The 144,179-nt window shown below is 42.0% G+C and overlaps 1 protein-coding gene across 8 annotated transcripts; it reads right to left on the bottom strand.

Moving 5' to 3' along the window:
• Positions 1–38,630: 38,630 nt before the first annotated feature.
• On the bottom strand, positions 38,631–86,356 carry LSM14A (LSM14A mRNA processing body assembly factor; the record flags this gene model as incomplete). Of its 8 annotated transcripts, none has more annotated exons than XM_084257347.1 (10): positions 38,631–38,669; positions 40,929–41,160; positions 42,140–42,311; positions 42,419–42,601; positions 45,542–45,607; positions 45,894–46,070; positions 50,860–50,982; positions 57,451–57,580; positions 60,412–60,575; positions 86,236–86,356. In XM_084257347.1, 10 exons carry the CDS (start codon positions 86,354–86,356, stop codon positions 38,631–38,633), a joined length of 1,407 nt encoding a protein of 468 aa, XP_084113473.1. The 8 variants fall into 8 exon arrangements, with proteins under 8 accessions (XP_084113473.1, XP_084113476.1, XP_084113474.1 ...); XM_084257348.1 differs by having other exon boundaries at positions 38,650–38,673; XM_084257349.1 differs by having other exon boundaries at positions 38,650–38,673; positions 57,451–57,547.
• Between the last annotated feature and the right edge of the window lie 57,823 nt (positions 86,357–144,179).

Genomic DNA, 144,179 nt, shown 5'->3' with positions numbered 1-144,179 from the left:
TCCTGCACCTCTGGCCTGTACCCCAGCTCTTTTATAAATAAATAAAATCTTGGGGGGAAGAAGCAAGTAAAAAAAAATCATGAGGAGGGCAGAGAGAAAAGTCCATTTAAATGCTGGCTGCTCTCTAGAAGACGGAGAGGAAACGGCAGGACAAGTTGAAAAGGAGAAGAGCTGGATACCTCCCAGAACATGCAGGGCCAAAGGTGCAGGGCAGAGAGGCAGAGCCCTTTGACCTGTAAATACACAGCTCTGAGGTAGCAGGTACAGAAATCAGGAGTGGGAAGTAGGTTAATCAATCTGACCTCCAAAGTTCTCACTTTTGGTCACTGAGGCAGTCAACCTTACTACAGAAAAAGAACTACTGGAAAAAAGGAAGCGCTTGTAGATTGTCTATACAATCAACCCAGTTCTTCGCTGATAAGGAACACCAGAATGAGAATGAAAAGCCAAGAGGACAACAAAAGGCAGCTAACATAAAAAGAACATACCCAAGAAACATTTTAGACCCCAGAGAAACACCTGAAAAGAAATTCTAACTGGTATCCTCAGTGAGATTTGAGAAGATCTTTAAAGCAAAAGCAAGCAAGTCATAAAGGAGGCAGAAATCAAGAATGCTTGGAAATAAAATGACTGCCACAATGAAAACCAAGGAAAAAACAAAATGTGAGGGGAGTAGGAACTACGAATACATATGCACTCACATACATGTGTTTAAAAAGTATTTAATGAAAGAATAAGTCAACAAGAATGTTTATCTATTAGGTATACAGAAGAAGAAAGGCAAGGAAGGAAGCTATACTCCTCTCGATCTACCTTGATTTTTCACTTTACCTTCAGCACAATGGAAATACATTAAAAAAAAATAAAGCAAATTGAAAAGAAAAAAAAATCCCTACCTACAAATAAAACATATGTGAATCCATTTATAAAGTTGGCAGCATAACTACACAGAGAAGGACAAAATCAAGTTTACACAGGGGACAGAGTGCACTTCTCTGGTGTTTTGTCAATTGAGAAAGATATATATATATAATTAAAGTAGAAATATCTTCATCCTTCCTTTGAATTTGAAATAATTAGTTTGTAATCATGATTTATCTTTTTCTATGCAGAAAGTACACATTAACTTTACTGAAAAGACCTAGAAGGAGTCACATTCCAGTTATAATGAATGATCCTAAAACTATTTTCCCCCCAAAAGCAGAGATCCTTTTAGAAATAGATGATTCTATATATATCTGGGGTCAGAAACAAAAAAGACAAGCACAGGAATTCTTACCATGCCAGAAAGCAAGGAACCCATCAAAGATTATTAGGCTCATGTCAAAAGGATCCACAGTCAACCTGAGGAGTAAGGTCTATGAATGGCCAATATTGGGACAGTTTAAGCATCAAGTAGAAAAATTCTTCTGAAGATGTCAGAGGTGCGGGGGTGAGAGGATTCACCAGAGACTGAGTGGGAAGCAGAACAGGCAGATTGACTGAAATACACTGCTGAGGGGAGCAGCGGGCGAGACAGGAGAGGTCTGCTGCACCATGTGGGTAACCTCCCTGGTTGGGGATCGAACTCCCTGTAGTAGCTGCAGATTGCTTCACAGTGCTGGGTCTTAACCCTTTGTGCCACAGGGGAGGCCCCCATGCATCAGTCTTAAAAACATTTTGCTACATGAAAGAAGCCAGGTCCAAGGTCATATATCGTATAATTCCACTAATATGAATATCTAGAATAAGCAAATTCACTGAAACAGAAAGTAGTTTAATGGCTGCCTAGGGCAAGGGCAGATGGGAAGAATGAACAATGATGTCTAGAGGGAACAGGATTTCTTTTAGGAGTAATGAAAATGCTCTAAAATTTACCATGATAGGTTGTAGAGCTGTGAAAATATTAAAAACCAGAGAATTATATATAAATGGGAAAACTGTATGCGATGTAAGATACATTTCAATAAAACTGTTGTTAAAAAAAAAACAAACAAACACATAAAGATAAACCACCCAGCAAATAATTCCCAATTAAGAGGGAAAAAATACAGGAAAAAATTGTCTCCACTCGAGTCCAAAAAAAAAAAAAAGTAAATCTAAACATCTATCCTTGATAATGTTGAGAATTCACACAGGAAATTCTTTCAGATTAGTGAAGTTATTGTCTATGAAGTTCAAAGCCCAACCATTTCCATTTTTTTTTTTTTTTTTGGTCAGTTCAGAATGGCACAAGCCATATTTAGAAATGCATGCTAGAAAAAAAATGCTTTGAAGAATTTTATTCTCAACATTCATGAATTTAAAATATCTATCCAGGCAAGAGAAAATGGCAGAAAGATTCACTGCTTTGTTCTCCCTCTTCTTAGGAATCTTTTCTGTTTTCTTTTGATTCCCCTTATCTGTTACCTTATTAAAAAGAGTAAGACAAATCCATGGATGCTGATTTGAAAAGATCTTATCTCTCCTCCTGCCCCCTGGCTGTTCTAAGCTGTCTCTTTGAACCACTCCACCTCGGATAGACCTAAAGTGCTGTGGTTCCTGAGCTCGATGCTGTGCCCTGTTTCTAAGATCAACACATTCTTCCTGGGAGGATTCCCAAACCCATCTCTCTAGCCCAGATCCTTCTCCTGCACTTCAGATTCCAAATATTCAATCGCCCACTGGGCAGGTTCCAAATTCTGTGTCCAAAACCACTCTTCCCAGCCTTCCAGCATTCCTTCCCTGTCCTGATCACTGGCATCACCATCTACCTACTCGAGGAAGCAGAAGCCTGGGAGTTATCCTCTCCTCCTCACTTTCCTTTACCTCCAAGTAATCATTTAGTCAAAGCCTTCCTGCCTTCCTAATATCTCCCAATCTTTTCCCTCTACCTACAATGCCCTCTTGGTGTACTCTACTCCTGGAGGTCTGAGATGTCACCTCTTCTGGGGGCCACTTAACAGACTGGACTCCCAGCCTCTGTAACCAAAACACCCAGCTGTTAAACTCCACCTTAGCAGGATCTTTGCTATCGAGTAAAACACTGCATCACAGCTGCCGGTACTGGCAGATCACTGAGCTCTTTCAAGGTATTCCAATGTGGGACCTCCCTGGTGGTGCAGGCGGTTGAGCGCCGCACTGTGACGCTGTCTCCAGTCTCTGCAGTGCAGGTTTGATCTGTGACGCTGTCTCCAGTCTCTGCAGTGCAGGTTTGATCCCAGCCAGCCGGCAAGAATCCCACATGGTGCGGCAGACCTCTCCTGTCTCGCCGGCTGCTCCCCTCAGCAGTGTATTTCAGTCAGTCTGCCTGTTCTGTTCCCCACTCTGTCTTTGATGAATCCTCTCACCCTCCCGCACATCTGGCTTGCACCCTGGTTCTTGTATAAAATAAATAAATCTTTAAAAAAGAAAAAGATACTCCAGTGTGCAAGGGACACTAACTACTCAACAGATATCTGCTGAATTATTAGTTCATCCTCAGACTTACTTAGTGATCACCCACTAACACAGTTATTAAGAGCTACAAAATGAGGTTCTGCTTTAAAAGAAAAAGCCACCACCATGCCATGTTCACACAAGCACTCCTCAACAAAACAGCCATTCCCTAAGTGCCTACAACACATCAGGCACTATACCTGGAGTTTTAGATAATCTCATTTAATCCACACTAGAATCCTAAAATAAAAACTGACATTAACTAAATGGGCACTAAGTGCCACAGCACTGTGCTATGCACTTTACATGTGTGATCTACTGTATTCTCAAAATAACCCTGTAAGGCAGGTGAGGCATCTGAAGAGGTTAAGTGAGCCCTTCCAGTTCCTGCTACATGGCTAAGGCAGTAGTCACCCACAGAGACAGATGTGGGGCCTGGGAGTCTGCCTCCAGAGGCTGAACTCTCCTTCACGGCACTATTTCACCTCTGTTGAATATAGAGACCTTGACATTGGCTTTATCACTCTTAAAGTAATACTTAAAGTTGCAGGCCTCCTGAAACTGACAGGAAATGAGGTGGAGCAATGAAAGGAGCAACAATCTCTCTTTAGGTGAGCACACCCCTACCCAAGCTGATGACGCCCAGCTTTAACTCTCCAGTTAAAACTCCTCTCTCCCATGACTAGCCTCATGAGGTATTGCCTTAGATCCTTCACTCCCTGCTCCTCCTGCGGTACTTACTGCCTTGGCTACAGGTACTACCAACTCTGAGCCTAAATCTAAAGTGTTACCCAAACTGCCTATCCCATTCCCTCACTTTTCAATCAATCCCACTAATTCTGTGCACCACAGCGCCTCATCTATAGAAACTGCTCCATCAATGGCACCTGCTGGTAGCATGAAATTCTAAATGCCTGTCTCTCCTTTACACCCACCCAGTTCAGTTTGCAAAGGACTTGGAAAGATAAAAGCTGAGAGTGCCTTCTAAGAGGACCAGAAGCCAGGTTTCCAGAAGCTCTGACTCTAGCTCTGAATGAAATCATAAAGCATTCCTCAAAGTTGGTTGATAGACAGTAACAAACTCTAAGTAGCAAACTAAGGATGTATGAGAGTGTCAGACTTAAGAAATGGTTTCAATCCCAAGGACCCAAACATTCTATTTTATTCCACTGCACAGAATTAGTTCAATCAGCATCAACCCTTTGGCACAGTGGTTCCTGATCAGCGATGCCACACGCACACCACTACCACTGCCCCAGGAGACACTGGGCAACATTTGGAGATAGTTTTTGTTTGTCACAGCTGGGGGCTGTCACAACTTGTAGAGGCCAGAAACACTGCTAAATATCCTTCAACACACAAGACACCTGCCTTGTTTATACAAAGACAAAGAATTATCCACCCCAAAGGTCACAGGGCTGCTAAGGAGATGCTCTGAGCACTTTCTGTAATCAAGTTATCTAATATATAAAATTACTTTCTGGGCAGATGATATAAACTGGAAACGAGATACGTAAATGCTAAATAAATGGTTTCAAAAACAAATGCTGTAGTTCTCATGAATCCTGGGTTCATTCCAAGCCTGCCCAGTCAAGAGCCCCACAAAGTAACCAGAATCCACCTTTCCAGCCTTACTTGCAACAGGTTCCGTCAACCCACCCAATGCTTTTACTAAACAGTTCACCCACGAGTGACAACAGCCGGGCCACAGGGCCAGGAGGTCCATGTCCCACCCCTACTGTTACCATGGGAAAAAACCCTCACCTATTTTACAAAAGCCCTGTCTTCAGCTGCGCAGTAACCTACCCCCTTCCACAGGACATGTCGTCATTTCAACCCAATCATAAAATCTTGTTCCTATAATGCCTACAGGAAGGAGGTGGTGAAAGACAAAGGTGGAAAACGCTTTAAATGGCTCAGGACCTAAGGACTCATACTCCACCACCTCAAATCAGTGCTTAGCAGCAGCCAGCCAGGAGCCGCCTCATTTCCTGTAGTTACTGGGTAAAAATAGGAAGTGGGGGAGGAAGTCCACAAAGCAGAAACAAAAGTAATCACTGCCTAACTTCCTGAACACAAATCACTGAGTGGGGAGGGTATCAGGGAGGGTATCATTAAAACATCAAAACGGAAAGGCAGACATGGAGAGTCCAAGCCAGAGGAAAGGAAGTGGTGGCACTTCTGGGTCCACCAAGCCCAGACTATTTCTGTGCCCGGGAGACTGCTTCAAGAGCAAAGTATGTGCACAACTGGACACCAGCCAGCTTTGGATACAGAAACCATTTCGAAGGAGTTAGACTAAACATGTTAATTCAAAGAATAATGCAAGAAACCCCAAAACATTAAAGTTCTATCAGAGTCAAAAATGTCAGTGAAGGGGCCTCCGTGGTGGCGCAAGGGGTTAAGTCTCAGCACTATGAAGCTGTCCTCAGCCACTGCAGCACAGTTCCATGCCCAGCCAGGGAGCTACCTACATGGTGCAGCTCCCCTCAGCAGTGTATTTCAGTCAGTCTGCCTGTTCTGCTCCCCACTCTGTCTCTGGTGAATCCTCTCACCCCCCACATCTCTGGCCTGCACCCCTGTTCTTGTACGCATAAATAAATCTTGAGTGAGTCCTATCACCTACAATAAAGCTTCATTTCTAACTTTTTAAAAAAGCTACTAAATAACTGATCAGTTCACATCTGCAGCCTGTGTTATTCTGTATCTTACTCTGTATCAAATTTGAAAACTCCAGTAGATAGACAAACGTCTAAAGGAAAATTTGAACCCATTCATTTCTCTATCACATTTACAATAAAGATGCTCCTACACCCCCCCACCCCAATGCTGAGAGTGTCCCCGAATGCTCCAGGCACCCAGGCACTCAGGATGGTTGGTAACAGTGCCTGCTGGTGGGCGCTGCTGGTCTACTGGGCACCCAGGCTGCCTCCACCTAGTGCTGACACTTGCTGGGTAACACTGTATCACCACAAAACAGGACATTCCTCTGTTACAACAAGGCACATTTGCACCAGCAGACCCAAAGCAGCTTTATATTTTTGGTACTATACAACAATGGATAATTTCATTTAACAGCAGAAAAAAAAAATTTCTGACCACAAAGTCAACAGAGTGAAACTTTCAAAATAACACAGGTTTTTTTTTTTTTAAAAAAAAAAGGTCAAAAGTGTTAAAACAGTCATACAGATGACTGACACATTTAACTACATTTTTATCCAGGGTATTTTGGTGGGGAGAGAAGAGGAAGATCAACAGTCTATTTTTTAAACAGTCACTACATAAATGAGTAGAAAAATAAATGAAAAGGGTAGTAACCACCATTCAGTTTCATACAAAGAAAAATGGTGAATATTTAATGAAAAAAATCCATTATTACTTGCTGAGGACAGACCGAGCAACCTGTCTGATTTTCTAGTAATGAATCAACATTCTGTAGTCCAAGTCCAGTGTTTAGTCTGAAGTCTGAAGACTTAACTCTCAAAACCTGCTGCTATTAAAAAAACTAAACAAGTATTAGAACAACACTGCAAGCCAAAAGAAAAAAAAAATCAAAACAAAACAAACTTTGCTCATCAGAAATCTTCAAAAGGAGTTTAAAAAAAAAAAAAGGCAGGTGGGGGGGAGGAGCAAAGCCTTGTCAGGCAAAGGTTGATCCACAAAGCACCATCATCCGTCACCAAAAGATAGCTGGTTCTTAAATTTCAGAAAACATGTACTAAGCTTTTATATATAAATTAAAATGGCCTTGAACCATTAAAATTTTTCACATTAAAGGCACCAAGCAGTGCCTCCCCTGGTGGCGCAGGCGGTTGAGCACCACGCTGTGAAGCTATCCACAGCCTCTGCAACATTGGTTCGATCCCGGCTGGCCAGCAAGGGTTCCACATGGCGCAGCAGGCCTCTTGTGCTGCGCCCGCTTCTCCCCCCAGCAGTGTATTTCGTCAGTCTGCCGGTTCTGTTCCCCACTCTGTCTCTGGTGAATCCTCTCACCCTCCCGCGCATCTGGCCTGTACCCCAGTTCTTGTATAAATAAAAAAATAAAGGCACCAAGGGCCTCCCCGGTGGCGCAGCGGTTGAGCGCTGGGTTGCGAGGCTGCCCGCAGCCTCTGCGGCGCCGGTTCGATCCCTGGCTGCTCCCCGGCCACCGGAGGAGGGTCCCACATGGCACGCAGACCTCTCCTGCTGCCTGCTGCTCCCCTCAGCAGTGTGCTTCATCAGTCTGCCTGCTCTGCTCCCCGCTCTGGCTCTGGTGAATTCTCTCACCCTCCCGTACTTCTCACTGTACCCAGTGCTTGTATAAATAAAAATAAATCTTTAAAAAATAAAAAATAAAAAATAAAAAATAAAGGCACCAAGCAATGTGAAAACATTCACAATATCAAACCATGTTGCTGATGGAAATTCAAATGTAAATCAAGGAGACTCATTTAGTTAAAACTAAATCATTTTTAAAAGTCACAAAGCATTGAAGCAGTTTTTTCAGATCTAATTTTTAAAAATCTGAACATATACATCTATTTAAAAAACCTACAGTTCATTTTTGTTACAGTGTGAAAAAGCCTTAGCCAGTCAGCTCTGCTTAAGCCTGGTGTTAACCCAGTTATCCGGTTTCCAGACTGGTAAGAGCAAGTGGAACTAGTGAAAGCTAACATTATCCATTTGAAAATTATTTAAGAAAACTTAAAACAGTACTATTCATTCTTAACAAGTTAGCACTGTGGGACCTACCCAAAATTAACCTCGAATGGGAAAAGACAAGGATTAAAAAGCTCACACACAAATGGGTAAATCAAACTGTAATTTGGAAATCATGTGTCTTGCGATGGGAGAAGAGTTATATAAATTCTAAAAAAGTTGGGCCTCCCCTGGTGGCGCAGCAGTTGAACACTGGGCTGCGAAGCTGCCCACAGCCTCTGCAGCATCAGTTCGATCCCCGGCCGCCAGGCGAGGGTCCCACATGACACGCAGACCTCTCCTGCCGCCCGCTGCTCCCCTCATCAGTGTACTTCGGTCCTTCTGCCAGTTCTGCTCCCCGTTCTGCCTCTGGTGAATTCTCTCACCCTCCCGTACTTCTGACTGTACCCAGAGCTTGTATAAATAAATCAATCTTTAAAAATAAATAAATAAATAAAAGAAGTGGCACCTTCTGCTTTAAAAAAAAAAAATTCTAAAAAAGTTTCTGATTCAGGACCATTTCTGAAAATGTAAGGCCCTCATGAAAAAGTTTATCACTGGATAATTACAGCAGCTCCCTCCTCCAGGCAGGGAAGACTGGCTCCAACTTGCACGCCCATCCAGCCCCCTGCCCTCAGAGAGACAGGCAATCAGTCTCGGCCAGGGGACCCATTCTTTTCCACAAACATTTCAGCAGGTCAAACATTTAGCCATAAGGAAGTTCTAAGAGAACTTCCTGCTCCCCACCCAACCACCCCACCAGGCAGCCAAGACAGCCCTAGAGAGCAGGCCTGCAGGGGGACACCTCCAGGCTGGCTTCCAGATTCCTCTGCTCACCTAAGCTACACCACCTCACAAGCAGAAGCAGTTACTAATGTCCTATTGTGCGCACGGCACTGCGCTAGACGGTAGGACGCAGCAGTGATGAAAAACAAGGTACCTGCTCTCAAGGGGCTTACAGTCTAATGGGAGAACACAGGGGAGACGCACCAGTTCAAAGGGGTTTCATAGAAACTGCCACGAGCAGTAGTTGTGAGAGGGGCCTGGAAGATGACTAACCTAGACATGATTCCTGCTCTCAGGGGAACGGCTGCCTCCTACAACTCCACCATCTTCTCCAAGTTACTTTAAGTTGTGTACCTCAGTTTCGTCGGTATTTTGGTGAGGGTTAAATCCACAAAGTTTAGTACTTGGCACATCCCGAGCTTCACTCAAAAAATGGAAGTGGGCCTCCCCTGGTGGCGCAGCGGCTGAGCGCTGGGCTGCGAAGCTGCCCGCAGCCTCTGCAGCACCGGTTTGATCCCGGGCCACCGGCGAGGGTCCCACATGGCACCACAGACCTCTTGTGCTGCGCCCGCTTCTCCCCCCAGCAGTATATTTCGTCAGTCTGCCTGTTCTGTTCCCCGCTCTGGCTCTGGTGAATTCTCTCACCCTGCCGCGCTTCTGACTGTGCCAAGTGCTTGTAGAAATAAATAAATCTTAAAAAAAAAAAAAAAAAATGGAAGTTACTTTTCTGAAAGAGGCCCGGGACTAGACAGAGGGCAACGTTTTACCTTCCATTAAAATTCTTCATCTGGCCAGTGCAGTAAAAGAAAAAAACAAGCTTTTCAAGGCCACCCCCCACCCCAACATACAGTTACAAGTACTTTAATAAAACATTACCTACCTTCCTGCAGCTCTGACCCCAACTCCCAAAGTCCTGGCCACGGAGTAAAAGGAGCACTGCCCAGTGCCTTGGAGGGGAAGGCGGCTGGGCTCCTCCCATTTCCCTGCCCGCCACTCCCTTGTCCTGCAGCCCGAGCTACAAGGAAGAAGACACTGCTAGGGAGAGGATCACCTCTCATTACAGGGTATTGCACAACTCGACGTTATTTAGGCACAGGATGTGGGGCCTCCTTTTCCCACCCTGCGGCCTTAGGAGTTGGTGAGAGGGACCATTTGGCCCTCCCTGTTGATACCACAGCCTCAGCACGCAAAGCTGGAGCCTAGGCAGCATCCACCCACCTCTGGAACCTGATGTTGGGATGAGTTGGGGGAGATTTAGGTATTTCCATCCCCAGTCACAGATTACCACCTCACGAGCAACTAAGCTAATCCCCAGATGACTTTTAGTAAGATTACAACTTTTCAGCTCTATCTAATTCTGTGCTCAAAAACTTCCTTATGATTCTTTGCAATCACATGTTTGAAAGAGTACATATCCAATAATATGTCCAGACATAAGTGAACATAAGTGAACAAAACCAAATAGTTTTAAAAAATTAACAGGGCCTCCCTGGAAGCGCAGACAGTTGAGTGCAGCGTTGTGAGGCTGTCCACAGCCTCTACAGTGCCGGTTCGATTCCCCGCCAGCCTCAGAGCAACCCACATGGCAAGCAGACCTCTCCTGTCCCACCCGCTGCTCCCCTCAGCAGTGTATTTCAGTTAATCTGCCTGTTCTGTTCCTCGCTCTGTCTCTGGTGGATCTTCTCACCCTCCTGCACATATGGCCTGTACCCCGGCTCTTGTATAAATTAAAAAAAAAATTAATAGGCGGCACTATCATTTAGAAATGAACCCCAGATGAGACGCAGAGGCGGGTATCAAGGATGATCACTGGTAGCATTGTCTGCAAGTATCAAGCTGGAGGTGACCCACATGTCCTGCATTAAGGGGTTCATTAAATAAATTACACAGGAACACCTCACTGTCATTTCAAAGATCAAGGTAGAACTACCACATTTCATCCAGCCTAAGATGTCATTTATAAATCATATCATTATTTTATATATGCTAAGAAAAGCTGCCATATAACCATGACCTGCCATCACACGATTTCAGGCTCCTTCCTGTCTTGCTCCTCCGCCTCAGTCCATCTGGGACATGCACCGACCGCCCTTTGTGACTTTTTCTCAACTTTCACTTTTCCAACAAGGTACCTTTATTTGACAGTCCTGGATTCAGCGACACCATCTTGGGCCTCCCGTTCACATGGAGTCTCTCTGCAGCTCCTGTATCATTCCCTTTGCTGTATGCCTTCTCTTAAGCCTCACGACAACCCCGGGAGATAGGCAGTACTGATCTCCCATCCTGAGACAGACTCAGGTACACAGAGAGTATTTAACTTAAAGGTAGGGGATAGTAGGTGGCAGCAGCAGACCTTGGACCCAGGTAGCCTGACTAGTCTTTACTCTTAAGCTTTCCGCTACATTCCCTTCCCAAATAACTGCTATGTACATGGCAGAGCTTTAAAACTTATTTTTATTAATTTTGACTAAAAATATAATGCATACACAGTAAAAAAAAATTCATTCTGCATGAAAAGAGTATGCAAGACAAGCCAGGTTAGTCTAACAGTCTAGATTTCTGGGACTTTATCCCAAAGGAAACCATTGTGCCTTTTCTGCCATTCCAGAATTTTTTTTTCTGCACTTAGAAACTTATTTCACCTCTCTCATAACACAAATGAGTACACCCACACATTATCTGCATCTTGCCTTTTTCATTGAGTATTTCTCTGAGCTTAATGCCTACCTACATCCATTTCTGTTTTTATTCAATTCTAGGATACATGTATCTTCACACTTTACCCCAAGATGTTTTGAAGTCAGATGATCTTGGTGGGTTTGGAATTCCATCAGGAAACGGGAGTCACAAAAAAAAAAAAAGTTTTTAGTGCCTCTCTGGTGGCACAGGGGTTAAAGACAGTGCTATCCAGCTATCCGCAGCCACTGCAGCATGAGTTCGATCCCCAGCCAGGGAGCAACCCACATGGCGCAGCAGACCTTTCCGACTCGCCTGCTGCTCCCCTCAGCAGAGTATTTCAGTCAATCTGCCTATTCTGCTCCCCACTCTCTCTGGTGAATCCTCTCACCCTCCACACCTCTGGAGGGTATGTATTTATTTATGTATGCATAAATAAATCCTTAAAAAAAGTTTTTAAATGTATAAAAGCATCAAGGGTTAGTCTTGCAGCAATGTGCAGGCCAAATCAAGAGGTGAGAGACCACTCCCTGGTAAATACTCCATCACGGGGCTGTTGCGAAGACTAACAAGGGAGCACACATGGAGATTTCGGACCAAAGCTGGCTGGCACTGTTCAAAGGATGGACACAATACTGGACAAACTGTTCGCTCCCAGTAAGATAGCTATTATTATTTCTTCAAGAGCTGGCTCCACTTTCCTCTCCGTCCTCATTTCCTGCTGCTTCCCTAGTCATACCTGTCCGTCTTTTACCCTAAATGTCCTGCAGTTCACATACCTCATGTCTGTTGACCTCTGCACCCTGGCACTTGTCAAAGCCCTGATCCTCTCCCTTCACTGTGGTACTGGATTTCCTCACTTCTCCCCACAGTGCCCAGTTCAAGCACAACCTTCTCCAGGAAGCCTTCCCTGACAACTACAGGTGGATCCTCAAGACAAGCAGCTTGGTGGGCCTCCCTGGGGCCTAGGGGTTAAGTACCAGCACTACCACCACGATGGCCCATCACAACAGGCTGAGTTCAATCCCCGGCCAGGGAGCTGACCCACACAGCGCAGCAGACCTCTCCTGTCTTGCCTGCTGCTCCCTTCAGCAGTGTATTTCCATAGATCTGCCGGTTCTGCTCCCCACTCTCTCTGGTGAATGCACCCACCCCCCAACACCTCTGGCCTACACCCCAGTTCTTGTGTTCTTAAATAAATAAAAATAAATCTTTTTTAAAAAAAGACAAGCAGCTTGGGAAGAACCGCTCTATCAGTACTCAATCCCTTGGGGTTCTCAGCTTTGTCAGTGCCCCCAGGAGCAACAGGTTCAGGGGGACTGATTTAGACTATCCAAGCTCAAAGATGACTGATGAATGAGCCAGAAGCCCAATTACTAAGTTTATAATTGCTGATGAGGCCAAATACTTAATGAGCACTTTCCAGGTACCGGGCAGCTGAGGAAGGAGCTGTTACCCTTCTACAGTTGGGGGTGAGAGAGAGATTAACCAGAATCCCAAGACCAGGATGTGGCCCAAGCTGTCTGGAAGCAAAGTTCTCAGCCATTCACATTCTATCCTTGTCAGGAAATCTCTATATGAAGCCATGTTCTAATCAAAAATTATTAGGTGCACAGAAGCAAAGCAAGAGAAAATTCTCCCAATTACAGGCATCCACAGGGAGGCCCCCAACCGTCTGGTAGTGCAGAGGCCTGCATACAGCTCCTCTGGAGTTCAGGGCCTCCAGACAGTGCCACAGACACACCACCCAGTTCCTCTTCCAGACAAGCCACCACAATTTCCATAGACACCACCCCAATCCTCTCCTTCTAGAAATGCAGTTTTTGAGGACACAAAATCAAGTTTAAGTATTCTAGCAACAAACATTCCAATCATGCCTTCCTGGGGTTACGGCTGGGTCAGTTTGGTGAACTTAAAGTTTTCCCTGAAACTCCAATCTACATCTATAAAATGTCTCCTGGTGAGTATCTTTTCTATAGATAGCTCATTTGTGTAATCAGATGATCAATCATTCATTCAACACAGACTTAATAGTATCCAGAACACTGTATTCCAGGCCTAGGAGATAACAGCAGAGAACAAGACAGGCACGATCTCTGAAACTTGGTGAAGCGCCATAGGCGTCTCCTACTTTTAGTCAATTGCTCAGTTGGCTTTCTTCCCCTGAGTGGTCTATATTCCAAGCTTCCCGTGCAGTAACTGGTCTGTATTGTAAGAACTCCGTAACTGTGACTATCTTCTCACTTTTTTCACCTAGGGTAGGACAAGATTATATCTGAAACCCTTTAGGCAAAAGAGACAAAGTTTAAATCAAGGTGGAGAGAAAGTTAATGGCGGATACAACCCAAATGGAAAAGGAAGATGAGATATGACATGTCACGTGTAAGAACCTTAAAGTCATGAAGGAAAGGCTACCTTGGTAAGTGACGACGGGCTCCGTCACTGGAGAAAGCATGGCCTCAGGAACATGTCTGGGGTCAGAGAGAGATAAAGAAATGACTTGAAGCAAAGTCTGAGCTGGGGTCACTGAGTGGAGGAGTGAAGTGTGTCTCCACTTCCAGGTGACCAGGTAAGTGGCAGGGAGTGTGACTTAAAGGTGAGGGCTAGGGCCTCCCTGGTGGCACAGGCTGTTGAGCACAGTGCTGTGAGGCTGTCCACAGCGTCTGCAGTGCCAGCTCGATCCCCGCCAGCCTCAGAGCAACCCACATGGTGAGAAGACCGCTCCTGTCTTGCCCACTGCTCCCCTCAGCGGTGTATTTCACTCAGTCTGCCTGTTCTGTTCCCCACTCTGTCTCTGGTGAATCCTCTCACCCTCCCGCACATCTGGCCTGTACCCCCACTCTTGTACAAATAAACCCTGCCTCAGAAAATGCTCTCAGGCAGATGTGGGAAGAAGAGAAGCAGCAAAGACAAATGCAATGACAAAGTGATCACAATGGCGCCAAGTCAAGGAGGCCAACCAAGGGGAGAGTCACAACAGCGAGAGTGGCTCACCATGCCAAATATTTACAGTCCACATGCAGGGGCCACTGCATGTGTCAATTAGAGAACCTCAAAAGGACAGGTTCAATAGAGATTAAAAAACAACTGAAGCACAATCCCCCACATATTCAGGTTCTCTCAGAGAAAATGGAACCCTGCTTTTACTGTAACTCAAAAATATGGCAATTATTTATTCAAAACTCCATTCTTTGTCCACCTAGAAAGGCATCATTTCCCACTAGGGACAAAGTCATGGGAGGAAAAGGGAGAAAGTGAACGTCCAACCCATGGGATGTCCCAGCCTACAAGCTCGCAATTGTTTGTGAGTCAAGTGACTGGGAAGACTCACTTGACATAAAACGTCTGGTGCATTAAGCTAAGGTCTTCAACAGAACAAACACAGTACAATTTTCAGCAGAATCATGTGCAACTTCTTTAAATTTTTTTAAAAGGATGCTTAAAACATGCTGTCTTCCAAAAATCCAGAGATAATTTTAGATTGAAAAATCTAGGCTTGCCAAGGGAATCTGAGAACTTTTCTATCTTGGTCTCCAATGCTAACCTACGTATTCATGTGCAAAAATAGAGGAAGATTAGAATCTCAAATGCCAGACTGAAAAGTTGCCACAACAAACCTGAACTCTTCATATGGCGTTTGTTATCTTGTCAGCAAGAAAGCAAATGACACAATAAGCTAAACTTTTCATTTAAAAGATAAAAACACTCAATCATGAAATATTTCCTCAACTTGTAAAGAAACAGGATTTAAAGACAGGAAAAAGACACTGAATGGAACTTAAAAACAGCATACACAAAATCGAATTATCAAATTTGTAAGCAGTCCTTTATAAATATGTACTTAAAATGGTAGGTCTAAAATATACCATAAAAGAGCAGTGACAGCTTCTTCAGTAAAGTTGGAACAACTAACCATTCGGGAAATACTTATCTTAAATAGATTAATTAAATTAATCTATTTAAATAGCTAAAAGTTAAAAAAATGAGGCAAACACAGATTTTTTTTTTTTTTGGTAACAGCAGGAATGATTTTTTCAGACTTCGATAAAAAGAAACAAATAGGGCATATTTTTAAAAACGTTACCTTTTACCTCATTTGTAAATTTATCCTAAAACAATAGACTAACCCTTCTGGAAGGGCTGCTTATCTGCCCGTTTATCTGTGTGTGGATCTGTGACAAACTGGAAAAAAATCTACATGCTCATCAGGGAGGGCTTGCTTAAATTATGGTATTTGATGATATAATGTTAAGTTCATAAAAATGAGGTCTCCCTGGTGGCGCAAGGGGTTAAACACCGCACTATGAAGCAATCCGCAGCCTCTGCAGCACAAGTTTGATCCTGGGGCAGGGAGCTGACCCACATGGCACAGCAGACCTCTCCTGTCTCGCCCCGCTGCTCCCCTCAGCAGTGTGTTTCAGTGCATCCACCTGTTCTGCTCCCCACTTTGTCTCTGGTGAATCCTCTCACCCCCCCCCCCCCGCATCTCTGGCCTGTACCCCAGCTCTTGCATGCCTAAATAAATCTTTTTTAAAAAAAGTTCATAAATATGCTAATATATATCCGTTATTCATTGATATCGCCAAAATGTTAGCCATGGCTGTCACTGAGTGGCAGGTGGGTGGATGCCTGCCATTTAAACGAGTATTGTCAATACTTTGTGTTGTCTTCACTGTGAGGCTGGCGGAATGAATTGCTTTTCGAATGGGGACCGGGTATTCTCACCAGGGTCCACCCCCTTCCGCCGAGTGTTCATCTGGTCAATTCCATAAAACGTACAGACAATATTCTTTTCAAAAATAAACAATATCCTTATCATGCCAAGCAGGCACGCCGCTCTCCCCGCGCCGCGCGGAGCAGGAAGACACACCCCTGGCCCTCCTCGCTCCCGGGCGTGGGTCCTTCTTCGCCGGCCTCGCGGCTCCCGGGGTCTCCGCGGGACCCCCCCACCCCCGATCGGGCTGCGCCCGCCGGCTGCTCAGGGCCGGAAAATCGCCTTCCTCGGCGGGGCCGGCGTGAAGGCCGCGTCCCCGGCCGGTGCCCGCGGCCCCGGGTCGCCACAGGCCGCCGTCCCTCCGCGGGCGGCCGGAAGCGGGTCCCGCGGCCGGACCGACCCCCGCGGCGGGGCCCGCGGGGGCGCCCCCTCCCCGCCCCCGGCTGACGGGCGCCGACCCGCCCCCCCGGCCCGCGTCCGCGGGCGCCCGCCGCGCCCCCCGGCCCGGGCGCGAGCCAGGAGGCCCCTCCGGGCTTCCGTCCGCCGCCCAGCGCCCCCAGAGCCCGGCGTCCTCCGCAGCTCACGGGCGAGCGACGGGCGCCCACGGCCCGGCGCCCTGCGGCCCTGAGGGGAGCGGCGCCCCGCCGGCCCGCCCGGCCCCCGGCGCGCCCCGGCCCGCCCGGCGCCGACGCCCCCAGCCCGGCCGCCCGCGCCGGCCGGCGCCAGCTCGCGCCCGCTCCTCACCTGCGACGCGCCCCGGCCCCCCGCGCAGCGCCCGGGCCGGCTGTGTACACCGGAAGTGACGTCGCCGCCGGCCCCGCCCCCGCCCCGGGCGGACGCCTGGGCGGCTGCGGAGCCCGGCGCGCCGAGCCCGCCCGCCCGCCCCTGCGCGAGCCGAGCGGGGCGGGCCGGGCCCCGAGCCTCCTTCCCCGGGGAGCTAGGATTTCCATGTGGGGCAGCCCGGGCAGGGATTGAGGCCAGAGCCCTCAGGGGCACCCTGATCCTCCACGACGGCTTTGCCGCTAGGCTGAAGGGGGCACCTGCGTCCTCCCGGGTTTGTTATTGAAATGGATTACAGAAATCAGGGGCGCTTACTGGATGCCCCACTGTGCGACCTGCAGAAGCCAGATATTACTCACCATCATAGGTTTAGTCTCTGGTGGTGGAAACGCAAGACACGGTCACAAACGCGGGTGATGGTGTAGTGCCAATTGAGACAAGTGGCAGGAGGGCAAAGGCAAGGGAGGAGGGAGTCTCCTGACCCAGTGCAGGAGGTGAGCTGAGAAGTCTTCACTCAGGAGGTGAACTGGAATTGAGGTCCTGAAGGGGAGAAGAAAAACAAGTCGGAAAAGCAGGGTGGAAGGGACATTACAGCAGGTGAAACTGAAACAGCAAGCAGGGGGTGATATCATGGTTGGTGGGGTTTCGCCTTTGCGCTAAAAAGCAAGAAATGACTCAAGCTCAGGATGCAACAACCAGGCTAATTTGCAAGGGAGACTGGGAAAAAGGAAAGCATTTCTAAGGCCACAAGTGGCTAGTGGTCCACAGTGTTCAGGCTCCAAACCAAAAGCTGCCCGTGCAAGATGGCATTGTCCCTCCCATGAGATCCTGGAACTTGTGGCGCACCTGTAAGTGGTGGGTCAGGAGCTACCTCAGCTGTGACAACTGGGGGTCATCACAGGTAGGCACTGCTAAGGCAGCATGGCAGCAATCTGAAGCCAGGCTGGGCAGTGCCAGATGCTGGACCACACAGCTCTCAAAGGCGGTGCCAGAACTCTTTAAAGATGCCTGGCATAGGCCAATGACATTTCCTATTAATACAGTTGAAGCTCAAGTCCCAAGGTCTTGTAGATCTGCAGGTGTCCATATGTCAGAAGTCCTCTTGGGAGAGAGTCTGGATGAGTGTCTCGGAAGCACTCCTAAGCTCACTGAAGTCTCTGTTTATATCGTCCTTCAGGGGAGTCACCTTCAAACCCGATGGGTCTATTTTTCCAAACTAGCTGTTTCCAAGACTGGACTGATGTGGGTTAAGCTTAAACCTGATTGGTACCAATGGAAGTTCGGACCTCATCCATTTTCAAAACCAGCTTGAGATTCAAAACCAAAACCCCAGTATTGCATCCAACCTGCCCTGTGTCTGACATGGTTTCAGGTTGAGATGAAAAAGTCCTGGAGATGAACATGACCACACAACAATGCAAATGAACTTAATGCCACAAAACTAAGCACTTAAAAATGGTTAAAGTGATTAAGTTTTATGTATATTGAACCATGAGAGAGAGACAGACAGACAGACATTGAGATCAGAGGGCTGTTTTGATCATTCAAGCAAAAGGTGATCCTGATTTAGACCAGCATCTCCACATTTTTTTTGTTCTAAAACATCAGAAAAGTTGAATATCATCTAGATTTTATTTATACCATATTTACCTACTACACTGCTAACATACCATTTACATTATGAAACATATACAAAAAGAATGCTAAAAAATGTTTTAAAGTATATATAGAAGTTCTAATACATCCTTCCTATGCCCCAGTAGATTGCCTTCTTACACTAGTGAACTTCACTTTCATAGCCTCTCACAGATTATGGTCATGGAATATGGAATAAATTTTGAAAAAGGGCTCCTCCTCATATGGCAGTTTCTGACCTACATGCCCAACCACTGCTGCTCCCTTCACTCATGGTCTTGGAGGAATGTGCTGGAAATCACTAGTGTCTGGAGCCCTCTGGGCGCCCCCTATAGACTTCAGTCCAGGAGGATCTCCTTTGAGCCCAGTGTGAACTCTGACAACCTTGGGGGGGGGGTGTTTGGTGGCCTCTGTGGCGCTCTGAGAACCAGGCTGTCTTGGACCTCTCCAGCTTCCCTAAAGACATTTTAAAAAATTTTTTTAAAAGATTTATTTATGCATACAAGAACTGGGATGTAGGCCAGAGGTGTGGGGGTGGGGGGATTGAAAGGATTCATCAGAGACAGAGTGGGGAGCAGAACAAGCAGATTGTCTGAAATACACTGCTGAGGCGAGCAGCGGGTGAGCCAGGAGAGGTCTGCTGCGCCATGTGGGTAGCTCCCTGGCCGGGAATCAAACCCGTGACACAGTGGCTGTGACAGCTCCACAGTGCTGCGACCCAACCCCTTGCGCCACCAGGGAAGCCCAGAGAACTGATTTTCTTAAGCGGCCTCCGTTTATTACTGTTGGGGTGTGTGCACACTGTGGCAGTAAAACCAAAGCTCCAGGATGGGCTGTTTCAGATGTTAGTTTTAGTGTGGAGGGTTAGGAGTGTCTGAAAGAACGACCTTCAGGGAAGGGGTTTTCACAGCCAAGTGTTCTTGGTGGGAGAGAAAGAAGAGGTGGGGGGGGCACCTCTCTGGTGGCACATGGGGTTAAGCACAGCACTATGGAGTTATCAGCAGCCACTGCAGCACAAGTTTGATCCCCGGCCAGGGAGCTACCCACATGGCGCAGAAGACTTCTCTGGTCTTACCTGCTGCTCCCCTCAGCAGTGTATTTCAGTAGACCCGCCTGTTCTGTTTCCCACTCTGTCCCCCCTCCCTCCGCATCTCTGGCCTACATTCCAGCTCTTGTATGCATAAATAAATAAATCTTTAAAAAAAAAAAAAAAACAGAAGAAGAAAGAAGAGGCAGGGGCGATGGGGTTGTTTGGGTGAAGTAACTTTTCTGCTTAATCTTTTTGGTCTCCCTCGGGCAGGGTGGAAAGCTGATTCTGGAAACCACAGGATTTGGGAGCAAGTCTGGAGAGGGTTGGCCAGACATTCTGGGCACAGAACAACTGGCTGTCTGCTGGGTACAGAGGAAGGCTGGGGCGAGGCCAGTCCAGTCGATCTCCAGTGGCCCAGGCAGGATGTATGTGAGGGGAGCGGTGCTGCTGGGTGGACTAGGGCCACCAGGAGACCAGGCCGCTCACAGTCATCACTTGTAAAGCCTACACAGGGGTATTTTCCAGAACAAATGATTGCCAGGGGCCCAAGGGCTTATGACAGGGAAGGAAGGGAAAGTATATTGGGCAAGGGGAGGAAGCCTGCAAAATTCTGATGTAGGTGGAGCCTCAGGGCCTGGGGTGTTGAGACGGAGCCTCCTGAAAACCAAGGAGCGGCTCCTGTCCATTCCATAGTTCTTCTTGGCCCCAGCATGTGCACCTCAACATAGGCACGGCCCTAGCCCAGCAAGATGTGTGAGAATGCCAGCAATTTGTGAGAGGATAGTTTGCAGAGTTGATTTCGTCGCCCTTGAGGAGTCTACACGAACACTTGTTGGCATTCTCAACCATGACAAGCATCCCTCAGATTTGTAAATCCAGCAGGGACCCACGGCAGAGAGGTCCGAGAGGTCTTCTCCAGTCCATCACGCTGAAGAAATCAGAACTCTGCCCCCTTTCCTGAGTGTAGGCGGACTCTTCTTTTGGTTATCAAAGTGGAATGACCCCAGCTCCTTGTCCCTGGAACAAGAGGGGATTTATTAGCCCTAACAAAAAGGGCACTGTGGCCGCAAGAATGGCTGTCCTTGGCAGCAGTCCTGATGCCTGGGAGTAGCTCAGCCTACCACGCTGTGGCCTATCTGCTCCCCGGGGCCCAGTGGGGAGGGCCTCGTCTCTTAGCACTAAGTGCCAGAGTGCTGCAAAATGACAGCCCTGAAGTTGCTATATGGCTCCAGTCAGAGACTTTGTATGCAGTTGCCCTTAGTTACAGTCCAGCTAGGCGTTCTCCTCTGCGTCTTCTATGACTGCATGCAGAGACAGCAAAGCTCCCTTGCTGAGTTTCTCGTGGCACTGGTGACCTCTGCAACCCGGGAGGGTCAGAGCCTGGAGTCTCTGCATAAGATCTGGGATGCTCAAGTCATGTTGGATCTAGGTGCTGGATGATGGGTTGCACACAGCAGAACCCCTTCATTAGGTACCCGGCTACCACCCATGCGGAATGCGGGACCAGGTGTTCCGCCGGGGCAGAGGGCAGCATGGGGACAGGGGTGAACATTGAAGGGGGTTTTCTTTTTTTAAAGATTTATTTATTTATGCATACAAGAACTGGGGTAAAGGCCAGAGGTATGTGGGGGGAGAGGTAGGTGAGAGGATTCACCAGAGACAGAGTGGAGAGCAGAACAGGCAGATCTACTGAAATACACTGCTGAGGGGAGCAGCGGGCAAGACAGGAGAGGTCTCATGCTGTACGATGTGGGTCACCTCCCTAGCTGGCTGGGGATCGAACTCATGCTGCAGAGGCTGCAGATAGCTTCACGGTGCTGTGCCACCAGGGAGGCCCGTGACGGGGGTTTTCCCTTCCACTCACTCCACAGGGCCCTGGCCCTTTTACTCCACCCGGGAATGCTGTGCCTAGCTATAGGGGCAGGAAGGCACAGAGCAGGTTTTCTATGATTCGAGCAGACTGGGTAAAGCAGGAGTCCTGGAGCCCTCGGTGCGTTTCTCAGGCTTTTATTGAGCTTTTACATGCAGTGCAGCAACCAGGTACACGGCAAGCAGGGGTGCCAGGGGGGCTAGGAAGCCAGTAGGCCCCCTGGCAAGTCTTCACTCTGGGCTTCTCTGGAGTTCTTTCTCCCCTTCTCTCTCCTACCTCTTCTCCTGCTTCTGCTTCTCTCAGCAAGTATCTCAATACTGAATCATGGCCCACAGAAGTAAATACTGTAACTATATCAATGTAACAAAATGCAGGTGCCCCATCAGGCAGGGCAATCCTAATGGTGGAGGCAGCAAAGCCTGAAAATCATTTACCCTACACTAGCCTAAACCTTAACCCACTCACCTGCCTTACACTCATGTCTTCCGTTTAGGGGCAAAGTCCGGCAGAATCAAATGATATTTCTAAGCCAAGTTACTAGAAATATTTGGGAAAGGCTCAGTTTATAAATTATAATTTGGCTGTTAATCGACAATGATTTCTCTATCACGATACATTGCTGTTAAAATGCAAAACGGAAGAGCTGTGATCATTGTAACACTGGATAAATTAGTCTGTGCAACACCATCTGGTTCTGAGAGAACAATGAGGATTTAAGAGGGAGCTGAAGAAACTAGAAGTCACCTTTGGCTTGCCTTAGTTCTGAGCTTCCTACAGGTTAACAACCCAAGGAGACTGGGGTTACTGAAAGGGAAATAGGCAGTCTTAGAAACATAGGGAGCAATCCTGAAAGTAAAATATCACCTCACCTGAAATCTACTAGATCAATGAGAATCAACGAGATTACTTTTCCAGAATTCTGTGATCTTATAAAATGAGCAATTCTAGAGGTTTCTGCATCTGCACTGCACGGGTGCAGTCACAGGAAAAGAGAACCAGGGGTCCAGAAGCTGTCACACAGACTTGGGGCACCTTGTCAGAAAGATCTCGTGGCCTCCTCCTCCAAGAAGTCCTCTTCTGAAACCCCCAATCCAATACTGCCCTATCGTAGTATTTATCTCACTGTAAGTTTTGATCATTCTGGGCTGAGTGCTTGGATGGTACTGATCTCACATTCAACTGGATCTTCAGAACTTGGCACTGCAGAGAGCAAACAGCAGGCTAAGTGACTTGCTCATTTAGCCAGCAAATTTCTGAACACTTATTATGACTGGGCACTGGTGCCAGGTACTGGGAAGGGAGTGGTGAATAAGACAAAAGGAATCCTTATATTCACTTAGTGGGGAAGACAGATATGAACAATCCAAATGACAAAGATAAAATGTAAAGATGCAGGCACAGTTAGGACCTGTTGCAGTGAAGATACAATGCTGCAAGACTATTGCTTGCACAGAGACCTTGACATGTTCTGGAAGGTCCTGGAAGGGATCTCTGAGGATGGAATGTTTAAACTAACATTTGAGAATGAGAAGCAATTAGCTGGGAAAGAGACCTCCAGGTGAAAGGAACTGCCTGTGCAGAAGTCCTGAAGGAAGAAGGAATTTTGCACATTTCAGGAACTGAGGGTGGCTGGGGAGTTCCCTGGGTCTGGATACCGGCAGGCTGAGCTTGGAATGCTTCAGGAGAAACAGGAAGTGACCAGTTTGATGCAAACATTTGTGTTTCCATAGCACTGAGGGGAGGAGGGCTCCTGTGGGGGAACTTAACAATGCACTCAGGGGTCTGTGTGGGTGTGGGAGGGGCAGTCAGTGGGGCAGAGATCCATGGATCTTTATTTTTTTAAGATTTATCTATTTATGCATACAAGAACTGGGGTGCAGGGCCTCCCTGGTAGCGCAGGAGAGTGAGCCTAGTGCTGTGAAGCAGTCTGCAGCCTCTGCAATGCAGGTTCGATTCCCTGCTGGCCAGGGAGATACCCACATGGCGTGGCAGACCTCTCCTGTCTCACCTGCTGCTCCCTTCAGCAGTGTTTTCAGTCTGTCTGCCTGTTCTGCTTCCCGCTCTGTCTCTGGTGAATCCTCTCACCCTCCCGCACCTCTGGCCAGTTCTTGTATAAATAAATCTTAAAAAAAAAACTGGGGTACAGGCCCCAGAGGAGGGGGGGTTGAGAGGATTCATCAGAGAGAGTGGGGAGCAGCACAGGAGGATCTACTGAAAAACACTGCTGAGGGGAGCAGCGGGAGAAACAGGAGAGGTCTGCTGCACCATTTGGGTTTCTCCCTGGCTGGCCGGGGATTGAACTCGTGCTGTAGTGGCTGGCAATAGCCTGATAACACTGTCTTTAACCCCTGCGCCACCAGGGAAGCCCTCCATGGATCATATATTTATTTAAGATTTATTTATTTATGCATACAAGAACTGGGGTACAGGCCAGAGGTGTGTGTGGGGGTGTGAGAGGATTCACTAGAGACAGAGTGGGGAACAGAATAGGCAGACTGAAACATGCTGCTGAGGGGAGCAACGAATGATACAGGAGAGGTCTTCCTCGCCATGTGGGTTCCTCCCTGGCCGGGGATTGAACTCGCGCTGCAGAGGCTGCGGATTGCTTCACAGTGCGGTGCTTAACCCCTTGCGCCACCAGGGAGGCCCTCTTTTTTCACATTTTCAAAGGGGAGTTTTATCAGGAATAAAGTATAAGTACTCTTGTGTCTGTCTTCTTTCACTCATCATGTTTATGAGATTCATTTGTTGTGTAGCACGAATTTTTATTTTTTTCCACTCTATTTCACTGATAAATATAACACTATTTATTCATTCCACTGTTGTTGAGACATTTCTCTCCAGATTTTGGGTCTCATGACTTCCTTGTACGTGTCTGTTGGTGGACATAAGCCAAACACTTCTACTGGGTATATATCCAAGCATGAAACTGCTGGGTCATAAATCTCTGTACATATTTAGCTCTAGTAGACGCTGCTCATTAATTCTCCCAAGTGGCTGTATCAATTAGACTCTTCCCATGAAAGTGTGGAAGTTCCAGTTCTTCCACTTCCTCACCAGCACTTGACATTATGGTCTTTAAAAAAAAGTTCCAGTCATCTTTTGGGTGGGGATCCTGTAGAGTGTGTTTTTAATTTGCATTTTTCTGACGAAAATGTGTCAACAATCTTTTCATGTTTCCTAGATATCTAAATATCCTGTCTTTTCAAGATTTGAAAAAGTAAATGGTTGGACCTTAAAAAAAACAAGTTTCTAATTCATATATGCTGAACAGGAGCCTTCAGAGGGCTAGACGCAAGTAGCTTCTCCTTGGGTGTGGCTCCCATTTTCATGGTCTTGATGTCTTTTGATTAAAAAATTCTTAGTTTGGGGGCCTCCCTGATGACACAAGGGGTTAAGCACAGCACTGTGAAGCTGTCCGCAGCCTCTGCAGCACAGGTTCAGGGCAGGGAGCTACCCACATGGCACAGCAGACCTCTCCTGACTTGCCCGCTGCTCCCCTCAGCAGTGTACTTCGTCAGTCTGCCTGTTCTGTTCCCCACTCTGTCTCTGGTGAATCCTCTCACCATTGCACCTCTGGCCTATACCCCATTTCTTGTATGTATAAATAAATAAAAGCAATAAACTAATAATTAATTTAATAATTATCAATCAAGAATTATTAATTATAACATACAATAGTATATATAACCAATAATTATTAATCATCAATAATTATTAATCAATAATATTAATTATTGATTAATAATTAATAAAATAAATTAAAATTGAAAAAATGGACCCCAGTTTGTCAGTATTTTTCTCTTTTATGATGATTACTTTTTGTTTCCTCTTTCATGAATCTGAAACTTTCTGAAAGGCTATAAAGACAGCTGTTCAGGGAGGCGGGTGGTGGGGCAGCACCTGCAAAAGATGTCAAGCTGCTCCAGACGGTGCTTGGGGCTCGTGTTAGCCACTGTTGGGGCATTGCCAGCTTTCCCACCGACAGCCCCTGTGGGCTCATCACTGCCAGGTCACCGCAGCTGGCTGTCCTTTGGTGGTAGCTGGCTGTGACATTCCTTAGTCACTACTATTCGGGTCTATGCTTCCATGTCTCCTGAAGTGAAGTTCAAGTCGGGATAATGCAAAAATAAGCATGTCTCACAGCTCCTTTTCCATCCCAGGAAGAGAAAAAGCAACTACTCTCCAGCTATGCTAGGGACAGACACCAAGACAATGGTCCATCTTGGCACAAGCTCCAGAATTTCCTGATTTAAACTGAATAGCAGCTGGAGGAGGAAAGTAAGCTGCCTAGACACTCAGTATGTTTTGAGAAGTGGTAACCTGGGTTGATGAAAGCTGTAGAACAAACCTTTGACAGTCTGGACATCAGACAGAGAGAAGTGTCTGGCCAAAGGACGCAACCGGAAGGGATGGGGTCAGCTGGCATCCCTTGCTTTGTTAAGCCCTTTCCATACTTCAGAGAGCAGGCCTGGGGGTTTGGTCACTCATTCACAACCTAGAAAAAAGCCCAGTGCCTGGTGATGGGTGCTCTGAGGCCCAGTCCCTCTGGGAGTGGAGCTGGATCGCCAAGGCTGTCTGGAGGTGGGGAATGGCTGCTGCTGACTCCGGTGAGCCGCAGAACCAGAGGTGTGCAGCTGCCCTGCCAGTTCACTTATTTTTAGATCTGTGACTCAGAGTCCTCCACCAGGGCTGAGGCGAGGGAAGGGAAGAGGCCCTGCTCAGGGACTGCTCTTGTAAGGAAGTAGCATGGGTCTGGCTGTTTGTCACCGCAATCACATCCATGTCAGACGACAGCTGCTGTGATACATTTTCCAGGGGGACATCACCTCTTGAGGCTTTGCGATTAGCTGCTGTCTCTAACACGTGATAGTCTGACGATCCGATTTGTGTTCCCAAAGGTTCATTCTGTGTACTGCACAGAGGAGGAGCTGGAGGTGTGTGGTATGGACAGAGGGTGAGCAGTGAAGAGGGGAAGGTGCCTCACAGAGGTAAAGAGATTTCTGGCTCAAGATGGTAACCAAGCACAAATGTTTACCTTCTTTTTCTTAAGATTATATAAAAATGGGCCTCTCTGGTGGTGCAGGGGTTAGTCTCAGCACAATCAAGCTATCACCAGTCACTGAAGCCTGAGTTCGATCCCTGGCCAGGGAAGTGACCCACAGGGCGCAGCAGACCTCTCCTGTCTCACCCGCTGCTCCCCTCAGCAGTGTATTTCAGTGGATCTGCCTGTTTTGTTCCCCACTCTGTCTCTAGTGAATCCCATCTGGCTTACACCCCAGTTCTTTCATGTATAAGTAAATAAATCTTTTAAAAATTACATAAAAATAGTAGTAAATGATTAAAATAATTAAAAAAATTATATTTGGAAGGCAGCTATGCTAACTACTATACCACCAACGCTAAAAAAAATTATTTTTGCATAGAACTGGGGTGTAGGCCAGAGGTGCAGGGGATGAGAGATTTCACCAGAGACAGAGTGGGGAGCAGAACAGGCAGATCTACTGACATACACTGCCAAGGGGAGCAGCGGGTAAGACAGGAAAGGTCTGCCACGCCATGTGGGTCACCTCCCTGGCCTGGGATCAAACTCAGACCTTTGCGGTGGTAGTGAAGACTTAACCCCTAGGCCACCAGGGAGGCCTCAAGTAAAATCATTTCATTTTATTTTTTTTTTAAGATTTATTTTTTTTATACAAGAGCTGGGGTACAGGCCAGAGGCGTGGGAGGGTGAGAGGATTCACCAGAGACAGAGCAGGGAACAGAACAGGCAGATGACTGAAATACACTGCTGAGGGGAGCAGCGGGCGTGACAGGAGAGGTCTGCCACGCCTGTGGGAACCTCCCCAACTGGCTGGGAATCGAACCTGCGCTGCAGAGGCTACGGACAGCTTCACAGCATAGCACTCATTCCGCTGCACCACTGGGGAGGCCAAGTAAAATCATTTCTATATAGGACTGGGCAAGAAGAAATCTGCAAGGTATTTCTCAATATATCTCGACTCATTAGAGCAGATGGAAAAACTATGGGGACCCCTGGCGGAGCGGAGGGGGCTGTCCAGGGGTGCTCCTGTGAAGGAAGAGCCACTTGTCTGGAGCTCTGAGATGCTTTAGACTCTGCGGCCGCAGGAATGACAGACAATGGGCAGCATGAGGCGGCTTGAGAACTGGAGAGCTGATCTAAGATCAGCCATCATTAGCCATCCATGAGCAATTGTATCTCACTGTGCGATGCCAGAGACCTGTAATTAGGTGACACACTCCTAGGAAAAACAAACAAGTAAAAGGTAGAGTCTTCTCTGCAAGTATCTGTGGGATCTGGGAACACTGGCCCCTCTGAACCAAGCCCTCTGGAATGCAGAGAGCCTAAGGAAAAAGAGCACAACTTACACCTGCCACATGACAAATCCTGGCCACACATAGAGCTCCAGAGCAACTCTCCAGCCTTCTAATGAGACAACCAAGAACCCTCAGATATGTGAATAAAATCTGCTACAGGAAGAAGATAATGATCAGAATAAGGAAAAAAAAAATATTAGGAAAAACAACAACAACAACTAAGAGACACAAAGGACTGATTTGACAGCTCTTGTATCTGAGTAAGAGGGAGACCAAGTAAAAGAACAGGGTAGGTGGCATCAAAGAAATTAGCTATGAAGTGGGGCCTCCCTGTTGGCGCTTCATAACCTATGAAGCTGTCTGCAGCCACTGCAGCACGAGTTCAATCCCCAGGCTGGAAGGAGACCCACATGGCGCAGCAGACCTCTCCTGACTCGCCCGCTGCTCCCCTCAGCAGTGTATTTCAGTCAGTCTGCCTGTTCTGCTCCCCACTCTGTCTCTGGTGAATCCTCTCACCCTCCCGCACCTCTGGCCTGTACCCCAGTTCTTGTATGCATAAATAAGTAAATCTTAAAAAAAAATTAGCTATGAAGTAATGAGAGTTAAAGGGAAGACAAAAATCTTTCAATCAAAAGGATCGATGAACTCCCCAGCATATACTGTGACAAACAAAACCCTACGCCCAGAGAAGTCATTGTGAAATTTCTGAACACAAAGGACAATGCTAAATTTCCACAGAAGAAAAAGCGTGTTCTCTCTGATGTAAGAATCAGGCTGGTATTGAATTTAGCGCCACTGCAAGTTAGCTCAAGGGTCGCCAAATGAGCCAAGAGTGGCTTTGATATTTTTAAGGGGTTGTTAAAAAAAAAGGGAAAGATGTGAGAGTACTGTGCCCGGACTTAAGCAACCTCTTAAGAAAGTACATCTTACTCATTTATCTTGTCTCCTCGCAGAATACAAACTCCACTAAGGGTCAGGTTTGTTTACTGATGCATATCTTGTAATTGGAACTACACTTTCTGCTCAGTAAGGGCGCAATGAATATTTATTGAGTAAACTGTTTCCTCCTTCTCACAGAAAATCAGCAAAACTGAAAACAGAAGACCATGGGTATGAAGGGATAAGGCTATGTGGCTGCTGGCTTTCACTGTGAGCCTGGGGGACTCCTGAGGGATTTCACTCAAAGCATGTAAGTACCTGGATCGCCTATCAAAGTCACCAAAAAGCCCTTTGAATGAAAAAAAGAGGCATTAGACTTATTTAGGAAGTAGAATGGAGAGAACATAGTAATTTGTGCATGATGCTTGTGCAGAAGGAAAGGAAATGGAGTGTCAAAGATGACTTATCTACTAACACTCCGGTTAGTAGATAGTGCTGCTGGGAACAGGAACGAAGAAAGAGAAGTAGAGGGGAAGAGATCAACTTGGGGAACATTAAATTTGAGCAGCCACTATGAGTCCTTCAAGTGCAGGTATAAAGAAGTCAGAGGTAGACACAGAAGAGAGATCTATGCTAAGTGAATTTGAGAATAGCTCCAGGTAGTCAAGATAATGGGGGCTGATGCCAGTGAGGGCAGCAGGCAACTTAAAAAAAAAAAAAGAAAACTCAGAGGAACGCAAGTTAACTCAAGATGGGGTGGTGGAGGAACCAGGCTTGGACTGGGGAGCAGCAGCTAGAGGGTAGGAGAAAACTAGATGAATGTGGCAGCCAGGAAAACAAAGAGTATTTTTTAAAAAGACTTTTTTTTTTTTTAATTTATGCTTACAAGAGCTGGGGTACAGGCCAGAAGTGTAGGGGGTGAGAGGATTCACCAGAGACAGAGTGGGGAGCAGAAAAGGCAGACTGACTTAAGTACACTGCTGAGGGAGCAGTGGGCAAGTCAGGAGAGGTCTGCTGTGCCATGTGGGTAGCTCCCTGGCCGGGGACTGAACTCATGCTGAAGAGTATTTAAAGGAGGAAGTCAAGCGTATGGAAAACTTCTGTAATACAAGTAAGAAAGGAGGGCCTCCCTGGTGGTGCAAGGGGTTAAGACGCAATCTATGAAGCTGTCCGCAGCCTCTGCAGCACGAGTTGGATCCCCCGGTTGGCCAGGGAGCCATTCACATGGCGCAGCAGACCTCTCCTGACTCGCCTGCTGCTCCCTCAGCAGTATACTTTGGTCAATTTGCCTGTTCTGCTCCCTACTCTGTCTCCGGTGAATCCTCTCAACGCTCCCCCCATCCCGGCCTCCGGCCTGTATCCCAGCTTTTGCATGCATCAATCAATCAATCTTCACAAACAAAATACAAGGAAGGAAAACCATGAGAGGCTCACTGGAGGCCACAGTGGACCTTACCAAGAAACTGTAGTGGAGTTGGCAAAGTAGGTTAAGCAGTGAAAGGGAGATTAGGAATCTTGAGAATTAGAGTAGGAGATGGCAGCATTCAAAGATAATTGTTTTAGAAGTTTGCAACATGTTACATAATTACAATTATATATGTGAAAACACAATTATGTATGCTATATGCCAGCATAATAAATATGAATAGAAAGGATGCCTTATGAAGGAAGAAGGTGAAGGTATACGCAGGCAAAGAGGTAAATCAGTCATGTAAGGCTGGGGATGGTGGGAATTGGGGGGCAGAAAAAAGTTTTTCAGTCGGTGATCTTTTCAATATTTCTATAGGGTCACTAAGAAAAGGCTAGATGCAGATGCAGTTGATTTAGAGTTTGGTGTTTGGGTAGCTTCTGCCCACTGTCCTCTAGTTCTCTCTGAAATAGATGGCGAGGCCATTTGCTGACTGCAGAGAGGTGATTACATAAAGTACTCAGTTTCGCTGGCACAGATGAGGGCCCAGCAGAGAGCAGTAACAGACCTGGTGGTGCTAATTTACTTGCAATTCTCTTCTGCAGGACTCAGGCCCTCTGGGTAAATACTGACAATATGGATGGGTCTATGCTTTCAAGGTTTTGAAGTTGCTCTGGCAAGGGCCACAAACAGCTCAAAAGAGCAAGGGAGTTCAGGGAATCTGTTAGATAAATGATGGATCATGGAGGCTGGTTAGAGATGGTGGTGAGGTATGTACCTCCCTAACCCCCACCCCCCCCAAACCAGACCAAACCAACACAGAGAGCTAGTGAATCTGTTAGGGGGAAAGGATGTCCTGAGCAACCTCCATACAGGTTTTGTGGATGCCACCCCCACTCCATCAAGACACTGGGAACTGGGGCCTCCCCAGTGGCGCAGCGGTTGAGCGCCAGTTCGATCCCCGGCTGCTCCCTGGCCACCGGAGGAGGGTCCCACATGGCGCGCAGACCTGCTCCCCTCAGCAGTGTACTTCGGTCCTTCTGCCTGCTCTGCTCCCCACTCTGGCTCTGGTGAATCCTCTCACCCTCCCGCGCTTCTGACTGTACTCAGTGCATGTATAAATAAATAAATAAATCTTAACAAAAAAAAAAAAAGACATTGGGAACTACAAATCCCATGATCCACAAAGGGAAGTTGCGAGGACCTAAGGGTGGAGTTAAGCAGCCATTTTTTCTGTTCGTAAATAAAACCAACCATGTTAGTGGGGTCTGGGGCACTTGGCTCATGCTCGTCGCCAGGTAGGTTTGGTCTCAGCGGGTCATTTGGGTTTCTAGGTAGGCGGAATGGATAGGACACATTTAAGAATTTATCTCTCTTTTCTCCCTGAGTTGCACATTTCCTCACTTCCCCTTCCCTTGTAAATAAACTTTTGTTAACCTTAGTGTGTGCCTGCAGTTTAAGTCCCCTTTAAGCACATGGATTAGGACCCAGTCAGGCAACCCGTTTTGTATCGGGGTTGCCCTGTAAAAAATTCACAGTTGAAAATCCCTGACATGGAAGTCTGCACTGGGCTGAAGCCTGTTACTGAACAAGTGAGTGGTCAGTCACTGTGGGGGTTTTTTTTTTTAGGTTATTTCTTGATGTGTTGGAACATCAATGTATGACCTATCTAAATCCACATCTATATCTGTGATGCAACTGAGGTTGATGGGTAAGATTCAGGTGTTTCCACAAGGTGGCAGGGATGAGGGGGACAGGTCACAGGGTGAGGGACAGGAACCAGAGTGTGAGACGGTGTGCGAAAGAGCTAACAACGGGGTCTGACTGCTAGCCTTTACTAGGCCTGTGTGCAAGTGTGGTTCTTTTTTCTTTCTTTCCACGTTTGGTTCTTGAATGACATCTGGAAACCTGGACTCTGGGAGGGTTTCCACCATTCCCAAACTGATGAGGGGCTCACTACGCCTACATTGCATGAACAATGTGGTTTACTTCTGGAAGCCTGGGGCTTTGGCATGTGTTAAGCAGAGGGCGCCGACATAGCCAGGTCCTGATAAAAGTCACGGCCACTGAGTTTCTAATGAGCTTCTTGGCAGGCAACATTCCACATATCCTGGGAGACTTTCAAAGTCCCCTTTGAAAGTTTGAGCCTGGTTGCCCCCAGGCGAGGCCCACAAGTCTTTTCCCCCCTTTGCTTATTTTGCTTTGTCTTCTTTTGCTGTAATAAATCATCCCCACAAGTATGATAACTTGGGAACTTGCAACACAGATGCCTAAATCACATGGAAGTCAAAATCATTTGGGAGACTAAGTATAGAAGGCAGGCAGGTATCAGGTTTTTCAAGATGATGGGTAGTAATTAGGTCATGAGATGGTCATAACCAGGAGAGTGAGAGGATTACTGGAGCCTCAACAAGAGTAAGCAGGGGTTTTTCCAGAAGGGAGGGTGCAAAGATACCAAGCCCACATCCTAGACCGGGGCAAGAAATATTCTACTGCTACCACGGGGAAGGGTGGAGGGGTGGTGGTGTGTGGGCAGTGTCCTCAGAGGACTGGGCTAGGCACTTGGAGGCGGATTAACCTTGTATCTGTTCTTACAATACATCTATCTATGTTGACATCTATAGCAATCAGGGCTTTCTGGTATTTTGTGGTTAGTAAGAATGTACGTGCAGGAGCACACTGGTGTGGAGGAGCTCAAGAGCTAGCACCACTATCTTTGACCATATTTAAGTCCTCAAGAGGTGTCAGATGGTGTTCCCCTTACCCACCCTCGCTCTGGCTTCCCTTGTAGAAGGAAAAATAGTGTCAGCATTATTTTAACAGCCAAAAGGTAGAAATGACCCAAATGTGACATCAACAGAAGACTTGATCCATTGTAGTCATTAGTACAATGGAATATCACACTGCAGTGAAAATGAACAGTCCGCAGCCAATGCAACACCACAGATGAATCCCACACATACAATACTGAACAAAGAAGCCAAGCACTAAAGAGCTTATACTGTATTAACTTCATTTAGGTAACAAGCAAAACAAGCAAAAGCAACCTACGCTGTGGGATGTCAGGTATTAGTCATTGTTAAGGGACAGCAGGCAAATGGGAGAGGTATGGAGGTGCTTCTGGGGCATCTGACTTCTGACCTGGGTGCTGCTTATGTAAGTAATTATAATGCGTGTACTTTTCTGCACAGGATTAAATGTCAAACCAAATCAAACATGGGCCTCCTTGGTGGTGCAAGGGATTAAGTCTCAGCACTATCAAGCTCTCCGCAGGCACTGCAGCACAAGTTCAATCCCTGGCCAGGGAGCTGACCCACATGGCACAGCAGACCTCTCCTGTCTCGCCCACTGCTCCCCTCAGCAGTGTATTTCAGTGGCTCAGCCTGTTCTGCTCCCCACTCTGTCTCTGGTGGATACTCTCACCACCCCACACACCTCTGGCCTACATCCTAGCTCTTGGATTCATAAATACATCTTTAAAAAAGAACAAACAAAAAAATACAAACCAAACAGAACTGCTCTCAATATATTAACTGAAAAAAGCAAGTTTCCCAGTAGTATATACACTATAACCCATTTTTTCCTGAAGAGTACTTGCTGGTACAGAACAATGCCAGGCAGAATATATAACCAAACAGCGTTAACAATTGTCTGCTCTGGGTGGTGGGATTGTAGATGATTTTTTTCCTTTTCTTTTTTTAAAAATCACCTCCCATACTGACCGTATTCTTTTCATAGCATATTACTTTCACAAACAACATAATAAAACTATACCTAATTCCATTTTATAAACTGCAAAGCTGCAAGGCTCCACACATACCCAGTTTGGGACAAAGAAATGCTATTAAACCCGGGCGAATGGAACATGGGATGATCATCACCAAGTAAACCATAAAGAAAAGTTACAAAGCAATTTCAGCACAAGCAAAATCCTGAATTGCAATGCTGGGATTTGTGTCCTCATCAACAATGCTGTGAGGGCCTCCCTGGTGGTGCAAGGGGTTAAGCACCGCACTATGAAGCAATCCACAGCCTCTGCAGCACCACTTCAATCCCCGGCCAGCCAGGGAGAAACCCACATGGCGAGGTAGACCTCTCCTGTCTCGCCCGCTTCTCCCCTCAACATTGTATTTCAGTCAGTCTGCCTGTTCTGTTCTCCACTCTATCTCTGGTGGATCCACTCACCCCCCACACCCCTGGCCTGTACCCCAGCTCTTGTGTGCATAAATAAATAAATCTTTAAAACAAACAAACAAAAAAACAATGCTGTTGAGAAACTGGCCCCAAAGATCATCAGATTGGGGGAGCCCCAGGACATTCAGTAAACACATTCCCATGCTCTGTACTGGGATGTCCACTTCTGGAATTCATTACCACCTCATCTGGGCCAGGCTCCTCATATCCCCTAAACATTGGCCTTCTTTGCTTTCTCCCCTTTCACTGGCAGACTGCTCTACAAGTCTGGAGGCAAAGGCGAGACTTTCTGAGCTCTGAGTTCCTTGTTGGCCGCTCTCAGTTGTTTCTGTGGCACCTAAACTGTGAGTCACTCTAAGGCCTTATTATTGAACTAAAATATGCTTTGGTCTCACAGAGCTGCTTTGTTTCTCTATAAACCACAATATGGACATAGTGCATTTAAAAATGTTTCCTTAAAATCAACATTCAGTATGAATTGGAATCATATTCAGGTCTATTTTGATACATTTATGAGCTAAACCTGGAAACATTTTTATCAGTCAGCCAAGTTGGTTAAACTGGAACGGAGGTGGAATTTAAAAGGACATCATACCACTGGCGCAAGGCTCTGCACCATCACTGAGAACAGAAACCACACTGGCTTCATAGTCTCACCATGTGTTCCTGGAGCCAGATTTATAAATGTCTCAAAACCACAAGCTTGCTTTTACCAACACCAGTTCTGAAAAACAGGGTAAGAACCTTCACATCGCTTCTCAGAAAGCTGGGATTTTCCCACAAGAGCAGTGCCTTGGGCCTGCATCCCTGCTTCCCAGCACTCGCACTGGCTGGCTGGCAGCTGTGGGCCTGCAGGCCTCTGGTGCTCAAAGGCTGTGCGCTCCCTTACTCCCCTCATCTGACCAACTCTTAGCGGGGGGAAGTCTCTTTCAAAGTCATCCCTGTGTGCTCACCTTAAGAGAAGCTACAGAAGTCTGCTCACAAAACCCCATTTCGCATCCTCAGATTCCGAGATTAATGGTGCTCCAGTACCTCCCTAATTCTATACTGCGATGCACTCTGCACTGTCAGTTAAACCAGTTTCATGTCTGACCCAACGGGGCAGGGGATCTTTGAACAATGGGTCCAGATGTGATTGTAAATGAGACATTAACTTGCGGAAGGCGCAGCTTCTCTTTCAGGAAGATAACCCACAGAAACAAGGACAACAGCTGTGTAAAACCGAGACACAGAAAACAACACAAACTCATTTCCTGTATGTTAGCACTAAGAAACAAAATCTCAGCCAAACCAGAAGTAAACATGAATCAACACGAATCTCAACTTCCATGTCCCTCCAGAACCTACCCTGCAGAAATGCGCTCCCCATGCCCCGCCCTGCGCCATCTGAAGCCTTCACTCTCTTCATACCCTCATCGCAGCCCAGTACACTGGATTTGGAAGGATGCAGAAATGAGAAAATAACCTGCTGTGGAAACCTTGCAAAGGGGGGCTAGATCGGATGACACAGCTGTGATGTTTAACTCTTTTTCTCAGGCTGATTGAACTACCGGTGGGACCACAGTGGAACTTCCTAATCAGACTGGGTGTGGGGCAAGGGAATTTGTACTTTAATAATGTTCTGCAGCAGATTCGGAGATGTGTGAGAACAAGATGGAGTGTCATCTCTATGTGAGGATGATCTTCCAAAATGCTGACAGTGCCACTGGAAGTAGGATCCCTTTATACCAGGTCCTTTCATATCCTATGTAAAGATCATCTCTGGAGTGAATGTTTTTAAATATATGGTGAGAAAAATGTATCCTCATTCATGGTCTTTCCATGCGGAGGGACTTCAGCCCGTATGTCTCCAAGCGGCAGAAGGCAGGGCACTCACCATTCCAGGCCCTTACCCTTCAATGGCAGCATGGGCGCAGTCACTGTGACAACCACAACACACTTCCTCACACTCCTAAATGCTCCCCAATGTCAGTTCAAAACCCCTGATTGAGAGCCACTGAGCCAGACTAACACCCTGCTTCTGGAGGGAGAGATGGTCTGCCTAATTAGGACTTGAGGAAGATCCAGCCCTTCCCTCTCTGTTTTCTTGCGCCTGCCCATAGAGGGCGTAAACTGGCCTGAGGTTTCCAGCCCGGCCTGGGCCTGGCTGACGCATCTTCTTACATCTCAGATCACAACTCTGGGGGAGTCTGCACTCTAGAGAGGAAGAAAGGGGCTCTCAGTTTTACACGAGCACCTACAATAAATCTGAGGAAAAAAGTATAAAGTTGCTTTAGGGAATATAGACCTATGACTACAGTCCCACTCTTACATTGTAGAGATGCCTTTCATTATGTCTCTTTCCGTTGTAAGAGAACACTACTGTTTCAAGAGAAAGAACTTTGACGAACAGTTTTATTGAACAGTTTTATTCTGCCTTAGAATAAAAACCTTGCTTTAGTATTGTAAGGTGCACTGCAGGTATGCCATGCTGCCAGTTACTACTGGGGCACCAAATGCCCCAGTGACCCAGGGGCCTGGGAAAATGCATGAATTCATACTTTCAGAGCATAGAGAACTGCTATTTACAGCTTTTCTTCTTGAAATTGGCCCGGGACATCTCAGTCTACACAGGTATTGCCATAGCACTTGTTTTAATGCTCAGAATGCCTCAGAAATGTGTTCAGTATCATGATTTGTGGGTCCTCCAAAAGGTTTTGTTGTTAACATGCAAGCAAACAGTATTAAACAATATTATCTAAACTATGGCTGCCAAGTACTGGACCTTAATGAAACCAAATTACAAAACATTTCCTTGTAGAGCTATACAAAAGATATAAAATTAAAATTAAAAATATCAACCATCTTTAAATATTCCAATTCCCCTACAGTGCAGTCTTCCATATCTGCATTACTACTGAATATTTTAAGGAGAAAGTTAACAAAAATCAAAATAGATAAAAATATTTAAATCTTTGGATCCCTTTATTCCATGGCCTTCATAAAAACACAAAAGTGGCCAGATTTTTTTTTCCCACTATAGCTTAAAATATCAAAAAGATTTACTAGTAATTTATAATTAGCAATGAACTCTATACCGAGTCATCTGGGGGGGGTGGTCACAGGCCCCAAGGACCAGTGTTACAATATCGTAAGAGTTGCCAAAATAATTTTGAACACTCTGAATTCTCTTGAAATATAATGGAATGAGTCAAGGTATCACGACAAAATTCCAGGCATATCAGGGAGAACAGGTTAGTTGTTACCTCGTTTTGATGTCTTAAAAAAGGGGAAGTTACTTATTTGAAAATACAGCTAAGTACATTCTTATCTATGATTATTTACATTCATATACTGAAAATATCTATTATTTGGACAAATCCTGTGATATGCCATTTGCTAAAAAATGACGTTCTTATAATTGAATATGAGTAATTTATCTTTTTAGATAATGGAAGAATGTACCAAATCTTTATGTTTTAAACATCAAAAAAAAAAATTAAAATTAAAAATCTTGCACTTGGAAAGCTATGAAAAAAGGCCCACCCATATTTTGCTCCTCAGCACACCAACTTCTGCAAGGACACAGTATGTTTGCTGACTTTAAAATGTTTATTCTTTAAAAAATTAGTTGCTTTTTATACAGCTATACAAAGTCCTTAATGTTTCTTTGGCAATGGAATATAATGGAATTTTACAACTATATAAAAAAGTTACCTTTGCCTAAGAAACAGTATTTACTGTGTGTACATAGTTGACTGACAAAATTCTCTACCATCCAGCACCCTAATTAATTGATGAAATAAGCGATCTCAAAGGGGATATTACAGGATTTCCAAAAAGAAAGAGAAAGATATAGACACACACACATACACACACACACACACAACCTCCTGTGGCTCAAAACACAGTATCACGGCCCAATCTGCAGGCAACTTGCAGTAATTGCCAAATACAATTTAGTGATAAGAAAAATCCTTTCAGTGATGAAAAAATACTTAGAAGTTCCATTGAAGTACTGCTTTAGCTTAACTATACATAAGAAATTACTTAACCTTCTGCTATTCCAAATATATTTAATGCTCAATTTTAAAGATGAGCTTTTCCCCCAAAAGTAACTGCATTGTATCTTTGAAATTAAGCAGAAAAACAAACAAACAAAAAAACCCAGTGCTGGTGACAAATATACAGCAAATTCACTTCTTCATTCTTCGCAAAGACCAAAACCAATTCTCAGGACCGAAGTAGCTAGAAATTCTCCTATTTTTCAAAGGCTTGTTTGTAGACTATGCAGCAACTTTGTTGTCTTTCTAAAAAGGAAAAACAAATTAGTTCATGTTTCAAATTTTTGATTGGTTAGTAAGTATTTCTAATAATTTTCAAAGTTAAAGTAGTAGTGTTATGGGCTGATCTCAACAAGACGGCCTCCCTAAAATACAGGTGTACCCCACTATCTTGGTTGCCATACTAATAATTTTTAAAACAGTGATAGAGCTTACTCATCAAACCTCCTAGTAGGCAAATTCATCAAACACAACAACTGACATCATACTCAGGAGAAGATAAATAAAATCCCTAAGTCTTTGATGTCTTTATTAAGCAATAAAATATTCAGAGAATAAAATAAGTAACATTTCTTTACAAAATTTTATATAGAAACAATGATTTAGAAATTAATTTTAAAGGATAAGCTTTTATATTTAAAGCAAGCTCTGAAAATTGGAGAGCTGACCAGGAAATTTAAAAAAGTAACCAGGGAGAAAGCAATAAAAATCTCCAGAATCCTCTCTAGCTTCCCAGTGAGCTAAATCCTAAACTAAAGGCCTGAACACAGCACTAGCCTGTGGGGCTTTTGCTCTCCCCAGGACTAGTGGCTACTGCATACTTGCTTTTTATTGCTGATACTCACCCTGGTGAAACAACTGTTCCTTACATTAAAAACTTAACTTTACCTATGTATACAATGCCAAACCACTTGTACAATGTTGTTAAATGGAAATACAGACGAATGGCATGAGCTGGCACAGAAAGAAATAAGCTAAAGATGATCCCACTGTCCTGTACCAAAGCCAACCTTCGTATGCCCCGCTGTTTGTCTTTTTTACCCTTTCAGAAAAAGCTGTAAGATCAATTCAGATCTTTTGGTATCCTAAAGCAGTTTTCTGAAAGATTTAAAGAAAAAAAAAAAGTGAGACAGAGCAGAGCGAGGTAGAGGGGATGGGAGGAGAAGACACAAGGAGGAAAGGGAGGCAGTACGTGCTAAGTCACTTCAGATGCCTCCTTGTCTCTGACCTCTCTGAAGCAACACAGACTCAAATGGATAGCAACCGGTCTCCCCTTCTATGGTGCTTCACCTTCTTAGCAGCAGCATATAAAGTAGGAACTTATCCCCAGCTAGATACTCACCCCCCCAAAAAGAAAGAAAAAAGGTACCATTTGGAATAAACTTTTAAGTTTATGTTTCTAACATTATTCTTAAGCAAAATTGGGCCTAACGTCAGAGTGTTTAAAAGGAGATTTACAAAGCCATGAGCCTATGTTTATCCATGTTTTCATTAAACAAGATATGCTTATGTTCACCCCAAACTAATGATTCATGTGCTGATACAGCATATAGAACAAAGCCAAGCCTATCACAAGAAGACCGCGGCAAATGCCATTGATGTCCATCTCTTGAAAGTGTTACATGCTGTTTCAGAAATGAGTTTAACTCTCGAAGGTGAATCTACTTATCTAATAGTGATCACTCCCCATGTCTACCTTTAAAGGTATCATACATAATTTTGAAGGTACAGGCTGCAGAGAGGGTGAGGGCTCTAGTGGCAACAGAAGGATTATTCAACTTTGGAATGGACCGTCAAGGGCTAGCCACACTCATGCCAATGGAATAACTTGTTACTTGGCTTACTGGTGGCTGTTTAGATGAAGGAAAGTAACAGTTTTTTACAGACAACATGACAGCTGTTTATTTTTCAAATATCTGAAATACTGTCACAAAGTATATATATGTATATGCTGTGTCTACAAGGTAGAGTTTATACTAATATACTGAAGACACAGGAAAAAAGATTTTCACTCAAATTGGGTGTCTATTAAAACCTAACAATTTGAGTACCCTTGGAGGTGAGGTGCTCTTAGGAAGATGAAGCTCCCTGTCTACAGAATAGGTTTATAGTTTGACCAGGTCAGAAATCTCAGATGATTTCCAATTCTGGGACTCTGGTGATCGTTAAAAGGCAAAACTGTGCAAAACTGTGCAATTCCCTTTCCATAAAAGTCAAAACGGAGGGTCTGAAAGGTTTAACAATTCAATTAAGATCATCAGTAAAGATTACTAAAGACACTTATGCCTGGGGATCGAACTCATGCTACAGTGCCTGCGGATAGCTTCACAGTGCTGAAACTTAACCCCTTGCACCACCAGGGGGGTCCAAAACTAAATATTCTAAATAGGCACGTTTTCCATAGAAATTAAAATTGAAGTTATACAGACACCCTAAAAAAATCCTCAAATAAAAGTAAAAATGTGAGTTTTACACCAACACCGAAGTATGTAATCACTTACCCTATACTCAAAATCTGCAAACTCCCTGCCCCCACGGCCTCCTCTGAATCCACCACGAAATCCTCGAGGGGCTGTGAAGGCACCACCTCTGCCACCGCCACGTCCTCGGCCACCACGGAAACCAAGCCCTCCTCTGCCTCTGTAACCCCCACGACCACGGTTTGGACGAAGTGGGATTCCAAATGTTTCAGCATTTAATCTTCTTTCTTCAGCCCAGGTTGGTCTTCGTTCTCTATTATAAGAATAATCTTTAGCTTATCACATTTTTAAGAACATTTTTCACCAACATTATGTAACGCTAATTCTGAAAATTAAGGCTATGTAGTTCCTAAAGCTCAAATAAAAATAAGCATTTTATCTAAGTCATCAAAATCTGTGCCTATAATAGTGAGAATTTATTTGGAAATATGACTGATATCAGTTGCTTGCGAATATAGCTGATAAAAGAAGGTAACATAATTAACCCCCACATAGTGGAAACTCAGACATAATGTGATTGACAACTGACTGACTACCCTCTACTCAGCCATGGCAGAAGAGAAGGCAAAGTCAAGAAACTCTACTTCGGGAAGCTAGGACATGGAAGGTAGGTCCCTGCATTCCCAATACACTCCTGACACAATCTCTGCACCTGATGCCTGTAGCCAAGTGTCTCAATCGCTTCAGCCCAGACAATCACTAGGCTTAGACCAATTCCTATACCCATGCGTGTTTAAAATGAAATATTCAACTGCCACTAGATGGCACCAAACTGCAATCAGGAAAAGGACAATTCTGACTGGGTCACACAATGTCTGGAGCTCTTAGCTTGTTATGCTGGGTCCTTTAACTATCCCGACAATTTTTTTTGGCTCACATTTCCTACAATATGGGAGAGTTTTACTATATTGGCAAATTCAAAGTAATAAGTTCTGGACAGGCTTCATTTGAACTACACTGTTGAGAGGAAAAAAGGTCTTATTTAGAGGTCAGGTGAATGCTTCTGTTTTAATTACAACTTTTCAAATATGGCTGTGTCCTTAAACAAAAGTATATCTACTTCTTCTTTTCAAGGACTAATGTCATTAAAAGTTTAGAACAAACTATCTTATTTTAGAAAAATAAAGCATTAAAAGTTGCAGTTATATTTTTAAAGTATTCATTCAACTTTGTGAATTTATAAGGAATGACTTCACACTTCGACATCCCAAAAGCAACTTAAAGGACTATACCTATTATCATCACAAGAAATATTATCAAAGAAGGATTTAGTTTTGTCATAATAGCAATTAGGTCCAAGTGGATCTTCTTCATCAGCATTTCCTTCACTGTTTTGGGTGTCAACTCCAGAGTCTCCTTTATCTTCACCATTTACAGGCTTTTCCTGTTTCTCAAGTTTATCTTCTAGTAAAAAACAAGCATATACCATAAAATTTAAGACTTATATTGAACATCTATAACTCACAAATCAAGTAAGATCATTTTCTGAGTAGAAAAAAATGAAAACTCACCTTTCAATTTAAGTTTATTATGAAACTCCCTGTCAATTTCCTCCTTGTTAAATTGTGCATTCGCACTTTCAAAGTCAAAGTCTTTCTCAAATTTCATTGGACCATCTCGTCGAATACCAAATCTTCCCCTGCCGCCTCGATGACCTCCACGCCCTCTCCTCGGAGCTGAAGGAGCACCCGGAACTATGTTGAAAAGGAATAAGCTAGTTTAGGACAGAAGCTATTACTGTGGTCTTTATATTAAATGGGCAACAAAAGAAATGCTTATAAGTCTTTATATATACTATACTTTTAATATAAAAAAAGGAAGTTTTACTAACGTTTAATATACAAACTGACAATAGCACACACGAAATCAACACTTATGTGATCTACACTCTTATGTTCCTGACTACACAGACAATCTGGGGGACTTCTGCACTAGAAATTACCATATACCCCTGGAGGTTAGGGGTTTCATTTTCCTTACTGCTTGATATCACTAATACAAAGTGCTGAAAACATAGCAGATTCTCAAAATATAGGAAGTCTTATGAAAAAGATCATAGGAATCAAGCTTTATAATAAGTAAAATGAAGGAACACTAATTGGCACAAGCTGCAAAATAGGAGGTGGTTTATTTCCCCAACAGATAACACAAAAGACAAAAAGTACCAGTTCTCAGTCATCCCAACCACTTCCTACTTCATCTTTACTGTCCTCGAAGTGGCTCCTTATTCAAGTCTTCCTGTATCTATTCTCTACTACATAAAACTGTGGAACACGGTAAGAGGATGTATGAGGTATAATAATAGCAGTCCAAAGTAGCATAAATTGTAGTTAAAACACAAGATCTGAAATATCCAACACAGGAGGAATAGTACTGAAGGAAAAAACAACAGGAACAATGCAATAGTTTTTGACTCTAATTAAAAAAATACAGAGCACAAAGCAGTATGAATTCAGTAATTATTTGAACTATTTAACATATACCAAGTAAGGTCAGAAATGATTAGAGTTAACAGACAGATTTATGTTCACTATTGGCTGAAGTCTGGTAAACTGTGCAAACATGAGAAAACAACTCAAAAAATCCACAGCAGCATAACCAGACACTTAAATCTAAATAAGCAAGAGCTTTAAAGCACTCAATTTTTCTATTAAAGATATCTGGCCACAAGCCAGGAAGTACAACATGATCCTTTCATCTTTAAAAAACAAAAAAAACAACAACTGTTACAGTATTGTCTATGTCTGCAAATCTTATGAAGAAAATCTGAAAGAATGGTCACTGCTCTGTTAATGAACCTCTGGGATATGAATTTTGAAGTGCAGTAAAAGCCACTTTTATTTATTTCTGTGATTTTAAAATGAGGGAACTATGGCAATTATTTTGAGAGGAGTTCTCCTTTTTTCCAAATTAAAAAAAGTGAAATAGAAAAATCAGACCCAAAACTCTGTATTCTATGTCACAAAGGACAAATAAACACATAAAAATGGGTAAGAGAATTAATATACTTGTAAAAATACATCTAACTTTCTAAAATTATTTTTTTATTTTATTTATTTATTTATTTTTTTATAGAGGCATGCTTTTATTTATTTGTTTGCTGGTTTGTTTGTTTGTTTTGTTTATACATGCACTGGGTACAGTCAGAAGCGCGGGAGGGTGAGAGAATTCACCAGAGCCAGAGCGGGGAGCAGAGCAGGCAGAAGGACCGAAGTACACTGCTGAGGGGAGCAGCGGGCGGCAGGAGAGGCCATGTGGGACCCTCCTCTGGTGGCCGGGGAGCAGCCGGGGATCGAACCGGCGCCGCAGAGGCCGCGCGCAGTTTCGCAACCCAGCGCTCAACCGCTGCGCCACCGGGGAGGCCCTAACTTTCTAAAATTAAACAGAAAATCACTTTCCAAATGTGAAGTGATTGTATACTGCCATTACTTTTTTGTTTTTTAAAGTTTATTTACGCATACAAGAACTGGGGTGCAGGCCAGAGGTGTGTGGGGGGCGGTGGTGGTGAGAGGATTCACCAGAGAGAAAGTGGGGAGCAGAACAGGCAGACTGACTGAAATACACTGCTGAGGGGAGCAGAAGGCAAGACAGGAGAGGAGAGGTCTGCTGCACCATGTGGGTATCTCCTTGGCCGGGGATTGAACTCACGTTTGTAGTGGCTGGCAATAGCTTGACAGCACTGTGTCTTTAACCCCTGTGCCACCAGGGAGGCCCCTGCCTTTACTTTTTAATTGGGAAGTTTTAATTTATATACCTTACTCATAAATTTGAAAAGATCAAAAAACGATTTTGGGAGTAAATATTAGAAATTATAAGACAGAAATAGAAAGTAAGTACACAGTATTACAAATCAGTAACTATGAAAAGTTAAAATTCTTGAATAATTCAAATAAAGGCTTAAGGTTTATTAAATAATTTTAGTAAGAAAACTTCACATGTTAAGGTATAGACAATTTCATTTTTAAAAGCATAGAAAACAATGAAAGCAATTTTATAATACTAACGTGAAACTCAAATAAAAACATTAAAAAGGGATATAGAGATGGAGGAAACACAAAGTATAAATGTATAAAATCCTAACTAACAAATAACATTCAGGGTTATATTAAAAGCCAACTGCCTACTATGAGTTATAGTTTAGTGCAGAAATGTGGCAATGATTTAATAAAAATAAAAAAACGCTTACTTTAAAACAGACACACAAAAATACTGAAAAACTAGTAGAGAGGTTCTATGTGCTCATTACCCAGCTTTCCTTCCAAAGTAACAGCTTATCTAACTAGTGTACATTATCAAAACCAGGAAATCAACACTGGTACATTATTACACTACAGATCTCATTAAGATTTTAAGAGGGTTTTTTTTTGGGAGGGGGGAGACTATGTATGCAGTTGCAGTGTATCTTCATGTTGTCCTGACACATATATATGTGAAATACCAATATATACATCCATACAACCACCTTCATTAGCAAAGTAAAGAACTAGGCTGTTACCACATGGAATGTCCCTGTGCTACTCTTATAATAACCAACCTTTGTCATCCTTTTTTTTTTGGATAGTAATTGTGCATCATACATTTAAAATAGGCTGCTGAGATGTACAGGACATGGCCTTCAGATTCAAGTAACTTACCTATTTGTCTCTTGCTGTCATTTCTGAGTTGCTCATTTTCTGGTCTTGAAACTTTGTGTACTTCAGCTATAAGAGAAGATATACCAAATGACAAATCAGGTCAGGACACATAATCAAAAACTTCGGTAAAGTCAAAAATGGAGGGAAAAAACCCCAAAACAAAACCAAAAAAATCTATACCCCCACCACCATCACTACTTTGAGTCAAATCTGAAAGCATATTGAACAATCTATCAAGTTCAGCTTAAACTTTCTAGTACCATTCATGTAAAGTAAATCTTTTTAATGAAAATAAGGTGAATGGAAAATGCTGATCAGTCAATTAAGTAATAGTAAATAGCTAAAGTTCTACCTCGCCTGTGCTCTTGATTCTCTATTGCTTTTTGGCTGGTAGATGGTAAAGGCCTGGATGATACAGGGCTCCTTCTCCCAACAGGTGCCGGAGCAGGTAAGTGGGCCGAGGCGGTCTGTACTGCTTGTTCCATGGTTGGACTTTTTCTCAAAGGATCTAACTGAGGGCTTGAACGACCTAAAACGTAACCAAAAGATAAGAAACTACCCTATCCCTGGGGATTTCAAAATAATCTAGACCCTAAAATGTCTAGAATCTCTACCAATTTCATCCTGAGCACAAATTTGAATTCTTTTACTTATTAGAACAGAGTGTAAAACTGATTATTTCGAGTGGGTTGGCCACTGTTAGTAAAGGAATGTCTAAAAACAAAACAGAAGAAGATCCAAACAAAGAAAACTCAGCTTTATCTGGAATCTACCTGGTAGAATAAGGCTTAAGAAAGTTTTTCAAAAATGGATCCTGGTATAAGATTTCTCCGAAATGATCAAGATTTTGCCGCTGCAGGTGAGAAGCAGGTTTCCCCCCAACCACCACAACAAGGTTATATTGACACTTCAACCATTATTTCCAGAGACTAACTTGTTTAGTACTTTCTGAAGATATGTCTCAAGTGATACCTCTGACCTATAGGTATTATCTCCATTAACTGTCTACTGAAAGTTAGGTAAAGTTTTTCACTAGCTTTGGTGGTCTGGATAATTAAACGTCAATACTTAAAGTAGGCAACAAATAAACCCTTCAGATAACTGCACAGTAATAACACTCATTCCTTGCTATTTAATTCTTGGCAAGTTTTTACTTAGTATGTTTTTACTACTTATAAATTCCATTTTTCCCTCTTAGAGATCAGAGCCTGGTCATATTCAGTGCTCCGATCATGCTCTTTGTCCCTATATATAACATTCTCTGTAAATCTCTACTTAGCCCATGATATAGCACTAAAATGTTTTAAAAAATTATGCTCATTTTATATAAAAATCTATTTATATAAAAATCATTATTCCCTAACGTGTTGCAAAAGTTACTACCCACTTGTGCAAATAAATTTGCACAGACCCCAAATAGTGAACCAGCACATGCCCATGATGCACTGATGGTGGTGCACTAGATGCTTTGGGGACTATTGACAACATCCCCCAAATTCAGTTTTGTAATTACAATGTGTGTCACCATTCCAGTCATTATGCCAAAATTTTCTCTGCCATTAAGAAACAATGCAATTTTTCCATTGATTGTAATAGGAAATCATGGTGGTTTATATAGTCTAGGCTTAAGAGAAAATACTTTGTAAATATGTATCACCTTATAAAGTGATTTATTTATAAAAGTTATTTTAAAAAGTCTATTGCTTAGTTTCACACTACATGAAATTATGTTTATAAAATTTACTTCATTTTTTAAAAAAAGATCTATTTATTTATTTATTTACTTATTTATACAAGCACTGGGCACAGTCAGAAGCACAGGAGGGTGAGAGAATTCACCAGAGCCATAGCTGGGGGCAGAACAGGCAGAAGGTCCGAAGTACACTGCTGAGGGGAGCAGCGGGCGGCAGGAGAGGTCTGCATGCCATATGGGACCCTCCTCCGGTGGCCGGGGAGCAGCCGGGGATCGAACCGGCGCTGCAGAGGCCGCAGGCAGCTTCGCAACCCAGCGCTCAACCGCTGCGCCACTGGGGAGGCCCCTAAAATTTACTTCATTAAGGTTTTTCTTTGAGAAAAAAACCCTGTGACTCGCAAGTATTACTAGAACCACAATTAATAGGGCAATCACAGCAAGCATTTCTTTGGGCCTTTAAAAACCTTTTAATTAGAGTTGACTAGTTATGATAATAATTTTATTATAAGTAAGGAAATATAGGTAATATTGGACACACATACCATTAGGAAAAACCCAACATATTTCAGTATAATAAAAACACATCTCCTTGAACCACCTTCAAATTTTTATACAGGTAATCTACATGCTTTAATTGTATAAAACTGAGAAATTTTAGTTGGTGAAATCGACATGCAGATTCCCAGGCCCTTTCTGCCATGGCCTTATAAATATACCTGTCTTCTCGTAAATATGTACTTATATTAAAAAAAAAAATCAACCTATTTAAAATTTATTTTAGCCCTAAGTATGAGGGACGAAATCTAGTTTATTGTTCCCAAATGATGGGGTAGTTGTCTGTCCCAATGTCATTTACTGCATAGTCTTTATTAATTAAAAAAATCTATCATGTACTAAACAATTTTTTAATTAAAGATTTATTTTTTTTTATGTATGCATACAAGAACTGGGGTACAGACCAGAGGTGTGGGGGTGGTGGTGAGAGGATTCACCAGAGAGAGAGAGTAGGGAACAAAACAGATTGACTTCGTCCTCTTCAACCCCAACACCAAGAAGATATCCTCTTCCCTCTTACTTTTCATCCTTATCCTATATCTAATGACAGCTTTCCCCCTCCCATGTTTGACTTGTGATTTTTCTATCATTGCTATTTTAAGCAGTCAGTAAATATTTTTAAAAAGTCAAAAGAAAACAAAAAAAAATGCTAATACACATAATAAAGAGGATAGTTGAACTACTGGGTAGTAAAGAATAATGTATATGTTATTTAAATTAGTAAGAGATCTGGGATGAAGTTTTGAGAAAACACGTATCTTGTAAAAGAATTGGACAATGGAAAATGAAGACAATTGTGAAAAAGATTACTATGATTTGAATATAAACCTTCCATTATACAAACATAAAAAAAAAAAAAAACCCACAGATCGACTTCGGTCAGTGCAGCAGTGGGCGAGACAGGAGAGGTCTGCTGCACCATGTGGGTAGCTCCCTGGCCGGAGATCAAACTCATGCTGCAGTGGCTGCATATAGCTTCACAGTGCTGCATCTTAACCCCTTGCACCACCATGGAGGCCCCATGTACTAAATAATTTATACTTGGGTCTGTTTCTGACTTGTTCCATTCATCTAAATTTATTCCTGCAATACTTCATTTTATAGAAACTTCTTAACAAAAGTAGGTAAGCCCTATCTTATTTTATTTTTCAAGTATGTTTAACTACAAGCTTGTGTTTAAGGAATAATCTGTGATTCGGTTTCATTAAATTCTCCTATTCCATTATTGAAAATATAGTAGAAACAATTAAAATGAAAATAAAATCTTCTCAATATCGTTATCTTTGTATTTAGGAAGAAGATAGGCTTCTATTACATATGATTTCTTTCATGTTCCGCCTACATTTTATATTTTTCAATCAGAGGTTGGACATATTTCTCATAATGTATTTTATACATCATTTCTGACTGGTTATTTTAACAATATCTTTTATTCCCATTACATAACCAGTGGGTTAGGTGTTAGAACAACGATGTATTTTTGTATATTAACTTTACAATTCAGGTCCCTCATTAATTCTAGTTTTTTCCAATGATCTTAGTTCCAAGCAGAAAATCACAGCATTGGTAAATAATGCTAATTTTAAAATTTATGCCTCATTTCTTTTTCTTTCTTTCTTTCTTTTTTTTAAAGACTTATTTATTTATTATTTATACAAGCACTGGGTACAGTCAGAAGTGTGGGAGGGTGAGAGAATTCACCAGAGCCAGAGCAGGGAGCAGAGCAGGCAGAAGGACAGAAGTACACTGCTGAGGGGAGCAGCGGGCGGCAGGAGAGGTCTGCGTGCCATGTGGGACCCTCCTCTGGTGGCCGGGGAGCAGCCGGGGATCGAACAGGCGCTGCAGAGGCTGCGGGCAGCTTCGCAACCCAGCGCTCAACCGCTGAGCCACCGGGAAGGCCCCTCATTTCTTTTTCATGTGTTCCTGACTTAGCTAAAATTTTTAGAATGATGCAGATTAGCAATGATAACATGCACTCTTATTTATGATTTTAATAAAAATTCCCCCTGTGCTTCAATATTAAGGTTAATGTTGGCTACTGTTAAGATAGCTAACATCTACTAAGCATGTTCTATGTATTAGACATTGTGCTAAGGAGACTGCAAACATTTAAAAAATTTTAAATCTCCAAAATGATATCTGTTAGTTAACAGCAAAGTCTGATTTTTAGTTTTAAAACTAAAGTATTATTTTGAAACTAGTGCTTAAAGAGTATTTCAACCATAAAGAATTCTTTAAAAAACAAAACCAAACCCAATAGTTGAAATTAATATAAAAATAGTAACTATGACTATTTCAAAATATCTAAAGTGAGATAATGTTTAGTATTGGCTTGATTTTATCCTCAATGATTTAAAAAATACTGTTCTGTAATTATGACATCTTTCTAAAATGATTTTATTTTTTCAGTTAAATGCAAGCATCCATGTAAAAGCAACGAGCCAATAACATCCACTTTAGTACAGACAAAAATGGATCTTAGAATCAGTGGAGGTCATGACTGGCTGGTGGAAAAACATAATTATAAAAATGAAACAGGATCCTTCACAAAGCCTATTATAAAGCAGATAGATCACCAAGCTCCAGGATTCTGATCTAGCAGTTTTCAGGATCTACATTTTTAAGCAGCTCTCCAGATGATCTGGCTGTGGGTGGCTCACACTGAGAACCAATGCTCTAGATTTTGTGAGAAGAGGTTAACAGCATCATGGATGGTTTGTTTTTTCAGTTGCTATTTCAAATTCATTACAAATAGTTCATTCTCAGTGGCAAGTCTGGGAGTGATCTGATATATTTAAGTATTATATCCAAGTTATATAATGGTCTTGTAAAAAAAAGTCAAACTTAGAGAATGTCCACCATTTCGGATTTATGATCTAAGAATTGTAAAATGTCTAATTAGTGAAAGCCATTCAATAATATACTTATTGCAATAGCAATTAGAAAAATTTTCAGAAGAACCAAACAGAAATGTGATTTACGATCTGCAAAAGTTCTTCTATTCAGAAAAAGACAAAACCACTGTAGATAATTAGAATGGAAATATTTAAAGGAAAAGAAACCAGCTTACCTTGAGATGGTTGTGTTTTCAGAGATCTTGTATCTTGTGTAAAGGCAGAACCAACTGCACTACTTTGGGATAGGGGGCCACTGTTTGATGTTTCTGCTCCAAATGATGTCAAGGAGCTTCCAGCTTTAAGAAATTTTTAACGACAAAAAATTAAAAAACAAAGAAACACCCCCCCGAAAACCTTTAAAATCTCTTAATTATATAAAGCAATGTACCATTTCAATGATGGTAACTGCTGTTACCTACACATTTAAACAAATCAACTGTCCTAGAAATTAACTGAAGTTCAACAAGCAATAGTTTGAGAAATTTTTGACAGTGTTAGAGAAAAAGGCAAGTCAATATAGACTCTACCATCACTGGGTGCAAATAACTTTTGTAACATATGCAATACTGGTCTAGGCAGTTCTACTGATGTGTCAGCAAGGATTCATGTCAGCTAGAGAAGGAGCAAAAATGGTACATTCTACACCAATGTTAAGGTTTAATTATTTTAATACCAAGTATCTGCATGAACAGCTGACTCAGCAGAATGATCTAGGAAGAAGTTTTCCACCATTTCCAAGGCAACAGACAATGGACTGCAATGTTCCCTGCCATGAGGAAGGTACGGTGGGTGCATTTTGCCTAAAGCAACCACAAAATGTTCTGGTCATATGAGTAACACAACTCCTAAAAATGGTTTTGATTCTTTGCTATGCTAGGATATGTCAATCTTCTCTTAGTTTCTATGGCACTTATGGGACTATTCATTTTTCGTAGGCTGTGCTTTCTTCTTAGCATTTTCTCTAGCAGGACCAATTTTAATAGTCCTTTCCTAACCTCTAAATCCAATATGAAGACGGTAGTCAGGATAATCTTTTATGAAAAACAAATATTACCACATTACTACATTGCTTAGGGGCCTTTGACGGCATTCCACAACCCTCAAGATAAAAGTTCAAACCACTTACACCTCAGTTTATAAGTTTTCTCTTATCTGCTTACCTCTTTTATCAACTTCCCTGTTTCCACCAGCTCACTCCATCTCACAGCAGTTTACCCATCTTAAAATATCTAAACATTATGATCACATTCCCCAGAATTTTCTCATTTCCAGGCTAGGCAACTCCAATTCCATCAACCAGCATTCACCCTTATATGGTCTTTAGCCCCACTCCCACTTTTGACTCTTCTTGTTCATATTCCTTTTCAAAGAGCATCAGAACACAGTATGGTACCCCAGACATTGAGAAATCACTGGGCTCCCTTACCTATGCACTCTACTCAGGCTGTAGCCCCAACCAACCCAGGAGGCTTAACATAACCTCGCACAACATCCCCAGAAATGTTGGGAGTAGTACTTTCAATGATTCTGTGGGAAGCTGTATCTATCCTTTTATCACTAGTAAAACTGGCAAATGACCAAGACACAAGCCACTCTGACATGTATTCCTATCTCCACATGGCTCTGTGTTAGTTTACTGACTCAACCTCTCAATGCTTGCCTCTAGTTAGCAAATTCTTCTGTATCTCCCATGTCTTCTCTTGAATTCATGATCATACCACATCCACTTTCTCCACCCCAATTCCACCACAGATTTATCTGAAATCAGTTTACATGGATGGTGTGAGGCAAGGTGCAAGGTTTTTTCCAAATAGATCTAGCTGTTGCAACATCTGTTAACTCAAATGTTTTATAGATATTAAGTCATGCAAACTTTACAGTAATGCAGGAAGTGAGTAAAGTAATAATAACAATATTAGTCAATTATTCGATTTCCTGAAAGGAGTCTCAAAAGGAAATTATAATTTGCAACAACCCCTTATTTCAATCCTTAGGATTCTAACAGTGATAGCTACCAGAGAATATATCTTGCTTAACCTGTCTAATGAACACTGGTCTCACTACTTGAACAGGAATAGGAGCTACATGGACCAAATCTACAGTATCTATTTCACCTAGCTAAGAAGTTTAAAATGAACCAACTGTTTAAATTTTTAATTTTGAAAAGTCAAACCTATGTCAAAATTGAAAGCACAATCTGAATACCAGCATATTCCTCATCTACTCATCAATTGCTAACATCTTGCCATACCTATTGTTTCTTCATCCAAAAAAAAAAAAAAAAAGTAAACTAAAAACCAAATAATCCACCCATCTCTTTCTCACTCCCTATCTCTGGCAACTACCAATCTGTTCTCTGTACAGTCATGCATTGCTTGATGATGGGATACCGTCTGAGAAATGCATTGCTGTTAGGTGATTTCATTGTTATGTGGATGCCAGAGTATAATTAAACGTACATAGATGGTATGGCCTACGATACACCTACACTATATGGTATAACCTATTGGAAACACCATAGTATTTGTTGTCAAGTAAATATCAAAGAGCTTGTTTTTTTTTAATATACATATAAAATTCCACATATAAGAGAGATCATACAGTATTTGTCTTCCTCTGATTTATTTCACATTCATATTGTCACATATGGCAAGATTTCATTCTTTTTTACAGCTGAGATAAAATTCCAATTATATATATTTACACCACAATTTCTTTATGCACTTATTCATAGAAGGATTTTTAGATAGTTTTTAAGTCTTGGCTATTATAAATAATGCTGCAATGAACATGGGGGTACAGATTTTTTTTTTTCAATTTTGTGTTTGTTTCCTTAGATAAACACCCAGAACCAGATTTCTGGATCATATGGTAGTTCTATATTAAATTTTCTGAAGAACCTTCACATTGTTTCCCATAGTGGCTGCACCACTACGTCCTACCAAAAATGGACAAGGGTCCCCTTTTCTTTACATCCTTGCCAACATCTGTTATTTATACATATATTTGATAATAAATACTCTAACACATGTAAGGTAGAATCTGGTTTTTGCATTTTCCTGATTAATGATATAGAAAATCCTTTCATGTACCTGCTGGCTATCTGCATGTCGTCTTCTCTCTTCTGCCCATTTTTGAATTGGAGGGTTTGTTTTTTTTGCTATTGGATTGGGGGAGTTCTTTGTTTCGGATAGTAGCCCTTACCAGATATATGATCTGCAAATATTTTCTCCTGTTCAAAAGGTTGTCTTTTCATTTTATTGATAGTTTGCGGTGCAGAGACTTTTTAGTTTGATGTAGTCCACTTATTTTTAGCTCTTGTTGTTTCTTTTGGTGTTAGATTAAAAAAATTATCACCAAGACCGGTGTTAAGGAGTTTTCTGCCTAGGTTTTCTTCTAGGCGTTTATGGTTTCAGATCAAGTCTTTAATCTACTTTAAGTTAAAATTTACATATGGAATAAGATAGGCGGCCAGTTTCATTTTTTTACATTTGGCTGTCCAATTTTTCTAACATCATTTATTGTAAAGACTGTCCTTTCCCTATTATACAATCTCTGTTGCAGATCAACTGGCCGTCTATTTGTGGGCTTATTTTCTGGGCTGTTTTGTCCCATTGATTTCATGTCTGCTTTTATGCCAATATCATACTGTTCTAATTACTACAATTCTGTAACATAGCCTGAAACCATGAAGTGTGATAAGAGCTTCATTCTTCTTTCTCAAGATTTCTTTGGCTATTCATGGTCTTTTTTATTTCCATACAAAATTTAGGACTCTTCCATTTCTGTGAAAAATGCTACTGGAATTTTGATAGATTGTACTGAATCTATATACTGTTTTGGGTAATAGTGACTTTTTTAAAAAAAGGTCTTATTTTATTAATTTATGCATATAAAAACTGGGGTATAGGTCAGGGGTGGGTGGTGAGAGAATTTACCAGACAGAGCAGACAGCAGAACAGGCAGATCAACTGAAATACACTGCTGAGGGGAGCAGCAGGCGAGACAGGAGAGGTCTGTTGCATCATGTGGGGTCAGCTTCCTGGCCGGGGATGGAACTCATGCTACAGTGGCTGTGGGTAGTAGCTTCATAGGCTGAGACTTAACCCCTTGCGCCACCAGGGAGGCCCCAGGGCAGTACTGGCTTTTAAGCAATATTAATTCTTCCAAGCTGAGAGTATGGAATATCTTTCCATTTATTTACGTCTTCTTCAATTTTTCCATTAATATCTTACAGTTTTCAATATATGGGATATATCATGAACATTTCTTCATGACTAAAGACTGCATTTTCATCAAGAACACTACAGAGGTAAAGCTGTATATGCCTCTCCCCTACGTAGGCCTTGTACCATAATGCCAGCAGACATATAATAATTTAATTATGGTAAGCCAAATGATGATTCTGAACAAGATGGAGTCTACCAGGGCTCATCATTATAAAGATGTAGTCTTTCTCTTCATAATTAATTCTTATATTTAAAAACCATTATTCATTCACTCAATGATTTTAGCACCTGCTGATAATCCTAATCATTACACTAGAGACTGTAAAATGGCGAGTCTTTATATACACCATTCCTTCTATTTATTGGCTGGAATTTTTCTGTTTAATGAGTATTGCTTCCCCTTCATTTATTAAGGAGCCCTGGTTCCTTTCAGTGGGAATGGCCATTTAGAAATCAAGAACTGGGCCTCCCTGGTGGCGCAAAGGGTTAAGACACTATCTGTAGCCACTGCAGCGCGAGTTCAATCCCCGACCGGGGAGCTGCCCACATGGTGCAGTGGACCTCTCCTGACTCGCCCGCTGCTCCCCTCAGCAGTGTACTTCAATCTGCCTGTTCTGTTCCCACTCTCTCTGGTGGATCCTCTCACCCCCCATACCTCTGGCCTGTACCCCAGTTCTTGTATGCATAAATAAATCTTAAAAAAAAAAAAAAAAGAAATCAAGAACTACGTTTACATATGTTCTTTGCTACTGGGTTATCATTGCTTTTAAGCCCCATCTATGAACAGTCAGAAAATAACCAGATTTGGGCCTCCCCGGTGGCGCAGTGGTTGAGCGTTGGGTTGCGAAGCTGCCCGCAGCTTCTGCAGCGCCAGTTCCATCCCCAACTGCTCCCCAGCCACCAGAGGAGGATCCCACATGGTGCAGACCTCTCCTGCCGCCCGCTGCTCCCCTCAGCAGTGTACTTTGGTCCTTCTGCCTGCTCTGCTCCCCGCTCTGGTGAATTCTCTCACCCTCCCACGCTTCTGACTGTACCCAGTGCTTACATCAATCAATCAATCAATCAATCAATCAATCAACCAACCAATCTTAAAAAAAAAAGAGAAAGAAAGAAAATAACCAGATTTTAAGAAATGAGTTCATCCTCATAAGTCTAATTTGCAGTGAACACTTCAGGGTTCCACTTTACCTTTCGTTGATTCATATATGTAGCTCCCTTTTCCACAATAAGACTATCATTTTGCAATAACACCAATATATTACTTATTTGCCCTATAAAAGTTTCAAAATTGGCAAAAGCAGTAATACCATAAGTCCTAAATCAGATTTTATTTACAGTTCTATTTGTCTTACAATACATTCTACACCAAAAGTAAAAAAGTTACTTGAGCTAATTCTATTTTTCTGTGTGGTTATCAATTTGATATATAGTTAGCACCAGTTGTTTCTGTTGTATTCATTCACTTTAAGGATTTGCTTTATTCTCCATCCTTTTTGTTTGTGAATAAGTAAAATATTTACATTATTGAAAACTCACAGCATTATTAAAAATATATATATATACACACACAAAGAATTAATTTTAACAAAACTTGTTAACACACTGAGTTTCAAGATACACTTGAAATTGGATTTGTGATTTAGTGAAAGCAAATAAACTGATAAAAGATTATTTCAATGGAACAAGAAAAGACTAAGGGCTAGAGATTTAGATTCAAAAAGTTATTCTCTACTATGGGACTCTCAATAAAGATGTACTTAAGAGCTAAAATTCACAGCTATAAAAACAAAATAACATAAGCTCATCTGATTACATCCAGCTTATGCTAGGATCATTTAATCATTAAAAGGACTGTAACTAGTCCATTTTCCCTGTACGTTCTTCTGACATTGTTATGTTTTTAAAACTCTGTTAAAAGCACCAATGTGCTATATTTGAGCATCTCTCACAGGTGATGCTAAATGAGATAATGTTTCACATTTCATGTAATATAATAAATACTCATTGGCATCACTAGTTCTTAATAATAATGGCTTTATCTCCAATTCCCTTTGGGAAAATCTATTCTGTGTGGAGAAAAGGCTAATTTTAAATGAATGTCTTATGCAAATTTAAAATAACATTCAATGAAATTTGGTAATATGATATATCTAAGTTTTTTTATTTTTTTAATATTTTATTTGTTACATCATTTTCATTTTTACACAATGTATGTGTCTTCATTTTGGTTATAGTCCCCATACAATTACACACCCCCTTATTTTGACCCTAATCCTTCCTCCTCTCCTCCCCCTCCCCCCCACCCCTAGTGTGTCTCTGGTTTATAGTTGCTTGTTGACTTTTTTTTTGTTTTTAAAGATGACCTTTAGAGAACCATTATAGTCATTAAAGACTTTAATAGGCTACAAAAGGAACATGAAACAATAGGTCTGAAAGTTTGTGTTTTAAAGTATCTTTGTGGTAAAGATGGGGAAATTACCAAAAAAAAAAAAAAAAAAAAAATAGAGAGCGAGTGAAAGAAAAAGTACAACATACCAACGCCAACAGCACCAAACTGCTGCCCAACTAATGAACTTGGACTGAACTGACTGTATGACGGCATCCTGCCAAAAGGTCCATAGGAACTCACTGACTGGAATGAAGAAGTAGATGAGCCTAGTGAAGACTGAAAAAAGGTCATGGGTTATTCTCCCGGGCTTTAAATGACACATGTATTATGGAAAGAAAATCAGACATTTACACTTCTAACCAATCTATTGAATTGCATCTACCATGCACACAGAGCAGTTATAACAACTTAGAATATGCACTAAACAGTTGAACCACATTCTGATTTCTGTATTTGTACGCTTGTGCCAAGTATACTCAAAGTGATACACACTTTTTCAACAGTAAATTCCTCCTTTAATAAGAGTTTTATAGTAGACTTATGAAAGAAGTTACTCAAGTAACTTTGCTTAAAGAAAAAAATATAAAAAAAGGGCATTTGGTTGGCCTGAGTTTTTTCTGGTGCTTGCCACAAATGAGACATCTCATTTTTTATTTTACTCTTATTCCTAATCATCTGTGTATACCATTAAACTTACAAGAAAGAGATGGAGAAGCAAACATCACATGCAAAACCATTTACATTTTTATCACTAAGTTAAAGGACATTTATACAAATTTAGAATAAAATTTACAAAAGTTTTAACCTACTAAGCCTAAAATATTTATATATATATACACACATGTTTTAGGCTTAGTAAGTTAAATGAAATATTTTCTATTATAAATATGAAGTGTGCTAAGGCAACCATAATAAGCTCAACCCATTACAGGACTTTGTGAGTTCACTCCTAGTGTTAGCACCTGGCACCTACTCAGTAAATGCTACTGAATAAATGAGTCAAAAGATCAAAAGTCCAAATTATGGTGACTGGAAGAAGTTATGTAACACCATTTTCATTTGTGCTCTTGGTTTTTCTCATTCTATAATGCTGATTACTTAAGTAACTGGTTCCCTGAAAAATTATCAGTTTATCATTCTTATTAGTTAATTTTATATTCAGAAAAAACAGAAAATATTAATAGGTTCTTTCTCTTTTCCTATTTTAATTTTTTTTAAGTTTTATTTTTATTTATGCATACAAGAACAGGGGTGAAGGCCAGAGGTGTGGAGGGGTGAGAGGATTCACCAAAGACAGAGAAGGGAGCAGAACAGATAAAGCAGAGTTACTGAAATAATTGCTGAAGGGAGTAATGGGCAAGACAGGAGAGATCTGCTTCACCATGTGGGTAGCTCCCTGGCTGGGGATCGAACTCATTCTGCAGCGGCTGGTGATTAGTGTTGATACTTAACCCCTTGTGCCACTAGGGAGGCCATTCCTATTTTAATTTTTATTTTCATATATATATTTTATTTATATACATTTTACATCATTGTTCATTTTTAAACAATGTTTGCTTTTTTCATCCCCCTCAGTGTGGTCCCCATAGAATTTCCTTCACCAATTCACCTGTGCACCATCACCACAGTCCCCTGTGCTTCTCCCTCCTTCCCTCCAATTCCTCTTCCTCCTCTTCCCCTGCCTATTTTAATTTTAGATACAATTTAACTTTTCTTTAGATGAGTTCATGAGGCATTTTTTTAAACAGCTGGAAGACAAATCCTACACAAATTAATACATATCTTGGGACTCTATTTTGTGTAAAGATAAGATTTTATGACTCACACCATTAAAAGGAGAAAGTTAATTGAAAATAATCTAAAAATATTACATTGGGGCCTCCCTGGTGGCCTAGGGGTTAAGTATCAGCACTGTCACTGCTGCGCCCTGAGTATAATGCCTGGCCAGGGAGCTAACCCACATACAGAGCAGAAGACCTCTCCTGTCTCACTGCTGCTCCCCTTAGCAGTGTGTTTCCATAAATACGCCTATTCTGCTCCCCACTGTCTCTGGTGAATCCTCTCAACCTCCTGGCACCTCTGGCTTACACCCCAGTTCTTGTATGCATAAATAAAATCTTTTTAAAAAAAATTATTACATTGCTTAAAAACAAACAAACAAACAAACCCAACAAATATACTTTTGTGCAATAAGCAAACAAATATTTCTAACAAGAAAAAAGGTTGAGAAGAAATAGATGTAGGAGGAAAACGGGGGGGCTCACAAACCTTTAATCAGCTAAACCTCAAATAAACCTGTATATGAACCTGCTTCTTCTGCTGTGATTGCTGAAATTCAGATTCTCAATATGCTTCCAATGAACATATAAACATATACCATAATAGACAATTCTAATTCAACTTTTAGACATCAAGTGTTTCTGTTTTTAATAAAATATACCAATCTCTTTAATGTCTTACTGAGGATATGTATGGTGATTTTTAATACCTGATTTAGGAAATTGAACAACATTATCTATATACATTAAATCCTTTTATGCTTGTGAGATCTTACATAATATTGTTTATATATGTGATTGAGCTTTTTGAAAAAATTAAATCCAATATTAAGAGTAGCCATTATCACTCGTTTGTAATATGAACCACATATGAATAATACAGCAGCACAGATTCTGGAGGCAGAATGCCTGGGCCTGTTCGAATTGTGGTTCTAGCTCAATTTCTTCACTTATGAAAATAAGAATTATGGTACCAAGTTAGGAGAGTGCTTGAAAATTGATTTATTACAGAGTGTTTCTTAGACTTCAATAAATGTTAACTGTTTAACCCTTTTTGAAATTAGACAATATTTTATAATAAAATAAACACCTCAGCTTTTACCTTATTTAGTTCTGACTTAGGATCTAAAGAGAAAACCCCACAAGGAAAAACAAAGGAAAAAAGAGAAACAGCTAAATGAAGATGTTATCTAGGTATCCTGGTAACTAGGAAATGTTTTAAATTTGATGAACTTTCAATTGAGAAAACAAAAACAAAAACCCATAAGTCAAGGCTTGCCAAGTACATGAAGCTTCTTCCCATTCCAGGTCAAACTCACTATCAGTTACCTGAACAATGGCTGGGTCCTGAGGCAAAGAACATTGTGGTTTTGGTGGCTCACAAACAGTGAGATCTTTAATATCGCTTCCACGGAATATAATGTATTCAAAGACTTCATCTCGAGGTGGTATTGGACGATCTGTTGGTCTGTCTTCTGTACCAAAGGACCGAACTGGTGAGAAAACAGAAGAATTTATCACATTCAGGCAGTGCCTCTTGTAAGTGTTCTGTCCCAAGCATGAAGCAGCAGTTCTTAAATGTCACCCATGAGAAAGCATGCATTAATCTGTAGCTGAACAGATCTTTTATAAAAGAAAAGTTTTGCCTATAATTGATTAAACATATTAATCAGCTATATATTTGAATCTGTATCATGAGGGTAGGTTCTTCCTATTTTTGTTTATGTATTTGGTGGTTGTGGTAAGAGGAGATGTTAAAAATGTCCTTTCACTGTTGATTTCATTTATTTATTTATTTATTTATTTATTTATTTATTTAAAGATTTATTTATTTATGCAAATAAGAACTGGGGTACAGGCCAGAGGTGTGGAGGTGAGAGGATTCACCAGAGACAAAGTGGGGAACAGAACAGGCAGACTGACAGAAATACACTGCTGAGGGGAGCAGCAGGAGAGACAGGAGAGGTCTGCTGCACCATGTGGGTCAGCTCCCTGGCTGAGGATCGAACTTGTGCTGCAGTGGCTGTGGGCAGCTTCATTGGCTGTGTCTTAACCCCTTGCGCCACAAGAGAGGCTCCTGCTGATTTACTTTTTTTTTTATAGAGGCATGTTTTATTTATTTATTTGTTTGTTTGTTTGTTTGTTTATTTATTTATTTGTTTGTTTTGTTTTGTTTATACATGCACTGGATACAGTCAGAAGCGCGGGAGGGTGAGAGAATTCACCAGAGCCAGAGCGGGGAGCAGAGCAGGCAGAAGGACCGAAGCACACTGCTGAGGGGAGCAGCGGGAGGCTGGAGAGGTCTGCAAGCCATGTGGGACCCTCCTCTGGTGGCCGGGGAGCAGCCAGGGATCGAACTGGCGCTGCAGAGGTTGCGGGCAGCTTCGCAACCCAGCGCTCAACTGCTGCGCCACCGGGGAGGCCCCTGATTTACTTTTAATGTCCATTCAGCAAAATTAAAAAGTGGCAACCTATGTGATATTACCTTGTGTGAAGATTTTCCCAGCTGACAAACTCCCATAGTTGGAAAACTAAGCTTTGGGATTAAGAGAGACACTGTCTTACTCATTAAGTCTCAGTGAGTAACAAATCCTTTAGAAGCCGAGTCAACCAGTAGCAGTGACTCAGTCCCGTGGGACAGCATGGAATGCCATAGTTACTAGAATACCTACCTCAAAATTAAATGCAATTATTTTAACACTTAAGATAGCATTACTCAAAGTTAAACTTTGGACCACCTATATCAGGTAAACTGTCTAAAAAGATTTCTGGGAATTGATTCAAATGCAAAATGCCATGAGTTTCTGAAGGGTCTAGAAATCTGCATTTTAAACTAGCCCCCAGTTGCTGATGCTTAGGTTCACAGGCTCAGGGGAGCTCTAAAAATGCCCATATCCATACAGAAGTTCTACATAAGAAAGTTTGAAAGCTCAATTACTACCCATTAGAAGGGTGTCCTAGAAGAAGTAGACCCATTAACATGATACTAAGTTATGAATGTATTTATTTTTCTGCAGAGTTGATCCACCATTAGATTGAAGATGTTAATTTCACACGAAAAGGATCTTCAACACATACCATGAAATTTTATTAACAAGTATTGTTCAAGGGGGTAGGGGAAAGCAAATATTGTTTAAAAATGAACAATGAGGTAAAAAAAATTAAATTAAAAAAAAAAAAAGTATTGTCCAGATACTGTTAGTCCAAACTGGAAGACCTATTCCAGAATCCAAACATAGTAATCCCTGAAAAATGTTCACAGCCATCACCCCAACTTGAGCAGGGCCACAGATGTGGTAAGGGAAAAAAATGTGGAATTCCCGGTTTTGAAACTCCTCTTAGTGATTAAACTGTACTTAACGGGACAGGAGTAAGTGACAAGGTTTGACATTCTGTCCTTATACTAAAGGAAGGGTAGAATTAGAGAAAACAGAGTTAAGAAAAGTACAAATAAGACAATCTCACTTCTAACCTCAGTACCACCACCATCAGATTTATATAGTCACAGGGCTCCAAAGTAACAGATTCAGTCATCCTGAAAGGTGTGGTGGTGGTAGTGGTGTCAAAGACCTTCTAACGAGATCATAGAGAAGCCTCATTACAATTTTCAAGGTCTAGCAAAACCATTCAAACTATACCCATGTATTAAAAGAGAAAGATGAAGAAAAAATATACAAGATAAGTAAGAGCATAACTGGTTAAATACATCAACAACGAACAGCAGTAAAACCAAGTCATTAATAGAGAAAAAATCTGAGAAAAAGCAAACAAGATGTAAAGAAAAATATAGCAATGAATGGTCAGAGATTGTTACATAGATCTAACAACTAATTAACTGTTGTCTCTGAGTAGGCACCAGAATAAAAAAAAATTTGACATGAAGACCTAAATTTGATTAGAAGGGTTCATTGTACTTTTCAGAATTTTTTTTTATCCTCTGCTTTATCAAAATAAAGAACCCAGACACAGTATCAAAAGAGAGACAATAAATTTATTTACCCACATAAATATACAGGATAATTTATTATGGTCTTAGAACAACATGAAATTGAAAGTTCTGGGAAAGGGTTACAAAGTTATACAGTGTGACAAAATGAATCAGGATGATGTATCAGGCAGTATTCTAATAATATTGGGAGAGGCACATGGGCGAGACAGGAAAACACAAAGAGAAATATGTCAAGGAATATTCTCACTTTTCACAGTAGGAAGGCACTTGGTAAGATGTGGGGACATTATTAATACATGTGGGCTTAACTTTTTGTTATTTGAGATCTTGAAGTGACCAACAATAGAAATGGAACTTAAAACCTCTACTTTCTAAAATATGGTGTGAAGAAAACCTCTATCATATGCAAAAGAGGCAAAATGAAAAGAGGCCATGGAAGTAGAGTGAGCTGCACAGAGCAAGTCTGAGAAGCATGCTCTAAAGACAGGTTTGATTAAATTTAATGTTTTCAACATGCAATTTTTGCATAAAGAACAAATTAATTAGAAGACAGTTCAGAAGGGCACACATGGTTAGAAGATAACAAAATGAGAAGTGGTGAAACCTGGACATTTAGGGGCTAAAGAAAGGAGATATAATAAGCACAGAAAGTTGAAAATTACCTGTACTGCTCTGCCACAACACATTTTAAACCATGAATGAGTTCAAGTGCAATTAGTAAGGCAATTATGTCAGCGCCATCAGAAATCATGTTAGTTCATCCCAACTGGAAATGGTTGCACTTGTAGGTAACAACAGCTAAACGCAAAATGCCATAATGCACTAGTATACAATACACACTCCTCTGGGTTCAATCTGGCTACATACTCAGTCTCCCAAGTGCTTACTGCTCAGGTCTCCCCGACGTTGAGAGACGCACACTGTCTTCAGCAGCAGCTTCCACTCTTCCCTGTACTCCATTAAACTACCTTCAACTTTTTTTTTTTTAAAAGATTTACTTATTTATGCATGCAAGAGCTGGGGTACAGGCCAGAAGTGTGGGGGTGAGAAGGTTCATCAGAAACAGAGTGGGGAACAGAATAGGCAGACTGACTGAAATACACTGCTGAAATACACCTGTGGGTGAGACAGGAGAGGATTGCTCCCGGGCCGGCCGGGGATCGAACTTGTGCTGCAGAGGCTGCAGACTGCTTCACAGGTTGTGTCTTAACCCCTTGTGCCACCAGGGAGGCCCACCTTCAACTTTTTTAATAGGTATACTTTAACAGCAATTTTGTTATGTTATAACTTCAATTAAAAAAAAAAACTGTTGTAAGAACACACAGTTTGAGATCTACCTTCTCAACAAACCTTCGCGTGTACATTATTAATCAAAAGCAAGATGTTGTAAAGCAGAGCACCAGAATTTTATCATCTTGCTTACTTGAAACTTTACAGCCACTGAAGCTCATTCTTCTCCATCTGCCCCCTATTTCTACCCCCAGAAACCACCATTCCAGTATCCATCCTTTAGTGACTGGAGAATAAAATTAAAGTGGAAGGGAGACTAGTTTGGAAGTTAATGGGACGAGACAGTGAGGAGGTACTTAAAGCAGGGGTCAGTCTTACAGAGACAAGTTCACAGAAGGAATATGCCTTATTTAAAGCAATTTCTTAAAATTTTACAACTCTGGTCACTCTTTCCCAAAATAGGCCATTTAAAAAAAAGTTTATCTAGCAAAGAAATTAGATATACAGAAACATTAAACATGTCACACATATGACGAGCTACAAAACTATTATTTTCAAAAGATTACAATTATCCAAAATACAAACACCGATGTGAGAGACATGAAACTCGGTTGACAAGGAAGATTTAGGAATCAGTCTCTCCAGAAAAGCAACTATTCAGCTGACAAGCAATGTCTGGAGAAACCATTTTCAAACTATGGAGTGTAGTTAAACACATGTAGCATCTATGAGAGTATGCAATGAAAGAAAGAAGTTGGTAAATGCTGACATTTTGCCCAGTGGCTGACTGTTACCATTCGTCAAGTTTCATCTTGGCGAAAAGCAGCTCTGAGGATGGCAGCCAGTGTTTCTGGTGCAATTTCCCAGCATCATGTGCTTATTTTTAAAAAACTGCGATTATATGATTTGATTTGTCCAGCAATTCACTGCGGGGCCAGCACAGAACCTGGTTATGGTTTCAGTCCTCAAGGGCAAAAAAGGGTAGAGTTAGTAAAGGCATTTAAAAGTGAGAGAATACTCTTTTTTCTCCCCCTCAACAGTAGGAGAGCATACACAATTCTCAATTGTATATGGAACATTCTTCAGGATAAACCATGTTAAATCAAAACCACTCTCAAATTGAAAAAGATCAAATGTCACAATATAGGTTCTTCAACCACAATGGAATGAAACTATAAATAACAGAAGGGAAACTGGAAAATTCAGAAATATGTAGAAATTATAAACAAACTGCTCTTAAACAACTAATGGCTCAAAAAAGAAGTCACAAAAACCAGAAAACTAAAAAGATCTCACTTGGGAAAGTAAGAAAAATGAAACTGAAAACAGAAGATGCCAAAACTATGGAGTGCAAAGAATGCCAGGTTCAAGAGGAAAATTTATAGCTGTTAACTACAATGAAAAACAAAACAATAAACCTCAAATCAACTTTACACCTCGACAAACTTGTGTGAGAGTAAACTAAACCCGGGCCTCCCCGGGTGGCGCAGCGGTTGAGCGCTGGGTTGGGAAGCTGCCTGCAGCCTCTGCAGCGCCGGTTTGATCCCCGGCTGCTCCCTGGCCACTGGGGGAGGGTCCTACATGGCGCGCAGACCTCTCCTGCCGCCCGCTGCTCCCCAGCAGTGCACTTCAGTCCTTCTGCCTGTTCTGTTCCTTACTCTGGCTCTGGTGAATTCTCTCACCTCCGCCCCCCCAACCCCCCCGCTTCTGACTGTACCCAGTGCTTGTATAAATAAATAAATCTTAAAAAAAAAAAAAAAAATAGGCAACTTAAAAAAAAAAAAAAAAAAAGAGTAAACTAAATCCAAATCCAGCAAAAGGAAGATACAAGATTAGAGCAGAGACAAAAGAAAAAATAGACCCCACAAAACCCAAGTTGTTCTTTGAAAAGAACAACAAAATTAGTGCCTATCCTACACAAACTCTTTCAAAAAAAATTGAAAAAGAAGGAATACTACCAAATACGTTCTACGAAGCCAACATTACACTAATACCAAAACCCAACAAAGACAGCACAAAAAAAAGAAAATTACAGGGCCTCCCCGGTGGCACAGCGGTTGAGCGCTGGGTTGCGAAGCTGCCTGCGGCCTCTGCAGCGCCGGTTCGATCCCTGGCTGCTCCCCGGCCACTGGAGGAGGGTCCCACATGGCGCGCAGACCTCTCCTGCTGCCCGCTGCTCCCCTCAGCAGTGTACTTCGGTCCTTCTGCCTGCTCTGCTCCCCGCTCTGGCTCTGGTGAATTCTCTCACCCTCCCGCGCTTCTGACTGTACCCAGTGCTTGTATAAAATAATAAATAAATAAATAATTAAAAAAAAAAAAAGAAAATTACAGGCCAATCTCCCTAATGAACACTGATGAAAAAAAAAAAACACACACACACACACAAAATTGACAAATCTTCAGGTAGTGTGACTAAGGAAAAGGTAAGAAGATACAAATAACTAAAATCATAAATGAAAACAAGAGTGTTACTGCCAACCTTATGGCAATTACAAGGTTTATAAGAGAATACTACAAAGGCCAACAAATTAGATAATCTAAATGAAATGAGAAGATTCATAAAAACACACAAATTAACAAAACTGACTCAAGAAGAAATAGAAAATCTCAACAGACCTATAACAAAGAAACTGGACCAGTAATCAAAAATCTCTAAACCAAAAACCAAAAGCCAAAAACAAAAAACAAAAAACAAAAAAAACCAGTCCAGAACCAGATGGCTTTACTGGTAAATTCTACTACACATTTAATGAAGAACTATTATAAATCCTATTCAAACTTCTTCAAACAGAAAGAAACACTTTTTAGCACATTCTAAGGCCACCAACACCTTGATACCAAAATCAGACAAGGACACTGTGAGAAAACTACAGGTCAGCATCTCTTATGAATACAGACACGAAAGTCCTCAACAAATACCAGCAAGCTGAAATCAACAGTACAGCAGTATATTAAAAGGATTATACACTGTGACTAATTGGGATTTTAGTCTAAGAATGCAAGGATAAAAAAAAATTCAACATATTATACAATATTAATAGACCAAAAGAACATAATACACAATATTAATAGATACCTGCCAATCTACTCGACAGATGCAGAAAAAAAGGCTTGACAAGATTTAATATCCTTTCATAAAAACATGTAGCAAATCAAAAATAGAAGGAAACTTCCTTAACACGATAAAGGGCATATATAAAAAACCCACAGCTAACTTCACATCCAATGGTGAAAAACTGAAAGTTTTTAGCTGGGATCAGAAACAAGACTGAATGTCAGCTTTTACCACCCTTACTCGATAATGTACTGCAAGTTCTAGCCAGCACAATTAGGCAAGACAAAGTAAAGGCACCAACATTTGAGAGGAAGAAGTAAAACTTTTTGCAGATGATACAATTCCATTCATAGAAATCCCATAAAATCTCTTAATAAAAAAATAAAATTTATTTTAAAACGCCCAACTTCTCTTTTACTCTGTAAAAAACCAAAACCAAACCAAAAAAACAAAAACAAAAACAAAAACAAAAAAACAAAGCAAAAAACCCCAGTAGAACAAATAGGGCACAATATCAACAAACAAAAGCCAGCTATTTCTATATACCAACAGTCAGTAAACCAAAAAGGAAATAAAACAATTCCACTTATAATTAGCATCTAAAAGAATAATACATCTGAGAATAAACCAATAAACCAAGGAGGTGAAAGTTTTACACTGACAATTGAAAAACTCTGCTAAAAGAAATTAAAGTGAACCCAAATAAATGGAAAGCCAGCCCATGTCCATGAGTTAGAAGACTATTAAGATCAAATACTCCCTCAAAGTGACGTACAGTTCCAATCAAAACTACAGTTCCCTCAAAAGCCAACCCTCAAATTCATTCAGAACCTCAAGGGAGTCCAAACTGTTAAGAGAATTTGAAAAAGTTAGGGAATTCACACTGAACCAATTTCAAAACTTACTACAAAGCGACAACAGTCAAAAGGTTCAAAATGGTATGGTACTGGCAAGAAAGGAATAGAATCCAGAAATAAAATGAACTCAAAGTGGGTATGATGTTGTGATGTAATAAAGATTTTGGTCTTTGGCTCCATCTCCTGGCCAGAGCTCCTAAAACTCTTGCAATTTTCTAAGAGATAATGGTACTATGAGGAGCTTTTTGTTCTAGTAGTAGGTCTTTGACCCTGGTTCCTGACAGAGTGCCTAAATCCCCTGGGTGATAAGAGCATCTTTTATTCTAACCAAGTAACTCTTGGGAGGCTCCTGGATGTCTCGTCACCAGAAAGCAAGCTATGATTAGATGCTTGGAACTTTCAGTCTCACCCTCCATTCTCTGCAGAGAGAAGAGGGGCTGGAGATGGAGTTAGGAAATGATCAGGCCTATGTGATGAAGTCACCACAAAAATTCCTGAACTACAGGGTTCAGGGATCTTCCAGGTTGGTGAACACGTGCAGGAGTCAGAGGGGGGACATGAAACTGGAGAGAGCGAGGACGCCCTGTGCCCCTTCCCACACAGCTTGCCTTATGCATTACTTTCTTTTCTTTTTTTTTTTTTGAGTTATGTTTTTTATTTATTTATTTGTTTGTTTGTTTGTTTTGTTTATACATGCACTGGGTACAGTCAGAAGCGAGGGAGGGTGAGAGAACTCACCAGAGCCAGAGCAGGGAGCAGAGCAGGCAGAAGGACCGAAGTACATTGCTGAGGGGAGCAGCGGGCGGCAGGAGAGGTCTGCGCGCCATGTGGGACCGTCCTCCTGTGGCCGGGGAGCAGCCGGGGATCGAACTGGCGCCGCAGAGGCCGCGGGCAGCTTCGCAACCCAGCGCTCAACCGCTGCGCCACCGGGGAGGCCCTGCCTTATGCATTACTTTCACTTGGCTGTTCCTGAGGGCAGCCTTTTATAATCAGTCAGTAATCTAGTAAATAAACTGTTTCTCTGAGTTCTGTGAGCCATTCTAGCAAGTGATTCAACCAAGCAGAGGGTTGTTGGAAGCCCCAATTTATAGCCAGTTGGTTAGAAGTCCAAGGGCAGGGCAGCCTTGTGAGATTGAGCCTGGGGGATCTGACACTAACTTCAGAATACACACTGTCAGAAGTGAATGAAATTGTAGGACACACAGCTGGTGCCTGGGGAGTTGGAGAACTCAGCGATGTGGGGGGAAAAAAACACACATTTGGGCTATAAGTATTGGGAGTAGAGGAGAATCAGTTTTTCTTTTAGTGGGTCAACAATCCAAATATGCATTAAAACTATTAAAGAAAAACATAGGAGTAACTATGACTTAAATTTGACACTGGATTCTTAGATTTGACATCAAAAGCCAATGCAGCAACAAAAACAGATAAATTGCACTTCATAAAAATTAAAACATTCTGAATATCAAAGGGCACTACTGAGAATGTTAAAAGCTAAGCTATGGGATGGGAGAAATACTTGCAAGTCACAGGTAGGGGTATAATATTTAGAATATACATAGAACTCTTAACAACTCAACAACAAAGACAATTTAAACAACCCAATTTAAAAAGGGCAAAACTTGGGGACATTTCTCAAAAGATATGCAAATGGCCTACAAACTCATGAAAAGATGTTTAATGCCATTACGGAAATGTAATCCAAAGCCATCAGGAAATACCACTTTACAGCTATTAGGATGGCTTAATAAAAACAGAAAATAACAAATCTTGGTGAGGATGTGGCGAAAAAGGAATTCCTACTGGTGGACAGGTTACAATGGTGTGACTAAAGTGGAAAACAACTTGGTGGTTCCTCAAAAACAAAACACAACATAAAATTACCACACAATTCAGCAATTCCACGGAAGTACAAAAAAGTATCTTCATACAGAAACAGGTACACAAATGTTTAAAGCAGAATTATTCATAACAGCTGAAAGGTAGAAATAACTCAAATGCCCATCAACAGATGAATGGGGCCTCCCTGGTGGCACAAGGGCTTAATTCTCAGCACTATGAAGTTACCTGCATGAGTTCGATTCCCAGCCAGGGAGCTACCCACACGGCGCAGCAGACCTCTCCTGGCTCGCCTGCTGCTCCCCTCAGCAGTATATTTCAGTCAGTCTGCCTGTTGCTCTCCACTCTGTCTCTGGTGAATCCTCTCACCCCCACATCCCTTGCACCTCTGGCCTACACCCCAGTTCTTCTATGCACAAAATAACGCCCCCCCCCCATGAATGGACAAATTATGCCTTTACATTCTCTCTCTCCAGCCATAAACTGGAACACGAGCTACATGTCACAGCTGAATGCAGCTCCAAAGAATTACGTTAACTGAAAGAAGCAAAGTGTGTAACATCCCATATTGTACAATTCCTGTTATTATGCTATATTGAAAATAGGGAAAAGCACAGAGGCAAATAAGTAAGTTTCTGGAGGAAGTGAGAAATGGGAAGGATTACTTAATGGGTAGAAGTATTCTCTAAAGTGATGAAAAAAATTTTGAAACAGAGGTGGTCGTTGCACAACACTGTGACTGCACCGAATGCCACTGGATTCCTAGGTTTCATAAAGTTTCAGGAATACAAATTTCACCTCAATGAATCCCCCTGCCCCCACACGCCTCCAAATGTGAACACATAAAACGGTAAGTTGGGCTAGAAGGCTAATAAGGCCAGGGGTGGTTGTCTATATTCTAAACATCATGCTGCTTCATAGTTTGAATAAGAATTCTAAATTTTTCTTATTCTCCAAACTAGAAAGTTTAGTGACCAAAGTTTAATGAGAGTGGGAGAGAGGGGAAATAACTTTCTCTGCTATTTAAAAAAATTTATATATTTTTTATTTTTGAGAAAAGAAAGCAGCTTTATTATAAAGTGACTGACAAGGAGGTGGGAGAAGAACTCCACACTGTCTCCCAGGTTAAGAAAGGGAATGAGTTGACACAGATTTTTAGGGACTGGGATTGAGAACAAAGAAGCTAAATTTTATCAGTTAAGGAGTGGGTAAGGATGAGGAAACGGGGACTTGGCCGAATTTCATTGAAACTAGTCACAGGGCTATTCATACACAGAGAAGTCTGAAGAGATCCTTCAGAGAAGTGGAGTTTTGAATTTCTATGGGTGGGCCCTTCACTTCTGGGCAGCCCCCCTCTCTGCCATTGCAGTCTCTTGGATCTCACAGGCCTATGACTCAGCTCAAGGTGAGTCCCTTCTGACCAGTTTCCCAGCACAGTATCTCCAGTATGAAACACCAAACCTCTCTAAGTTAAATATGCTAATTATGCATCGACAAACATAGTATCCCCAATGACATCATTAACATTTTCCAAAGCCATAATGTTTTTTTTAATTTAAAAAAAAATTTTTAATAGAGGCATGTTTTATTTATTTATTTATTTGTTTGTTTTGTTTATACAAGCACTGGGTAAAGTCAGAAGCACGGGAGGGTGAGAGAATTCACCAGAGCCAGAGCGGGGAGCAGAGCAGGCAGAAGGACCGAAGTACACTGCTGAGGGGAGCAGCGGGCGGCAGGAGAGGTCTGTGCGCCATGTGGGACCCTCCTCTGGTGGCCGGGGAGCAGCCGGGGATCGAACCGGCGCCGCAGAGGCTGCGGGCAGCTTCGCAACCCAGCGCTCAACTGCTGCGCCACCGGGGAGGCCCAAAGCCATAATGTTTTGACACAAACTATTATCAATTAATAAGGAAGAAAAGCAAATCTGTTGACCATCAAACTGTGAGAATAAACGAAAGGTTGAATTTTTCAAGGAATGCTCAAAAGTAAATTGGGAAACTAAGGCTGAGAAAGTTCAAATGGAAATCTGGAATAAGATTTATGATATAGTCTTAAGGGTAAAACTCCTATCAAGTACCAGTTATAAGACTTGGTCCCAATCCACCTACCTAAAGTTAGGTTCCAACCAACTTATTATAATCAGAACACAGAAAACAGGCTTTCTGTTACTCACCATTGCTCCTACCCATGCTCAACCTATTCTAAATTTCAGTAAAGATACTACTTAAATTGATCAGGATGTATACCTCTCTCTCTCTCTCTCTCTCTCTCTCTCTCTCTCTCTCTCTCTCTCTCTCTCTCTCTAAGGAAACGACTCAGTGAAAATCCAAAGTCTACAGAGTAGGCTGGCTGGCTGGTGACCTAGGAAGAGTGGCAGTTCAAGTTCAAAGGCAGTCTGCTGGCATTCTGGCAGAATTCCTTCTTACTCAGAGTTCAGTCTTTGTTCTACTAAGTCCTTGTACTGACTGGATGAGGCGCAGTCTCCACTTCATGGAAGGCAATCTGCTTTACTCAAAGTCCACTGATTTAAATATTAATCTCATTCAAAAAACACTGACACATAAATACCCACAATTTTGAGCAAATATTTGGACACCACGGTCCAGACAAGTTGGTACAAAATTAACCACCCACAACTCCATCATTAATAGTCCCAGATGAAATAATAAGTTCTTTCTCTAAAAATCTCATAGTAGTCTACAACTGTCTGAAACTCTCCTTTCAAGAATCGAATGATCTTCAGGAGAAAGGTCTGTAACTAAATCATCTTTGCAGCTTCCACAGTAGCCTACACATTGCTGACATCTGAATATTTCTTGGATAAATTCCACAGTGAAAAAACTATTAAATAAGCTATTTTCAAATGACCGAATATTACTTAATATAAAGGGAAGTGAATTAATTTTTTTAAGACTTATCTAGCTATGCATACAAGAACTGGGCACAGGCCAGAGGTGTGGGGGGGTGAGAGGATTCACCAGCGACAGAGCAGGGAGCAGAACAGGCAGAGGGACCAAAAACACTGCTGAAGGGAGCAGTGGATGAGCCAGGAGAGGTCTGCTGCACCATGTGGGTAGCTCCCTGGCCGGCTAGGGCTCGAACTCGTGCCGCGTAGGTTGCCGACAGCTTCACAGGTTGCATGGCAACCCCTTGCGCCACCAGGGAGGCCCAGAATTGAATTAAGTTATATAAACCTTCTTAAAGTGAGAAAATGACTAGTTACAGCAAAAAAGTTAGTCAACAATAACTGACTATGAGTAGGATGGGAAAAGAGGGGAAAAAAACAAACCCTCGACATATTAAAACAACAACAACCATCCCACAAAAAACAGCAAACACGTAATAGTATCAATCCAGGAAAAAAAGTGGTGAAAGGTTGCATTGAGTATTCTTTTCCAGATATTTATCCGTAAGTGTAGTTCTTGTTGCACATTCTAGTCACACTAACAAATGCTGAAACCCATCTGAGAGACCTCATATTTGGAATAAGTTATCTGTGAGTTTAGTATAAAGTTTAAATACTTAATGAATACTAAAAGAGTACCATTTATAAACTTCTACCACACAGGCCCCATGCATACACCCTGATGGTAGGATGGCAGCAAGCAGGAGCTGAAGCTTTCACTTGGGAGGGGAGCCTTACTTACAACGTAAGATCCCACAGGTCTCTCTCTGAGCCATACCACAGGCTTCCTCTACAAACCTTTCCTTTCTGCACACCTGCACTCTCCTCCAGGGCCTCTTCTTCACCCTTACCTACATACACCACCTTTATTTCTGTCAGGGAATGTCACTGAGCTGTAGCAGAACAGCCGTCTTGACCTCTATTATAGCTTCCTGTACCTACTACCAGACTTGCAACCTCTAATGCTAATGGAGAGATTACTACCGACGAACCTTCTCTCTGTGATATTTTCAATCTTTGCAGCATTTATTATATGCCAATCACTGGTGACCCAAAGATAAAGAATATCTCTACCTCAAGAGTTTACAGCCCTGTCACCTTTCAAATATAAAAATCAACTCCTTACCAATTCAACCAACTCTTCACACCACTTAACTCTAAAGGCTGAAGTAACCTGTTAGACGAAAAAGATTCAAACTCATCTTAAAATAATATATTTCATCATCTTCACTAATTTTCTCCCCTTTTCTTTGCAGTGGGGGGGGGGGAGAAAGATCTGTATGTTTCTTTTAACTCATTTCCCACAACTATAGACTGAGACCATGCTCAGTTAATTAGTTCCTCTAACATGCAGATTTACATATCTTTCCACAATCATTAGAATTTCTGATCGAGTGCAAAGGAATAGCAATTAGTGAGTGCATGGATTTAGGGAGACTATTATTTTTCTTTTGTGCAACTCTTCCTGATGAATGTTTGCCTTTTAATCAGTTATTTGGATATATATACACTATTAAACAAAACTGAGGTAACTGCGAAAAATAATTTAGGGAAGTGGCATGAAGAGAGCATTGCAAAATAAACAAAAATTATAAAATGTAGATGGTGATACATACCAACAAACAATAGCCAAAATGTAAAACACATTTACAAGGACATCTGAACCTGGAAATGAGGGATGCTAAACCTTTCTATAAAGCAAAGGATGGGAAAGAAAATTCATCCATACTCATTATTACTAACCTGACAGAATGAAATATCCTTAGTGCTGTCTGAATTTATCACACTCTGTTCCTATTAAATATCTGGTTGTTTAACCATGTATTTTTTGACCATGGAAAATTTTCAGAAATAACCTCATGTGATCAACAAATAGTTAATTTACTATGCACAATGAACACCAGGGGAGAAAGATGCTGAGGTTTCAGCACTGGAAGCAAAATAAAAGGTGGCGGGAGTGCTGAGTCTGTTACTTGACACATTTTTTTATTAGCTATTAATTCTTCTCTTTGTGACTTCTTGGGCTGCAGCATTGTTCATTTCTTGAGAAACAGCCATGTAAGGCGTAGAAGAGTACTGCCATTCCAGGGAAGCTTATGAAACGGGCCCAAATCGGAATCAGAAATTTCACTGACCTGAAGACCTAAATGACAGCACTCTGGCCCAATGCTAGGTGCTCTTGTGGGCCGGACACTTTTTCCTAGATTCCTCTTCATGTGATTTATTGTGACTTAAATATCAGGCCCTAGCTTAGGCGCCGTGCCCTCAACAATCTCGTCTGTAATGCTCTTTTCCCCAACTCCAGCACCTAATCTAGTGTCTTAGCAAGTGGTAATAATTGCTTCTTAGTGTTTCTCGCGTATGAACAGCTTATGACAAAAAGCACAAGGCAGATGCAAGCTTCCCCTTACTCCGCTTGCTCCAGTGGCCTCTGGTGTGATTGGTACTCCTGCTCTCAACTGGGCCTAGCTTCTCTCTGAACCTTTACTACACCTCTCCAGAGAGTGCCAGGGCTAGAGGGGATTAGCTACCCATTTATGTGAAATGAAAAAGGGGATATGGCGATCCAAGCACTGCTGAAACAAATTTTGAGTTAATCTTCCAGTTTTTAGCTTCACCTTCACTACTAATTACTTCATAGTCTTCTCGTTTCCAGTCACCTGGTGATGGCAGTTCCTCAGCCTTTTACAAGCGTGGGTGTCACTAAGGTTACCTGCTGTCAACTTAGTTTGCTGTTTTCTCAATTCTGCTAAGAAGTCATTTAAAGTTATTTGCTTTCAGCCTACAAAATTTGTTGCTGTTATCGCCTTTCCAAATCTGCTTTGCCCTTTACAGGTTTGTGCCATTAAAAAAAGTCTCTTTCAGGTAGCTGTACAGCAGGATTTAGGATTTATCAACAGGAAGGAAAATAAAAGCATGTTCAATCTACAGGCTAAATTTAATCTTAACTCTTTAAGCTGCTTTTAGTTGAGCATTCCCTTGTGGTTGGTTTTATATTTTAATCTCCTGAACTATAAAACTACAAGACAGGGATATAAAAATATGATATATCAACAACAACAACAACAAATCAGAGGGTAAATGCATCCAATAGGAATTTAAAATCTAAACAAACACAGGGATGGGGAAGGGAGGGAAAAAACAAGACAAAAATTAAACTGAACCCTCAGTGTCGCCGAATAGACTGGTGAGAAATAATAAGGGTAGAGTAGTAGAGATGCTAAGAGATCAAATTCTAAATATGTTTTGAAAATAGAGCTGACAGGACCAGAAATACAAACCAGACTGTGAGAGCAGCAGAGGTATGAAGGATGACTTGAAAAGACTTTGGTCTTACCAACTAAAAGAATGAGATGCCATTCATAAGATGAAGAAGGCTGTTGGAGAGAGAGGTTTGGGACGTGTTGAATGTGAGCTGCCTAGTCTCTCAGGTGGAGATATCCACGGGCAGTGGATACACAATTCAGGAGTTAGAGCAGAGATCCAGGTGGGAGATGGGAGGCTGTAATGTCCAGGCAGCATCTGAAGCCATGAACTGGCTAAGATGATCAAGAGAAGAGTGCAGATGGCAAACTAATTAAGAAAATAACCTTTAAAACACAGAATAGAGTGGGGAGAGGAGGGGAAAGGAGAGGAAGGAAAGAGTAGGTGATGAGCCCTGGGGCTCTTCAACATTTGGAGGTTTAAAAATTGAACAATCAACAAAGGAAACTGACAATCAACCAGTGAGGCATGAGAGAAACTCAGGATAATTTCAAGTGGAGAAATTCAAGGGAACAGACCAATTGTGTCATATATTGCTGACTGGTCAAGTAAACTGAGGACAAAAACCAATTAGTACATTTTGCAACATGAAGTCTGAGGTAACTTTGGGCCATGGGAATAAAAATCTAAATAAAGTGGTTTCAAATAACAACAGATATAAGTGGTATACACTTTCAAGAAGTTTTAGTGTGAAGGGAAAGACAGAAATGGGAACAGAAAAAAAAGAAGAAATGCAGACAGCAGTGCTTTGTTGTGGCTGTTTTTAAGATGGGAGAAGTAACATCGTATCTGCAAGGAGAGGAAAAATCTGGTAGAGAAGGAAAAACTGAACATATGTTGGAGAGCAGAGAATCACTGAAGCAATGTTCTTTTTCAAGAGGAGATGAAATCTACTACACAAGTGGAAGAGTGGTCTTAAAGATGTAAGTAAGAACAGTTTATTATGATTAGAGAAAAAGGAGAGAGGTTTGGGACACAGATGTAGGTAAAGTGGGTACATGTGGGATGAGTTTATTAAAATTCTCTTCTGTTTACTAGTCCTTTTTCTTTTTTTTTTTTAAAAAGATTTAATTATTTATGCATACAAGAGCTGAGGTACAGGCCAGAAGTATGGGGGGTGAGAGGATTCACAAGAGACAGAGCGGGGAACAGAATAGGCAGACTGACTGAAACACACTGCTGAGGGGAACAGTGGGTGAGTCAGGAGAGGTCTGCTGCACCATGTGGGTTGCTCCCTGGCCGGGGATCGAACTCGTGCTGCAGAGGCTGCGATTGCTTCATAGTGCGGTACTTAACCCCTTGCGTCACCAGAGAGGCCCTGCTATTCCTTTTTTCATTAAATAGAAAGCAAAGTTCACAGGCTAAAAGTGAAGATGGGCAGGAATTAGAGATCTTAGGGAAAAAAAAAAAATGAAGTAGAATGGAATAGAAAATGGAAGAGTATGAATACTGGGCAGTGGCCATGACCACTAGGGTTACTCCAGAACAAAACTGGTCAGCATGTCTGTTGATAAAATGAGGTTTGAGGCCTCTCCAAGTTTGTATAAGAAAGCAGGAAGGGAAGGGGTTGAAAGTATATGCATGATGCGGATTCATAGCATCTGCTCAGGGAATTTAATCAAGATAAAGAGGAAAAGTAAAGAGGGGCCTGAGGGACAGTGAAAGGAAGTGAGATCAGTAGACTGTAGACTACAGTACATCTGAATGACTGACGAAGTCAGGATACTGAGAGACGAATTAAGCAGAAAGCCTAGAGAACAAACATTTGGATGTGAAGTTGGTAAGCTGGAAATAAGGAGAGGTCCTCTATGCTGAGCATCTATAAGAAACTAGTTACTTTTGATATTATTTCATTTAACTCAGAATGACTCTGCAAGATAGGCATTATAGTTCTTACTTGAAAGACAAAATTAAAGATAAGGTCAAATAACTATTCAAGCTCAAAGAACTACTAAATATTCCAAATAGTCTTTTGAGTCACATTTTCTCCCAGAAACAAAGATCTGCAAAGCAAGAATAGGATCATTGTGAATAAAACATATTACAGACTAATACACACATTATCCATTAAAAATTTACTTCAATGATATCTTTTGAAAGGAACATACCTTAACTTGATAAAAGCCATATATGACAAACCCATAGCCAATATTATTCTCAATGGCGAAAAGCTGAAGGCCTTTCTTTTAAAATCAGGAACAAGACAAGGATGTCCTCTCACCAATGCTCTTCAATATAATACTGGAGGTCCTAGCCAGAACAATCAGATAACAGAAAGACATACAAGGAATCCAGATAGGGAAAGAAGTAAAACTATCACTATTTGCAGATGATATTAAACACACGGAGAACCCTAAAAGCTCCACAGAAAAACTACTCAAAATAATCAACCAGTAGTAAAGTAGCAGGATACAAAACCAACACACAAAAATCAGTAGCCTTCCTATACACAATCAATCTGAAGAAGAAGAAATCAAGAAAACCATCCCTTTTACAATTGAAGCAAAAAAAAAAAAAATCAAATACTTGGGAATAAACCTAACAAAAGAGGTGAAGGACCTATCCAAAAAAAAAAATTATAAAACACTGTTAAAAGAAATAAGACACAAAGAAATGGAAAGACATCCCCTGCTCCTGGATTGGAAGAATTAACATTATTAAAATGTCCATCCTACCAAAAGCAATATACAGATTCAACGCTAGTCCAACAAAAATTTCAATGACATTCTTCAAAGAAATAGAACAAATACTGATGAAATTCATATAGAACCACAAAAAAAAAAGGTCAAGCTATACTATAAAGTCATAATAATTAAAACAGTTTGGTACTGGAACAAAAACAGACACACAGACCAATGGAACCGAACAGAGATCCCAGAAATAAAGCCATACTTATATGGACAACTAATCTTTGACAAAGGAGCAAAGAGTATGCAATAGGACATGGACAGTTTGTTCAACAAATGGTGCTGGGAAAACTGGACCACCACATGCAAAAAAAAAAAAAAAAAGGAAACTAGACCACTACTTTTCACCACGCACAAAAATCAACTCAAAATGATAAAAGACCTGGACATAAGACCTGAAACCATAAAATATACATAACAAAACACAGGTAAAACACTACAGAGCACACATCTCAGTAACATCTTTAAAGACTCATCACCCAAAGCAAAGAAAGTCAAGGAAAAGATAAACACCTGGGATTACATCAAACTGAAATGCTTCTGTACAGCAAAAGAGACATTAACCAAAATAGAGAGACACCCCACTGATGGGGAAAAAATTTTTGCACTCCATACAACTGATAGGAGACTGATCACAAAGATACACAAAGAACTCACACGACTCAACAACAACAACAAAAAAACAATCCAGTCAAGAAATGGGCAGAAGAACTAAAAAGACATTTCTCCAAAGAGGAAATGCGAATGGCCAACAGGCATATGAAAAAATGTTCAACATCCCTTATCAGCAGGGAAATGCAAATCAAAACCACAATGAGATACCACTGTACACCAGTAAGAATGGCACATATAAAAAAAAACTAGCAATAGCAAATGTTGGTGAGGATGTGGTGAAAAAGGAACTCTCCTACATTGCTGGTGGGAGTGCAAACTGGTCCAACCACTATGGAAAGCTGTCTGGAGGTTCCTCAGTCTACTAAAAATGGAGCTACCCAGCAATTCCACTCCTAAGATCTACCCAAAGGACACAAAAACATTTATTGAAAAGAACACCTGCACCCCTATTTACAATAGGTAAAACCTGGAAACAACCCAAATGCCCAAAAATAGATGACTGGATCAAGAAGATGTGTATATATACACTATAGAATATTATTCAGCAATCAAAAAAAGATAAACTCATGCCATTCGCATCAACGTGGATGGAACTAGAAGGAATTATTCTCAGTGAAATAAGCCAGAAGGAAAAAGAAAAATATCGGATGATTTCACTTATAGCAGGAATATAGGGGAACCAAATAAGACATCAGTGTAAAAAAATAATAACAGTACAAAATGCAACAAAGCAAAAATGGACAATTATAAATCAGAGACCTCTCAGGGGAGGAGGAGGGAAAGGGATCAGAGGGAGGGAGGGAGGAGCACAGGGGACAGAGGTGATGGGGAAGGAAATTCCATGGGGACTACACCGGAGGGGGTGGTGGGAAGCAAATATTGTTTAAAAATGAACAACAATATAAAAAATAAAAAAATTAATTAAAAAAATAATTTTAAATGCTTTTGAAACTAGTATTCACAAATCATAGCCTACATGTATTTACTCAATAAAACAAAATTATTTAGAATTAAAAAAATGGTATCTTTTGAAAATGGCTAAAGTATTACTTTAAGGCAGACAGAGAAGATAAAATGCAAACTGTTCCTTTAAAGGGCATCCTATACCATGAAATAATTAAACTCACGTTAAACCTGCAGTTACTTCTTTGACACCAAGTTAAACACAAAATTCTTGCTATGTGTTACACAGAGATAAGATTTCTTAACTCTATTTCCTTCCATTATTATTTTCTTTAGATTTTTTTGTGCCATTTTTCTCTACTTCTGATTCATAAAGTCATGGCTTATCTCAGTCCACTGGAAAATGCAGTTAGTCTTTGGCGCCTATATTCAGACTCTCAGAATCACCAGCTGTTTCTGTAAACCACAGCAACAATAAACTTCCCTAGGCTCTAAGTTCTGGCAACCTCACTGACTAAATAGGGCGATCAAAAGATAGACTGAAGTTTCATTAGACCTTTGTCATTCCAGACAGTGATTCTGTGAACGGATTCTGAGTTAGATCCCAAACTCATGTGAGAATGCAAACAGCCAATAAAGCATTTCACAGGTATTTCATCCATCATACAAATACAAAACTCTCCCACTCTCTCGCTGGAATCACAGTTTATGACTGTGGCTAATTAACAATCATAAAGTGGGTAAATTATGCCAATGTACAAGACTTAGTAGATGACCAAGGAAATAGTCTGTTACCAATTTATCTGCTTTTGTATTCTTTCATCAATCCCTCGATTTTAAGGACAAATCATTGTTTCAGTAATTGGTTCATATAATCATTCTTCTTCGTCTCTTCCTAAAGCACTGTGACAACCTGGTTTCCACTGAAGTGCTACTGTTAGGGGGGGAAAAAGGATGTCCTAAAGCTAATTCCATACAGGCTTTGTGGACTCCACCCCCACCCCAGGCCAAAGCCAACTTATTCAAATAATTACTGAGGGTCTGCTTGGTGCCAGGCACTGCTCTAGGCACAGAGGATAGAGTAATGAGACAAAAACCCAACCTTCACAGAGCTTCCGTGGGGAAAAATCTATAGGTAATCGGGATCTAGTGTGTGCTTGCACATCATATTCACAGACACAGGAGTGAACACAAATGGGGATATTCTAGACGATTCATGCATCTTACACTTTGCAATGCCCTGAAGCACCCTGAACTGATTCTTCCCTTAAATTTTATTTTTTTATATATTTTTAATTAATTAATTTATTTATACAAGTACAGGGTACAGTCAGAAGCGCGGAAGGGTGAGAGAATTCACCAGAGCCAGAGTGTGGTACCAGAACAAGCAGACTGCTGAAATACACTGCTGAGGGGAGTAGCGGGCGGCAGGAGAGGTCTGTCGTGCCATGTTGGACCCTTGCTGGCGGCCGGGATCGAACCAGCGCCGCAGAGGGTGTGGGCAGCTTCGCAGCCCAGCACTCAACCAGTGAGCCACCAGGGGAGGCCCTCCCTTAAATTTTAAATGGAAATTATAATTAAGCTTGAGTAAAACTTTCTCCCTAATAATGTCTGTTTTGTCATAAGATTTTATCCTTTTTTAAATTAAAATGTACGACTGTGGATATGAAAAAGCATTATTTGAAGATAGCCCCCAAGAAATCTCCACAAGATTAATAAATAAAATGCGAAATCATTTCATTTATTTATTCATTAACTTCACTCACTCAGCCTATCTGGGGATGGGAGAGGGAAAATGAAGACAGACAATAATCACACACAAATAAGCAAAGACGATTATGTGTAGGTCACGATCAATGTCAGGAAGAAAATAAACCCAGGGCTGTGACAAGTCCCACCAGAGACAAACTACAAGCCAGGTTATCTAGAAACACTTAACAGACTGACACCAAAGTCTTTGTAGGTTGCCTGTAAAACTTCTTGACATTCTCGTAGAAGATTTCTGATATCCAAAGCCCATCAAATTTACCTCAACCTCACTTTTACACAATTAGAGCTAGTCTGTAAATTCTCTAGCAGAAAAGAAAGGATATTACCCATTTAGCAGTACCTATGGGACTGGGCTTTTGATGACAGTGTGAACATATAATTTATTATCCAAACTGGAAAATTTTCAAGGGAGAAAAAGGATGTTTTAATAATTATGGCAGAACAACAGCACAAACAAGGACTTTCCACCAGGGCAAACCAGGCCATATGGTTACCCTAATTACATACCACATCAAATGTAACTAGTCCAAGATTTCAAGAGTATTTTATAGTTCCAGATGGATTTAAATTATAAGTTATATCCAAGCAAAGGATCTAAATTATAGTCTGGACCACATAAACCAAGGGTATCCCTTACTAAATTTAAAGATTTAAATACCTCACACCACACACAAAATCAATTTTGGGAGATTATAGACCTAAATGTGAAAGGCAAAACAAAAAAAAAAAGCTTTGAAAAGATAAAGTATCGCCATAATCCAGGGGTAGGGGGAAAATTCCTTTAGAAAGAGAAAGAGAAAGGGGGGGCAGGTAACACTAGCTATAAAGGAAAAGATCAACACACATGTCTACATTAAAGTGAAGAACTTCTTTATGATACACATACACCCAACAAAGGATTTATACTCAGAACACCAAACTTTAGAAAGATGTGCATTTTAATAAAAAATGGGTGAAAGATTTCAAAGGCACTTCATGAAAGATGAAATCCAAATGAAGATAGGAAAAAGTGTTCACCTCATTAGTAATCAGGGAGATTAAAAGCAGGCACAACTATAAAACCATCAGATTGGCTACAATTAAAATATCTGATTCTAAATATTATTATTGGTGAGAGATGTGGAATTAGAACTCTAATATAGTAATAACTGAGATAAAAACCAGTAAACAAACCAGTAACAATTGAGATAAAAATCAGTAAACAAAACCAGTAAAAATGCTTGGCATTACCTGATAAAGATACATATTACCCTGTGATGCTGCAATTCAAATTTAAGTATACACCCTTAAGAAAATGACATAACATGCATTAGTGCACTTTAACACAAAGGCTCATAAAGGTATTGGTCACAATAGCCAAATACTGTAAACAATTTCAACATCAACTGTTGAATCCCATAAAAAGGGCAGAATAAACCTACGGTGTATTTGTGAGGATTACATATAAAGACGGTTCCATTCACATACAGCTCAAGGATGGACAAAACTAAACTATTTTTTCAGGAATGCAAACTCTGCGGACAAAACTGTAAATATTAGAATAACATTTTTATCTCGCTTCAGAGGGCAGTAGTTGTGTTGGGAAGATGGAGGTGGTGGGAGGTTGGCGATGTCTTGGGTGACAGTTACAAGGTTTTTTGTTTAAAAATACCTCATTTTTTGTTAAGTGTGTGAACACGAAGGGCTTTTTGTATTTTTAATCAACTAATGAAAGGGAATTATTTCTGAAAGCTCGAAGTCTATATTTGTATTACCACTTAGAGTTGAAAGCAGTGTGTTATCCATTTTTAAAGAGCAATAAAATTTGTATAAGATACAAAAATTCATTTTTATCTGTGTCTTTTCCACGTGTGGTTATATTTCACAAGAAAAAGGCAAAAAAACAAAACCAAAAAAAAAAACCCCAAGCCAAAAAAAAAAAGAAAAAAAAGCAAAAACACAACGCTGAGAAGGCAAAAATTTAATATTTTAAAGAGAATTCTTAGAAGGTTTGTTATTCAGAGATTAATTCAATTCATAGTTTAAAAAGAGTAACAGGAATCTCTAAATCCAAGTAGATATACTAAACTCCATGAATAAACTTTTGGGTTTAAGATCAGACTGCCATTCTTCACCCAAATTTTGAAAAAGGTGGAAATTCAGGTATCAAATTACCCAACAAGTCATCTAAATCCTAAAACCAAACATCTCACTTTTATATTGAAATTTGAATTAAGTGCCCAGTGTTGAATGTACAGTGATAAACCAGTGCTTGGTCAGATACTATTATGTAGAATATAGCAAAATTTGGTAACCCGTTTCTAGTTTCTGCAAACTGACTGAAATTCCCAAATCCCGCTTACACTAACACTGCTTAAGAAAAAGCATATATTATTTATGTGTGATTAAACATTAAAGCCATAAGTTAAAGACATAAATTCAATGACTAAACAAGTGCAAAGATTAAAAAAACCTTTTCATTACTGTACTCATATAACATTTACCAAGCGTTGTTACAAGGCACAAGTTATGTTTGACATTCGAAATTAACTATTAGACTAATTAAATGTTTACTGACTTTCGAAGCTGTTGAAGAGACAAACAGTTTCAAACGTGGGTCACTAAAATACTGATATTTCTAGGTTCTTCCATCAAATGACATGTAGATTTAAAGAGACGGAAGTCAATACCTTAGATATATTTAAAATGTATGCCCTTTTTTGGTGAGGAGTGAAAGCAGTTAGGCAAACCAACTCCCTGATAATGCTCCGACTGGGAAAAGACACCTTAAGACTCAAAGGCCGCAAAAACAACAACACTGAACAGTTAAATTATCCACCTGATGGGAGAAAGGAAAGGAAACTAAGATAATTTAACACTCCCTACCCAGGTAGATTTGTTCCAACAAGACTGTTATTAAAAAGGACCTGCCAGAGCATTCTAAAAAAATGTCAATAATGTCAATAAGTACTTGTTTGATATTGTGAAATGACTCTACTATCAGAGGTTACACACACACACACACACACACACACACACACCCCCGATTTAGAAAATCTTCTTCCTATCCCCGGGACCTCTGTTCGGACCAAGATACTCATTTCCTAACTCTACCAGGTAGGCTGGGTAAACCACCGTAGTAGTTACCTTGCTTCCTCTCCTAAGCATACCAAGCTTGTGCGATTTCTTTGAAGATCAGCAGCTAAAGTTTATTTTCTCCCTAGTGTTCTGGCGCAGCGCAGGCCCAGCACGTGTGAACGGAAACAAAACCCAGGTAGTTGCGACGCTAAAGACTGACTACTACGGAGGGGGTGGCAAGGACCTCTTCCTCCTCAAGGCACACAACTCCCGGGGCCCACGAGCACCCCAGGGCCCACCCGCACCCCCCGACCACTCACATCTGCCTTCTGCACAAGGGTCCTGGACTCAGCTCGCACCCTGCCTCCCTCGGGGTTTCCAGAAACAGGGTCGACGCGAGCGCAGCGAGCATTTTTGAAGAGCTGGTTGCACAACAGGCTCGGCGGATTCCGGCTGAACAGGTAAATGGCACCAAGGAGCCGGGCGGGATGCGCCCTGCCCGGCCTGGGCACCGGCCAGCCGCGCCCGCCCGCCCCGCAGAGCAACCCCAAAGTTTTGGCACATGACTCCGGGTGCACCTGAGGAATATCCCGACCAACTGCAATCCAGAACGTGCGAAAAATGGGGGCCGCGGCGTGCACAAATGAGCACGAAACTCGGGCGAGGCGGAAAAATTCTTTCCACACGCAGGCTTTGTTTTGCGAGAAAACGGCAGAACCGCCGAATCTCGGAGTTGGAAGACACGCACCGCCGGGTTCTGCGGCCCGTTCTCGGACTTCAGGGCCGCCGCGCCCGCCCCGCGCCCGGCCCGGGAGTGCCCGGATTGAGGGCGCGGACCTCCGGGGCGGGAGCCGGGGCGCCCGGGGGAGGCCGCGGCCCGGCCCAAGACGCCGGGGCCGGCAGGGAGCGCCGGGGGCGGCCTCCGAACGGCCGACGACGGGGGCACCGCGGGGGCCGAGGGCTCGGGCCGCCCCGCCCCGCCCGGCCCGGCCCGGCCGCCCCCCCCTCGGCCCGGCCCGGCGTACCTTTGGCGAGGGCGACGGTGGAGTTCTCGGTGTCGATGGTGTAGAGGATGCCCTCGTAGCGGATCTCCGCCTTGGAGATAAGGCTGATCTTGCTGCCGATGTAGGGGGTGCCCCCGCTCATGGCGCCGGCGCCGCCGCCCCTCCGGGCCGCTCGCTGAGAGGCAGATCCCGCGCCGCTGTCGCCGCTCCGCACGCCCGCTCGCTCCGTCGGCGCCTACAGCAGCCGCCTCAGACCCAACATGGCGGCGGCGCCGGCTCCGCTACCCTCCCCCAGCCTCCCGCCCTCAAGCCGCGGCGCGGCGGCGGCGGCGGCGGCAGCAGCAGCAGCCGCGGCTGCGCGGGGCATGCTGGGGCGGCGAGGCCGCGCTCTCGCGAGACTCCGCCGGCCGCCCCGGCTCCCGGCTGCTCGGCGGCCTGGGTGGTCCCGCCGGCGCAGGTCGACCTGGTGTCGCGCGACCGGGCTCCGCGGCCGAGGGGCGTCCCGGGGAAAGGCCGGGTGGCTGTGGACGCCGTGGGCTGGGGTGGACGCGCATGCGCCCTCTTGACCTCGCCCGCGGCCTCCGCCATTTGCAGGCCCGTGTGTCTCGTGCTGAGTCCTCTGTGTGTGCAGAGGGGGATGCCTCGGCCTGAAGAGTTGCCTGCGACCCTCCCGCTCCTGTCCAGCTCCTTTTAGATCCCGTCCTTCACCTGTTGAAGTAATGGCGCCCCTCGGGGAGCTCTTATGGCCCCCTGACGGCATTGATTGCCCAACGAGTTCCCCCTTCTCTCTCTCTCTCTCTCTCTCTCTCTCTCTCTCTCTCTCTCTCTCTCTCTCTCTCTCTCTCTCTCTCTCTCTCTCTTTCTCTCTCTCTCTCTCTCTCTCTCCTCTCTCTCTCTTTCTCTCTCTCTCTCTCTCTCTTTCGCCTTCGCTGCTGCTGGAACTGGGACTTGGTCCAGCACGCTCAGATGCTCACCAGGCTCCTGCCATCGTACGCAGACTAATCCCAAGCATCTGCAGCTTTCATCGGTTTTGGGAACTCTGGATTTATAGAAAGCAATAGCCTCCCAACGTCTCTAGTTGAACGTCTGATAGGCAATTCCTAAGTCACACTCCTCTTATCCTCTCAACCTAATCTTTTCCCATTGAGTATGTGGTTATTCAGCTGCTCATCCTGGGGGAGAAGGGGCTCAACCTTCATTTTTCTGCGCACCCCCACATCTGTGTTGACTGCAGATCCTGACCTTCCACCTGTAGGCTATATCCTGAATCTCATCTTTTTTCACCATCTCCACTTCTACTTCTCTACAACATGCCACCATCCCCTCTGGTCGGGATTATTGCAATAGTTTTCTAGAAGCTCCCTCTACTTTTGTCCTTGCCTCCGGCAGTTTGTTCTCAACCCAGGAACCAGAGAGATATTGTTAAAATCTAAGTCAGGTCATGTCCCTCCTCTGCGCTCCCTCTTTCCAGGGATCCCATATCACACAGTGGAAGCCATACTCCTTACTTTGGCTCATAAAGACGTATGATTTAGCTCCTTGTTAGATCCTTTCCCTCTTCTGTTTCATCCACCCAGAACGTTGACACTTCATTCAGATCTGCTCATGTGTCACCTACAGAGAGGACTTTCCTTATAACCATCCTGTTTTAACACAACTCACATCACTCTACATTCCTTTACCCTTCGTGCTTCTTTTCTTAGCCTTTTCCCTTCCCCTGTGTGTCTTTTTAATTATTTATGTGTGTCTGTCCTTCGCTAGGATGTAAACATTCTGAGACAGGGACATTGTTTTGGTCACTGCTGTGTGGTTTGGACCTGAGCACCTGACACAGGGCAGCTGCTCAGTAAATTGCTGCATGAATGATCACTTGGATGACGTCAGAGCATAGGCAGGATGTCTGGTGAGCTGAGTGGACAAATGGTGAGAAGCCTGGCAATATCGAAAGGGGAAGTAGAAAAAAGATCAGAACCTATGTTGGTTCTGGTGCATAGAGGCCTCAAAGAAAGGTTTTAGAAGTTAAACTCTGTTCCTGTTGTTTCCTTCTCCTTCCAAGTCTGGAACCTCGCTAACTTCTCATGCTTCCTGAGTGAGCTCATTGTTTGCCATCGATAAACTGAGGATTCCCAAATTTCCACCTTCACTCTAGATCGCCTGACGTCCAGGGTCATACTAACCACAAGTTTACTAGGTGCCATTGCTTGGGTGTCCCGCAGAGGCTTTCTAAGCAACATACTCAAAATTATCTGCATCTACTGCCCTCCTTCCCCCAAATAAACCTGTCCTTTATCCAGGCTCTCTGTCCTCATTACTAACTGTAGGACTCATCCAGGTTCCAATCTCGAAACCTAGAGTCCTAATCTAGCTGCATCCAATCAATCACCAATCTTTTTGATTCTATTGATACTTTATATTTTGCAGTAAATGGTTTCCTGCACCCTAGGGCGCCAGGAACTATGCAGAAATGCAGCTGATCTGTGTGGTAGCCAATGTAATATATGATACATTTGAATTTCCAACATAACTACTAAAAAGAAATTGAGAACTGGGACACATTTCTCTACCATTGCTCCCCAAAAGCCCAGGCCCCCAGTTGCTTCCCTGCTTAGGAGTCATCAATCATTAGACTAATTATAATAAAGTGAAAATCAAAATCAGCAGAGACACACTACAGTGGGGGAGAAGGGAGTAGGATCAAAACAAGGGGGAGGGTGGGAATTTTACGGGGATGATAACCAAGATGAAAATGCATACATTGCACAAAAATGAAAAATGATGTAAAAAATATATACAAAATAGGGCCTCCCCGGTGGCGCAGCGGTTGAGCGCTGGGTTGCGAAGCTGCCCGCAGCCTCTGCAGCGCCGGTTCGATTCCCGGCTGCTCCCCGGCCACCAGAGGAGGGTCCCACATGGTGCGCAGACCTCTCCTGCCGCCCGCTGCTCCCCTCAGCAGTGTACTTCGGTCCTTCTGTCTGCTCTGCTCCCTGCTCTGGCTCTGGTGAATTCTCTCACCCTCCCGCGCTTCTGACTGTACCCAGTGCATGTATAAACGAAACAAACGAACAAACAAACAAATAAATAAAACATGCCTCTATAAAAGAAAAAAAATTAAAAAAATATACAAAATAAAAATTAATAAAATAAAATATTAACAATAAAAAAAGAGTCATTAATCATTTCCAGTAGCCTACAAATACAAATAAAACCCTCCCTCTCCACTGAATGTTTTCAGCTATTTCTGCAATGGAGGTGTTAAGGGAGAGCAATCTGGTTGAAAGGAGACACAAGGAGAATTAGAATCTTGTCCCAAACTATGTTTCTAGCTAGTAGATTATATTTTACTTACATTGTCTTTGTTTGGTGAGCCTGTGGAGTGGCTGATGAAGACTATGGAGAAAACATCATTTCCTGCCCCCCATTGTTTTTTGTTTGTTTTGTTTTTTGTGTATATGGCCACTGTCATTCATTGTAATGCCTAACCTTCTCTTTGCATGTCTTATGCTCCAACCGCACAAATCAATTGCTCCCCAGAATATATGTCTCACACTCCCTCTTCTAATCATTCCTTCATTTTCTGTTTGATACAAAAGACTCTCCACCCCTTCTCCATTTGACAGGCAAGATTCAAAGTCACTATCGATGAAAATAAGCTCAAAACAGATCAAAGACCTAAAATGTAAGAGCTAAAACTATAAAGCTCTTAGAAGAAAACATTGGAGTTTTGAAATAGCTGAAATATTTGAAATATCAGAAATAACTGAAAACATTCAGTGGAGAGGGAGGATTTTATTTGTATTTGTAGGCTATTGGAATCTTGGTGACCTAGGTTAGGCAATAGTTTCTTAGATATAATAGCAAAACTATAGTAACCAAAGAAGAAACAAATTGAACTTTATAAAAATTAAAAACTTTTGTGTTTCAAGGGACACTGTTAGAAGGTAAAAAGACAACCCACAGAATGGAGACACAAATCTGATAAGAGACTTGTGTCCACCATAAATAACCATTTACAATCAATTATAAAAATGCATATCAAACTGTCAATTAAAAAATGGGTAAAAGGTTTGTATGGATGTTTCTCCAAACAAGATATACAAATGGCTAGATAAGCACAGAAGATGTGTAACATTAATCGTAAACCAAAAATCACTATGAGATATCACAGGGTGAGTGAAGGAGGTGCATGTGTAGATGTAGAGTTATACTCGCCCCCCCCCCCAATTTATATAGTTATATAGAGGACTGACAATAAAATTTGAGGGGGGAAAAAAGACTATCAAGTGTTAGTGAGGATTTGGAGAAACTGGAACTCATACTTTTTTTTTTTTAAAGATTTATTTATTTATGTATACAAGAACTGGGGTACAAGCCAGAGGCATGGGGGGGTGAGAGGATTCACCAGAGACAGAGTGGGGAACAGAACAGGCAGACTGACTGAAATACACTGCTGAGGGGAGCAGCGGGCGAGACAGGAGAGGTCTGCTGTGCCATGTGGGTCACCTCTCTGGCTGGGGATCGAACTCCTGCTGCAGTGGCTGGGGAAAGCTTCATAGTGCTGCGTCTTAACTCCTTGCGCCACCAGGGAGGCCCTGGAACCCTCATACTTTGTTGGTGAGAATGTAAAATACTGCAGCTACTTTGGAAAACAGTTTGTTTGAAGTTACCGTATAATTCAACTGTTCCATTCTTAGGAATAGACTCAAGATAACTGAAAACACATATCCCTACAAAAACTTGTACATAGAAATTCATAGTAACATTATTTATAACAACCTAAGTGGAAACAACCAAGATAACCATCAATTGATGAATGAATAAGCAAAAGACATTATAATTCACACAATATATTATTTATATAAATTAATATATGATATTTAGTCATAAAAAAATGCAGTATCGATATATACTACAACATGGATGAACCTTAATAATCTTAGGCTAAGTGAAGGAAATCAGACACTAAAGGTCAGGTTGTATGATTCTGTTGCTATGAAATTCAAGAAAAGGAAAATCCATAGAGATATAAAACAGATTAGTGGATTAGTGGTTGACAGAGGCAGGGGATAGGGGTGAAGGGTAGAATGGGGTGTGACTGCTAATGGATGCAGGATTTCCTTGTGGGGCAATGACATGTTTGGAGTTCGAGAACGGTACTGGTCACCCTGCATTATGAACCTGCCCCAAACCACTGAACTGTACACATTAGTGGAATGAATTTTATGGTATGTGAATTGCATTGCAATAAAAAATATTCAAAATCTCCTTCTAGTATGACACCATTAAACTAAGGTTGTATAGCAACACTGACACAAGCTTACAAGATACAATGTACATAAAATAAAGCAGTATGTAAATAACAATGAATATAGAATTGTGCAAGTATATAGATTCTTTTTTTTCAGATTTATTTACTTATGCATACAAGAACTGGGGTTTAGGCCAGAGGTGTGGGTTGGGGGAGATGAGAGGATTCACCAGAGACAGAGTAGGGAGCAGAACAGGCAGATCTACTGAAATACACTGCTGAGGAGAGCAGTGGGTGAGTCAGGAGAGGTCTGCTGCACCATGTGGGTAGCTCCCTGGCTGGGGATTGAACTCATGTTGCAGTGGCTGGTGACAGCTTGATTGTACTGAGATTTAACCCCTTGCACTACCAGGGAGGCCAGGGAGTATATAGATTCTTTAAAAGAAAAAACAGGCAGCAAATAATAAAGCTGGAAAGTAGTAACTTGCAAATGATATTGTATGAAGGTATTAGATATAATATTCTATGGTCATTTTCCTCTCTGCATTCGTTAGTTCTTGTTACCTGTTGCTGTGTAACAAATCACCCCAAAATTCAATAATGTTAATTATTATATCTCACAATTTTGTGAATCAGGAAGTTAAGGAAGGGTTGACTGAGTGATTCTGTTCCATGTAGCATATACTGGGATCATCTGGTGGCTGCCTGTCTGATCCAGAAAGTTCAAGATGACTCACTGACTGGTGGGAACAGCAAGGAGGCTGGGAATTTTATGACAATGTGAAAGGATGGTACTTGTACTGTCAACTCTCTTAATTGTGCCAATTATTTTGAGCTTCTCTTAACATGCAGCCAAAGTGTCCTGAAGGCCTCCCTGGTGGTGCAGGGGTTAGTATCTGAGCACTATCAAGCTATTGGCAGCTACTGCGGCATGAGTTTGATCCCTGATCAGGGAGCTGACCCACCTGGCGCAGAAGACCTCTCTTGTCTCACCCCTGCTCCCCTCAGAAGTGTATTTCAGTAGATCCGCCTGTTCTGCTCCCCACTCTGTCTCTGGTGCATCCTCTCACCCCCTGCACCTCTGGCCTGGACCCCAGTTCTTGTATGCATAAATAAATAAATCTTTAAAAAAAGAACCAAATTTGTTTTTGCTCATTTTATCTATTGTTTTTTTTTTATTCACTGACTTTTGCTGTTATCATCATTGTTACCGTCTATGTATTTTGGATTTAATTTGCTTCCCCGTGTAAGATAGAAGCTTAGGGCCTCCCTGGTGATGCAAGGGGTTAAGATGCTGCCTATAAAGCTATCCGTGCAGCACAAGTTTGATCCCCAGCCAGGGAGCTACCCACATGGCGCAGCAGACCTCTCCTGACTTGCCACCGGAGGAGGGTCCCACATGGCGCGCAGACCTCTCCTGCCGTCCGCTGCTCCCCTCAGCAGTGTACTTCGGTCCTTCTGCCTGCTCTGCTCCCTGCTCTGGCTCTGGTGAATTCTCTCACCCTCCCACGCTTCTGACTGTACCCAGTGCTTGTATAAACAAACAAACAAACAAATAAATAAACAAATAAATAAATAAGAATCCTTTAAAATGTGGTAACTAAGGACTACAGAAGTCAAATAACTTAGAGCTAGGATTAAGGTGGGAATTCAGGGGCTTCAACCGAGTTTGCATGATTCCATAATGTTCGTGCCCTATGCAATTCTAGAGAATTTCTCATCAAGTGACAAGTAGATGGCACTGCTTGCCTGGAGATTTGTGTTGAGAATAATTCTGAGTGTATCTGAGATGATCAGACCCTGTGGTCCGATCAGTTATCAGCATCTTCCATGGACACAGGGTGAAAGATGGTAAAAGCAGATCCAAATCTCTTTCCCTACCACCTGCCTCCTAAATCTATGCAGTGAGACTACAGATGCAAAAGTGCTTTGTATCCTTAATGGCACTCTCTATTACAATATTATTTAAAAATGTTTTTAAAGATTTTATTTCTTTATTTAAAAAGAATTTTATTATTATTATTTATTTAAACAAGAACCAGGGTACATGGGCCTCCCCGGTGGCGCAGCGGTTGAGCACTGGGTTGCGAGGCTGCCCGCGGCCTCGGCAGCGCCGGTTCGATCCCTGGCTGCTCCCCCGCCACTGGAGGAGGGTCCCACATGGCGCGCAGACCTCTCCTGCCGCCCGCTGCTCCCCTCAGCAGTGTACTTCGGTCCTTCTGCCTGCTCTGCTCCCCGCTCTGGCTCTGGTGAATTCTCTCACCCTCCTGTGCTTCTGACTGTACCCAGTGCATGTATAAACAAACAAACAAATAAAAAAAAAAAACAACAGGGTACAGGCCAGATGTGCGGGAGGGTGAGAGGATTCACCAGAGACAGAGTGGGGAACAGAACAGGCAGACTGACTGAAATCCACTGCTGAGGGGAGCAGCGGGCAAGACAGGAGAGGTCTACCGCGCCATGTGGGTTGCTCCGTGGCTGGCGGGGATCGAAATGGCACTGCAGAGGCTGCGGACAGCTTCACAGCGCTGCACTCAACCACCTGCACCATCAGGGAGGCCCCAAGATTTTATTTATTTTTGCATACAAGAACTGGGGCACAGGCCAGAAGTGTGTGGGGGGGGCGCAGTGAGAGGACACACCAAAGACAGAGTGGGGAGCAGAACAGGCAGATCTACTGAAATACACTGCTGAGGGGAGCAGCGGGCAAGACAGGAGAGTTTGTCTGCTGTGCCATGTGGGTTAGTTCCCTGGCTGGGGATTGAACTCATGCCTTAGAGGTGATAGTGCTGAGACTTGATCCCTGTACCACCAGGCCTCTGTGGTCATACAGCTGAGACTTAACTTCCAGGCCACCAGGGAGGTCCATCTATTAGAATATTAATCTTACTATTACTCAGAAATCTGTCCAAAGATCTTAACAACAAACAATAGAAATGGGTAAGAAGTTTGTGTGATTGGAAAGTAAGCAAAATCATGACAACTGATCTGTAATGAATTTATCTGATCAAACATCTTTCTAAAACGCATTTCTAAATGCCAGATCAGTTTCTCTCACCCACCTTCAAAACCTTCCATGGTTTCCCATTGCTGTTCTTAGAATAACCTGTGCTCTGTTTTTGACAAACGCTGTGTGATTTGGCTCCTTCACTCTCTCATCTCACCTCTTGCCAGTCTCATCAGTGTCTCCCATTCTTTCCACCCTTTGGCCTTTGTCCTCTATTCCAGAGTCATATTCTAGAATTCTCCCTTCTTCCTCTCGAACCTCTGTTTATAGGTTAGATATCACTTCCATTCAGGAGCCTTCTCACTGCTGTTCTGGGAGCAGCTGGCTTCTGTAACACGGCACCATCCAACCTACACTAATTTTGCTGGGGCTGATCACATGGTGGCGAAATCTATCCACTTATCCAGATTCTGCACGCGTCTGAAGTTGTGCAGACAGCAGGGGCTGCATGTGCCTTTGCACCATGTGCACCATGTGCCTTTGCATTCTTAGCACCAACTCTGGGTTTGCATGAAGACATGCAAAGCATCTTTGTCAGCTGAATGAACAGATGAATGATTTTTCGGTGTTTTGTGAAAGGACAACAAAGATGCTCACAATAGGAGGTGACCTTTTTTTAACATAAAAGCTACAGAAGGAATCTCATCTAGTTTTAAAGATTCTATTTTAAAACAGGCGGGTTTAAAATGAGTTGTAGAGGACGTTCGTTACCGCACCTATGTTCTCTGTTTGGCTTTTAAATTGAAATGTTTTGCCACAAACTCAAGTATTTTTATTCATTTCTTGTTGTGTGCTAACTTAACATGCAAATTTCAATTGCCAGTTGAGTAGTTCTGCGTGATGTTTTCTTGTTACTCTATGGCAGACACCCATGGCTTTTCATTCACCCCATCTGGGCCTCCAGTGTGGTCTAATTATCCTGAAAAGCCAAGATGTGTTAGAGCTGAGCTTGATTGCTCTAATGGCACACAACGATTTTACAAACCTCCTGATTCCTGAATAATAATCATTATCATATGTATGTGTTTAGCCAAAAGCTTAATTGGAAAATTCCAGAATGAAACAATGCTCTACGAGAAAAAAAACCTTCCAGTCATTTTCTCTGGAAAAATATATTAAAAAAAATCAAAGTCCCACTAATCCTCGCATAAGGTTAAACCATCAAATCATGCAGAAGGACTTATGATGCAATTATGCCCGGTCTACCTCTCTCCAGCTGTGGTTCTCTGGAGGCAACCATTCTTAACTCTTTCGGCTGTTTCTCCTGGTAGTTATCTTTGTTTCTAAATGATATACTTACATCACTAGTTCTTGATTTATCCACTTTAGATATTATCTATTAATTTCCTGCTATGGTAAATGAAGGTTTATCTCATAGGACAAATACGTAAAAAGATATTTTTAAGTTCTTTTGTATTCCTGAGTTGCTTTGTTTCCTCCATGAAGAACTGAGGTCCAGGCTGTATACATTGTAAAGTGGGTGGTGCACATTCCAGCTATGTACTGCCTTCACTGTCCAGACAGTTGCCTAAGATGTGTGTTCTTGACTCTTTTGTCACAAATTAGTTGTTCTTATATATGTGGGTTTATTTCTGTACCACTGAGATATGTGTCTGTTATTTGCTCACCATACTGTTTTGAGTACAACAGCTTTGTAGTATAGTTTGAAGTCAGGGAACACAATCCTATTTTTGTCCGTTTTCCTCTAGATTGCTTTGGCTACTTGAGGTCTGTTATATTCCATACACATTTTAGAGTTTTTGGTTCTATTTTTGTGAAGACTGCTGTGGGAATTTTATTAGGGATTGTATGAATCTATAAATTGCTTGAGGTTACATGGATATTTTAATAAAGCTAAATCTTTTCATGAGCATGGAATATCTTTTCATTTCTTTGTGTCTTCTTCAATTTAGCATTGTCCTGGGAGGCAGGGGGACACTAGGGAATGATCCTGAGTTCGCATCCCAGCAGGCACCATCTTGGCAACCTCTTGTGAGCTTTCTATGTGGCATCCTCTCAGAACTCACCATTAATACTCTAGAAAAAATATTTCAAAGACCAGTGATTCAAAATTTCTCCCATTTAGTGAGGTGGATTAATCCATATGTCCATGATTCAAAAAAGATTCTATGTAGAACTTCACAAGATACTATTTATATGATGTGTGTATGCAGATATAAAGTTTTCAGAGAGAGGAGACTTCATCTCTGTAGGAAGCCACAAGATGAGACACAAAATTAAAATCCAATGAGTTCATGGCCCACTGTCAGCGCAAATGCAGAGTAATGGTAGAGGGCCAGAGAATTTCAGTAACCAGGCCAGGAGACATTTCAAATGGCTTATTCCTGCATGTGCTTTGTGAGCATCTCTTTCCAAGGTACCAGAACAGGCAACGTAGGTGCCTAAAATTAGGGCATAACATTTAAGGACGAAGTCTATTATTATTATTATTTTTTGCATTTAAGAGCAGGGGTGTAGGCCAGAGGTGAGGGGGTGAGGGCAGAGACATTGTGGGGAGAACAGGTGGATCTACTGAAATCCACTGCTGAGGGAAGCAGTGGGAGAGACAGGAGAGGTCTGCTGCACCCTGTGGGTCAGCTCCCTGGCCGGGGTTGAACTCAGGCCATTGGGGTGATAGCACTGAGACTTAACACCTAGGCCATACGGGAGGCCCCGAGGTGACAGTATTTCTTTGTGGATCTGTAACTTGTGGGCCTACCTGGTCACTTCCCAGGCACTACGAGTGAGATTAAGAGTTATTCCCATGATGCTCCAGGAGTTTTCGCTGATATACTTATCTTTCCCTTTGTGCTTGTCCTTGGCACTGTGAACCACCTTGAGCTTGCTGGTGAGGCCCCTCTCTCCCTAAAAAACACTTCTTGGATACACTGCAGGTGCATGCTACAAAAAGAGGAAAACAGGAGCTGAGGAAATAGCTTGTTTTTCTGGAAAGTCCCCTCTGGGAGGACTTACTGTTGTGAACTGTGAATGTTAATTTGAAGTGGGACAGAGACAGTGGCATTTCTATGTCACACGGAAATTACAAAGGCACAGAATTATAGGATAGAATGTATATGTTATAGCATATTTTTAAAAAAAGATTTATTTATTCATATAAGAGCTGGGGTGTAGGCCACGGTGCAGGGGGTGAGAGGATTCACCAGAGACAGAGTGGGGAGCAGAACAGGCAGATCTACTGAAATACACTGCTGAGAGGAGCAGCGGGTGAGACAGGAGAGGTCTGCTGTGCCATGTGGGTAGCTCCCTGGCCGGGGATTGAACTCGTGCTGCAGTGGCTGCAGATAGCTTCACAGTGCTGAGACTTAACCCCTGCACCACCAGGGAGCCCCCTGTAGTGCATTTTAAAAATAATCATTTAATCTAGAAAATAGGGGAAAAAGACATTTCATGGGGTGAGGGTGGAGAGAATAAGGAGCTGGTCTGTTTGTGGTCTTCCCTGTTCTGTGGCCTAGAGGTTCAGCACTGAGCCTGGGGCTTGTTGCCGAACTGAGGCTGTGGGAATGGAGGAGGGAGGCTTGGCTACTGCTTGCTCCTCACTCCCGGGGGCAATGTGGAGACGGGAGTCAGCTCCCCTGTTCCTTCAGCCAGTGAATCCCTGTGGAGACCACTTCAGCCTGGCTGAGGCTGACTCAGAAGTGCTGGTGCTTTTACACAGGCTGCCCCTTGCCTTATAGGGCAGGGGCAAACTCTAAATGGAGCCCACATATCACATATCCATCCAAATGTTGAAAAGTTACAATTTGAGATATGAGCAGTTAAATACAACAGATTATTTCCATCCCCCTGGATAAACTATACCATAAAGCTGGCCAGGAAAGCCAGATTCAAGTGTAGGATTCTCAGACTTCTGGGAGTCCCATGCCAGAACATGTTGACGTGGGGAGAGCCAGCACCAACCATGCCCTGATCCCCCCTCTTTCCATCCTCGGCGCTTTCTAACACTGTGAAAGCACCATCTGTGTATTCAGATCTGTCTGCTTTCCTTAAAACAGCCACCTCTTGGTGACACGCAAGCCTAGGGAGACACATAGCCTGGTGACAGTCTGTGACACCTCAGGATGGTAGACACAGGGGAGAGAGGTCATCATAGCCCCTGGAGATGGGCTTTCGGCTCTTTGGGTATGGAATCCTGGAGTGCTTGGTAGCTGGGGAATGGACAAGGGTTGGCAAACTCTGGCCCATAGGCCTGATCTGGGCTCTCCAGCTGTTTTTATAAAAAATTCTTAGGGGGCTTCCCTGGTGGCACAAGGGGTTAAGTCTCAGCACTATGAAGTTGTCCGCAGCCACTACAGCACAAGTTCGATCCCCGGCCAGCCAGGGAGCTACCCACATGGCACAGCAGACCTCTCCTGGCTCGCCCACTGCTCCCCTCAGCAGTGTATTTCAGTCACTCTGCCTGTTCTGCTCCCCACTCTGTCTCTGGTGAATCCTCTCACCCCTGCACCTCTGGTGTACACCCTAGTTCTCGTATGAATAAATAAACCTTAAAAAAAAAAAGAAATTTAACTTTTTTAGAAAAGCCATCTTTTCTGAAGATGTTTTTAGACATTTTTACATACTATGTATAAATTAACAGTTTTATCAAGTCTGAAATTACAATTTATGCTTAAAAATAACCAATTACTGCTTAAAAAAGAAACCTCTGGTCTTTCCCTTCAGAAAATTCTGGCATTTCTGTTAATTTTCACTAGATGGCAGCAGAAGACACAGGTCAGGCTCCAGTACAGTCTTAAATACACTCAACCACTCAGTTTATAGCTTTTGTCAGGCTTGGGAATGCGGAGTCTCCACACAGGGAGAGCTTGCTTTAACATTCTGCTGGTGACCCCGACCTTACTAAAATGTTGTCATCATAGTCCTTGGACCTGCTGGTCACCATACAGCCATATCTCTGCTTTCTCAAACATCTTTCTATATAAAGTTTGGCTGTTGTTGATGTCAGGTTGGCACATCCACCCATTTTATCAGGGGGTTGTCCCATCACAAGTGTGGAGTTTGCAGGTTCATTTTTCACCCAGCTGTCCCTGCAGCCCCACTGCAGCCAGGATTTGGACCAGGTCTTTCTCACGGATGCTTGCAGTTTCTCCTCTCAATATGAATTTGGTTTTACTTAAGCCAGCATCTGCCTCACAGGGGATAATCTACCCTATTTTATGCCTAAATTTTCACTTGGTCTATCTGGATGGACATAGGCTCCACCGAAGCCAGGCAGGGGCAGAGTGTTCCAGCCACCGAATCCTTGTTCACCCAACACATGGCTCAGGTGCAAGTGGACAAGGTGTACTGGGCAGGTGCGTAGTTGCCCTGATTTAAAAACTTCATGTCCTCCAGCCAACAGTATCTCCAGTAACAACTCCAGGCACCGCTTCCAGGTTCCACAAGGACTTGCAAGCTGGAAAAGGAACTCAAGGCTGTGGTGCCTCCTGGTGCAGACGAAATGTATAAACCAGGCAGCATCTTATTGTCAGCAAAGTTGTCTAGGAATTTCGCCAACACAGTCCATCTTTATCTGTTTCCAGGAAAACATAGTTAGAAAATGAAACCAGCGTTGGATTCATAGGCAAAAAAGATTTTAATGCTTTACATACAACCTAGAAATTAAAATTATCAAATAAAAAACTACAAACATGAATGAAGGAGTTCAACAGAATGGCTAGATTATGTTTACCAAGTCTTTTTATATCAGCACTGATTAGAGAATGTAATGGGCTATTTCTTATACAACAGCAACAGAAACCATAATTATTTTATACACATCATACATATATATGTATCATACATACATATATAATATGCCAAAAAATGTTCAAACCCTATATGAAGAATACCTTAGCATTTGATGGCAAATTCCTGACAAAATGCACTTTATTAAATAGATGGAAAGGGTCAATATTGGCGAGCTATAAAAGACCTCCAGAAATATGGTATAGTTGCAAGTAAAATTCCAGTGTAGGAAAGTTCTGGAAGCACACAAATGCAAGAAAATTTTGAAAGGAGAGAGGTGCACTTATTTGTAGACATCAAACCTAATGAAAGTTCTAGTGATCAAAAGAATGCAGATTTGACCCAGAAAGAGGCATACATATGAGCAGCACTGAATAATTATATGCAGAAACTGACACCTTCGTTTTCTTTTATGTTGATACAACTTACATACCTAAAATGCATAAATCCACATGTAGAGGGCAGTGAACATGCACAGGTGTATTTACCTCCTTAGCCACCACACAGATCATTTCTGGTCCCCGACTGGGACCAGAGCTGGAGCTTATTTTGGGCTGGAGCTTATTTTGGTCGACATTGTATTTGGGATATTTATCCACATGCCTGCCTGGAGCATGTTTCCTTTCTTTCTTTCTAAGATTTATTTATTTATTTATACAAGAACCGGGGTACAGGCCAGATGCGCGGGAGGGTGAGAGGATTCACCAGAGACAAAGTGGGGAACAAAACAGGCAGATTGATGAAATACACTGCTGAGGGGAGCGGCGGGTGAGACAGGAGAGGTCTGCTTCGCCATATGGGACCCTCGCCAGCCAGCCGGGATCGAACTGGTGCTGCAGAGGCTGCATACAGCTTCAAAGAGAGGCGCTCAACCGCCTGCGCCACCAGGGGAGGCCCAGCAGTGTTTCCTTTCTTATTGTTGTAATATTCCATCCTATTTACTATTCAATGTATTTTATCATCTGAATAGAACACAGTGACTTTTCCATTTTATAACTGATGGACATTTGGGTTGTTCCCAGTTTTTGATGATTATGAATTACACCGTTAGGAACATTCTTCTACATGTCTTTTCGTAGATGTAGTGCTCATTTGTGTTGGGTAAATAGCCACCAATGGATTGGCTAGGTCATAGATTGGAAATGTATGTTTAGTTTTTTGTAGATCCTGATAGTTCTCAAAGTGGCTGCACCATGGTAGGTGTTGGGTGTGTTGATTTGTAGTGGGACTCAATTGTGGTTTTAATTTGCATTTCCTTGACGACTAATGATGTTGGATGGCTTTTAAACTTGCTAATTGGCTACTGGATATCCTCTTTCATGAAGTCCGTATAAGTTTTCTGGGCCGTCCCCCTCCAAATTGATTCAGTCATTTTCTTCCTTTTAAAAAATTAGGTGGAACAGACATAAAATAGTTTCTTATATATGATGCAATTATTTGATACATGTATATGTTGCAAAATGATCACTACTATAAATCTAGTTAACATCCATTGTCACACATAGTTAAAAAATTTTTTTTTGCTGTGATAAAAATGTTTAGATCTATTTTCTTAACAGCTTTCAAATATTCCATACAGTATTATTAACTATAGTCACCATGCTGGATGTTACATCTTCAGGACTTAGTTTATAACTGTAAATTGATACTTTTGATCCCTTCAGCCTATTTCAATCACCCCCTCATCGTTGCCAGAGGCAACTTCTAATCTGTTGTTTGCATCTACAAGTTCTTTGTTTTTTAAGATTCCACATATAAAAGAGTATTTGTTCTTCTCTATCTGACTTATTTGACTTAGCATAATGCCCCCAACGTCCATACTTCTTGTGAATAGCAGGATTTCCTTCTTTTTAATGGCTGAATAATATTCCACTATAATATACATAGGGATATACACACACTTTATTCTTTCATCCATCCATGGATATTTAGGTTGTTTTCATGTCTTGGCTGTCATAAACAATGGGGGTGTAGTTATCTTTTAGTTAGTGTTTTGTCGGATAAAAACTCAGAAGTGGTATTGCTAGGTCATTGGAGGCTCTATTTTCTGTTTTTTGAGGAACTTTCATGTTTTCTATAAAGGCTGTGCCAGTTTACAATCCTATCAACTGTGCGTAAGGATTCCTCTTTCTTCACGTTCTTGTGAACTCTTGTTGTTTCCAGGTTTTTTTTTTTTTTTTTATGGTAATAGTCATTCTGACAGGTGTGAGTTAAAATCTCATTGTGATTTTAACTTGTATTTCTCTGATGATTAGTGATGTTAAGTACTTTTTCATTTACTGCGAGGCAGGATCCAAGCTTGCAGAGAGAGAAGCTTCGGATACTCTCATACAAGTGTCTACATTCCAGGCCAAGCCCCAAACATTTAATAATCTACTGGTGAGAACATTCTGTCCCATCCTCCCATAGGCAGGTGGTGGGTAAATCTATTGAGAAATAAATTTACATTTTGTCCTAGAGGATAACCAGAGGCTCCTTAAAGACAAGTGACCTTGTTATCTTTTGTTTCCTGGAAGTCTGAGCTTCTTGACAAGATTAGGAGGAGGAAGAAGAGGCAAGAGGGGGAAAGGCTAAAACTGTAGAAGTAGAGTAAGGTACAGAGGGGAGACCAGTGGCTCTTCTAAGGAACTATAAGGAGTAACTCAGTCAGCAGGTGCTGTAAGCAGTGTGGAAAGCTAGGCTCTGAGGGAGGCTGGAAGCTCTAACCAGCTAATTAGTTCAGCACTGGCTTTCCCAGAGCAACTGTCTTCATGGAAGCTCAGAAATGAGGCCATTGGGGTGACTGAGAGACGAAAGATGGGTCTCTTCCCACATTTTCAGGCACAGAAGCCTCCCAGATCCTTCCAAGACCCTGGGAAGAAGGGTACTTTATTCCCATTCTCCCAGATAAATGGGATCAAATTTCCCTCCAACCCAGTCATGTGGGAATTTGGAATTCAATTTATTTTGATTTAAAGGAAATAAAGGGAAGCTCCATATCTTTCCACAGGGGTCTCAGGACGAAGATGAATACCCTTCATAGAGGTTTCAGAGCCCTCCAGTCATTAATTTATGGAGCAAAACTGGATGGGGTGAGTAGAGGAGATATTCAACTGGGACTGTGGTTTTATAGCTCTCCAAGGACATCTTCCTTCACTGCACCAATGATATCTCCCTCCCACTATGGACAGCCTCTGGACTGACTGTTGGCAACACACACTTAATGATGACACAGGCTCTGTCATTAGGGATGTCATCTTGGAGTAAGAGGCAGATGTGCCCACAAAGGATTTCTGGCCTCTATGTGGCTGAAAGAGACGCAGTTCAAGAGTTGGCTTTGTCACTATTCATCCAAAAAGAGCCTGCTTGGTCAATGGTCAGTAATAAGGTATGGCTGCCCAGAGGCAGGTGTCTAAACTGTAAGCTAAAAAGTTTCAAGTATATAAATGGACTCAAGAGTATGCCTAGATAGTTCAGTCTAATCAGAGCTGGTTACAACACCTTATATAGGGAGCCTGTTTTCTAGTAATCTCTACAACCAACTAATGCTCTGAAATTATTGGGAAATCACAGGATCCTCTAACAGTGAACCTGAATGGCAACAGAGGATTAGGATCTAAAAGTCTTAGGGGCCTCCCTGGTGGCAGAAGGGGTTAAGATGCAACCTATGAAGCTGTCTGCAGCCTCTGCAGCATGAGTTCGATCCCCGGCCGGCCAGGGAACAACCCATATGGTGCAGCAGACCTCTCCTGATTAGCCCACTGCTCCCCTCAGCAGCGTACTTTGGTCAGTCTGCCTGTTCTGTTCCTTGCTCTGTCTCTGGTGAATCCTCTCACCCTCCACACCTCTGGCCTGTACCCCAGCTTTTGTATGCATAAATAAATCAATCTTAAAAAAAAGTCTAGCTTGAAAAGCAAATAACAAAAAAAAAAAAAAAAAAACAGCCTACACGGAGAAGTTAAATGCTTTAACAAATATCTACGATTCTATGAACCAATGCAGAAGACCAGGCAGATATGATTTGTGTACATTGCATCAACCAGAGTCCCATCTGGAAATTAAAGCACACCACTCCAATTAAATAAATTAAGGAGAGTTTCGTCAAGTGTTTATTTACAAAGATGTGGGCAGGGTGTAGTGGAACTGCTAAGGATGAGTGGTACCCTTGGGCCAAAAAGATCAGGGGTCCTTTGCCACACCTGGCAACGCTACTAGTCTGGAGTTGGGGGTGAGGGGGGGGTTCACAAAGAGAACCACCTGCCAAAAACTGTGGTCTTAAGTAAGGGGCTCAGTCAGCTCAGGGTAACCTCATAGGGAGAAGGCAAAAGGAATAGATCCCATAGCTTCACTTCTTTTCCCAGTAAACTTGAAAAGAGAATAGAGTCAATGGAATCCGAGATGGAAAGTAATCAGTCTTTTCTTAACTCTGAAGCAAATATTATTTACTCTTTATAATGTGCATGTACTCATGGCCGGGTATTACCTTCATATTCTGTAAGCTGATCATTTTATCTAAATACACACATGCATTTCCCACACCTTTTCCTAACAGAAATTTCCTTCTAAGCACCACGAGCATACTAGAAAGTATGCCCCATGAGAACAAGAATTGATTTTCCTTTTGTAATTCACTGCTGTTTGCTCAACACTGACAGGGACTGGCTCACAGTAAGCCTGCAATTAATACGTGTTGTATTAATAAATGCCATAGGCCATAATTGTGTTCATGTGATATCGCTATGCTTGGCAATTCAAAAATAAAGGCATAGATCACAGAAGTTAAGGGATAGAAAAGAAAAAAAGAAAAGAGGAAGAAAGAAGTTTAAGAGTACAGATATTCTCATTTTATACCTGGATAATCCAGATGCAGTCCAGAGTTATGAAATATGAAATATAGGTTTAAGGATTATTTAAAGTTACATAGGCAGTGATTAAAATGACTAAAAATAGTGCTGTAACTAGATTGGTACAAGTGAGGTAGAGGAAGTGAAAGACATACAAATTAAGTTAAAGTTCATCTAACATAGTAAAAATCTACTAGATATTTCTAAAGTTGAGCCATTCAGAAATGCAAGCATAAGCAGTATGGAGATAACCTCAGAAGACCTTGTACTAGAAATGGTTAAACATAATTGCTGTGAAATTGTGGTTTTAATAATGAAAGACTACATTGTGTCAGACTACCACTTGTGTAGATAACAATTAAACTCCGGACATAGTATTTAAAAAACTATTTGAAGGCACTAGAAAGTGGCCAAGCAGGCATAAAAAGGAGGGGATTCCACCCCTGAAGGAAGATAATTGCACTAGGTGGAATCTATGTTCTTATTGGTTTTCCCCAATGGCTCTCCCTAATCTGCATGGGGTGGAGCAGTTAGAACTGAAACGGAAAGACTGAGTTGGCTTAAAGGATGAGAGTTCAAGCAGCCAGAGAAGCTGAAAATTAGGGAGAGAAAAGCCAGGGGGTAAAAAAAAATAAAAGCAGCCACAACTTGGGGAACCACCAAATTTACATATAAACGCCCCTCTAATCCTCAGCTGACCCTGAATAGTGCTTGTGCAGGGAGACACTTAAGAAGCCTGTTGGAAAGACTGAAAAACTGAGCAGAGATTTCAGCTGTCACCTACTGTAGGCAAGGATTTGAAATCTTCCCAAGCCTGAGGACCTTGGTAAACACTGGGACATTCCATTAAAATCACGCAAAGGCCATACTGTAGAAGACTGTCCCAGGACTAAGCATTTGCCCTAAGACTAAGGGGAAAACTGAAACACAATCACCGTAACAAAGTGTTATTCTAAGAAAAAAGAAAATGAAACAACCTCAAGTTCAAGGAATTTGGCCTAATTAAACTGCTGATAGAACAAATAGAAAAGCTTCCCAGAGAACTCTAAAAGAATGCAGTTTCTACAATAGATTGTGCAAAAATGTCCAGTATACAGTAAAAATATTTTAGACATATAAAGAAACAGTGAAATATGATTGATAGTGATGGTAAAATAGTGCCATAGTAGGGGACAGGTCACTGTCTGTGGGTGCGCCCACAATTACAAGACACCACTCAGACTCAGGGTGCAACAACAATGGGTTTTTATTTATTTATTTATTTATTTATTTATTTATTTAAAGAAATATTTTTAAGTCCTTTATTTTATTTTTTTTTAAAGATTTATTTATTTATACAAGCACTGGGTACAGTCAGAAGCACAGGAAGGTGAGAGAATTCACCAGAGCCAGAGCGGGGAGCAGAGCAGGCAGAAGGACCGAAGTACACTGCTGAGGGGAGCAGCGGGCGGCAGGAGAGGTCTGTGCGCCACGCGGGACCCTCCTCCGGTGGACGGGGAGCAGCCGGGAATCGAACCTGCGCCACAGAGGCCGCGGGCAGCTTTGCAACCCAGCGCTCAACTGCTGTGCCACCGGGGAGGCCCGGGTTTTTTTTTTTAACAAAGGGAGACTGGGTTAAAGAAAAAAGTTTCTAAGGTTACTAGAGAGTGATGGCCTCACTCCTGATAGTGTCACAGTGTTGAGTATTTCAAAACAAAGGCTGGTCATGCAAGATGGTGCCATCCCTTCAATGAGGCCCTGGAGCTGGTGGCACACAAGTAAGCAGTGGACCAGGATCCACACATGGTGGCAGCTGATGGTGATCACAGGTGAGACTGCTGAGGTGACATTGCAGCAGCCTACAGCGACAGTCTGAGGCCAGGCTGGATAGCACTGGATGTCGAATAGGATAGTGCCAGACTCAACAGAACCAAGAGGCAGTGTTGGACGACTGGAATCAGTAGAAAGCTCTAAAAGGTGACCCGACACACTGGTCAGCAGTGCCAGTCAGCATCAGTCACCAGGAGGTGGTGTCAGAGATACCAGTGTTACAGCTGTTTGTGAGTTGTTGGCATACAGTCAACAGCAAACAGCTCTTTTAGAGACATTGGACCCAGGTTGACATTGCTCTCTGCACACAATGTCAGAAGCAGGGCTGGAGGCAGGTGCAACTGTGCAGTCTCTGTGAAGATCTATAGAGGTCTGGAAGACTGTGGAGGTCTACAAAGGTCTCAAATTCAGTCTGCTGAAGCCCATGGAGGTCATCTCTTGGACTCTCTACTGAAGCCATCTGCTGAATGAGTCTGAGCTGGCTGCTACCCTGGCTTACATACTCTTCAGGGTACTTACCTTTCAAGTGTGATTGGACTGTTCTCAATCCTGTTTAGTGCTAGTTAATCACCAATCAACTTGCTCTATTTTCAATTTCTCAATGAACTCAAAACCTTGGATGGAACTGGAAAGCTCAAACCTGATTGGTCCATTTACAATCCTAGTACCCTATTCAAAAGGGAAACCCCAGCCACCTCATCCAGACCTGACCTGCACTGAGGTCAGAGCAGGTTTGTAGGCCGGTGCGCTCAGGGGAGCCGTGTCCAGAGCCTGCCTCAGTGGGGCTGGAGGCCAGTTGTATCTGTCATCTTTCAGTGGGGCTGGGTTTAGCAATGCAGGGGGCCCTGCAGCAGGGCTGGAACATGGATCTGAGTGCCATGTGTGCCGTGGGTCTCTCTCCCAGGGCTTGCACCAGGCCAGGGTAAGCCTTATCGCTGCAGCTCTGGGGCTAGCTTGCTCTGGGGCAGGGAAATCTGTTGAAGTAGTCTGGCCTCAGCCAACCCACTATGCCCTGCAGCCTCTAAGCACCATGGCAATCCTGTTTCAATGGGGTGGCGACCCCATTCAATTGGTTAATCACCAATCAATACAGAGCCCAAGAAAATTCACACATTGAAATGAGTAGTTAAGGATGTTAAAATAGCTGTTACAAAATATTAAAAAAATTAAATTTCAGCAGAAAATGTAAACTACAAAAATTTTAGAAATGGAAAAGCACAATACATGAAATGAAAAATGCACAATAGATTAGATATGGCAAAAAGAGAAGATAGTGTACTTTAAGATGGGTCAACAGAAATTATCTTTCATAAAGAATAGAAATAGGGCATCCTCTGGTGGCGCAGCAGTTGAGCGCTGGGTTGCGAGGCTGCCCGCAGCCTCTGCAGTGCCGGTTCGTTCCCCAGAATAGAAATAAAAAGTCAGAAAAAAGTGATAAAGTCTCAAGTGAACTCTGAGATACTAATAAGTAGTCTCTACAATATGTGCAATTAAAGTCCCATAAGGAGGGCCTCCCTGATGGCGCAGCGGTTGAGCGCTGGGCTGCAAAGCTGCCCACAGCCTCTGCAGCGCCAGTTCGATCCCTGGCCACCGGGTGAGGGTCCCACATGGCACGCAGACCTCTCCTGCCGCCCGCTGCTCCCCTCAGCAGTGTACTTCGTCAGTCTGCCTGTTCTGTTCCTTACTCTGGCTCTGGTGAATTCTCTCACCCTCCCATGCTTCTGCCTGTACCCAATGCTTGTATAAATAAATAAATAAATCTTTAAAAAAAAAAAAGTCCCATAAAGAGAGGGTGAGGAGCATAAAAATATTTGAAAAATGAATGGCTCAAAATCCTGCAAATTTAGTAAAACAAAAACAAGCAAAAATGAATTTGTACAAGCAGCTCAACATATAGCAAGTTGAATGAACACAAACCCACATCATAATTAAACTGCTCAAAGATAAAGATAAGTGCTGACAGGCTGTGGGTAGGCTGGAGTGGGAGGGAGAAGTACAAAGATAAAACTTCTCACTGATGTCTCTCTCTCTCTCTCTTTTTAATTTCTGCGCATAAGAACTGGGGTGTAGGCCAGAGGTGCAGAGGGGGTGTGTGAGACGACTCACCAGAGACAGAGTGGGGAGCAGAACAGGTGGATCTACTGAAATACAGTGCTGAGGGGAGCAGCGGGTGAGACACGAGAGGTCCACTTCACTAAGTGGGTCAGCCCCCTGGTGGGGATCGAACCCAGGCCATAGTGGTGATGGTGCTGAGACTTAACCCCTAGGCCACCAAGGAGCTCAAAAAGTCATACTTTAAATATAAAATAAAGTATTATTGAAAGTGCAAGTGCAGGAAAATACATATGCAAGCAGTAAGCACAGGATCGCTGCCATAGCTATTTTCATATCAGAAAAGTAGATTTCAAGACAAAGAATACTAGTGATAAAGTGGGATACTTCATAATGAAAAGAAGCAATTCCTCAGGAATATATCATTATCCTAATGTGTGTATACTCAGAAACAGAACTTTAAAATACCTGAAGCATTTACTTTGCTTTTGTTGAGTCTCGTCAGCTCTTTGTAGATTTTTGTGATCAGCCCTTTATCGTTAGTGTTTTGTGCAAAAATTTTCTCCCAATCAGTGGGGTGTCTCTTTGTTTTGGTTACTGTCTTTTTTGCTCTATAGAAGCTCTTTAATATGATGTAGTCCCAGCTGTTTATCTTTGCCTTCACTATCACTGCTTTGGGTGATGTGTCTTTAAAGATGTTACTGAGGTGTATGTCATGTAGTGTTTCACCTATATTTCCTTCTATATATTTTATAGTTGCAGGTCTTATGTCTAGTTCTTTAATCCATTTTGAGTTGGTTTTTGTGTATGGTGTGAGGTAGTAGTCAAGCTTCATTCTTTTGCATGCAGCGACCCAGTTTTCCCAGCACTATTTATTGAACGAACTTTCTTTGCTCCATTGCATATTCTTTGCTCCTTTGTCAAGATTAGTTGACCGTAAATTTGTGGGTTTATTTCTGGATTTTCTATTCAGTTCCATTGGTCCGTGTGTCTGTCCCTAAAAATTTACAAATAGCTGATAAGACTCAACAAAAGCAAAGTAAATAATCCAGTAAAAAAATGGGCAGAAGAACTAAAAAGAAACTTCTCCAAAGAGGAAATGCAAATGGCCAACAGGCACATGAAAAAATGTTCAACATCACTTGTAATCAGGGAAATGCAAATCAAAACTACAATGAGATACCATCTTACACTAGTGAGAATGGCACATATTAAAAAAAACTAGGAGCAACAAATGTTAGCAAGGATGTGGAGAAAAGGAACTCTCCTGCACTGCTGGTGGGAGTACAAACTGGTCCAAGCACTATGGAAAGCTGTATAGAGATTCCTCAACCTGCTAAAGATGGAGATTCCATATGATCCAGCAATTCCACTCCTAGGTATTTATCCAAAGGACACAGAAACATTAATTCAAAAGGGTACCTCTACCCCTATGTTTATAGCAGCACTGTTTACAATAGTTAAGCTATGGAAACAACCTAAATGCCCAAAAATAGATGACTGGATCAAGAAGATGCGGTACAGATACACAATGGAATATTACTCAGCAATCAAAAAAGATAAACTCACGCAACTTGCAGCAACATGAATAGAGCTGGAGGGGATCACGCTCAGGGATATAAGCCAGAAAGAAAAAGAAAAATACCGGATGGTCTCACTTATAGCAGGAATTTAGGACCAGGAAAAAAACTAATTATAATAAAGTAAAAATAAAAATCAACAAGTAACTATAAGCCAGAGATACACTACAGGGTGGGGAGAGGAGACTAGGATCAAAACAAGGGGGGGGGGTGTGGGAATTTATGGGGACTATAAGCAAGATGAAAATGCATACATTGTACAAAAAGGAAAAATGATATAAAAAACATAAAATTTAAAAAATAATAAAAAATTTTAAAAAAGAAAACAAACCAAAAAAAAAAAAAAAAAAGACTTGTAGTGTCCTGGTTGGGGGCGGGGGAGATAAAATAAAATACATGAAGCAAAAATAGAAGAAAACAGAGAAACAGACAACACAAAAATTCATTTGAAATGGATCATAAACCTAACTTAAAAGATAACCTACAAAACTTCTATAGAAAACATAGCAGAAAATCTACACAGCCTTCCTTGGCAAAGACTATGATAGTGACTTATAGTAAAAATATATATTTGTTCTTCATCCCATTGCTGGCACAGAACTCCTTAACACCCTTGGAATTTTCTGTGGTGAGAGAGATAAAAGTGTCTCTTGTTATAGTTCTGGAAAGCACCTAAGGATGGGGCCTGGATGCCAGGAGAGCCAACCATGTGATTAGCAGGTTGGCACTGTCAGTTCCACTCTCAGACCTCCAGGGAAGGCAGAAGAATGGGAATCAATTGCCAACAACCAATGAAATGCTTTAATCAATTGTGCCAATGTAAGGAAGCCTCCATAAAAACTCTAAAGGACGGGGTTCAAAGAATTTCCAGGTTGAGGAACCAGAAGCTTCCAGGTGCCACAGTGTGGGCAAACTCCATCAGGACAGAAGCTCCTTTGTTTGGGACCTCACCGTAGGTATCTCTATATCTGGTTGTTGCTTCACACCCTTTAATAGCCTTTGTAATAAACTGGTAATCTACTGAGTAAATGGGTTTTCTGGGTCTGAAGCCACTCTAGCAAGTGAATGGAACCTAAGTTGTGGGAATCTCCAATCTGCAGCCAGTTGGTTAGAACTGCAAGCAGCTACCTGCGCTTGTGATTGACCCCTGGGGAATAGAGTACTCTTAGGAGACCGAGCCCTTGACCTGTGAAGCTGATGCTATCTATGGGAGATACACGTCAGAACTGAGTTGACTTGTATGACACTTCGCAGGTGTCAGAGAATTACTCATTATCGTGGGAAATGCCTCCCACACCCACACTGGAATTGGGATGCAGAAGCAACAGAGGCAAAATTTCTTAGAACATGAAAAGGTACTAACTGCAAAAGAAAAAACTGATAACTTGCATTTCATCAAAATTAAATCTCTGTTAACCAAAAGACTGAATGCTTTCCTCCCAAGACTGAGGACAAGACAGGGTCTCTGTTCTTTTTTTTTTTTTTAATTTGCATTATTTGGGCCTCCCCGGTGGCGCAGCGGTTGAGCGCTGGGTTGCGAAGCTGCCCGCGGCCTTTGCAGCGCGGGTTCGATCCCCGGCTGCTCCCCGGCCACCGGAGGAGGGTCCCACATGGCGCGCAGACCTCTCCTGCCGCCCGCTGCTCCCCTCAGCAGTGTACTTCGGTCCTTCTGCCTGCTCTGCTCCCCGCTCTGGCTCTGGTGAATTCTCTCACCCTCCCGTGCTTCTGACTGCACCCAGTGCTTGTATAAATAAATCTTTAAAAAAAAAAAAGAAAGAATCTCAGAAAATAAACATTTTTAAAAAAAAAAAAAAATAATTTGCATTATTTATCTTTTTATTTTTAGGCAAATAATTCTTGTAATATTTATTCACACATTTTTTACATCATAGTTCATTTTTGTACAATATTTCTTTCTCCTCTCAGGTGTAGTCCTTGTAAAATTCCCACTACCAATCCACCTGTGCCCCATCACCACAGTCCTTTGTGCTCTTCCTGCCCCTGGGTGGTTTTTTTTTTTTTATGTTTTCCAATTCATCTTTATATTTCATATTTATACTCTACAGTAATAAAAATTATTGCACATTAGTCATCCATTTCATCTCTGACATAGTTTGAAGGATTTTTTAATGAATTATTTTATTTTATATAATTCTTACATCATTTTTCATTTTTGCATAAAGTATGCATTTTCATTTTGGTTATATTCCCCATACAATTCCCATCTCCTTTTTCTGACCCTAATCCCTCTTCTCTTCCCCCCGCCCCCCCACTGTAGTATGTCTCTGGTCTATAGTTGTTTGTTGATTTTGATTTTTACTTTATTGCAATGTGGTATGTACACACAATGGAATATTACTCAGCAATCAAAAAAGATAAACTCATGCAATTTGCAGCAACATGGATGGAGCTGGAAGGGATCATGCTCAGTGAAACAAGCCAGAAAGAAAAAGAAAAATACCGCATGGTCTCACTCATAGCAGGAATTTAGAAAACCTAAATAAGGGACCAGGAAAAAGACTGATTGCAATAAAGTGAAAATCAAAATCAACAAGCAACTATAGACCAGAGACACCCTGTTTTTTTTTTAAGAAGTGGGGCACAGGCCAGAGTCATGGGGGAGGAGGAGGCGGTGAGAAGATTCACCAGAGAAAGTGTTCCCTCCCCTGTTTTGATCCCTCTCCTCGGCCCCCTTCCCTGAAGAATGTCTCTGATTTATAGTTTCCTGCTAATTATTTTTTTATTACAATTTTTTTGATCCCTTATTTGGTTCCCCTACATTCCTCCTATAAGCAAAACCACCCGATATTTTTCTTTTTCCTTCTGGCTTATTTGATTGAGCATAATCCCTTCCAGCTTCATCCACATTGCTACAAATGGCATGAGTTTATTATTTTTGATTGTTGAACAGTATTACACTGTGTATATAGACCATATTTTCTTGATCCAGTTGTCTATTTTTGGGCATTTGGGTTGTTTCCACATCAGGGATATCTGTTCTTATCATGCTATTCCACATTATACTGGAGATTGTGACCAGGGAAGTTAGGCAAGAAAAAGAAATAAAAGTCATCCAGACTAGAAAGGCAGAAATGAACTATCTCTATGCTAAGATAACTAAATACTATAGATAGAAAATGTTAACACAGCCACATTTAAAAAAAAAAGTACTACAATAAGTGAGTATAGCAAGTTGGAAGGATAATAGGTCAACATATAGAAATGCATTGTATTTCTATATATTAGTAATGAATAGTCAAAATGAATTGAAGAAAATAGTCCCATTCACGGTAGTATCAAAAAGAATAAAATACTTAGGAATAGCTTTAACTAAAGAAGTGTAAAACTTACACTGGTAGACATTTTAAATATTACTTAAGAGGATAACTTTTTTTTTTTAAATATTGAAGACTGTACTATATTCAACACAAATCATAAATATTCAAAGCATTTCACAGTAACTGCAAAACACTGTTGGAAGAAATTAAGGAAGCTTAAACAAATGGAGACACATTGCATCTTTGTGGATTGGAAGTCTTGATATTGTTTAGGTGGAAATTTTTCCATAAATTGATGGAAGACGCAGTGCAATCCCTACCAAAATCCCAGATGCCAGATGGCTTTTTTTTTTCTTTTTGTAGAAATTCAGAAAATTCACATGGAAATACAAAGGATGCAGAATAGCTGTAAGAATCTGGAAAAAGAAGAACTCATACATCCCAATGTCAAAACTTATTACAAAGCTACTGTTATCAAGACAGTGTGGTACTGGAATAAAGGCAGACATTTAGATCAGTGCAAGAGAATTGAGAGTCCAGAAATAAGCCTTTACATCACAACCAACTGATTTTCAACCAGGGTACCCAGGTGATTCTATGGGGGAAAGAACAGTATTTTAACAAATGGTACTTGGACAACCGGCCAGCTACATCAAAAAGATATAACACACACAAAATTTAACTGAAATATGTCATCAAACTAAATGTAAAAACCAAAACTATGAAGCTCTTAGGAGTAGGCATAATGGGGCCTCCCTGGTGGCACAAGAGTTTAAAGACAGCGCTATCAAGTTATCACCAGCCACTGCAGCACAAGTTCGATGCCCGGCAGGCCAGTGAGCTGACCCACATGGCGCAGCAGACCTCTCCTGTCTTGCCCGCTGCTCCCCTCAGCAGTGTATTTCAGTCAATCTGCCTGTTCTGCTCCACACTTTGTCTCTGGTGAATCCTCTCACCCCCTGCACCTAGGGCTTACACCCCAGTTCTTGTATGCATAAATTAATAAATCTTTAAAAAAAAGTAGGCAAAGTAGTAACTTAAGTGAGCTTGGCTAGGCATGATTTCCCACATGATATTAAAAAACCAAAACGATAAAAGAAAAAAAAACCCAATAAATTGAGTTTCATGATGGCCTCTAGTGGATTTAAAATATAGCCATATTTATAATTTTTGAGTCTTTTCTGAAATGACAGTAAAAGAAATTCCTATACTACTCACTCCAGTCAGTGGTCATTTTGGTGGTCCCTATGGTGAACTGATTTTTTTGAAGATTTACTTATTTATACACAGAAAAACTGGGGTGTAGGCCAGAGGTGCGGGGAGTGAGAGGATGCACGAGAGATAGAGTGGGGAGCAGAACAGGCAGACTGACTGAACTACACTGCTGAGGGGAGCAGCAGGCGAGATAGGAGAGGTCTGCTGTGCCATGTGGGTAGCTCCCTGGCTGGGGATCGAACTCATGCTGCAGTGGTTGGACACTGTGCTGAGATAGTACTGAGACTTTAACCCCTCTGCCACCATGGAGGCCCTCCATTTAATTTTTTAAAAATGCAACATTTCATTGTGAAGCTTATTATCATCGCTTCATGGAAGACGGAAGATGAGGAAAAATCTGTTTGGGAGGCTAGGCCCCCAACCCCAAGTGAGAACACTAGTTGGGGAGATCACGAGATGCTTCTGACTAGCAGGTCAGAAGACTTGTTATTAGAAGCCATAGCAGACATTAAAGTTGTCATCATTTATTCCCTGTTGTGGGACTGTTTTACCAAACACATAATATCTATAAAAACGAAAGTCAGAATCTCAAAAGCTTCCATTTTTTGAATGCTAACACTTATTTGCATATCAAAACTGCCTCAGGACAGTAAGTAGAATTAGAAAATTAAGGAATTACATTAGAAGGGAGAGAAAGAAGTAGGACAAATGTATAAAAGTATAGAGCTTTGTCACCAAAAAGATGCTTCTAACTTTTAATCAACCATCAAGCAAGATTCAGAAAGAGCAAGACTTAAACTTATCACAGCTGTTGAATTTTGATAATACGATTACCACAGATTTATTTCTTAACTCAAGGACAAACAAATCTTTTTCATTAAAAAATATACATCTCTACAGCATTACTCCCTCTAGTGGATCTAAAATACAATGAGACTTAAAACAATTTCATCTTTCCTGGAACAATAGTAAAAGGAATTTCCACCACGATCAGTCAGATCCATGGTAGAAAAAAGTGTTGTTTTTTTTTTTTAAGATAGATTTATTTTATTTATTTATGCATATAAGAGCTGGGGTGTAGGCCTGAGGTTCTGGGGGTAAGAGGATTCACCAGAGACAGAGGGGGGAGCAGAACAAGCAGATCCACTGAAATCCACTGCTGAGAGGAGCAGCGGGGGAGACAGCAGTGGGCTGCACCATGTGGGGAGTTCCCTGGTCAGCCAGGGATCGAACTTGTGCTGCAGAGGCTGTGGACAGCCTCATAGTTTGCATCTTAATCCCTTGCGCTGCCAGGGAGGCCCAGATATGTAGTTATTCTTTTTTTTTTTTTTTTTTTTTTTTTGTGGGACCCTCGCCGGTGGCCAGGGATCAAACCAGGGCTGCAGAGGCTGCGGGCAGCCTTGCAACCCAGCACTCAACCGCTGCGCCACCAGGGGAGGCCCCAGATCTGTGGTTATTCTAACGGTTACCACAGTGAATTACTTTTGCTTTCCTGTAGCACATGCTTTTCCCATTTCCTCTTCTCTAATAGGAGACGGATATTTAACATTTTTTTAAAGATTTATTTATTCATGCATACAATAACCGGGGTACAGGCCAGATGCGCGGAGGGTAAGAGGACTCACCAGAGACAGAGTGGGGACAGAACAGGCAGACTGACTGAAATCCACTGCTGAGGGGAGCAGTGGGCAAGACAGGAGAGGTCTGCTGTGTCATGTGGGTATCTCCCTGGCTGGCTGGGATCGAACCCACGCTGCAGAGCCTGCGGACAGCTTCACAGTGCTGTGCTCCTGCCTGTACCACCAGGGAGGCCCAGAGACATTTAACATTTATCTGAATAATTAACCATTCATAAATCAGAAAATGATAAGCATTTCAAACATCACTTACAAGGATGAAAATTTGAAAACTAGTGTAGGTGGTATTATACCGAATGTAACTCATAAATATTCAAAGAATTTCAGTCACTGTCAAGTAAAGGACGACTTAAAAGGGGATTTCAACAGCCCACTCACCCATGTGTCACTGCAAAGTGTCCAAAATTGTGTTAGTGATCATTTTTAAATAAGTAATAATGCAAGTTTCATGTCTAACTTCCCTTTATAATGTAAACTTTCAAATATTGTTTCATGATTCATTAGACCGTCAAATCTCAAAATGATGTTTGGAAGTTTTTTGTGAAGATGTTGTCATGCTGTGCTTGTATTTTGCACAGGGGGCATGTTTGTAACACAGAAGTAACAAAATTGGCGTGGCTTCCATTCTAGACAACTGAGTTTCCTCACAACTCAATTAGTAGTGGATGCCAAGATTAGGGAACCAGAGCTTTAAAGGAAGCAAAGATAATGACATTCAGTTGAGCTGATCTCCACAGTCTAATCCAAGTGAAATTTTAATAACTAGACAGCAAGCCCTGTGATTAGATGATTTGGGACTGGTTTGACTATTGCAAATAACTGAACAGAGTTTCACATCTTTTTTAAATGAAAAATCTGAAATGACAACACATCTTAGAAGGATGGGCTTGTACAGCAGTGAGTTTTGGTAAAATATTGATGACAAGGTTTCCTATGTCTGATAAGTAACATGGAATGGCAGGCAAAGAGATACATTTCCCACCAAAATCGAAAACTACTGCCATCAACAACCCCACAGAGGCTCAGCTACCTAAAATGGAAATGAAAATATAATGTATGGAAATATTCTCTTAGAAAAACTCCTTAAGGCTTCACATGTATTAATGTATTAGTTTGCAAACATTAAGATCAAAGCCAAAGCAACAAATACATCCTAAAAAGTTTTTTGTCAGATTTTTATTAACGATATACAAGTAGCAGGGCATAAAAAATTAATAGCTCAAGCCTTGAAATGTCAAGCTCAATGATCTCTAGCCATGCTCACCTCCTTTGCTTTCTGTTTCAGTCTTGCTGGCTCTGGGTCTTCTTGCCTTGAGCGACTCTACATGGTTAAAAAAAGGAGAAAGAAAGGTTAACAGATGGTTTAAGAGCCCCTCATCTGTTGCAGTAAGTTAAAAAATAGCAGAGGAAGGAGAAGGGGTTTCAAGGTGTCAAAACGCAAGGCCTAAATTCATAGACGTGTCATTTCAAGCCTCTAGGCTTACCCAATAAACTGTTAAATATTCAGTTTTAAATAAAATCTACTGTAGGTTTAAAGAAATCGAGCCACATTGCTTATAATATTGCTAACTCTTAAGTTTAAAAATAAGTTTCCATCCTTTAAGTATTTAGAATGCTGTACACTGAGTTCTTCCACACTCGTGCCCCCAATAACTTTAAATTCTTTAAGTTTGGAAAAAATGAAACAATAAATGTGAAGCTTGTTATCACTGCTTCATGGAAGACAGATGATGAGAAGAAATCTGTTTGGGAAGTAAGGCCCCCAAATATTTCTAGGAAGTTCAACTCATCTAATACACAATAAGTCACCAGAAAGCAGAGAAAGAAAGGTGTACAATGCTCACTTCCCACTTTCTAGGTCCCCCAAATATCCCAAACTTTCAGTTGTCAAGCCTCTTGGACAATGAAGTCGACCCTTACTGCTAACCAACCTTTGTCCATCTGTCAGAGCAACAGGATCCTCTTCCTCTGTGATGCCTACCATGGGCTGGCATTCTTAAGGCCTAAAGCCAAGAAGAAAATAAAAATTTAAAATATATTTTTAAAGATTTATTTATGCATACAAGAACTGGGATGCAGGCCAGAGGTGTGTGTGTGTGGTGGAGGGGGGGTTGGGGGGGAGGTGGTGGTGAGAGGATTCACTAGAGACAGAGTGGGGAGCAGAACAGGCAGATCTACTGAAATACACTGCTAAGGGGAGCAGCGGGTGAGACAGGTCTGCTGCGCCATGTGGGTCAGCTCCCTAGCTGGGGATCGAACTCATGCCGCAGTGGCTGGTGATAACTTGACAGTGCTGAGACTTTAAGAGAGGCCCCCCCAAATTTAAAATATTTGACTTGAAATTCCAAAAGAAAAAATTTGCCTTGTTCTAATCAGTATTTATTAGCAACACATTCTAAACAGAATGACGACCATGTTCAAGCGCAAGGGCCCACACCCAAAACAGAACACTGGCAGAGGCCACTGTGGGAGGGACCTGACTCTAGACGCTGCTGCCAGCATGGACTTATGATGGGAGAGGAGAGGTCTTCGCCATTTGCAGAAAAAGAAGCCCCCCAGTGCTGGACTAATGGAGGTGGGGGTGGGAGTGGGGTGTAGGCAAAAAAGAAGGCCTAAGAATGAACCAACTACAAAAATAGATCCCTGTGACCAAGCTGGGCTGAGCGCTCACTTGGGGTTGGTGGACATAAAATTAAAGTAGGGTCAACTCAGTGTGGTGTTGGTTGAATGGGAGCAGGGGGAGAGCTTTAAGGAGAGACTATCTTATGGGTCACACCACTCACATAGGCAGCTGTACTGCCAGTTACCAGAAAAGGAATTTCAATCAAAGGGGAAGAGAGATTGCTTTCCAAAAGAGGAATAATGGGTAGTCTTTGCTAACATCTTTATAATTTTCAGAATTTTAAGATCTGGCAGAGAGTATGCATTTCATTTTATAAACAGATAAAAACTATATGACCATTTTTTATACAAATCAAAATTAAAAATCCAGCAAAACAAGCTTTTGTTAAGAGGGAAAACTAACCCAATTTCCTGTAGAAAAAAAAACAACCACTGCAAAAACACAACAAAACAGTGCCCTAAATTTGGATGCTGCCTTGACTATTAATTTGGATCCTAATGATTACCCTCCACAACGGGAAAAATACTAATGAATCACTTGGGGAAAATCAAGAAAAGCACAGTGTTGGAAAACACACCCCACACAAGTCTGCAAAGCTACTGAGAATACAACAGGTGTCACAGGACCTCAGTGTCCTCTTTGGAGCTTTCCGGGTGAAATGGCTGGAGAGGCTCTCCAGCGGTCCAGGGAAGGTGACATAAAGAAGGTGGTAGAAAGAATTCCCCACCAGATGGATCTATGAAAGAAGAGACCTGAAGAGGAGGGCAGCCGTAGAAAGGCAGGTGCTGGCGTTCAATCCAGGCCTCTCCTGCACCTTAAGCAGATCAGGACACAGGGCCCTGTGGTGTCTTCCTTGTCACAAGTCACACGGCAGGCTAGGCCTTTGGAGGGGGTGGGCTGCCTCCGGCTTTCTGGGCCCTGAAGGCCAGTGAGGAGTGGGGCCTGCTGGCCCTGGGCAGCTGCACCAGCTGATGGCAGGTGCCCTCAGAAGGTCCTCTCTGTAGCCAGTTATTTCATCTAAAAAGCAACCTTCCTAAAGCATCAGCATTATTGGGACTCAACATCTATAAATTTGCTCAAGTACATCAAGTACATCTATAAATTTGCTCAAGTCCACCAACCTGAGGACTCCGGGAAAAATGCCCGACAAGCTTATACAGACATAACCCACTTTGGTTTTATTTTCACCAAATCTCAGCTTTAAGTTCTTGTTGGAAGACAGGGGGATGGTACTTACTGAAAGACCCTGCACCTCCTCCCACTTTCAGTTTTAAGGGTGATAAATTACCGTGAAATTAATTTAGTTTTACTATTACCCTTGTACTGTGAGTCCCGAGCCAAGGACGTTTTGACGTTATTCTTTGTAGATGTGACATTGGGCATGCCTGAAATACCTCTGTGTATATCACTGACACTGGGAAAAATCTATTAACATTTTGTAAAATGACATGTCTGGTATTGCATTTGGCTTTTTCTGGGGGGAAAAGAATGTAAATTCCACTGAGTGGAGGGCACGGGCAGATGCACTAACCCCAGCACGCTGAGTTCTTTATGAATGGAAAACTACAGCTTGAAAAGCATTTCTGATATAATTGGAAATTGGGGTGTTGGGACCTTAAGACTTTTGGGTTTTGTCAGAAAAATGAGCTCCCAAAGCCACTGCAGCTGCTGCAAAGACTATAAACCAGGGTTTCCACTAGGATTTTGTTACAATCTAGTTCAGCACATTCCAGAAAGGCTGTTTGTTTCAGATACCTGCCAACTTCACGAGGTTGGTAAATGTGAGGAGGGATTCTGCTTTGCCTGACCTCATTTAGGAATGAGAATACACATTCTCTTAGAGTTTGACACCCCGAGAATTCAGCTTTAATCTTTCAAACTCCCAGCCTCCCAGGGCACCCTCTGCTTTCATCAGTGCTTTTCTCATCGACATGCCTCTTATAGTTTTATAATTTTTAAAAAGGTAATCCTAGAAGAGTTTAAGGCATTGGTATCCACTTTCCATTAAATAAAGTGTCAAACCTCCCCTTGCTGCTCTATAGTCTGCCAGGCCATCGGTTTCAATTTTAAACCCATTTTCCCCATTCTGATGACATTAGAACTTCACCCTTGGCATTAGCACCTTATAACTTTCATTTTTAATTAAAGAAGTTAAATCAGCAACACAAAACACTTTGCTTTCACATTATCTTTGTTAATAAAAAGTGAATGTTAGAAGTGGTACACCGGTGGATAAAATCTAGCTCCCTCCATTTCTCTGTTATTTCACAAAAGCATAAAGTTAAAGGTCTATGCTTATGACAATCTTAAAATAAAAATAACAGGGAAAGTTGAAAATATTTGAAAAGCAATTCTTTTGGCTGATTACTAGTCTAGACACTAAGATATTTCCATTGAGCAAAGCTTTCATAGCTCTAAAAACACTTTACAAATGGTACTTAGCTCATTCGTAAAGATTGGCAGCAACAATCCTAAAGAAAGTGAAATAAAAATAATTCTTTCCCCAAACAGAAAAGCATGGTAGATATTGACTAAAAAGGAAACCCGGCAATTATATCTAACTAAAGAACTAATATTAGGAAATGAAAGCAATGTACAGTTGGAAAAGAGTTTTATTCTTTTGAACAACTCAAAATACTTTTTACTTGGTTAATGTAAAGAGGGAAAAATCTGGTGTCCTCTTTATCAGTTGCTTATAATCTAAAATTGGAGAAAAGCTCTATTTCAACTTAAAAATCTGAAAATCTTAAAAATCTGAAATTTCCAACCAATTCTCTGAAAATGCACTGTTCCACTTTTCTAATAAAAGACAACCTAACAAACAAACAAAACCCCCTTGAATTTAAAATATAATATAAAAGGCAATAATCATACTAACCAAGAGAAGCAAGAAAACAATAGTTCAAACAAAACCTATTTGTTTTATACAAAACAGGAAGACAGAAGACTGATCATCTTTCCAAGGTCCATACTAAAATTATAAAGAAATAAAACAAAAATACACACTCAGGAAGACAAAGAGAACTGAAAAGAAACACCTGTAGATGGATGTGTGGAGTGTTAACAAATGTTTGAAAGACAAAGTGGATAAAGGAGTCTGGTTCCAACAAAATGGAAAAAGTACACTTCACCCTGTCTTCCCACTGAATACACCTATAAAACATAGACAGAATGTATGAATCAGCTATTACAGACTCTGAACAGAAAACAGATTGGGGTGTAGGGAGGAACATAATTCAAATTAACTTCAGTAACCCCCCATCCTGGGCCAACACAGCTGGAACCTGGATTGGGCATTGGCATACACAGACAGAGCACTTTAGGACACACCTCTCTCTTCTGGCTTGAGAAGTAAGAAAGGAATCCTCTAATGCTCAGAGTAAGTGGGAGAAGTAGCACCCTCCCCTTTTCTGTTCTCTAACCCCTTGGGGTGGCACAGCTGGATAAATAAAGCCTCAGTTTTCTGGCCTGGGGGAGCGAAAAGGGGACACCCTGGGAACATGGAAGTATCTGAGTGATTGCAAAGTGGCAGAAGCTGGAGAAAGCTACCTCATGAAGTTATTTATAACTCCTGGAAAAACCTCGTAGCTGTGCATGTAGGGATCTAACTCAAACTGCCTACTGAGGGACCTTCCCTGGTGGTGCAGCGGTTGAGTGCTGGGCTGCTAAGCTGCCCACAGCCTCTGCAGTGCCGGTTCGTTCCCCAGCTGCCAGCGAGGGTCCCACATGGCGCATAGAACTCTCCTGCCGCACCCACTGCTCCCCTCAGCAGTGTATTTCGTCAGTCTACCTGTTCTGTTCCCCTCTCTGCCTCTGGTGAATTCTCTCACCCTCCCGTGCTTCTGACTGTATCCCAGTTCTTGTATGGATAAATAAATTAAAAAAACTAAACCCCCCCCCCAAAAAAAAAACCTGCCTACTGAAGCAAACAACAGGATAAGCCACAGGTAGAGTCCCAGAGTGCGGTAGTGGTGCTTATCTGGGACAGATATAATAGCACTGCTAAGGTTTTGGAAATGGAATTGACATTGGAACCCTACCTCACAGATCTGAATCCAGCTGGGTAGCTAAAAGTTTCACATATATGTCAACTCTGATATCAAAGGGGAAGCATTATGTTCCACCCGAAGTAGTAAAATATTGATTGTAAATAGCCTGAAAAATTAAGTGCATTGTAATCTCAGCAATAAAACCATGCTGAGATATATTATCAAAGCCAAAACCAATAAACTAAAATGGAATATTAAAAAATTAAATATTACACAGCCATCATAGCAACTTTACTTGTAATAGTCAAAAATAGGTGAACAGTTAAACAAATAGTGGTCCCTACACACTCAGCAAACCACAAACAATACATGCACCAACTTGGATGAATCCTGAGAAAATTATGCAGAGTGAAAATAAATCAATCCCCAAAGGTTACATACAATGTGGTTTCTTTTTTTTTTTTTTTGTGGGACCCTCACCAGTGGCCAGGGAATGAACCGGTGCTGCAGAGGCTGTGGATAGCCTCGCAGCCCAGCGCTCAACCGCTGCGCCACCAGGAGAGGCCCCAATGTGGCTTCATTTTAATAACATTTTTGGGCTAACAAAATTTTAGAAAAGGAGGGAAGATTAATGGTTGCCAAGGAGTTGAAGGAAGGTGAATTTGGATATAAAAGGAAAACAAGGGCCTCCCTGGTGGTGCAAGGAGTTAAGATGCAACCTATGAAGCTATCTGCAGCCACTACAGCATGAGTTCAATCCCTGGCCAGGGAGCTACCCACATGGCACAGCAGACCTCTTCTGACTTGCCCACTGCTCTCCTCAGCAGTGTATTTCAGTCTGCCTGTTCTGTTCCCCACTCTGTCTCTGGTGAATCCTCTCACCCTGCCTCCCCCTAACACCGCTGGCCTGTACCCTGGTTCTTGTATGCATAAATAAATAAATCTTTAAAAAAAGAAAAGGAAAACAAAATGGACACTTGAGCTTTTGTGGGGATGGAAATAATCAGAATCTTGACTGGGGTGGTAGATACACAAATATATACAGGTGATTAAAAGTAACACACATACACACAAATGAGCACAGGAAAACTGAGGAAATCTGAATTAACATATTAATTAATGTATTAATGTCAGCATTCTGATAATGGTAGACTATAGTTTCATAAGATGTTATCATTGGGGGAACTGAGCTAACTGTACAAGGGATCACTTCATATCTTACAACTGTATGTGAGATTACAGCTAGTATAATAAAAATTGAAACTGAAAAATTTTAACATCTGAATAATCCAAAATAAGACAGAAAAGGGTAAGCAGAAAATAAAAAGAGACAGAATAAACAGAAAAAATAAAATGATAGGTCTATTACAATATATCAATAATTGCCTTAAATGTAAATGGTCTAAACATACCAAAAAAGAGAAAGATAATGTCGAATGAATAAAAATGATCAAACTAAAAGCTGTTGACAAAATGGAAAAATAAATGAATGAAAAAAGTACACCATGATAACATTAATCAAAAAAGGTTGGAATGGGGCTTCCCCTGGTTGAGCACAGCGCTGTGAAGCTGTCCACAGCCTCTGCAGTGCTGGTTCGATCCTGGCCGGCTGGCGAGGGTCCCATATGGCGCGGCAGCCCTCTCCTGTCTTGCCCGCTGCTCCCCTCAGCAGTGTATTTCCTCAGTCTGCCTGTTCTGTTCCCCACTCTGTCTCTGGTGAATCCTCTCACCCTCCCGTGAATTTGGCCGGTACCCTGGTTCTTGTATAAATAAATAAATTAATTTAAAAAAAAAGGTTGGAATGGCTAAACTAACATTAGAGAAAGAAGATCTTAGATTAAAAAATGACCCATGATAAAAAAAAGGCATTTATAATGATAAAAGGGTCAACTTGCCAAGAAACCCTAACAATCCTAAATGTGTATGTGACTAACAGTTTCAAAACACATGAAGCAAAACCTGATAAAACTATATCCTACATCATAAAATATGCCTTAACAAATTCAAAAGAATTAAAGTCATACAGACAATATTTCCTGACTATAAGTGAATTAAATTAGAAACCAGTAATGGGGGGCTTCCCCGGTGGTTCAGTGGGGGGAGCGTAGCACTGTCAAGCTGTACGCAGCCTCTGCAGCGCTGGTTCAATTCCTGGCCAGGGAGATACCCACATGGCACGGCAGACCTCTCCTGTCTTGCCCACTGCTCCCCTCAGCAGTGTATATCGGTCCTTCTGCCTGTTCTGCTCCCTGCTCTGTCTCTGGTGAGTTCTCTCACCCTCCTGCACCTCTGGCCTGTACCCCAGTGCTTGTATACATAATTAAATCTTAAAAAAAACCCTATATACTTAAAAAAAAGAAAGAAACCAGTAAAGGGAAGATAACAGCAATATCCACATTGGATACACATAAACACACCCCTCAAACTTAGAAATTAAACAACCTAATCTATGGGTCAAAGGAAATTAGAAAATATTCTGAAGTGGAAGAAAATGAAAATAAACATTTGAACATATGTGCAGTGCATCTACAGCTGTGCTTAGAGTAAAAATTATAGCATTAAATGCTTATATTAGAAAAGAAGACCATAAGCCAGTAATATTATTTTTAATAAATTAGGAAAAGAGCAAAGTAAATGCAAATCAAATAATGGAAAGGAAACAAAAAATTTGAGAGCAGAAATCAGTAAAATTGAAAAGAGAAAAATAGAAAATCAATGAAATCAAAGCTGGTTCTTCAAAATAATCAATAAAGTCAATAAACCTCTAGCAAAACATACCAAGAAACAAGAGAGAAGATACAAATTACTAACATCGTTAGTGAAACAGCCATCACTACATACCCCCACAGACATTAAAATAATATGGAAATACTATGCACAACTCCACACAGTAAACTCAACAATCTAGAGAAAATGGGCCAATTTTTGAAAACCACGAATTAGCAAAACACACTCAAGATGAAATAGATATTCTGAATAGTCTTATAATTATCAAGGAGATCAAATACTTAGTTTAAAAAATCTTCCAGGAAAAGAAATCTTCAGGCTCAGATGGTGAAGTCTGTGAAACTTCAAAGAAGAAATGATAACAATTCCACACAATTTTTCTAGAATATAGAAGAAATATTTCTCAACTCATTTTATTAGACAAGGATTATCCTAAAATTAAAATCTGACAAAGACAATATCTGAAACGAAAGCTACAGATAAATATTCCTCATGAATACAGACCAAAAACACTTAATAAAATTTAGCAAGTGAAATAATTTGGGTTATGTCCCGATAAACCAATTTTAAATTGAAAATACTGTTAAGTCAAAAATGCATTTAATATACTTAACCTGCCAAATGTCACAGCTTAACTTCGCCTCGCTTAAACATGCTCAGGGCACTTACATTAGCCTACAGTTGGGAAAAATCATCTAACATAAAGCTTATTTTATAACAAAGTGTTGACTATATCATGTAATTTATTGAATACTGTACTGAAAATTAAAAACAGTCTGTAGAAGATCAGTGGTTTAGTCTTGTGACTGCAGCTCACTGCCTCTGCCCAGCATCACAGGAGAGTATCAAGTCATATATCACTTGCCTACAAAAAGATCAAAATTCAAATTTCAAAGTATGGTTTCTACTTAATGCATATCACTTTGGCACCACTGTTAAGCTAAAAAAAAAAAAAAAGGTAAGTCAATCCATTGTAAGCCAGAGATAATACAACATGTAAATATACAAACATATAATAAGATATATAAAAAGGAATAATAAGTTATTTTATATATAATAAGATATATAAAAAGGCTGTATCATGGGTATGCAAGGTTGGTTCAATAATTGCAAATCAATCAATGTAACCCACCATATTAACCATCTTAAAAAAAAAAAAATAACCTACGGCCTTCCCGGTGGCGCAGCGATTGAGCGCTGGGCTGCAAGCTGCCCGCAGCCTCTGCAGCGCCGGTTCTATCCCCGGCAGCCGGCGAGGATCCCACATGGCATGCAGACCTCTCCTGCTGCGCCTGCTGCTCCCCTCAGCAGTGTACTTCGTCAGTCTGCCTGTTCTGTTCCCCGCTCTGGCTCTGATGAATTCTTTCACCCTCCCTCGCTTCTGACTGTAACCAGTGCTTGTATAAATAAATAAATAAATAAAATCTTTAAAACAAACAAACAAACAAAACATAATCACTATATATAAAAATCATTTCCAATTGATGTCAAAAAAGCATTTACCAGCAGCACTCCCTCTGCCCACCCATGCCTATGTAGGTGCTTCTTTTCACCAATTCTCTCCTCTGCAGGGCAGCACCCTTCCTGCCTGCCCATGACCTATATGTACATGCCGGGGCTTCTCTTCACTGACCTCCCTCAGCGAAGGGAGCTCCCCTCAAGGCCACCCGCCGGCCAACCATGCAGGCCTCTCTCAGCAAACCTTTCCCTTTTGGGGCAGCTCTTCCTGCCCGCTTGTATCATGCAAGTGTCCTTTAGTCTTCTGTCCCTTTCGCTAATAAACCTGTTCTTAAATATAACTAATGTCTCTGTCTTGTGGAGAAACTCACCTGGAAAACTAGATGTGTGTCCCTGAAACGGGAGCTCAAGGACCCCACACTCCAAACCAGACTCCAAAAACGACAACATATGGCGCCCAATGTGAGGCTTTTCATGTTATCTGGTGCTCAACACTTGGAGCTCAGCACGTGGTTTTTCATGGCATGGGGTAATCAACTGCAAGTCAACAAATTGGCCTCCCTGGTGGCGTAGGGGGTTAAGCATCGCACTATGAAGCAATCCGCAGCCTCTGCAGCATGGATTCAATCCCTGGCAGGCCAGGGAGCTACCCACATGGCGCAGCAGACCTCTCCTGTCTTACCTGCTGCTCCCCTCAGCAGTATATTTCAGTCAGTCTGCCTGCTCTGTTCCCCGCTCTGTCTTTGGTGAATCCTCTCACCCACTGTACCTCTGGCCTGTACCCCAGCTCTTGTATGCATAAATAGATAAATCTTTAAAAAAAAAAAAAAGCATTTACCAAAATACAACATCCATTTATTGAAAAAACTCAGTAAATTAGGAACAGAAGAGAACTTCCTAGCTTTATAAAAGAAGTCTACCAAAAAAAATTTTAAGTCACCATTATACTTGATTGTAACAGACTGAATATTTTCCCCAAACACTGGGAAGAAGGAAAGAATGTCTACTCTTACCACTTGTATTCAACATTATACAGGAGATTCTAGCCAGGGCCATTAGACAAGAAAATTAAATAAAAGGCAGTCAGAGTGGAAAAGAAGAAACAAAACCATGTGTATGTAGATGATAATTTTATATATAGAAAATCTTAAGTAACTCACCAGAAAACTACTGGAAGTAATAAGTGAGTTTAGCAAGATTATAAGCTCAACATACAAATTCAATTGCACTTTTATACTCTGCCATGATCAATTCAAAGATGAAATTAAAAAAAAATTCTATTCACAATACTATCAAAAAACTAATAATACACTTAGGAAGACATTTCACAAAAGAAATGTAAAACTTATGCTCTGAAAACTAGAACATATTGTTGAAATAAATTTTAAGAGATGAAGCACGCGGGAAGACATCCATGGTCATGGATTGGAAGAGTTAATGCTTAGCTCTTATATATCAATTAATGCTAATATGTTTAATATCTAATACACTGTGATGGCAACATTTCCCAATTTGGTCTACAGATTCAGCACAACCACTTCAAAATTCCAGCTGGATTCTTTGCAGAAATTGATAAACGAATCTTAAAAGTCAAATGGAAATTCAAGGGTTCCTGTAGTAGCCAAAACAATCTTTAGAAAGAAAAACAAAACTGAAGGATTCACACATTGGAACCTCAAAACTGCACTATAAAGGAATGGCCATCAAGAAAATGTGTTACTATCCTGAGGAGACAGCTACAGATCAACAGAATAGAAGTGAGCATTCAAACTCTCACATGTACACAGTTTATTTTCAACAAGTTCTGCTGGCAAATAGGCACATGCAAATGAATGAAGTTGGACGCCTACTTTACATCACACACAAAAACTGACTTAAAATGGACCCAAGACCTGAATTCTAAAGCTAAAATTAAAAGACTCACAGAAGAAAACATAGGCATAAATCTTCATGACTTCGGTTAAGCAATGGTTTCTTTTTTTTTTTTTTTTAATTTTTTAAATTTTTCTAGAGGCATGTCTTATTTATTTATTTATTTATTTATTTATTTATTTTTTGTTTGTTTGTTTGGTTTATACATGCACTGGGTACAGTCAGAAGCGCGGGAGGGCGAGAGAATTCACCAGAGCCAGAGCGGGGAGCAGAGCAGGCAGAAGGACCGAAGCACACTGCTGAGGGGAGCAGCGGGCGGCAGGAGAGGTCTGCGCGCCATGTGGGACCCTCCTCTGGTGGCCGGGGAGCAGCCGGGGATCGAGCTGGCGCTACAGAGGCTGCGGGCAGCTTCGCAACCCAGCGCTCAACCGCGGCACCACCGGGGAGGCCCTAAGCAATGGTTTCTTGATAGGACACCAAAAACAGAAGCAATGAAAGAAAAAAATAAATTGTGCTACATTAAATGTAAAAACATGGGGTCCTCCCTGGTGACGCAAGGGGTTAAGCACTGCACTATGAAGAAATCTGACGCCTCTGCAGCATGAGTTTGATCCCCGGCCCGCCAGGGAGCAACCCACATGGCAAAGCAGACATCTCCTGTCTCGCCCGCTGCTCTCCTCAGCAGTATATTTCAGTCAATCTGCCTGTTCTGTTCCCCACTCTGTTGCTGGTGGATCTTCTCACCCCCTGTATCTCTGGCCTGTGTCCCAGCTCTTGTATGCATAAATAAATAAATCTTTAAAAATAAAATAAAATAAAATAAATGAAAAAAACATGTGTGCCACAAAGAACACCATTAAGAAAATGAAAAGATAGGGCCTCCCCGGTGGCGCAGCAGTTGAGTGCTGGGTTGCGAAGCTGCCCGAAGCCTCTGCAGCGCCTGTTCGATCCCCGGCTGCTCCCCGGCCGCCGGAGGAGGGTCCCATCCACATGGCGTGCAGACCTCTCCTGCCACCTGCTGCTCCCCTCAGCAGTGTACTTCGGTCCTTCTGCCTGCTCTGCTCCCTGCTCTGGCTCTGGTGAATTCTCTCACCCCGCCCCCCTCCCCCTGCGCTTCTGACTGTACCCAGTGCTTGTATAAATCAATCAATCAATCAATCAATCTTTAAAGAAAATGAAAAGATAATTGAAGAATGAGCTAAATTATTTGAAAATCATATATTTGATAAGGGACTTGTATCTATAATATACAGAGAACTCTCACAACTCAACAAGCAGATAACCCTTCTATGCTTATATTTGTAAATATGCATCTGATGTGGGATGGAACTCCCTTCACTGAAAATTATTAAAGATAATTTCTGGGTGGTAGAAGCATTGACTTCTTTATTTAAACTTTTCTGTATTCCTTTTATTTTTAGAAAGTAATCAGTATCACCATCATTCCAAAACAAATGAAGTGATTTTTCTTTTAAGAAGTCTTCTGCTAAAATGACAATTTAAATATTAGCCTCTGAAAATTTTCTATAGGTATAAATATATTTTACTCTGAAAACCTAATGAAAATTGCAGTCAAGTTATTTTCTAAGAAAAAAAGACAAACCTACAAGAAGCAAAAGAATAGAACAAACAGTAACAGCAAACTTTGGGAGTTGAAAAGCAGGTGGGATAATTATATACAAAAATGCCAAAGCCTCAACGGAGAACAGAACTAGTCAACATGGTGTTGCCTTCAAACTCCTTCTATCTGTGCAAATTCCACCCATTTCCCAAAGGTCTCCTCCTTTTGGATATCATCAATAGTCCAGCCCATCTTCCACTCACTCAAAAACCCTACCTGTAGGATCCAGATCATCACCATCATCATAACAACAACAAACCACCTCCTAGAGAGCACTTAGGCAGGGTAGAGGAAAAAAATTTCAAGTCCTTATAAAATGGACAACATTTGGTTCTCAAATTGTTTCTTACTTTTGAGCACTATTTCACCAAGTGGGTATAAATTTCTTGAGAGGAGAATTATATTTATCCAGCTCTCAACTTTTTTATAGCATCAGACTCCAAACAGGTCATCAATTAATACCTACATTAGCTGAGTTCATAGTTTGCACACCTTCTGATTTCATTAGTGCCAATCAGCTCTCGTCATGGCTAAGGAAAATAAAGGGAGGGTGCCTCTGTTGTCATTTCAAATCTTGACACCAAAAAATTTGCCAATTGTCCCAAAGGACAGTAGGTGGCCTCTCAGAGGCCTATTCATCCATTTGCTGCAGGGTGACCTGCCTAGCTTAGCATTTTAGCAATCAGACTTCTAAATAGCAATAAGCCCCATGCTGAGTAGGCAACAGATGAAAAAAAAAATAGATGCCTTTTATGGCACTTCATGATAATGGCTTTATTGCCAAAAGCCATATTAGCAGAAGATGGAAGATTCAATTTATAGAAACTCCTGAATGTCTGTCTGTTCAACAGCCTGTTTATGCCCAAGAAGACATGGTGCCTGTGGAAAATGTATCTGAAGGACAACCCACATTGCTACTTGTTCTGCCAAGGGAAAGAATTCGTATTCTTTTTTTTTTTTTTTCAATCCAAAAGGGGGCGAAACTAACCGTATGATTTAGGGTATCCGCTCTAAACTCCAGAGTCAGATTAGAGCTTTGAGAATTAGGACTGGCGCCCCACTCACTGGGATGTGCCCCAAGTCACTTAAGACAAATCAGACAAACGCCAGAAAAACTTCCTTCCTTTTGAGACAACAAAAGCAGATGGAAAACTGCTAAAATGGCTCAAGTATGTGGCACTTTTATAACATTTATGCAGCTCTTGAAAAAAATCCACTTTAATTGACTTTTTGCTTCTCCTGTCCTAGTTCTGTCAAAACTTCTGGGTTTATTTTGGGGATTTAAATCAGAGAACAAACCATTCCGAATATATCTTTAATTACTACAATTCAAAAATGATGTGCTTCTCGGTTCCTTGCCAAAAAGGCAAGGAAAAGAGAGGAAGGTGGTGGAAAGCTAAATTATAAATAAATCTTATTTCTAAGATGGCATGGCAGACAAAACAAACAGAGGAATTACACTGGCAATAAATTTCGTCAGGTGACCTGGCAGAGCCTCGGGCTCCCTGTGTGACCTGGAGAATTCCATTAAGCCTCTCCATTTCATATCATCTCCATTTGGAGAATAAGGAAGTTAATATAGTTCTCCCTCGAATACCAAATATCAGAACTGAAAGGGGCCTGGCTACTCCCTTATTTACCTCCCAGGGTTTATGCATCAGGTACAGTGAAAGGCATGCTGGGAACGCAGACCAGGGGACTTTTCTCCAATTCTTAGGGGAGTTAAGCAGTGGGTTGAAAAAACAAAGAAACAGAAACGCTTTTACCTGCCTTATGGACAAATGTGACCTTGGTTTAACATTCCAGCTCTGTCCCCTTGGAAACTTGACCAAGGTGAATGTCAGCTGGTGCCCAGACTGACTTTAGGCTCAAGGGAGGGTACAAACAAGAGTCCCCTGCAGTGAGGAAACTGTGCCAAAGGTGGTTGGTTTGGATTTCGTGGGTCTCAATGTCTGATTAGATGCAAACCAGCTTTCAAGAAGGGGACTTCATAAAACAAAAGCACAAATGTGCCCCTGTGTTATGGGTTTCCCTGGGATATATTATCTCTATGCTACTTCTTGGGGCACCCTGCACCCCAGCACTGGGGCAGGAATCAAAAGCTGGGGGTGCTGCTGACAGGAAATGGGGTCCCATGCAGGACTAAGGAAGCTCTGGCCACAGTGAAGGTGAAAAACGGAATCAGGTGCTCTACCTTCCACAGAGGTGATCCATCACTTTCTACAGAAGAGAAGGTATCGCTTCAGTCTGATGACGTCAGGTTTTCATTCATCTCACATGCAACAGATTGCTACGTGCATGTAAAAGAATACTTGATCAATCACCTTTACCGAGAGTGAACCTGCCCCAAGGTGGGAGACTCACTGCTCCCAGATCATGTGTGATGTGCACGTTTGCTTTTGAGCACTTTTTAAGCTCCAACTGCACACCGACACAGACCAGGTTCTGTGCTCCTGACCTTGCCAAACAGATGAAAAGAGATTCGACTTGTTGGATGGTGTCTGCCTCACTGAGAAAGGTGAGAAAGGAAGTCCCGGAGCAGCTCCCCAAGTTGCCCACATCATAAACAAAACACCAGACACACAGCTGGCCTCCCTCAAGACCGACTCAGAAGCCATTTTTTTCAGTATCTTCGAGTCAGCCAAGTCACAAGTGAATCTCTGCAGCTTAATGTACGTTTTTAATATCCTTTCACCTTTAATATCTGCTTCAACCAGGATAATGTTCTTCTTATAACACTGCCTGTCTGTCTTACCTGGATATAATGAAAGTGCGTATCTCCCTGGTTGCAGACCAGGTAGCTGAATTTCACTTCTGTAGTTTTAAAAGTATCTGAAGTGAGGTTGTCTTTTGGCAACTGCATGTTTAAGGTGTGAATTTCAGTCCCAGATGATGGGTCTCCTTTTATTTTTTTTTTAAGATTTATTTATTTTACAAGAATGTGGGGTACAGGCACAGAGGGTGAGAGAATTTACCAGAGACAGAGTGGGGAGCAGAACAGGCAGATGGAATGAAAACACTGCTGAGGGGGGCAGCAGGCGAGATAGGAAAGGTCTGCCGTGCCATGTGGGTATTCCCTGGCCGGCTGGGAATTGAACCCATGCTGCAGAGGCTGCGGACAGCTTCACAGCATGGTGCTCAACCCGCTGCGCCACCGGGGAGGCCCTGGGTCTCCTTTTACTACCTCAGGTCCTTGGCTTGGCTCTTTGCACTCAATCAACCCTGGGCTGGGGGTGGGGGAAGGTGGGGGTGGGGCCCATGCCAGCCTTCTGCCTGGCTAGTGCCAAGAGTCAGCCTCCACTGGGTATTAGACACTGCACTATGTCCTTCACATGTTTAATGTTTTTGTGCCCCTCTGGACCTTATGTAGGGGGAGACCAAAGTGGAGGCTTTGCTTCCAGCACGTAGGGTGTCTGCTGGCCATCTGCTGCCTGCCCACCACAGTGCCATGCTCCTCTCTGGTGCCATCTTGCTGCCTCCCTGTGCTTCCTGTGGGTTCTGACACTCCTGTTTGTGTCTTCCTCATGAGAGATGAGAGCCACAAAGCCTAAACTATGTTCTGGGTCTTTTTTTTTTTTAAGATTTATTTATGCATACAAGAACTGGGGTACAAGCCTGAGGTGAGTGCGCGCACGTGTGTGTGAGGGGTGGGGAGGTTGAGAGGACTCACCAGAGACAGAGTGGGGAGCAGGACAGGTGGATTGACTGAAATACACTGCTGAGGGGAGCAGCAGGCAAGACAGGAGAGGTCGGCTGTGCCATGTGGGTAGCTCCCTGGCTGGGGATTGAACTCATGCTACAGTGGCTGGTGATAGCTTGTTAGCTCTATCTTTAACCCCTGTGCCACCAGGGACAGCCTGTCCAGGGTCTTGATCTATGCAACTGGTCACATATTTAGTCCATTGCGACCTCCCCATCGCAAAGGAGGATGCCTCCCAGCTGGGTGGGGTCAGAGCTTTCACTGGGTGATGACGGCTACCCTTGGGCACTCACTGCAGGCACAGCACGATCAGGACACTGTGCCCCGGGAGCTGGGAAAGAAGCCCTAAACACATGGAGGTGCAAATCCCATGTGACCCGCAAGGGAGACATGCAAGCAGGGCGCCAGCAGAGTTCAGAGGAGGCACTATGGGGCGCTAACACTGAGAGACAGGGGCAGGAAAGAGAGGTGATAGTGTGGGCAGGGAGACCCCCTTCAGAAGAAGCACAGAGGCAGGAACACAACTGCTGCTGTGGTTACTCCCACCCTAGGTTGGGTGGGATCCTTTGGGGGGAAACTGCTGTTAGAGATGCCACTGGCACTTGGAAAAATATTCAGCTTAAGCTCAGATCGGTTTCTGCCTGTTTTTGTGACTGTAGCTTTTTTTTTTTTTTAAGATTTTATTTATTTTATTTTTGTGTAGAAGAACTGGGGTGCAGGGGGGTGAGAGGATTCACCACAGACAGAGTGGGGAGCAGAACAGGCAGATCCACTGAAGTACTCTGCTAAGGGGAGCTAGGGGGGAAATCAAGGTGGACCAAGGTGGTAGCGCTGACACTTAACCCCTAGGCCACAGGAGGCCCAACTGTAGCCTTCTTAACAGGCCATCATTTTACACACCCATGGCTGCTCCCCTGGTGTAACAACATAACTGAGTAGGGTGGGGGTACACAGCCCCCCAAACTTAAAATAGTCTGGCTCTCCACAGAAAAAGTTGATTGCCCTTGGTATGAAACAGCAACCATCAAAAAAAAAAAAGTAAGACAATGTTTGGTGCCGTAGGTGCACCTGATGAAAAACATATATCTAGAGCTTAACATTTCATCACATTCTCAAAGGTATCAAGGAAGATAATCTGAAAAAAACTGGTCCTACAGATGCCACTATAATTATTTTCCACATGTTTCAAAAGATCCAAGAACACACTTTAATTTGTACAAATTCTAGGATGAAGGGGCTGTGGTTCCCAAGGCATTTGTGATTTCAATAACCAGATTCTCTCATTCATTCACAGCAATAAATACAAAAATACTCAGAGGTTGTGTGTTTGCTATTTGTTAAGTACATGCTAACTAAAATGTACACCATCCATAGATGTGGCAGAACTTTAAATAAAATTTCAGTTTAAAATTATGTTTTAGGGCCTCCCCGGTGGCGCAGCGGTTGAGCGCTGGGTTGCGAGGCTGCCCCCAGCCTCTGCAGCCCTGATTCGATCCCCGGCTGCTCCCCGGCCACCGGAGGTGGGTCCCACATGGCGCGCAGACCTCTCCTGCCGCCCGCTGCTCCCCTCAGCAGTGTACTTTGGTCCTTCTGCCTGCTCTGCTCCCTGCTCTGGCTCTGGTGAATTCTCTCACCCTCCCGGCTTCTGACTGTACCCAGTGCTTGTATAAATAAATAAATAAATCTTTCAAAAAAATAAATAAAATTATGTTTTATAGGAATAAAAGGCACCAAAATTAAAATGCATTTAAAGCCAAGGTCATCTTACCAAAACAGCATTGAGCAAGATAATCCCCATCTCACAAAACGGTGACTAAAGGGGAATGTGGGTGTCCATGTGGCTTAGGCATTTTTTGGGGTGGGGGCAAAGCACAATGAACATGGACATGAAAAATTTATAGAAGCTTCACCCTAGAAGACAGTCCTGAGTCTTAGCCCTACCACAGATGAGACAGCGTTTGGGGGTCAGTGAGTATAAGGGGGCCCAGCTCCTGCACAAGATTTTAGGGCTTTTCCATTTTGAGATTTATAAGAATTAGAAGAATATTAGAATGTATTTTCGAACAAGGGGAAACCAATTAATTTCATGCACACAAGCCAAGGAAATCCTATAGCCTTCTGCTGTTTTTTGGTGACCCGGCTTAAATAGACTTATTTACATGGACTTCAACTCTTAAAATGACTTCATGTGTGACCTAATATTATCTAGACTTCCCAGAACGTTAATGTGTGGGACCCTCCCAGATCAGAAAGAAAACAGTAGAGAAAGAGCAAGGAATAAACACAGAAGTCCCCGGAGAAGAGTAATGCGGTTAAGAAACAGCCCGTGGCCTTAAGCAGCTGCATGATCACCCACTAACGGGACTCACTTTAAGAAAAGTGGCACAGAAACAAGGAAACCGCACGCCTCCATCCCCTCCTCCGTGCTCATCAACAGCAGTAATGAAGGCTGCCCTCCAGGGAAAATTAGAATGAGATTTGGGAAATGCCACCAAGCACATAATAAAAGAACAGGAGACACGTTAGAGAAAAGCTTGATCCTACCAAAGAAGCAAAGATAATGAAAGGGGGATGAGGGCAGACTGTTTCTTCCACGACTCTGTCTCCTAATGGAGGAAAACATCGAGAACGCACAGACTCCAAAGAGGAATACAAACCAAAACACCAGGGGCCAGGAGTGCGGTGTGGAGAAGAAAATGGGCCTGGGGGGGCTCAGAAACAGAAAGCTGGGGAGTCAGTATAGATGTGGTTACAAAGCAGGGCCAGGACCTAGGGGGTGTCAGATAGAATGGTCTGGAGCTCAGGCATCTGGAGAGGGATGCGGCCGGGGAAGCTGGCTGCATCTCCCTGGGTGTGTGATATGGCTTAGAAGGAGGCGGGGGTGCCGGGGAGCCACGGGAAGGGGCCCAAGGATTGAGATGACCAGCAAGGAGAGTCCTGGGTGTCCACTGCCAGAATTCATGGTGAGGGAGTCATGTGTGACTACGAGAGAGAAAGCCGATCCAGGATAAGGGGGACAGAGAGGGCAGGGAGGGACGCGGTGATGGGACACGCTGTTGGACAGAATGTGGCTGTGCAGGGGATTGGGAAGGTTCTTCAAAAATCCAGACAGACTTGAGTAGTGACACAAAGAAATGGTGCTGCTTTAAAAAAAAGCAATGCTCTACAGCAATATTTTTCAAATTGGGAGTCAGGACACACTAGTGGGCTAAAGTATCAATACATTGACCAGCATTTTAAAAATTAAATGGAATAGATGGAATAAAACAGAATAAAAATAGAAAAGCTCAGACACCATCCAAACATGTCCAAATCAACAGACAGGACCCAACATGCCTTGCATCTCCCATGAGAAATGATGCTGTTTTACAAAGCATACAACCCAGTCAACACGTAGGCAGAAGGTGCTAAAGGACACTTTTCCAAAACAGACATACAAATAGCCAACAGGCATATAAAAAAAAGTTCAACATCACTTATTATCAGGGAAATGCAAATCAGAACCACAATGAGATACCACCTCACACCAATGAGAATGGCCCATATTAAAAACAAAAAACCAAAACACTAAACAACAAATGCTGGTGAGGATGTGGGGAAAAAGAAATCCTCTTACACTGCTGGTGGGAATGCAAACGGGTGTAGCCACCATGGAAAGCTGTGTGGAGGACTCTCAAAACACTAAAAATGGAGCTACTATAGGACCCATTCCACTCCTGGGAATCTACCCAAAGGACACAAGAACATTAATTCGAAAGGAAACCTGCACCCCTGTGTTTATTGCAGCACAATTTACAACAGATAAGATATGGAAACAACCTAAATGCCCCAAAGTAGATGACTGGATCAAGAAGATGTGATTTAGATACACAATGGAATACTATTCAGCAATCAAAAAGGATAAACTCATTCCATTCACAGCAACATGGATGGGAACTGGAAGGGATTATGCTCAGTGACAAAGTCAGAAGGAAAAAGATAAATATTGGATGGTTTCACTGACATGCAGAATATAGAGAAAATGAGCAAAAGGTAAAAAAAAAAGACAAAACTGGCAAGTTGACTATAGATCTGAGGCAAACAGCAGGGAGGGGAGAGCATAAGGCACTATGGTGAAGGATGACGGGCACTATGGTGGCAGAAGAACTGAGAGGAGAAACCAATTCTTGTACAAAAATGAACAACAATGGAAGAAAAAAAATTGATTTGTTGAGGAAGAGAAAGAAAAAGAGGCGGGGAAAGAAGAAAGGATGAGGAAGAGGAAAAACCCACTCTCTTATAAACCCACTGAATCAAAGCTTTGTCCACAAAAATCTCCCATCAAAGAAAAAAATGACCTTAGTCCATTAACAGAACCATCATTCCCTCCCTCCTGATTAACCTCCTTCAACAGGTTTGAGGATATACCTTCTCTTGGTTTGAGGATACACCTTCTCCTACCTCACTGGAATAACCTGAGTAGACTAGCTGCTGTTCATGAACCTGAGATACTAAAGTGTTGAGGTGTCCACTACATTCTTTTTTTTTTAATTTTTAAAAGATTTATTTATTTATGCATACAAGAACTGGGGTGCAGGCCAGAGGTGTGGGGGGTGAGAGGATTCATCAGAGACAGAGTGGGGCACAAAACAGGTGGATTGACTGAAATATACTGCTGAGGGGGGCAGCAGGTGAGTCAGGAGAGGTCTGCTGCACCATGTGGGTAGCTCCCTGGCTGGGGATTGAACTTGTGCTACAGTGGCTGCAGACAGTTTCATAGGCTGCATCTTAACCCCTTGCACCACCAGAGAGGCCCATCACTACATTCTTAAAGGCTGCCCACAATGTCACTGCTGGGACATACCCACCATAGATGTAAACAATGCAAGCAGAGCCACCTGTGACGGGGACAAAATTAATAATTTCATAGTTATTCATTACAAAGGAATCACCTTCACCAGAGGCCACAGTTAAAGTAATAATCAAAACACTAATATGGTTCTTAGTTTTAATTAATTTTCTTTGACATGATCACCACCATTTAGAAACCTGCACAAATGAATGCTAATTCTGACCCTTGAAATTAGAAAGAAAGAAGCTTTTGTGTCAAGTGCTTCTCTAATTGCTTGACAAAACGAACACTTGTAAAATATTTCATGTTTAACATCATCTCTGCCAAGGCTCAAGTTAGGTTTCTCCATTGGAAAGACTACAGCTCCTGAGAATTAGGGCAAAACGGGTTGTTAAGTGAACTATGACAGAGGCTGACAAGCAAACATTTTCGTGAAGTGTTCATATTTTATCAGCCAAACTGAACTATAGCAAAGCATCACATGTCTAAAAAATAGAGAGAAAAATGTGAGCTGCCCATTTTATATCCATTCAAGCTTCTGTTCTTTAAAGGCCTAATCTAAAATGACCTGGCAGGCTCAGCAGCACCCCCAAGCCCCATGTCAACAAAGGGACCCACTCTGTCTATCACCAGAATGAAGCAAACGCTCAGCTGCCATTCACCAGCAGGGGGCACTGTCCTGGGGGTGTTGGGGTAGGCAAACCACTCAAAAGGTGAAGATTGAGAAACATGTATTTTAGGAGACTGAAAAATGTGTGTCTCCATCTTAGACCAATTCATTGCCACAAAATCAATGGGGCATCTTCACGTGTACCTCACTGGCAATATCTGCTATAGGATGTTGTGAGCCCACAGTTTATCTTAGAATGACGAAGAAAATGGTGCCAAGGTTGGATCATAAATACCAAGTCTTTCTGGAATCCTTTCAGTGAGTATAAGCATTATAATAGACAGGGGATCAAACCCTTCCTCGTTAAGATTACTTTAATTTATTGCGTTCTGAATTCTTTTTTTTAAGAATTTATTTATTTATGCATATAAGAATTGGGGTACGGGGCCTCCCTGGTGGCCCAGGCAGTTGAACGCTGCACTGTAAAGTTGTCCGCAGCCTCTGCAGTGCCAGTTCGATTCCAGCCAGCAGGAGAGGGCCCCACATGGTGAGCAGACCTCTCCTGTCTCGCCTGCTGCTCCCCTCAGCAGTGTATTTTGTCAGTTTGCCTGTTCTGTTCCCTGCTCTGTCTCCCATGAATCCTCTCACCCTCCCGTGCATCTGGCCTGTACCCCGGTTCTTGTATAAATAATCTTAAAAAAAAAGAATTGGGGTACAGGTCAAAGGTGCGGGGATGAGAGGATTCACCAGAGACAGAGTGGGGAGCAGAACAGGCAGATTGACTGAAATATAGTGCCATGGGGAACAGCGGGCAAGGCAGGAGAGGTTTGCTGTGCCATGTGGGGCAGTTCCCTGGCTGGGGATCAAACTTGTGCTGCAGTGGCTGCAGACAGCTTCATAGTCTGAGACTTATCCTCTTGTGCCAACAGGAAGGCCCCCTGAATTATTTCTAAGTAGATTCAGCTATAAGCCAGAAAAGTGCCCTAATGTGCCACAAAGTGGTACAACTAGAAGTATTTATCACAAACTCAAGTAAATTAACCTAAGTCATTTATTACATTAATTATTACTAAAATAGGTTACTAGGTTTAGGTAAGTACTGAAATATAAACACTAGTATATGCTTTGCAAAGCTGTTTTTGCAAAAATGAGTTTTCAACCTTATGTTAAAAAGAGAAAGTTTAAAAATTATACAGAATCCTGAAGTGGGCTGTCATAATCCAGTGATTATGTGAGATCCTGAGCAGACAACTAGTTTTAAACGATCACTTTCATGAAACACTCTGTGAAGAAACTAAATAGAATAAAACATTTTTCCCGAACACAGACTTAAAAAATTGGAAGGCACTTTGCACAAAAAAAAAAAAAAAGTGTTAACATGCTTTCCAAATATATGTATATTTTATTTATAAATTATTCATAATATTGTACTGATCTATTATGTATATTATCAAACATAAAATAAAATTTGTTAAAAGGTAGCATTAAAAATAAAAATGTAAGCTTTAAGAATTTTCTCTCATACCTCAAACGATCATCTTTTCTCAAAATTTCTCTAGAAAGTACATTCTCTACTCTAATTTGGGGAAAGCAGGGTCCTTGACTTAAGCATTTTCTGATAAGTGAGAGACAAACTAAGAATGCTTGTTAGAGTTTGTTGGTATTAAGGAGACTATAATGACTGACCCACAAAGCACCATCCCTTAAACAGGTTTTGAGCTCGAGTCCAGAATAAAATACGTATCAGAAAATTCTAGGTGATGATGTAACTGAAGTAGCACAGTTAATTAATAAAGCAAAACTAAAATAGGCCTTAATGTATAATGGAGAAAAAGGGATAAAAACATATAGAAAGGAGAAAGATGCTTCATATACTTCTAATATGGGCACAGAATGCGAGGTACAGAATAAGACAGTTTAGTAGTAAAACACTGCAACATGAGCAAGCAAAACACAAAAAAAAATTGTGCAGTTTTTATCACATTCTGAAAATCTTATTTGATTTTCCCTTTTCCTCATAAGAAATCTGAGAACTCACTGCTCCCTCATCTGACTTTGCTCTGCCAACACCTCCAACATGAATAAAAGTTAAGAATCTGTCCCTGGAGAATGAGATGAGTCATTTCTATATGGAATGGATCCCTAGAGGTTTCTTTTTAATCAAAAAGCACACAGAGATGGATAGGGTCCAGGCTTTGAAAATGGACAGAAGGAAGAGAGAGGTGAATGTAAGTGGTAACAGCATAGTGTTGCAATTTCCCCAACCCCCCTCGTAAAAGAGATCAAGCACGAAAACAAAAAACAAAGACCCGTGGATGATGTCATCAACAAAACTGGGTCAAAAAGAATCCCCAATAACCTTATAATACAGATGGGAGGGACCAAGCCACTGCTCAGATCAATGAGGACCGCCTGACAGAAGCAGGAGACTGGGGGTCAGGTACTGGGGAACTAAGAGACCATCAGGTAGTCAGACCCAAAAGGAGTAGCACCCACAAAGAGGGGGATCTCAGCACGACAAGTAAAACTAGAAGAGGGAAGACATATATATATATATATATATATATATATATATATATATATATATATATATATATTTTGTCTTACACACACACACACACACACATCCCTTAGCTTATTCACTGAGTGTGCCTGAGCACAACTGTTCCGCATTTTGGAGGAGCACCCCTAGTTTCTAGAAGAAACCAGCTTTCCTTGAAAAAATGACTGCATCCAGGGCTGAGACAGGTATAAACTCTGCCTGGAAAATCGTGTACCAGAAAGTAAGAAAGTTCTCAGTGAATGATGGGGATGTTCAAAAGGACACAGGAAAGAGCTGGAATAAGCTCCCACTGCCAAAACTGGGACATTTTGGCCATCAAAATAAAATAATGGTAGAGACTCCATCACAGAAAAATAGGAAACCTTGAGTCCAACAGAAGTGAATGAATGAATAAATCGAAAGCTTTATGAGGAACAGGGTATTCATACAGCTAAAATGGGCCTCCCTGGTGGCGCAAGGGGTTAAGCACAGCACTATGAAGCTGTCCGCAGCCTCTGCAGCACAAGTTTGATCCCCAGTCAGAGAGCTACCCACATGGCACAGTAGACCTCTCCTGTCTTGCCCACTGCTCACCTCAGTAGTGTATTTCAGTCAATCTGTCTGTTCTGCTCCCCACTCTGTCTCTGGTGAATCCTCTCACTCCTGCACCTCTGGCCTATACCCCAGCTCTTGTATGCATAAATAAATAATCTTTACAGCACTCCCCACAAGTGCTAATTGATTACAAAGGGAGACAGAGTAAGTTATGGCAGAGAAATCCAGCCAACACCACTGCAATCAAGTGATCACAATGAACATCAGTCACAGAATGGATTGAAATTGTATGATACCAACAGGCCACAGAGAAGAGCACAGCATCATCTTTTGTAGTACCTTCCCCCAAAATGTATAAACTGCATCTAAACATCAGGTGGTATTGGACAAGCCAGCAACGGGATATTATATAAATGAATTGGTCAGTTATCTTCCAAAGTATCAAGGTTACCAAAGTCAAGGAAAGATAAGGAATTGATCCAGACATGACCACTAATCTCAAAGCAAGACACTGGCTAGATCTAGGCTGTGTAAGTATAAGAGACATTATCAGAGGGTCCTCCCTGGTGGTGCAAGGGGTTAAGCACAGCACTATGAAGCTATCTGCAGCCACTGCAGCACTAGTTAGATCCCTGGCCAGGGAGCTACCCACATGGCACAGCAGACCTCTCCTGTCTCCCCGCTGCTTCCCTCAGCAGTGTATTTCAGTCAGTCTGCCTGTTCTGTTCCCCACTCTGTCTCTGGTGAATCCTCTCACCCCCCGCACCTCGGCCTGTACCCCACTTCTTGCATGCATAAATAAATGAATCTTAAAAAAAAGAGACATTATCAGAACCATTGGTGAGACTCGAGCTGTGTTTATGGATTAAATGTTAGTAACATATCAAAGCATTTTCCTAGTAATATTGAGGTTATCTTGGTGAATGTATTTGTTTGTAGGAAATAAACACCAAGAATGCAGAGTAACAGGGCATCAGGTAAACAACTTATTCTGAAATGATTTCAGAGAAATACATTTGTGCAGGTCTCTAATATATAATTATTAT

Source organism: Talpa europaea (assembly GCF_964194135.1).
Source record: "Talpa europaea genome assembly, chromosome: 16".
NCBI classification, from domain to species: Eukaryota; Metazoa; Chordata; class Mammalia; order Eulipotyphla; family Talpidae; genus Talpa; species Talpa europaea.
Note: the sequence above shows the minus strand (reverse complement) of the source record. Positions and strands in the feature narration are given on the sequence as shown.